This window comes from Ambystoma mexicanum, chromosome 3p, assembly GCF_040938575.1.
Source record: "Ambystoma mexicanum isolate Mex_15411 chromosome 3p, UKY_AmexF1_1, whole genome shotgun sequence".
Taxonomy (NCBI): Eukaryota; Metazoa; Chordata; class Amphibia; order Caudata; family Ambystomatidae; genus Ambystoma; species Ambystoma mexicanum.
The window spans coordinates 1,082,394,635-1,082,538,813 of NC_090925.1; the positions used below are offsets into that span (position 1 = coordinate 1,082,394,635).

The 144,179-nt window shown below is 47.3% G+C and overlaps 1 protein-coding gene across 1 annotated transcript; it reads left to right on the top strand.

Annotated features, from left to right (window-relative positions):
• The first annotated feature begins 90,442 nt into the window (after positions 1–90,442).
• LOC138580028 (arginine and glutamate-rich protein 1-like) lies at positions 90,443–91,360 on the top strand. Its single transcript, XM_069650261.1, has one exon. The coding sequence runs from the start codon at positions 90,443–90,445 to the stop codon at positions 91,358–91,360; it is 918 nt and encodes a 305-aa protein (XP_069506362.1).
• Positions 91,361–144,179: the final 52,819 nt, after the last annotated feature.

Genomic DNA, 144,179 nt, shown 5'->3' on the forward strand with positions numbered 1-144,179 from the left:
CCAAACCAGAATGCCTCCATGGTAAGGCGCATGAAGTTCCAGTCCACCCTGTCGAATGCTTTGGTGGCATCCAGAGTTAAGACCGCTAGACCCCGTTGTTCCTGGGTCGCGACCTCAATGAGGTTGAGCGCTCGACGGATGTTGTCCATGGTGCTTCTCCCTCTGATGAACCCCGCCTGGTCCTGGTCTATGATAGTTGGGAGGATTTGTGCCAACCTCTTCGCCTGTACCTTTGAGTATGCATTAGCATCCACATTGAGCAGAGATATCGGTCTGTACGACGAACACTCCTTTGGGTCCTTGCCGGGTATCAAAAACATGATTGTGGCAGATTCTTGCATAGATGGCACAATAGTGCCCGAGTCCCGGAAGGAGTTAAATAGTTCTGTCATTGGGTGTAGCAACATGGGGTGGAGTAGTTTGTAAAATTTTGGTGGGAAGCCGTCTGGGCCTGGGGCCCTGGGTTTCAGATTTTTGGGTACTTCCTCCACCTCTTCGGGTGTGACCGGGGCTTCCAGGGCAGCTCTATTCGCCTCTGAGATGTGTGGGAGCCGGGCGTCAGCTATGTATTGTTCCTGGAGTGACTGCGGGCGAGGGGCTGAGGTCAGGGTGTCGGTGAGCTGAGCTGTTGCCACCCGCAATTTCGCTCCTTCTCGGTACAGGGTTCTGCCTTTCGGGTCCCTCAGTGCGGTAATGTGGTTCCGTCGGCGGGTTTTGGCTAGTTTGTTCACCAGATATTTATTGGCTTTGTTGCCATTCGCGTAGTAGCTCTGTTTGGTCCGAAGCAGGGTCTGGGCTGTGTCCTCGGCATAGTGGGCTTCCAGCTTTGTACATGCTAGTCTGACCATCGTGGCCGCTTTAGGTGACCATCTCCATTTTAGGGCCGTATCAGCCTCCCTCATGTCCTCCTCCAGTTGGTTTCTGTTTATGGTTCGCCTCCTAGTATATGCGGCCACTTGAGCTATCAGTTCCCCTCTGATTACGTCCTTCATGGCTTCCCATCTTGTCGCTGTGGAGGTGAGATTGGGGAGGTTCTCCCTGAAGTAGTTGCTAATCGCCTTGGCTATGGTATCACGCACCACCATATCATGTAGCATTGGCTCGTATAGGGACCATCTACGCCGCTCCAGGGGATCCGGGTCAAAGACCCTTGCAGTGAGGAGAATTGGGGCATGGTCCGACAGCACCCTTGCGCCGATCTCCACATCGTCCATAAACTGCAGGAGCTGCGGGCTGGCCAAAATGAGGTCAATTTGGGATGAGGAACAGTGGACATGTGAGAAGAAGGAGTAGTCCACGGTGTCCGGGTGCAAGACCCTCCAGGTGTCCACCACGTCCAATGTCCTGAACAGGCAGCAGAGGCCCAAGGCTAGCCTGAAGTCCCTAGAGGACGGGGGGACCCAACCTGTCCAGTGAGGGGTTGGGTACCCCATTGAAGTCTCCGCCCAAGACCACCTGGCCCTTGAGGAAGGGGAGGAGAGAGGATTCCAGGGTAGCATAGAAAGCCGCCTGGCAGTCGTTTGGCGCATAGACCGCAATCAGCGTGTGGAGCTGTCCGTAGAGCTCCCCTTTAACCGCTACAAATCTGCCATCTGGGCTGCGCAGGGTCTCCTTCTCTTTAAAAGGGATGCCTTTTGCTAACAGAATCGCTGTGCCACCTTTCTTGTTGGGGCCAGAGGCCAGGTATTGTGTTGGATATGCACGGGAGCGCAGCCTGGTAAAGTCCTCTGCTAGGAGGTGGGTCTCCTGAAGGAACCCCACCGAGGCCCGAAGGTCCTGTAGACGTCGGCGGCTGGACTTGCATTTTGTGGGTGAGTTCAGGCCTCCGACATTTAGTGAGATGTAGCGGAGTTTGGTATGCTCCGGGGGGGGAGGTCAGTGGGTCGCCACTATGGTCCAAATAGGTGGTGGTTAATCCTGTGCTCAGGTGGGTCCCAGGGGGGACCGGTGACTGAACGATTCTGCTGCAACCGAATTTTAACTTTGTCTAACTCAGGGCCAACCGGGCCCAGGCAACCAAGGGGGCTGGGGAGGGTCCCCGCCCAACTGAAGAAGCAGAAGGAACAAAAATCAACCAAACTGACCCCAACAGGTCTCAGGCCGGAGTGACTGTCCATCCACTCGGCAGGGGCATTGTTTGGGATGCCCGGGTGCCAAGAGTGCAGGTTCTGGCATGGAGTGCTGAAGGTTAATTACTGATCGTGTGTGGTGGGGGTTCTCCCCCCTTTTGGGACCTTCCTCCAGCAGCTGTGCTGGGGTTTCGGTGTTGAGCTGCATGGTTTGTCTGTCGGGGAGGTAGATGAGTCCTCCTCGGGTGTCGAGGGCTCGCATCCCATGATACTGCTTGCCTCCTGCAGGGCATGGATTACCCTCGTCTGGCCCTCAAACGTAAACAGAACCGAGGCCGGGTATAGCCAACGGTATTTGATTCAGGGGGCGAAGCACTCTCTGCCGTTGGACCGTAGGAGCGGCCAGGTCCTGGAACAGCTGTATGGCGGCTCCCTGGTATGTCAAGTCACCTTGTGATCGGCTTGCTGCCATGATCTCCTGTTTCATCGAGAAAAAATGCACTCTTTTGATTACTTCAGGGCTAGCCGCCGATGGGGTGTTCCTGCGGCCTCGCAGTCTATGAGTGCGATCAAGTAAGAGCAGTGACTTTTCACAGTCTGGGAGGAGTGTCTGGAAGAGGTCTCCGATGTAGGCCGGGAGGGCCTGGTCCGGGATCGAGGTGGGAACCCCTTTGATTCGAATGTCATTTCTGCGGCTCCCGTTTTCCAGGTCCTCTTGTTTGCGATGCATAGATTCGGCGCTATCCTCTAGGGTCTGAATTTTCTGTCGCAGCTCCGCAATCTGTGCTGAGTGTTCCAAGACCTGGTCCTCCGTGCCCCCGACCCTATGCTCCACCTCCTCCACACGTTGTCCAGGCCATATATCCTGGTTGTGACCTCAGCCAAGCAGTTGCGGAATTTCATTTTGATGTCAGCTAGAAGGCCTTGGATATCGTCTTTTGTAGCCCACTGTCCTTGGGCCCTTGCAGGTGAGGCAGGTTGGGTCAGGGGGGGATCCTGCTGCTTAGGTTTCTCTTTCAGGTAGAGCAAGTTGGCTATGTCCGCTGATTTTGGACCCTTCTGCTTAGTCATCTTGGTATCCGGAACACCAATTACTGAGGTGCGTGTTATCCAAAGGCTGGTGTAAGGGGGAGGGCGATCCCAAGTGCGATCCCCTCTCCGTCTCCGCTGGCCGCTCATATCTCTGATGGGGGGGACCAGGGGGTGGGGGGAGAGTCGCACCCCGAGAGCCTCGGCTGATGGGTATCTGCTGGTGCGGTGCACCCTGTCTCCAGGGGGTTCTGGAGCTGACCGTGGTATGTGCTAGAGTACCCTCTGTCAGGTTGTTAGGCGTGCGCTGGGGTCCGGCTCTTCTCCACCTTTCAGGGACCGGGAAGACGGGGGCCCAATGCAGGGTAGCCAGAGGGGGGGGTGTCGGTGCCAGGGGTGGGGACCCCGCAGGCTGTAGCTTGTTGCGGTGCCTAGAGGGACTCCGCTGCTTTGTCTGTTGTGTTTGGCTGTTGGGTGCCTGTTGATCTCGTTGTTGCACTGACTTTGGAGTCCAGGCAGGTCCTTATGTGTAGCCTGTGTTGGCACGGGGCCACCCGTGTCAGGTGTGTAGAAGGGACCCATCTGCCTGGTGGCCACGTGCGTTGAGGATGAGCTGCAGCTGTGTCTCTGTGCCCCCCGGTGATGAGCAGAGGTGGGGGAGGAGGCCCCTCAGGAAGTACGAGGTGAGGGGGCCCAAGGGGGCCGCTGTCTTGGGCAGGAGGGGGCCTAGGAGGAGGGGTTGGCTCAGGCCCCTCTCAGGCTGTTGACAAGGTCAGCTGGTTTGACAGCAGGTTAGGGGGTGCGATGCAGCCGGCCTGTTCGTCAGTTGGCCGGTTCTGGCCACTGCTGGGACTGTGTTGATGTCTGCGGGGCCTCCGCAGCTCCCCGGGGTCCCAAGGCAGGTGAGGGTGGACCACGAGGGTGCTGGTGCTGTGGCGGCATTGGCCCCGAGTCCGGTGCGGGTGCTGCTGGTCCTGTCTCGGGAGGTCAGGGGACCCCCCAGATCCCCCGCTACCTCGGAGCTCAGAAGTATGAGGCCGCACGGGAGGCTGCGCCGGGGCGACCCATTGCCGAAGCAGTAAATGATGGCAGAGGGGGGGTGGGATCGAGCAAGGCTGGGCCGTGGCTGAGGTCGGCGGGCCTGGAGGACCCCCGCAGCGCCCCGCGGTCCACAGCACGCTGGAGAGGAAAACATCCGCTTCCCTGGGGGGCCGACTCCCCGCTGTGCCAGGCCCCGGTCTCCTCCTTATTGCTGGGTGCGGGTGCCTGCCGGCCGGGAGCCTAGGGTCTTCGGTCCTGGGATGCTGCGTCAGGCTGGTCGGCTAGGCTGAGGCCGCAGAGCGGGTTCGCAGGGGCCTCCATCTTGGAAGGCAAATCCCGTCTCTGGGAAGGCCCTCCAGGTAACGAACTGAGGCTTCCCCGCTCCGATTTCGCTCCCGGGTCCGGCTGCTGGCTCCCAAGGAATTCCGCCGCAGTTCAGGGTATTTTCGTGCCGGGATTTACAGTTTTAACAGCGTTTAATAGCATTGAGTCCCGGCCGTCCCACGGAGCTCTCAGTGAGGCGTCCGCATTATCGGCGCCTCAAGCCACGCCCTGACATGTCTTTCTTTACGTAGAGCACACGGATAGAAGCACAGGCCCTCACCAGTGACGAAACCACCAAGTCTAGTATCCCAATGGTGAGGCCTACCGACTTGCACAAAGTGATATTTTAGAGTGTTGGATGTGGCCACATTTTTAATACTAATTTACATTGTACTATTTTCGGACAATGTACTGAAAATGAAGGCGCAAGATTCTGCATCAATAACTTTTCCGGATTCGACATCGACCTCACTTGCCTATCAAGTAATTATATTGTATTAGTCCTTTATATGCGAATGGACAATATGTGCATTTTTTATGCTTGTAATTTCAACATATTCAAAGTTATTATGTATAGTATTGGTTATTTACACAAAGTGGCATGTATTGGTGTCTCTCTGTATGTATCATCATCTGCATCTCTTTTTTTAGTTTCATTTAGCTTTTTCATCTGTATTAAAACAAGTACTATGTTATAGGGAGATGCTGGAACTTCGACTACAATTCCTTTGCAACAGGTCCAGAGTATGGGGTATGCGTACTTACAATTTACTGGCTAGAATGAAAGTAAATCCTACAAAGGATATACTTTTAGAGTGAAATGAATTTAACCTTGCACTGTTTCAAACTTTTCTGATTTTAATTCTAATGTTACACTGCCTCCCAAATGCACAATAGATTACAAAAGAAACATTACAAAGCAAACTGCTTTTATAATCACTATGTTTTGCAGAGTGATCTTAGATCAAGTCCATGCGTCATCTCGGAAGGTTATCAGGTGAAATCTGAAATGTATATTATGTTCAAATCACGTACACTGTTTTCGAGGGTAAGTCCATAGGAATTTTCTATTTGTTTTGCAACAACAAACATTATAGTATATGGTTCGTAATCATTTTAACCTACTTTGTTCGGAAGTGTTCGGTGCGATGAAACACTTTACATTTCAGTGCAATTGACATTACATTTTTTAATGATTATTCTCTCCAAAGAATGTACTCAAGATGTGGAATTAGAAGAGGCTCATGGACCAGAGCTATACATAACCTAATATGAAATACAAATGGGTATCACATTGGATTGGGGATACATTTTTATAATTTTGTAATATTTTGAAGTCTGTCAAGTTGGTTCTGTTTGTATATATGTACATATGTTTGTTTGAGTGGAAATGAAATGTGCTTGATTTAAACCATATAAAAACTCATTTTTTTCAGCTTGATTTTGCGGTCGTCAAAGAGAAGGCCACAGTTTTGAAGTGAATTAAGAAAACAAGGGTAAAGAACAAACCAGTTTGTTTTGGAGAAGTTTTTAAGCAGATGTTTTAGTCATATTATGTTTTTAGTTGGAAAATCCTATCTTCTGTATGTGTGCTATAGATTGAGCATGTTTTTCTATAAATCTGTTACAGGGCCAGAAGGAAGAGGAGTATAAAGACACATACAACAACTGCCAAAGATGTTGCTTGCCAAATGGATTTCCATAATGGAGCAACTACTATTTGAGGCACAGAGTGGTCCAGTCAATATTCAGACTCATGATGCAAATGTCCTGTGGACTGAAAATGAATGGAATCTCACCTGCGAACTGTACAAAGTTACCATGGACCATTGCTACTTTGTGCATACTCAACCAGATACAACTGAAGACAATGAGATGGATTGCAATTGCTCACAGACCCTTTGACCCAATGTACACCCTCTAAAAAGGTTCCACCCAACAAACATTCGATGTTACCTGTTTCTCCAATTCATGCGGAAATATCACCGCCTGAACTACCAGAGGCTGAAGTTCAACACAATTGACTGAGGAATTTTCTCAAGATCTCGACTTCAGTTTTTGCTTAGTTTGGGGGAATTGTCCACCACCGTTGGTGGCAAAACACAGTACTGCAGGACGATTGGCTATTAAAGGAGACAAAATACATTGTATTCGACAGCTGCCCCACTAGAGATTGTACAAATGCTGAAATGTGATCATAAATTAAGAGGGAACATATGCAGGGAGCCATTGGTGAATGTGTCTCATTTGTTACAAGCCACCAACTTGAAAATCCTGGGCAGCTGTGTCCACCTCCATAATACATTTTCATGGTCTGCTCAACCGATGCTCGGGAAAATGCCTGCTGGGAATGTACTTTTTTTCAGTAGCTTTACTGTTCAGCAGATCAACTTTCAGTAAGATTTCCAGTTTCTGTCAATTTGTGGGACTTCAGTTCCTTGCTAAAACCCAGTACTACAAATATCAGAGGGAATTCTTACTCCCCGCTATTAGTCATGCCTGGAAACTGGAACAGATGTCAATAGACAGTACATTCTCTGACAAACGTGTCAGGCTCGCTGGCAACGGACAGTCCAGGATTTTCCACTAAGTACTGCACATACCACTTTCAAGACATGGAAAGTAAAAAGAAATTGTGTGTTCGGTCATTGTGCAGGCGTCTGAATGTATATCGTCTGTGGCCATGGAGAAACATGGTTTCATTAAATCCATCAAACATCTGGAATCGAGGGGAATGCAAATAGACCTGAAAGTCACTCACAGGCATGTCTCAATAGCCAAGGCCATGCAAGAGAAGTTTCCACGCATTCTGCATCAATTTGTTGTATGGCACGTTGCCAAATCAATCAATAAGAAAATGACAGCTGCTGGTAAGAAAAGGGTTCGGAAAACCTTTTAAAGTGGTCTCAGTTTATCAGCAACCATCTTCGATGGAGCTCCAAAACTTGTGATGGATCTTTAGAAATTCTACTTGAAAAATGGCGTTCATTGATGCACCATTGTTCCAATGTACACTCATGGACATAAAACCAACATTTCCACGAATGTACACATGGACCTTTAAGGAAGGAGCAGAGACGCAAGAAGAAGTAGTTGGTGCTATGTTCCCCTCTGCACAAAGCACTTGAGAAGATTGTGTATGATAAAACGCTTTCAAGAGACTTTCAATAGACCTGAAGAGAATTCTGTCATAATGAGATTTGGAGGTGTTCCATAATATGTGCCGAAAGTACAGACCCAAAAGGTTGCATTTCGGCATAGACGGTATGGAGGCCAGAACAAGGCTAGCTGTACTTGCGCACAATGAGAACTTTGGGAGGGAACAAGCGAAAACTGCAGCAATGTTCGGGATGCTTGGTTACATCATGGCCTTTACAAAACAAGGCAAACAATGGGTGGCCGAGCTAATATACCAGGAAATGGATTTTGAATTTGTGAAAGATCTGACATTGACTGTGTTGGCCATGCATACTCATGGAATGGATCCTGATTTTATTCCCAGGACACATACAATGCCACAAAACATTGCAAATAAGCCTTGTCCTCCAAAATCGGAACTTGTTGAAAGGTTGACTTCCAGATTTAAATGATTTGTAGCGGTCTTCAAAATCTGCTCACAATAAAATTTTAGATATGTTACCAATGTTTGGACATTGTACAGAAACAATCTAATGCAATTTCACCTGCAATTTCAATGCTAGCTAATGTATTACAAAGTATTTATTTATGCTGAAATAATCGTGTTTATGATGCATTAGAGGATTCAAACTGTCTTAACATTATAAGAAATGATATTCTAACCTTTCTGCAAAGTTTACCTTAGAAATGTTCTGCCATTCTGGAAAGTAGATATAAGGTTACTTTACTCACCTGTGAATTGGTTGTGCCTCATACACACAGGTAACGCTGTTGGTTTCACCTTATTATTCCTGCTAGGATATTTGTATAAGTGTCCCCCAACTGGGTTTTGCTGTTACCCTGTCCAGAATAAGTCTGCCTTAGGTTTTACCTACCTAGAATAACTTTGGGTGATTCATAAAGTGTAACAATGGGTTTTGTGTTCCCTGGTCTGTTTTAGACAAACACAAAAAGAGTCGTAGGTACCACCTAACTTTAAGTTGCTTATAACACCTGTAAAAAGTGTACAGGTTTTACTTACCTTGAGTGTAACTGTGTTATCCTAAAATAAGTTAGAGTTATTGCTTCCCTTAGTCTGTCAAATGAAAAGCAACTGTAATTGAATATTACACCGCAACCTCCAACTCCCCTAGAATAGCTGTGTTATCCTGATTCAGAGTTACAGGTTTACACTGTGCCTAGTATCTGTGTTTCACTAGATCAGAAAAGTATATTGTCCAGTTGAAATGACTAAGTGATTTCTTGCTGAGCGTCACAGTACAACTGAAAGGGTCTACTAGCCTAGTATTACTGAAATTAATCTAAAGGTAACTATTGTTTTTGACTTCCCAAGAACTCCTGTTAGGTGTCCCAAATAAGGTTATATTGTTTGGTCTTTGTAACTTTAAGCATAGTGTTGTGTTTTTATAAATGTGATCATATGTAATGTGATAGTACTTATTTCCCCCAAGATGTATCTGGGCCTACTGGCATTTACACAAACCATTTATTTGTACAATACATAGTGTTTCAGTGTTTCTTTGGACCATTTCTATTAACATTTCATTTGTATTGATTCTACAGCACTCTATCCCTTCTAAAATAAGCCTGGCTGCTCCGTCTACGCTAACCTGAACTCATTTGGTACAGCCTTATACTAAGAGTGGAGTCTTGGACTGCCTCATTGAATGGTTTTACTAAGCCCTTAGTTGGACTCCAGAAAAACTGTCCTAACAGCCACCCCTTAGCAGACGAAATAAGTTGTTCCAATAAGGTATATGTTTTTTATATGGCCGAAGTCGAGATGCGTCCCATTGACAATATGTTTGATGAAAGAGCAATGGGAAGGGATAAAAAGGATGTAATTGCAGACAGAAAATCAATCCCATGGCTCCAGTTGGCTACATGGATCAAGCCCTTGCATCATTTGACGGTTTCCCACTGGCAAAACCAATACCTTTTACACACAAATATCCCATAAAGGTATTCGCTGTTAGCTGGGTTAGCCTGCGCTCCCCAGATATTCGCACCTTTTGAAAACTGTTCTGCTGCGAAGGGCACATTCTACTCGAGTAGTGGGAACCAATTCTTCATCGCCTCAGGCCCCTTCCTGACTTTCTACAGCCTTCCTAAGAAGACCCTCTTTTTGCTTCACTGGTGCAATTGTGCGCTTAGACGCACTTCTGCACTTTTGAGCCCAAGGCTACCCACTTCTTAGGCCCCGACTAGAAAGTTAGGGAACGACTCCGAAAAATTGTCTAAAGCCCCTAGTGTGTTAACCAACATTTCTCTTTACAGGTTGTGCCTGTGTTTTCCTCAATTGTCGCATTAGGAAACTTATTGTATACATGCTGTATAGTAGAGTATTGCGAGTGGTAACTGTTTTCGCATAACTAAAGTTTACTTGTATCTATTGGTCCAGTCGACAATAAATGTATAGATATCTTTCATATGCACTTGTCTAAGAGTCATTTGCGGTTTGATGCTGTGTGTGCTCATTGTGGGCTTCCGATCACTATCACCCCTCCTGAGACTTAGTCTTGACTGCCTGCCAAGCTACCTAGATCGGACTGGCTAGTCCAAAAAATCCCTTGTTTCACTAAACCAAGGGTGGCCTCCTAAACTTCGGGCCATCAGGTAAGAGTTTAGAAATCCATCTTAACATCCTCCTGCAGCACTTGTACACCCATAGGCTCCTCCTTCCATCCCCTATACACTAGCACAGCCGATTGGCACAAGGCTTAGTCGGAGCACGAATGTAACTTATCTAGTTTGGGCACGCAATGTCACCAGTCTCGCATGATGGTAGAGAGGGCTGCCTCAGGTGCGCAAGGGAGTATGAACGGACATGCATGAATTATAGTAAGCGGTGTGCAATTGAAGGCAGTCCCCTGTTACGCTCCAGTCAGAATGAATACAACTCTCTGGGGAAAGAAGCCAAGAGATAGCTTGCAATAATAACACAGTTTAATTTAGCAGAATACAAAAAATATCAGCAAAGGACTCTGCCTTCTCGAGAACATTCTGACTCCATAATGAATGTTGTTGCCTTTTGAGAGGCCATAGCCACTGCGTCAGTATTGACATCACATATAGGGTCTAAACACACACAGTTGATTGGTAAGAAAGTATACATGATCCTGCTCGATAGTGGATGCCAGGCTACAATTGGTTTGTTTCTCAGCTGTCTGTCGATTCACACGTGGGTCAGGTGGGCCCATCTCTCCATCGAGTGAAGGTCTGGTCTCTCATAAGTTACATTGTGAAAACTATGGTAATATGCTAAGCATACTACCACATCATTATGGAATGCACCTGGGAGGCTCAGGGGCTGGTGCCAGGGGGAAGAGAGGAAGAAATACAGTCACACTGACCCAAACATTCTGCGCTTTGTGCCATGAAACAGTGCTGGACGAGGGAGAGGTGGGGTGTTGATTGAATTTTCTTACAGAGATGATATATCCCCGAAGCTAGCAGCAACACATGTCTTTCTGGAGTGTTATTACGTTCCTGTGGCGAAACATAGGTGTTTGTAACTGTCCTTGTTTTTTTGGAACTATTTGCCCGAAGCAGCATTATGTCCAGTTTTTTGTTTTTGTGGCATTCTTTCACAAAATTGACACCTACCCGTCTCTGGCTTCAATCACTGAAAACAGGCTGCTATTGTTATTTGGCCTTGAGCGAAAGTCAGCAACTGTTCGAAGGATACAATGTGTCGAATACCCACAAATAATGATAACATTTACTGTATTGAAAGTGGACATATGGAAATTGAGTTTCCATTTTTGCGATCTGTTTTTCGGAGTGTTTACTCAGCATCACAAAGAGAGAATGGAACTTCCTGAAATTATGTAAGCTCAACTATACATAATATTTATTCAATTAAAAAAAGCATGTGTGCTGTATGCATAATGACTTATTCAGCGATGTGCGAATGTGCGATTTGACCAAAAGAATTGACACAGTAAGTTATGTTATGTTGAATGATATTTATACCGCAAACTATAAAAAAACGTGTGCTTAACTCGCGGTTTGTTTATCTGTCTAGTAATGATTATTATTTGTTTATGGTTTAAAGAGGAGTGAATAGAGGTTTGATTTTTTGGGACATATTGCTTATTGGATTTGTTATGGGTTGTTAGCTGGAGCATTTTGTGAGGCTAATTATATCTAAACCGCTTTGTCCCATGGAATATCCTGGTGTGCTGTCACCGTTGCATCCTTGTGCACCATAAAGTGGGGTTTGGTGGGAGGGGCGCAGCTGAACCTTTTCCGTGGGCATTTGGTTCTCTTTTCGATCACTAATCTGACGAGCTCCATTACAATGCCACCTGTCTGTGGTCCAACATAAAACGTTACTATCGATGTCCTTATTTTCTGGTATGGCCCGCTATGTGAAGTGGGTGCATCTGGTTCTCCATCCCATTGTGAGCCATACATACTTCACAGCGCTAAACTTTCATGCATGTCATGGTCTCAAATAGTCCCCCATGTTGTCATCATGTGTGGGTTCATTCTGTGTGGTTTGTGTTTATGATTAGGTTTCATCTGGTTCTGAATTATACAGTAACTTGTTATATTCAATTACAGAACGGCTACTAAAATATATAATTTTATTCTGTTTTCTACACAGCTATATTATACCGTTCTGTGTATGCAGTAGTTTTCAGCTACCATCGGATGGATTCTTCAACCAATATTGGTGGATAATCATCAACAGTGCTTATTTGATCACTGTTATGTTGGAAGACCGACAGGGACCAATCTGCCCTTTGGCAGTACCAGCGATAAGGAGCAACCTGTCATTGTTTCTGTTGTGAAAACGTGATGGTGCGAAAGCATTGCACTTGAAAGTGCAAACAATCAATATCTTCTCACGAACGGAACACCATGTGCGTCATTAGAAGGTTTTGCTGGTGTAACATATGGACACACAAGAATTAGAGTGGAGGGATTGATCGATCGCTGATCGCAATCACTGTATCTTGAGGACGTTATAAACCACATTCGAAGCTTGCAATGTTCGCTTGCTGTGACTGTTATGACAAAAACATATTGTTCTTTTCGTGGACTTAATATGCTCTTGTGAGCGTTCTTTGAAAAATAAAAGCACTTGTTACATTGCAGACTATTGATCTTTTCTTAAAAATAAATGTTTTGCTCTCCTATTTGGGACAAAAAAGGCAAGTTACGCACTGTGAGAGGATGTGTGTGTTTATCTTCCAGGTTCTGCATTAAGTAACATTATGGCGTGGGAGATGACGAGGCACGTTTGGCTACGCTGGTCACAAATGTCATGAAAATAGGTGGAGCATATTGTTTGGGCTAGTGATGTCAGTTAGAGGGGCGGGCGATCTGTATTCATGCCGCAAGGGCACTTGAACGTATGGCGATGCATCAATGGATAAGATTAGCACAAGATGGTGGCACCCAACCCGTTGTTTTCATATGTGCAAAAGTGAGGTAAACTAAGGTAAGATGCATAGGAAAACATTTTAAGATCGATTACAGTATGCTTAAAAATACATGCCGGAACGATCGGGGCAATCCAATTTTTCAGCGAATTATTCCTTTAAGTGCGGGACCAGGATTCAAACCTGTGTTGCTCTGCATTATCTTGCGTCCAAGACAAACTCGTTGTCCCTGTGATATCCTCCTCCTGGCCCCGATTGCTCTGGAAAAAAGTGTTCTACAAGAGCCGAAGCAAAATGGTAGCTTCATCCATATGCATTAACAGACCCAACGTCTGGAGGTTTCTTACTAGATGAGGAGAAAAGAATCTGCTTTGAGGCCAATGTCGGACCCACTACCAATTTTCTATCAGTTTGGGAAAGCATTGATATATACATTAGAGGAACACACATCTCAACAGAGATTAAGATTAGCAGATAATTGAAGAAAACGAGGGATCAAATTGATATCCAAAAGAAAGATTTTGATTTGGTACAGCCTCAGCGAACAAAGACAAAACTACTGAGTTACAAGGGGCATATCTGGCCATTCAGACTCCCTGAACAGGTACAACTATTTACTGGATAAGCACAAATAATTTCCTTAGTTTTTTTGTCTTTGTATTTGTTGAGCAGAATGGCATAAATTTAACGTTTTATGAAAGTGAAGAGTGTGGGCACCTGCTTTATGGTTCAATGCCATTTACTCAATATAACAACAGTTTATGGTGCAAGTGGTTCACATAGGCACAGAAATGGATCTAGAATCTTAGTAGTAAACACTGCATACCATTGTTCATAAAGATTCACAATTCTAAATTGATCAGATTATGTCATCATAGTTAATGTGATTAATGTGATTGTATCCTCCTCAACAATAAGTAGTCAGACAGTGCTGACCAATGCATTTTGGACCTTTGGGGTCCCTCATCAGGGTAATGTCTTGCCAGAAGATGCGCCAGATGAACCGCATAAAATGACTAGAGAGTGTGCCAGAACATATAATTTGACTGGAAGTTGCGCAAGATGAACCACATAAAATGACTAGAGTGTGCCAGAACATATAATTTCACTAGAAGATGCGCCAGATGAACCACATAAAATGACTAGAGAGTGTTCCAGAACATATAATTTGACTAAAAGATGCGCCAGACGAACCATATAAAATGACTAGAGAGTGTGCCAGAACATACAATTTGACTAAAAGATGCGCCGGATGAACCACATAAAATGACTAGAGAGTGTGCCAGAACATATCATTTGACTAAAAGATGCGCCAGATGAACCACATAAAATGACTAGAGAGTGTGCCAGAACATATAATTTGACTAAAAGATGTGCCAGATGAACCACATAAAATGACTAGAGAGTGTGCCAGAACATATCATTTGACTAGAGGATGCACCAGATAAACCACCAAACCAATGCCACAGAAGGTGCCAAAATATGAAATCTGAGTACTTTAGCTGACTGTGGGTGTTCACTGGTGAAAAGGATACAGAGAGCAGAGTGGCTCAATGTGCCAGTCAAACCTTGTCCCGCATTACAATTTTGGGAGCTAGAGTCAGGTTCACTGGCACTGTGTTTGTCGGTCTGCGTGAATCGTCGAAATCTGAGACAAACAAAGCAAGTAAACAACCTGTTCTATGGGAGTGTGGCCACACATGAGGGTGAACAGTCAGGTTTTAGCCAACTGGGCCTTAGCAATGGGGAAATACCCATGTCCAGATCAGTCTGGACCCGCCCACAAGAAGAGTCCATCATAGCAATTCCAGACAATTTGCTTCCGAGTACCACCAGTAACCACAGGCACATAATTTGTCATTTATGCCGCACCTGTACACAAGTGTTTCTAGGCAGGACAAGACAAGGGCGGAAGACAAAGGTAGGACAAGACAAACAAGCTTACTAGGCCTTGTGTCATTCAGATCATGCAGCGCAAAAGTGCAGGAGGAAGGGCAATCAGGGCAGCGATGTTTGTGCCTCGCTGGGCAACATGAGTGCAGTGTGTCAGAGGGGGAGAATCCCTCTAGGTGCAGAGAGCAAAGGTCTATGTATAGACTCCTCTTACTCCCAAGCATTACAACATTGGCATTGATGACTAGAAATATATATCGTTTTATATATACAAACAGGCGGGTACGTAAGCACTGAAATAACACTTGACATTATCATCTCACTGTGTGGTACTCAATTTATCGACCTCAGAAGGACGAAATGTGGAGTTGGTGCTGCCGGAATTCGAACCTGCATCAGCAGGCTTCGCCCAGATGACAGAACGAGCGCTGAACTCGCTGTGCTATCTGACCGGCATATATTGGTTACTGCTCAGAAAAGCCGTGTCCACCTGCTACACTAGCATCATAACCCATTTGTCCCAAGAACAGCATTGTCAATTGTCTGGGATCCCACACTCGGAAAATCAAACCACCTTTGTTTGACACAGTTATCAAAGAAGCGAGGCAAATCATTCAAGGAACCACAGAAAACAGCAGGACTAGAACGAACCATGGGTGTCTCGTGACAGAATTGCTTGTGAGGCTTAAACTGCGCCCGGCCTGATCCAGACCATGCAGGAGGTGGCGGCTCCTCCACTATTCCTGGCTTGACAAGGCCCGAGAGGCAACAAGGACAGTTATTTGATGTGTTGTGGTCCACGGGGAACCGCATGGCTGTGCAGTGTGCTGAGTTGATGCCAAATAATTTCCACGCGAATTCCTTGAGTGCCAGATATGAATAATTCAGCAGCATTTAAATAAATCACGGGCAGGGAGCAATGTGCCCAGGTCGTTGCCGCGAGATGCTCAGACTAGTAACCAATGAGAAGAGAAGTAAGTAAAGCCTCCAAGTTGCACAATTACCTGTAGCGAGTCACGTGCAATCCGCTTTCTCTTTCTATAGCGAGTCACGTGCAATCCGCTTTCTCTTTCGAAGGCGCATACCTAAGGATCGGGTAAAGGGGAGGGTAGAAAGAGGGGGCCGGGGGGAAAGGGGAAAGGAGAGGGAGAGATATGACGGTGCCCGTAAAGTGTGCCATGCAGACTGAACCCTACCATCTCTTGCCATTCTACCCAATGTATTGTCGCAAAAGGCTTGAGGGTTGTGTCGACCTTTACAGTGAAGTGTCGTAGTTCCGACTTTCTGGGTCGTGTGTCTACATTTGTGACCCTTAACCCGGACAGCAAACAATTCCAATGGACGCCGCCCTCTCGGTGTTACTTGACCTTGACATGAATGATTGGTAAGAAAGGGAATGATGGGTAGCAATGGAGTTTGAGATAGTTTGCAGGCCTGCAGATTCAGTGTGGAATGATCAAAGCAGAGCAATGATTAGAAAATGACAAATGCTCCTGTGAACAAGTATATACCTGGGTGGCCAGTTTCTGATATATACTAGGAAGTACTCAGATTAGACAGTGAGTTGTTGCATGTTGGGTTTGAGATGTGCTCCGGTGTACCCTTAAAGCCTGTAGGCTTGTTTGTCCATTAGGTGTTACCGTAATCTGAGAGTCCCGAGAGACGGAAACCTGGGATTACCCAAGCAGCAGTCCACTCTGGGCTCTCCCAAATCAACTCTGGGGTGGAGTTCTGGAGGCCAACCTATTATGGTGAGCAGTAAAGACACTGAAGTCTAGCCAAACCCAATCAATGTAGGTAGTAGAGCGTTAAGGCTTAGACTCTGGAAGGGGTGAGAGTGGTCTAGGGCTACAAGAAGGCCTGCGAGAGCAATACAATAATTCTATTTAAACAGGTGAGTACAAAAATATACAAATAATTATTAGGCCCTTAAAATACATACTAAGCAATGAAACCTCTAGACAAATATTGTCACACACTTACTATAAAAAACATATATACATTCACTCTTGTGAGAAGATAGAAAAGCATATGATTCCAAACCAGTGCAACACAGGTGAGTAGTCGGATGCATAAAACACAGTAGAAACAGTTCCCTATTACGTAATATGTCCAGCCCTAGATGGATTGGGGCCTAGTGCCCTAAACTCATCAGTTCCGAAAGGTATACTTTTCAGGTAGGTTTATTATGTGATTGCATGATGTCAGTGGTTGTGATTCAGAGTTCCAAAAAGTTAAGGAAAGTTCAGGTAAGTAGCTCTCTCAATCCCACTACAATAGGGTAGGCTGATCAGGGGATCCTTGACTAGACGACCACCAATCAGAGTCAGGAAAGAGATGGACAGGGACAGGACCTTACAGCTATGTAACCCTGTGGAGGATGGGAGAAAGAAACATGTGTGTTAACTTATCCCCCTTATTTTTCCAGAGACCACTGCTGAGGTTCCAGATTTCATTGGGGACACGTTCTTCTGTGCTTGGTTAAGCTGAGGAGGCCCAAGGGACATGGTTGCAGTGGTCACTATCCAACGCAGGATTTAGTTGTGGTCGGTTGTGGTAACTGTATTATGGTTCCAGGCACTGTCCAGCTGAACACCCTTGTGAGTAAATGAACAAGACTTCTGCAGAGCTGATGACCTCAGAACACCTCCAGGGAGCAAAGAAGATGGGTTGCATTGGGAATCACCACAATCAGGTGGCGAAAGTTGATCTTGAACAAAGAAGCAGGCTCTACACGGTTTCTGTTGGGACTAGAAGGGTAAAACTGCAGGTGTGTTGTAGTATAAGTTGAAGATCCTCGAAGTTCAATGGATGCACTCAGAATGGGAAGGTCTATAGCGAGGTAGCCCAGGAGAGGGCTGGTCAGTACACTGGCTGGTCCAGACGACCTTCCATAGACTCAGAAGGCATGTATCCTCGAGCTCGGGTCAATACTAGACTGGTGCAGAGGTCAAAGCACCAATGAGGGTCTTATTGAGATCAGGCAGAAGAGCAGGGCTTCACAGGGACTTCACTGGACCTGATGTTAGTCAGCTGCAAACGTTGTCCTCAGGTTATCAGCGGCTACACTTCTTTGTTGGGATCTCGACTCCAGTGATGATCTGTTGAATGGCTGCCATAGTTCTCTTTCTATCCTGAATTTTGACTGAAAGGTCTCCCACCATTGGTAAGGACCTGCACCACTCAAACTGTCAATCATGAATAGCTAGTGACCACACAATCTGCCCATCAACAGACACTCTGGGGTCTGATGTGGACTGAGATAAGACAGTTGCAGCACCCACGTCTGGCCACACACAGAGCCCACACTTTGCTCTGGAAAGCAGGAACTTTCCCTGCAAAAGGATATTCCCTATATGGCAATTCCAGACCCAAGAGGGTGAAAAGAAGGTGAAAGAACACTATTGCCAAAAGACAGGTGAAAATCTCATGGAACAGCCATCTTAGAGTGCTAACCACTCTTAGTCACCATTTGTGGCGATTTCAAAAGTGCACGAGTAAAAAGTTCAAAACACAGTTGAAAAATATCCACTGCCACCAGCCTGTCCTGGACATATTGCCAATGTAATTTAAAAGCCACAAAAGAAAGGTTATAAGGTTGCAAAGTATCCTCACCACACTTCAATTTAGAGTGAAGTGTAGAGCTTTAAAAATGCAATAAAATCACTAAGGAACACACAGTCTCCATGTAATGATAGTCTTAAGATCTATCAGTTTCCCCATAAGAATTAGCAAAAAGACAAGGGAAGTAAAGCAGAAGGTTTTACTTACCTACAAAACGTCAGGTCAGCAGTCAAAACAAAGCAAAAATAAAGGGTGTCCCATAGAGGTCTATGAGTAGAATGCAGCAAAAAAGAAACTCTTTCCAGTCTGCAAGGTTTATAGGGATAGTGGGGGCACACAGGGGAAGATAAATCTGGTGCGTAGGCCGCCTGTCAGAGTACCATACTTGCATTGCCACATACTGAAGGAGGGGACTTTTGGTAATATGCTGATAATAGTTTGTAATATGTTCTCTGAGAGTGCAATTGATGCACATCTCAGGGTTCCCGTACAGGGAGTTATGTGTGCTATGTGACTGCTGCCAGGTACCAATGTGATGGACTTATTGCTTTTCTAACAACACTGAGGGTGAGGATCAGGAAGGCTTTGAGGCAAAGTAAGCTCCTGTCCACCCAAAGGTCTGCTCTTATAGTAAGGCCAAGTGGGTGCAACCCTTAGGACACTTCCAGGTTAGGGTACCATTCAATTAGCAAGTTCCCTGCCGAAAACACAGCCCTGACACTGCTTCCCGAGCAGTCATTGAGTCTCTGCCAGCAAATATATCAGCAAATATATCAGGATTCCTCAGGTGTTGTGGAGACTGAGACCCACTTGGGCAGTTTCTGGTCTACTTTGGAAACAATTTGCATATAAATCACCCATTTCCCAAAACGTCCCTGAGATGTGGATGCCCGGTAAGATTACCAGGTGGCAGTAGGATGAACCCACATAGCTCTCGGGATGTAGCTGAGTCTACTGGACAACCTAATCTTTGTCCAGCAATAACTTGTCAAATACAATTGCAGGAGCATGAGAGCGGGGAGATGGAAGGAAACAAACCTGGAGGTGGAGGAGGTCCAAAATACGCATGCCCAACATTCTTGGTCATCATCAGGAAATAGGCTAATCCCTGACAATTGTTTTGTAAATCCCACTGAATCACTGGGAAGGTAATGCTCGCCGTGTGGCGGAACAGAAATGGTGGTCTTTGCCGCTGATAAATTTGCAAATCCTTTAAAAAAAAAGCAGGTGGGATTCCATTAAAACCTTTCAAAACAAAAATGAATTTTCTCCAAAATGGTCTTTCAGACTGGGTACTTTGCAAGCAGCATGAGAAACTGGGATTTAGGCCATAGGTAGGCTTGGAAATCCATATATCACACAGCAGACAGACAATATTAGAGTTGTTTGGTTATAACTCTACCTACACAATAGCCCTACTCCTTACTGTATATCCCTGCAAATAGACTAACTGCCCCTCACGTGGGTGCAATCTCCCTAGTCGGCGCTAGTGATCTGCCTATCTAGTTTAGGGGATAGACAGAGAGACTGGCCCTTCCCTCTCTCACTACTTTTACTAACATCTAAAAAAGATATAGTGCACACTTGTGGAAGTCAAAATCACTTTTTAATTACTTCCTCATAGTGTGTCTTATCAGCTAAAATTGCCAATTAACAACAGCAACAATCTTGCTAGGAGATTGAAGGAGTTATTCAGCCTAAGGGTGGATCTCTTGTCTCCACCGTGGTTCTCACAGATTTAATCAGTAACCTAAAATGATTATGTTTATCCAAACAAGACAATAGTGGTCTGTCTCGCAGATCAGATCATCACCCTTAGCCTTAGTAGTCGATCGGTTTCAGCAGAATAGATCTACTTGTCTGCTTTCTTCAGTACTTGTCCCTGATTTTACTAATCAAGGTATGGCATTCTTATAAAAACATAATAATTTGTATTGTCTCAATCTCCGTCTTCTGATTTGGTGGAATGCGTCTCTTCTTTCTTTAAACATCCATCTCATTCTCGGATACCCAAGAAGGGAATGTAAATGGGAACCATCACTGTTTCTAATACTTTTATCCATCTTTCTCGAACAACAATACTGCTAAACTTGTGGCAAAACTTACCACTTCATGGTAGATGTCTTGTGCGGACATCATTTCTTCTTATTTTCACTTTATCTGTTGAACCTGTTGTGTTTTCTGGCCTACCCGATATATCTGTAGGTAAGACATATAACAGACAGACTTGTCTCTACTATGAACATCAGGTATAACTTATACGTCACTACTAAGTCCCTGGCCACAGCGTGTGTCTCGCTGCTTACCAGGTCGTAATTTACTACTTCTTAAATTACGCTTCAGTGTCTCATCTGAGTAGGGGATTACTGGATGGATGACTTTGTCGCTCTGACTTTGCTGCTGCAGATCTAAACGCAAGACAGAGAGCATCGATGTAAGTTACCTAATATCTCCAACTATAGTTTCCTCCTTTGTTAGTGGGCAGGTATCTAAACATATAGGCACATTTGCATCCATACGTCTGTGCAGTTTTTTTTACCATATCTTTCTCCATCGTTACCGCCGTTTAAGATAGCTTTTATAGGTCATACTCCTCCCTTTGTTATGATTGTGATGTTAGTTTTTCCCTGGGTTGCTCTAAGTATATTAATATCTGGAGATAGTACTGTGTGCTCAGCTCCTTGCCTGAGCGTTCTTACGGCACGGATGTTGTATTAGTTATGGCTCACCTTAATCTTTTGTGAGAAAGTTGTGTTGCTCCTGCCTGCGTCGCATCAGCGCTTCCCCACACCGTTATTACTTGAACAGCGTCTGTTCCGGCACCAGCGGAAATGTGAGCGGTCACATGGTTGCGGGGGTTAGCTCAGGGTCAACGAGTTAGTCTTGGCACGGCAACACAGGTCTGAATCCCAATCTTGCGCTTAGAAACCAATCTCTGGTATTAAGCACGTTATAAAAGAACAATTACAATAATAACATTAATTACCTTATAGTTCTTTTCAAAGGATTTCACACTGGAATAAGAGCACGCCGTTCTACTCAAGCTCCATTCCTAATGTAGTAGCTCCTTTGTATTTATTTTTAATTTTAAAACATCCAAAATTAAAATGATGGCTTATGGAAGATTTTGTCCCTCCTGATTTTTAGGTAATATGTTGCAGCAATGCACCTCCAGACAGCCCACGATTCCTTTTGTACAATGGCATTTTAGACATATTCAAGTGCCACTTAGCTTAACATACATAAAATAAATACATGTCAGCCTGCAATCCATGTAAAAACCTGGAAAACAATGTCTAACAGTTTAGTTGTGACTTCGCAACTGACGTGTAATAAAAAATGACATCACAACCGCTCTGTAATCCGTTATTACGCATCCGTTTTGATGCCACAATGCCTGCTGGTGAGCCAGCATACAGCAGAATTCAAATTGTCACTGCAGCACTTAATTACAGCTTTTCAAATGTCTTGCTCGTAAAATAGTTTTCTGTGACACTTTACAGCCATTAATTGACAAGGAACTATTTATGGTAGAATGTTTAGTTTGTGCACTGCTAGAGTTTAACATCTATGAGCAAGAATCTGTATGCAATTACTTTGAAGCACAAGATAAACATATTTTTTCTATGCATTATATTAAACGGCGTAAACTGTTTTTCAGCAGCACATTAGGAGCTGCATATTAGCTTTTTTTTTTTTATAGATCCAAACAGATTCTACATTGATCATATGGATCAGCAAAGGCAAGATCTCTTACATTAAATTAAGCAAGAGGTCAGGTATTAAAGAGAATAGCAGTGTATGGCCATGTATTGTAAGGAATCAAATACACACCACTGTGCGTAAAAAGAATATTGCAAGTCACCTAGGAGTTCTGTGACCTTATAAAGGAACTCAGCCTTTGACTCTGATCCTCTATATGGTCACAGAACTCAGTGACTTGCAATATCCTTATAAAGTACGGAAGGGGGTACTTTATCCCATATATTCCAGTTGTACTTTTGTAACACCCAGTCCTTCCATACTATTCCAAGTGCGTAAACCTCTACCCGTATGCAACAGAAGCAGTTCTCCTGAGATAAATCTCCACCCTGAAGGTACGCACAAGGGTGGCATCGAGGGCATTCCCCCACTGCCTTATATGACCATCGAGGGTGATGTTAAGAAGTAATGAAAAAGACACATGATTTTGAAATTAATTATTTCACTAACCAGCGAAAGGCCTCAATGACCACGCCCTACGATGGACTTTTATAATAAAAGGTCACAAAGGAGTGGTTCCATCATGAAACCTGAGTCCAAAATAGTCCCACGATATTTTACCTGGATAAAGGAATTAGGTTATGGCAAGGAACACATTGTCAAAGGGCTTCTGGAATATGCTACTGATGTAATATATAGCTCAAATTGTCCCAAAAGCCATGGGAAATGCTATGGAGGGAATGACAGGGAAAGGCCCATCTGTGAACAGGAAGGCAAACGACACACATTAACATTATGCACTTGTGACACATGTGCAATCCAGGTAAATAATGGTAAAACACACTATCACACATTAAAACAGCATGTAGAAATGACAGTACAGCACACCGTCACACACATTAAACAGCATGTAGAAATAACAGTACAGCACACCGTCACACACATTAAAACAGCATGTAGAAATAACAGTACAGCACACCGTCACACACATTAAACAGCATGTAGAAATAACAGTACAGCACACCATCACACACATTAAAACAGCATGTAGAAATGACAGTACAGCACAATGTCACACACATTAAAACAGCATGTAGAAATAACAGTACATCACACTGTCACACACATGAAAACAGCATGTAGAAATAACAGTACAGTACACCATCACACACATTAAAACAGCATGTAGAAATAACAGTACAGCACACCGTCACACACATTAAACAGCATGTAGAAATAACAGTACAGTACACTGTCACACACATTAAAACAGCATGTAGAAATGACAGTACAGCACACCGTCACACACATTAAACATCATGTAGAAATGACAGTAAAGTATTAAAATAAGATTTAGAAATAACAGTACAGAACACTGTTACACACATTTTATACTAGAATCATATGATTCTTTGTAACATCATGATGTAATAGTGCAATGCACAGAAGCACACACTGTGCATGTCACATGTGAATAATTGTAAAGTAATTTAGGCTAGCTGTAGTATAATGCTCAGGAATAATAAGTTGCGAACATACCTCTTCGACGCTTACTTTGTTGAATGCACATTTCTGCATTACAGGGTCGGTGAAAAGCAGTTTTTGTCTGGCTTATAACTTTGGAGCCACTCAATGAAACTGCATGAAATTCTGCAATATCATTCGGCAATGGTTAGTGCTGTTTTGCCAAGAGGAGGCAAATTAGAGGGTGTCCCAAAACATTTGAAAGGCTTATACATTTGTTGTCGTTTGACGAATCTACACAAAAGTTTTCCAAAAGATTTCAGACCCGGATTTGAATGTTTTTGTAAAGTTTGGTGAGGATTTGTCAAGAGGGGGCAAAATTGGAGGGCGGGGTCTTAGAATTTTTGGATGGCTCATAACTTCTTTGCTGTTTGAAGAATCTGCACAAACATTTACAGACAGATTACCAACCTTGAATGTTTGTGCAACGTTTTAATGGATTGTCAAAAGGCCAAAGACATGACCCAGACAATCTGGCCACTGGCCATGACCACGAGGGACCAGCAATGGGGTTAAAGTGAACATGGTAACCATGGACCAGCTATGTGGTAACGTTTTTCAAAATTGGATAGGCTTGAATGGGAAACAAAAATCTGTTTGTGGCTACAGCCCGAAGTGCTGAACGGGATTGCAGCAACATGCACAAGGAGCATCAGTAAGGGCCTCAGAGTATAGTTTTGCAAATCTATCCTTTGTTTTTTTTTTCCAAAGTGTCAAAATGTAAGTACATAAAATAGTGATATAACTTTGGTGCCTGGGCAGTGGGTCTGGCCCTGAGCAAGGACAAATGTGTACTATGATTTTCTACTTGGGGCCTGCGGCATGGGCGAAGCCCTAGGTTTGAACGGGAAAAAATATTCTGCTTGCGGCTATAGCCTGAAGTACTAGACTGGATTGCAACAAACCTGTGCGTGGAGCATCAGCAAGGACCTGAAAGATTGCTTTTGCAAATATGTCTTGTCTTATATTTTTTCCAAAGTGTGAAAATGTAAGTACAAAAAATAGTGATATTTCTTTGGTTCCTGGACAGTTCTTATTGGTGCATGCAGGTTTAAATGGGAAAAATATTCTGCTTGCGGCTGCGGCCCGAAGTGCTGGACGGAATTGCAGCAAACCTGTGCAAGGAACATCAGGAAGGACCTGAAAGCAAACTTTTGCAAATATGTCCTACTTTACATTTTGGAAAGTATCAAAATATAAGTACATATATATCTGGGCAGTGGGCCTGGCCCTTGGCAATAACAAATGTCTATTCTGATTTTCTTATTGGGGAATGCCAAAGCCCATACCCCATGGATTGTGGAGATGCAGGGTAGGTGCAGTGGATGACGAAAGTGGTTTGGTGGAGCTAGGGTCTTGGTAGAGCCCCATGCCCTAGGCAATTCAACCATAACTTGCATACCCAGCATGCGCTGTGATTAACAATACACTTCAGTATGCGTTGCAAAACATGTTTGTTAAAGGAGGTTTATAGTTCTTTCATATATGTTACAAGAGGTATTATTAATAACTTATATACAGTGATGTAACATCATGAACCATTTTCACTCCAAAAAACCTACAAAATTCACTGAAAAAACTTTGTTAAAGGGACATTATGGTTAACATGCACTAATAAAAAACCTACAGAATTCAGTGAAAAAAACTTTGTTAAAGGGACATTATGGTTAAGATGCACTAATAAAAACCCATGAAATTCAGTGAAACATGGTTAACATGCACTTTGAAAAAACCTACGGAATTATGTGAAAAAATCTTTTTTAAAGGGACATTATGGTTAAGATGCGCTAATAAAAACTTTGTTAAAGGGGCATTATGGTTAAGATGCACTAATAAAAACCTATGAAATTCTGTGAAAAAAACATTATTAAAGGGACGTTATGGTTAAGTTGCACAAAATAAACCTATCAAATTCAGTGAACAAACTTTGTTAAAGTGACGTAATGGTTACAAATAAAATAAAAAAAACAAGAAATTCGCCAGTCATGGTAAGCTATGCAAGCATAACTTGCGCCCCCGCCATGCACTGCTAACACTCACACCCAATCCCAAACCCCAACTGTACAGAATGAAATAATGATCTTGTCTTCAAAATTGGATGAATTTAGCAATGACTTTAAAGAACTTTAAAATTATGTTAAAAATCATGTTATTAGAAATGTTGATTATCACTGTCCTACTTATATCTGCCCCCTTTCCTCCAGCAATCACTGCAATCAAATTCACAAAACAAATCAAAGATAGTTTGATGAAACTTCTCTCCCTCTCCCCCCAGATGATGACTTTATTGAAATTCCAGACTCTCCCATTTATGTTTCCCATTCTGATGCCCCATCCCTTTCATAACATTTTTTATTTTTTCTGCTGTTCCGAGGGACCGTTTACGCAATAGGGCATCCGCAGGCATCATGCCTTGTCCCGGCATGTCCGGTCTCGCATGATGTGCTTTTAATTAATCCGCGGGCAACTCACCCATTTGTGGACATCCCTGTGCAAGCGCCCAGCATCTGTCTTCTGCCGACGTCTGCGGACACCTGCCGTGAACACTCTTCACTGCCGTGAAGACGTCATCATGTGACCGCGCCCGTGCAGCATGCAAACATATCCGCGGACACTGACCGTGACTGCAGACAGTTTGAAACTGCATTTCCGGCCTATCTGCGATGTTTCAAGGAGAAACTGTACCCTTTCAGAGCTCCTAGACCTACTCTTAGTTGATCTATCAACTTATTACAACTTTTCAAAGCCTATTTTTGACTCGATAGTCCACTGACAGGCATAGGGTCCGCAGACAGTTCCTCTGAAGGAACCCACCCATTACTTTTAGTCATTCTCAATCTGGCAGACCAGGAGAGAACATCTTTTGAAATCTACATCCTAGAGACTTCCAGGAGTTTAAGAATGACATCTGTCATGGCCATCCCAGCTTCCCGAGAGCCACAACCACATGGAGGGCCTGGACTGGGGAACAAGCTCGATGAAGCAGAGGAGGATGACGAGGAACTGGAAAATGAGGTAGAGGAAGTTCCTACCTCCAGTACCCAGAGGGAGTCATGTGTGTGGCGATTCTTTAAGACTGTTGGCGGTGTACCAAAAGCTTAGGCTGCCATTGTTGGATGCATTGAGTGCAGCGTCGTACTCAGTCATGGACAACCTGGGCAGAACTCTTTGAGAACTCCCTCCATGTGACGCCGCAATCGCTCCAAACAGCCGGATGCTCTGAGAAAGGCTATCCTTTCTCCGGGAGAAGTAGGTTATCTCCTCTACAACCAACTGCAACCAAACTGGCTCCTCCTGCGGGGCAGAGGGTCCCACAGGCTGCCTCCCGCACCATAAAGAATTATGTTGACCCTTACCTTTCGATGGTCACATAATCTGTACTGCGATAAACTGCTCTGCAGGTTGGAGTAGTTTTGGAGTGCTTTCGAGGCTGCGGTCAAGGAGCACGAGAAAAACTGCCACCTACCTTAGATTCAAGGCACGACCAACATCTTCCCCTGTCCGCCTGCCCCTCCATATTTGTGGTTGGTGCCCCTTCCCTCCCTGCCCTCCATCCCCTCCCAAACATTACCTTCTTGCCTCGCCTACAAAAACAAATAAAAAAAACCATAAAAACCAGAAAGACAAAAAACAAGGTTCCTTTTGGAGCCAACTTCACAGTTAAAAAATAGAAGAAAAAGAAAATCAGAGGGCCTTTTTCAGCCTGTAAAGTCAGCGGACACTGTTATAGTCTGCAGACACCTGGAAAATTCCAGGTGCGGAGCAGGGGAATTTAAATCAATTAACTTGTTTTTCATTAAAAAATGAGGCTCTTAAAATAACCTTTTTTTGCCTTTCTGGCTCTTATATTTCTTTGGTATTGTATACTGAAGTAACAAAGGTTCTACTGAACTTCATTCTTTTTTCTAACTTTCACAAAAAGTGCTTCTAATTTTGTTTTCTGCTTTTATTGTTTGTTTACTACCAGTACTAACAAATACTTCAATCCATATTGTATGTGTTCACAGAAATTGATTCAATGCATTTCGAACATTTTCAAGAAAAATCTGATTGCAAACATCAGTCAAATGCACTCAATCTGTTCGAAAAATGTTGACATTTTCATGGTGAAAGGATGTCATTCCAACATTCTGCAAAAAAGCACTTTCAGCTTTACTTACATTGTGCCTTGCTTTCTCAATTTGTGGACACAATAAATCAGAATGCTTCCACATTTGGCTTTGAGGTGTCCGAGAGAAAACAATCTTCAACTGTGGGAACAGTTGCATTAACTTTGCAAATGTACCCTTCATTTCAAACCGCAATGAAATTCTGGTGGCATAGCCCAAACAATTGCCTTCACTGTGTACTACAATGATGTCTGGAACCTGCAAAGTCTGCCCACTTCATTTCTCGAACTCCATATCAGCAGACTTGAAATCCAAGATTCCCAGGTAATCCACAGTGCTCAAAGTACACCTTAAACCAATAGACCCACGAATCACCCACCAACCAATCACTCTGCTTCCTCAAAGCCATAGCCATATTCACTGCACACAATAAAGATAACTCTTGTTGCCCAGTCACACCCAAGAAACCTGGTTGGCTGATCCCCCAATGTCCGCGACTGTCAGCGGTCACCGCAGTCCCCTCTCCATGCCTGGCATCCTTAAACGACCCGGATGGCATGTGCAGTGTCTGCGGATTACCATCTTGTCCATTGACGGCATGCCCAACTAAAAGGGGTCGGGAGGTTTAAACTCAATTTAAATCATTTATTCTACAATGGCAGCTCTAAAAGAGGCTTTTATTTTTTTGGGGGTTTTCAATTTATTTTAGTTTTTCTCATTTTTATGTCTTACCTACTAACAAATGCTTTAGTATACACTCCACGTCTTCCCTTTTAACTTGTTCAAATGAACTTTTTCAATGCATTTTGAACATTCAAAAGAAAAATCTGACTGCCAACATCAGTCAAATGCACTCAGTTGCTCTGATAAGTATTTGCACCATCCAACTTGATATGTCAAAAGATGCCATACCTAAACCATATACAAAAAGTACATACACCTTTATTGATGTGGGGCCTCATTACAACCCAGGCGTTAAGGGTTTAACGGCGCGTCAGCGCCGTTAACCCTTAACGCTTGATTACCATTTTAACGCCTGCTTTCAGCAGGCATTAAAATGCAAGGTGCTAACCCGCCTTGGTGCTAATTACGGCACCGTAATTTACAGTGCCGTAATTAGCGCCTTCCCCACTCCCATTATGCCCTATGGGGCAAAAATGGGAATGGGGAAGGGTAAATGGGGAATGGGGATTTACCGCCCCACTCACCTTGGAATGGGGCGGTAAATCCGCCATCCACCATGGTGTAAACAGAGTTTACACCATGGTGGTAAAGTAGGGAACTTACCGCCTGGGTTGTAATGAGGCCCATGGAGTCTACGTTCTTACATCATTTGCGGACCAAACACATTTGGACATCTCCATATTTGCCTTGGATTGATTTCAGAAAAAATCATCTTTGTACCTGGAAACAGTTCCATTAGGCTTTTCAGCATAGGCTTTTCAGCATATTCTTCATGGCAAGCTACAAAGATACTGGCATTATAGCCCAAACTGTTGCCTTCACAATACACAATAATGATATCTGGATGTTTAAAGTGAGCAATAGTCTCACAGAACAGTAATAAGGTTGCTCAGTTTAACCCACAAACTGCATACCACAAAACATTCCCTGCTTCCAATCCAATCCAATAGTAGCAGAGATGCCACAAGATTCAGTATAAACTTTCAATGAATGGATCCAAGAATCTCCCACCCTCAACAAACTCTGCTTTTCCATAACCATAGCCACAACAAAGAAAACACCTGCTACCCTCTCTTCCTGTATACCACAACCACAGAACCATATTGGCTGATCCCCCAATGTCTGCGGACACCACGACTCTCCACGGTCACTGCAGTCCCCTTTCCATGCCTGGCATCTTTAAAAGGACCCGGATGGCACATGTGGGTGTCTGTGGATACCGTAGCAGAGGTCAGCCCTTATACGCTTTTTACTTTTATGTTTGTAACACTCCCTTATTGGCTGCTTTCAAACAGTCACACATCCATCCACCAATCACATCCATAAACTCTACATTTAACCCTGTCATCTCAGTTCAACACTTCAGATGTACTCTTGACTGCTCAGAGTACATATCTCCTGTTACTCACAGCCACTGGCATCAATAAATACTTTGAAACTCTCCAAGATTTCTGTTTGCACATTCAACAACATCTGCATCACTCAAGACAACACTTTTCCAAATATACATTTACAGGGCTGCTGCCACTTACCCTGTAATAAGCTTCTCAATAAGCATGTTCTCTTTTTAAACCACTCTATTAAATGCCATGTATTGCAGCATTTTGCACCTGGTCACATCAAGTGCAGCTACTTTCATTCCTTCAAGTCTCCTCTCCAAAAGTTATTTGCCCTAGCCTTGGCTAGTACACCCTACGTTTACCATCCACCTAGTGCCCACTTCCAAACACATCACGACTCTGTTACCTCACCCATGTTACCATAACACTACAACCATGCCTATTTCTACCCATAACACCAATCCATACCTTAACAACCCTGCCCTATGGCTCCAACACTTTGCGTCTAAATCCATTCCTATCCAACCATGAGAAACGCCAGACTTGGCACAAGACTCACTCACGCCTCCTACCACCATCTGACTTCCTTCCACCAAAATAAACACCCACAACCTATCACTAGAACTGCTTCCTCTCCACACACACCGACATCCCAAACCATTAACCCCGTTGTGAACACTATCAAAGGGGTATTAATTAATGCCAGATCTCTCACAGCCCACGCCACAGAGGTGGCGGAGCTCATCCTAACCCATGACCTGGAATTTATGGCCGTCACAGAAAGCTGGCTTCACGCAGCCTCTGGACCTCTACTCCCCTTAGCCATTCCAACAAGCTATAATATCATCAGACATGACCGCAATACTAGCCAATCTAAAGGTGGTGGCATTGCTATCATCCACAAAAACTCCCTCAACTTCCGCCTCTCCACTGTTCATCAAATCTCATCTATGGGAGCCCTAACAGCCAAATTCGCCCTCACCCACAACCACACCATCTCACTCCACCTACTCTACAGGCCCCCAGGGCCATTATCCACTTTCGCTGAAGACCTCTCCAACATCTTGACAGACAACACTAAAACCAACTCCCAAATTATTGTACTAGGTGGCTTTAACCTGGGACTCACTGATCCCAATGACACGGCTGCCCTGACGATTGACAACCTGCTCACTAACGCAGGCTTTACCCAGCATATCAACACCTCCACACACTCCAAAGGTAGAATCCTTGACTGGATAGCTGACCTCAAATACGGAATCAATGTGGTAGCTAACCAACCTTGTGCCTGGACCGACCACCACTTAATCACCTTCAACATCCCCGCCAAAACCATCAGCTCCACTCCAGACGTGGCACCTTCTATGCTCACACGTAATAAGCATGACATAACCTGTGACAAACTCCTCCCTCTCATCCTTCCAGTCCTGAATGAACAAGCACTATTATGCACTGACCCTGCTGTCCTGATTGACACCTTCAACCATACTATGCTCAAAGCCCTTGACCTCATTGCCCCTTCAAAACTGAGAAAACCTAAACCACAAGTTCATCTCAACTCCTGGTTTACACCCCAACTAAGAATTCTCCGTAAAGAAAAACGAATCGCTGAATCACATTGGAAGAGTAACCCTACAGAGGTTAATAAATCTAGTATCACTCTAGCTAAATTAAACTATAAGGATGATATACTCCAGGCGAAAAAAGACATCTACAACAAACGCATTGAGCAGGCTAAATCTAATACTAAAGAACTCTTCAGAATCTTGAAAGAATTGGAAACCCCTGTCACTGCACCTGACACCTCCATCAAAGATAGCACCTGGTGCACTAATATCCGAAACGCTCTCCTTGGTAAGATAGCCACTCTCCAAGTCAAAAGTAACGATAAACAGACTAGTCTACAATCCAACTTGCAACCCAACTCTCTCCCAACTATAAACAATTCTATCCCAGATTCATTGACTCTGTTCAGCTTCTCACCCCTATCTATCACTGAAGTGGAAAATATTATCAATAGCCTTAAACCTTCTAACTGCCAAGGGGACTTCTGCCCAGCGCCCATCATCAAGGAAGCGGCCCACGAGCTAGCTCCATTCATCACTACTATCATCAATTCCCCCTTCAGCACGGGGACTGTACCGGACAATTTGAAGGATGCCTGGGTTATCCCGCTCCTAAAATAAAACAAACTTGGATGCCAATATACCTACAAATTACAGGCCCGTCACCACGGTGCCGTTCCTACTATAAATCCTTGACCGAGCTGCTTACCTACAGATCCAAGACTATCTTGAATCCAATAAACTCCTGGGTCTAAGGCAATCTGGGTTTCGCCCCCGCCATGGAACGAAACTGCCCTTATCAACCTCAAAACACAGATCGAAGATTTAAGAGACAAGGGTAAACTTGCTCTACTACTTCTTCTCGATCTCTCTGCGGCTTTTGATCTCGTCAATCATCAAATTCTGTGTCGGCCCCTTAAACCTGCAGCCCATTTTTCTGATAAAGCCACAGCCTGGATCAGTTCATTCCTGGACAACAGATCGATGCGTGTCTTCTCTCCTCTAGCAGCAGCATCGCCGGCACCCGTCACCTGCGGGGTACCACAAGGTTCTTGTGTCTCTCCCACGTTGTACAACGTGTTCACAAAACCTCTATTTGATATCTTGGACTATCTGCGTGTCACATATACTAATTATGCTGACGACACCCAGATACTCATTCCAATCTCAGGAGACTACGTCGCGGACTCTCTCTCTGTGAATGCTATCTACCTAGTCATCCAAGTCTGGATTGCAACACAGACTCTGTCTGAATGATGAGAAGACAGAGCTCCTCATTCTTGGCTCTCCTCAAAAACTATCCAAACTGGTCCCGGAGTTCAATTCCTTCATCATTAATGGTAACACTATCAAGGCCTCTAAGGACACTAAAACGTTAGTGACTTACCTCAACTCTACTTTATCCTTGGCCAGACAAACAAATGCAGTTTCCTCTGCAGCGGCATACACCTGCAAGCTTATTACAGCTAGCCGCCCTTTCCTATCACCAGCCAACTGTGTCACACTTGCCAAGACTCTCGTGCTGTCAAAAATTGACTTTTGTAATGCCCTCTATTTGGGCACCAACAGATGTAACTTAAACAAGGTACAAATCATTCAAAACAATGCTATTAGAGCCGCTCTTAACATCCCTAGGCACCAACATATCTCAGACACCAGACATAACTTACGCTGGCTCTCCATCCCCCAACGAATTACACTGAAAACACTTGCTCTCACTCATAAATGCTTATCTAACCAAGCACTCTTCCACTTAGCCAACAGATTCGCCCTCCACAACACTAACAGACGTTGCAGAACTGCTCAGACTAACTGCCTCTCTATACCACGCTTCAACCTTCAAAGATCTGGCAGAGCAAGCTTCCCAGTAATGGCGGCGAAACTCTGGAATTCGCTTCCCAACTCGCTAAGATCTGAACCGTCCTTCCACAGTTTCAAAAACATGGCTAAAGCCTGGCTAACCGCCCAAGACCCATCTCCTATTTGCCAACTACCTCCCATGCGCAAGCCACCTGCCTTCACCTCTTGTACATAGGCTATGTCCTCCTGCTCACCCGTAACTGCATTATGTATATATGTTTATAAATGTTACTGTAATTTTAAATTGTAATTTAAATTGTAATTGTATTGCGATGTCTGCCTTATCATGTTGTAACTAAAATACGCGCCCAGATGCCCGCGGGCCTGGTGCGCTCTATAAATAAAATAAATACAAATACAAATGTGTATTGCATAACATACTAAACTTCCACACAAAAGTGACACTTAGAAATGTTCTACACATCTTCTACTTTTCCTTTCTTTTAGATAAAAGTTACACACTTGCTGCTGTAAATGCACACATGCATTTTTTTTAACTTCCAACAAAATGCTCCTAAAAAGAAACATTTTTAAAAGCACAGCATTTTCCATTTTTCATTGCATATAAATCTTATACTTTCCAACCTTTCTCATTGCATGCCTTATATTGCCATCATTCTCCACCTGCTCTCACATATGTGCATACTGCCAACGTATCTATATACAACTCTTCACCTTACATTTAAACTTCTGTTCTTTTCCAACCACTACTGTGAGACACCAAACACTGCTCCAACTACAATCTGCCATTGCAATACTACTAGGCCCTATTCTTTAAAAACACCAGCACAAAAATAACCTAGATATGCATCTTTTTTACACACCCATTTTTACCCTGTTCCTTATAATGTCCCAAACAGCACTACTCATAGGGCCTCATTACAGGGTTGCTGGTAAAACCCACCGGTATTACTGTTACCACCACCTAACATCCCAGTGCTACCAGGATAGCACAGGTGGCAGTACAGGAAGTTCCCATTCCCAAGGAGCCTCATAGGACTCCATGGGAATGGGAACCCTGAAGCACCAGCACCGTTAGTAACAGTGCCGGTGCTTCAGTGTAAAGCCTGCCGGTACCAGCCTGGAGAGCAGTGCCCCTAGCAGCAAACATGGAGTGAGCTGGTCCTTTCTTTCCAGACCAGCTCACTCATAATGAGGGCCATAGTCCAATTGTTCTAACAACAAAAGTTACCCTACTTTACTACACCACCCATAACACAACATTAACTCTTTTTCCCAACAACTCCTACTACCTCAATAAATATCCTCTCTTACTAAAAGTACTTCACCATTACCACAGATACCCAATGACTTCTTTTACAATTACAGGGGAAAAGATTGAAGAAGACAGCTAACATAGAAAGCACACTCTTCATATCCTACAAAGTAAGTACATTAATATAGTATGTATATCTCACTAATTATAACAATGTACTTTCACTATAAGTTAGCCTAGAGTATTCTGTTCTACTCAAAAACATTGTATTTCACTCTTACTCATTATATTGCAACACTCACACTCTTTCTATTCCCATCTAAACGCTGCTCTTTATTCAATACACCACCAATTACTTACTGCCTAACAACATATCCATCTCTAGACAATTTATATACCACAATTTCACTTCCTTAATATTCCATACCCCTTTGCACAATGTCTCTAGCACGAGACCTGGTCTACACAGAAGGTTAGCCACTTAGACATTTTGCACGACCTATAGGCATCATGTGAAGCTGACAAAGGGATAGATGAATTTCTGAGAGCATTCAATGAAGAAATACAGATTAGAAACTCTAAGCATTTAACATATTGAGAGTGCACAGCGTGTAGAGTAATGTAGATGGTGACCTGTATGCAGCAGTACATTCGCAATAGTATAAACCCCTAATTAAAGGAAGGACACATATGTCACTTGCTAAAGTTGAAAGGATGCTCATAGAAGTATAATAGACAATGTTCATAGAAAATAGTAAGGCACATATAGAAATCCATATTGACAAGCCAGCACACACACACACACACACACACACACACACACACACACACACACACACACACACACACACACACACACACACACACACACACACACACACACACACACACACACACACACACACACACACACACACACACACACACACACACACACACACACACACACACACACACACACACACACACACACACACACACACACACACACACACACACACACACACACACACACACACACACACACACACACACACACACACACACACACACACACACACACACACACACACACACACGGTCTTAGAGAAAAGGTACAAGAAATTGTGAAGTCATGCAGCACCATAATGGGAATGGAAGGAAACGTATTAAAAATTAAAAGTTGAAACATGTTTCCATAGAGAATTCACAATATTAACTGTTATTTGTACAGTCACAAGGCTGAGAACAGTCAGATGGTGCCAATTAGGCCTCATGAGAAAGTGATGAAGAGATTACTTTTGTTGCCACACTATCTGCATCTTACAACATGATTGGTTAGTTAAGAGGGAAGAACCCCACCATAGAACACTCGAGGTGCGACAGGCAATGGGAAACTGATTTGTATGTTGCAAAATGTTAGAATTCACACCATCCAATTAGGAATGGAGAAGCTAGATAACCTCATGTTTAGGTTATTGTCAAGAGATCATTAGATTGGTCATGAGGAATAGGATAGGCCAATAGGGCTAGGCATTGTGTACATTTCTGTAGGGAATAGCAATTACTGTCCAATCAAGTGAACAATAATGTACATGTATATTGCAACATTGTTAGAGCTGTGATGTCACTCCTATAGAAACCGCCATTTAATGATGACAAGTTAAATGATTTTTGATTTGTTCCCAGCTGAGGCTGGATGTAATAAACTTCAGTTTTTCTTGCTACTTGTGCACTTTCATTGGCTCACTGAATTGATTTTTGACTAATCATGTTTTTGTGCCTTCCTTACAAGAGAGAGACAGACACATTTACATCCCATGAACTCAAATATGGCTTCTTCAAGCAAATCCCTTGCAACAACTACCTTAATCCCAAACAAACAACATGTTGTTTTTCCTGCTTCTGCTTCCCTTTCTCCTCCTCTTCTCTATATCCTGCGCCCCTTCTGCTTGCCGTTAGTCAACAAGCACATAATCTTGTGTTCATTTTCAATTCTATTCTTTCTCTACAGTCTCAAATTGCTTGTGTTGCTCAGTCCTGTCACTTTCATTTTCTAATAGTAGAAAAATTCAACCCCTACTGGCTTTTGCCTTCATGAAAATTATTTGCAAACTATTGTTCTTTCCCACCTTAACTACTGTTGTTCCCTGTATGTTGGCCTCACAACCCATGCTATTCTTCTGCTGCGTTCTAGCTTACAGTCTGCTGCTCCACTTCTCTTCTGTTTTTCACCTACGTCTAACATCTCGTTTTATCTATCTTATTATCATTGGCTCTAAACCCAGGGGTCCTTAAATCAGTAACATGTCATGCATGAATGGGATGCAGAATAACTCTTACACCAAATAATAAGACAGACTCAGGAAGTTGGCAAAAAGTCTCATCCGACTGTTTTATTATCAATTGTCTAAAACAGGGAGTTACAACGGACATCAAGGGTGTTCGATCGAGTTCTCAAACATTTTGCATAAAAAACACACTTATATACAAAAGATTTGTCATACAGGACGTTATACTACATGGCAAATAAGAGAAACTTAGGACTGTGTGATACTCTCAAGGGGAACATCTAAGTATCCTTTCTTTATAGGGACGGGTTGTGATTGGGTCTCTACAGTCAGGTGGACAATATATGCCCACCCCTAGAGCAAGTCATCATCATCAGTTATTAGATATACGGTATATCATTGGCTCTCAAAATATAAGGCCCTTCGTTATATGGTCCTCTCTAATTGGTTGGCACGCTTGTAGCCTTCTGGAACATTCAGCTCACTAGCAGCACATAAGATAGTACCCCAGGTTTTAGTGGGTGGACTTTAACCATGTCTACCCACCAAATTAGCCCAACATCTCTCATCGCTCATGCCTTCTGCCATTCAGATTGTCTTTGAACTTGACCTTGCAAAGTATCCTTGCTCCTGGGAATAAAAGGGAGTGCGAGCACACGCTATCTCAAGTCTAGAGCAGCATGCCCACCTTCTATTTCTATCCATAGCCCACGTGACAGGAGACTGTATTTCAGCCTGTTTTGCAGCATTTAATTGTCTTTAATAAACTTGCCATCCATTGTGTTCTTTCTTTGTACCTTAACACGAGATTATTCAGCGTCTCACAGTTACTGTTCTTCAAGGATAAATAACCAGTTCTTGGCCTCTCCATCCTTTGACACCAGGCCAGACAGCTCTTCCAGGCCTTTCCATGCTCTTACCTTCATGTTGCAACACAGCATTCCGATCCCTGTTTCTCTGTGGGTCTGAGCTAACTAAATATGTGACACCAATGTCGAGCTTCTATATAATGGTGGCACTGCCTGCAGTCTATTCACTATGTATATCTAGCCTTTAAGATTACTTAGTCTACTTGCGTTGCAGTGTCTGTACAGTTATTAAACGGCTTGCATTTTTTGCAATGCTCTTCACACGTGCAATCTTCATTCCGCATATGAAAGTTAACTCGATTCTTTATTTCGTCATAACATTCCATAAAGTCTATACATCCTCTTCTTTAGCCACTCTTCTCAGTGAGTTACGCTTGCTTCTTGTGACGTCGCCAACTTCTCTTTCTCTCATTCTTCATATTCCTTCGCGGATTTCCTCCATGAGATTGTCATCTCTACGGGGACACATCATATAGGGTTTTCTCAATGGATACCTATACTCAAAGGCTCTTCCTGGAATTGACACAATCACTGGTGTCATGCATGGAACAATTTCTGGTTTCCAGCATTTAGGAAGTATGGGGGCGGGACTTCCTGAAGAGGCATTCCGCTGCTCCTCTACAGCTCCCAGTCAAACAGCGGTTTGAATTTCAGTTTTTCTGCCTGGCATTTCATGCACTTGCTCCCCCTTAACTTTGTTCCTTGATCTCCTTGCATCAGGCTTCCAGTGATCGCTGCTCTGATTTTCAGTTTCTTCTATCTGTCCCCTTTCCTCCAGGTGCACTCCCCTGCTTTCGCACATTTCAAATTCTAGCTCCAAGTTTCTGGAATGCTCTTCGTCTCGAAATTCATGCCTATACTACCATTTCAAGAGACGTCTAAAATTGCATTTGCTTCATTTTGTATCCTCTTAAACTCTTTCCTTCCCTCATTTTGTGAGTTCATTTCCATGGCCTATGTTGTCTGTTCCCCGGTCTCTACCGTTCAATAATTGTGTATTGCTTTGGATAAAAGCGCTACATAAGCTTTGTAAAATAAATAAATGCATACATTTGTATTTCCCAACTGAAGCGCCATCCACCATAACATTCCTGAGGACAATGTATTGGCTATGTCAACCATGTTGTGTTTTAATATTTAGTTTGACAATTTATTCAAGTGGGCAAGTACATTTTTAGAAAACTCTATGGGGATATTATAAGACATGCCATCGAGGTGGAGATAACATTGGTTGAAAAAAACATATTTTAGCGTAGCCACATATATAATCGTGATTAGACCAAAAATCACAATACCAAATATATGTGGGTAGCTTCAAAAGTATATTTCTTATGTAACATTGTCCATAATAAATTGCCTGTATAGTTGCAGGCAAAATTATCAAACAAAATGATGAATGCGCATTTACTACACATTCTGCAGGTTACAGCGAATCCTATAATGCCGAACAAGTGCAGGGGGTTGCGGGGGTCTTTCCCTGCTCCCCTTGTTCAGCATTAGAGGTTTGGGGCTTGCAGGGGTGTCCCCCCACATCCATTACATGGAATGCAGGGGACATAAAAAAAAGAAAGAAAAAAAGGGGACCCTGTGGCGGACGTTCCACCCCATGAATGGGACACAGGGAGAGAGCTGTTGCAGGGATAGGGCCGCAGGAGTCAGGAAAGTGCACTGCAGGAGTCAGGTCAGTGCGCCGCAGGAGTATGAAAGGGGGAAATGAGTGGGGGGTGGAGGGAAAGCAGGAATTTTGTATTTTGGTATGCAAAGCTTTGGGCTTTGCAGTAGTTAGCCTTGCAGTTGTTTTAACGTAGATCAGTCTGTAGAGTCACTCTTATCTCCAACTACCTGGTACTTCTTAACTTCTCAAAATATCTCTCAATCTCTCTCTCACGTTTAAGCAGCACGGAAATGGTGAAAAAAATGACGGGCTGCAAGAATAACATATGCCCAGGTACTTTCTGCACCCATAGCGAAAATCAAAAGCTGGCACCCATGAATATACGCACAGTAGGTGAACATATGTCTTAAAGTGAAATGTACAAATATAGTTAATTTGAGCTTCCCCTTAGAAGAAAAAGCAGGTGACAAAATAGCATTGGACTTTAAAAAAAGTAATGAACACCACTAAAATAACCAGAGAGGAAGTTTTCCAATAAATATGTTGGCAAAGTATAAAAGGCACACACCTTTTAAATCCAGCAATCTGTTGTGAAATATTGCCTGCTAAACAAAATCCCAATACGAACAAGTGCTTGTGGTCTTGTGGGTAAGTGTCTGCACTGGGAACATGACAACCTGAGTAAAATCGTGGTAGCCAAATACTTGAGCAAGCTTGCCAACCTAAAAAAAACCTGTGTTGCATCCACCCTCTAAAAAAAAGTTACGCTCTTCACCCAGGTGTGTCCTTTACTTGTGCCCTGAAAAGCAGCCACAATCAGGGGAGAATAACTGCACCAGTGTTCAAGATTGCAAATTTGCTTGCCACATCGTGGGCAAATACTCATAACTTACTTGCCATCTCATAATTTCCGCCCCCCTACCCCCATTTCTGGCTTTCAACAATACTCTGCTTTATAAAGATAACTTGAAAAGTACACATTTCATAGTGTCACTCAAATATATAAATCCTTGTAGAACTATGATAGGCAAAAAGTGTACAATTGTAGCATTATTCCCCCCATCTTGAAAGTGAGACTAAAAATACCAGAATGCAAATCAGTCAAATGCAAAAGAATTGTCTCTGACTGCAAAACTTTCAAGTACTGACAGTAGCAGGGTTTAAAAAATAATAATGCCGGTGCTGTGTGTTATGAGATATTTAAAATTAAGAAAACACACAGCATTCGGGACTGTGGACTGTGTCCCATCCATGCAATAACCAGGACCAACCATGCTTAGTTTCGAAGCAAAGAAGAATCCAACCCCATTAAGCCATGTTTCTCTAAGTGGTCTTGTAAGGTGGGGTCAATTATTAGGCAACATGGACTTAGAGGGCTGACCACTTCCTCGCTTTGAAGCTAAGCAGGGTTTGTCATAGTTACTGCAGTTATGGGAAACCCACTGTTGCTGTAAACCAATCTTTTCTTATTATTATTGACTGGGAGACTACAAATACCACAATGCAATTCAGCAAAAGGCAAAAATGGTCTCAGTGAAAACCTTTCAAGGACTGACAGTAGCATGGTTTAAAAAATATTTTTACATGTTCAGTCGGTCACCCATCCATGCAGTAACCGGGACTGACGCTGCTTAGCTTCAAAGCAAGGAAAAGGCCAGCCCGTTTCTCTAAGTGGTTTTGTAACTTTGGCCCATTTATCAGGCAACATGGCTTGAGGAGGATGTCCCCTTCCTCAATTTGAAGTTAAGCAGGGTCTGTGCTGGTTACTGCATGGATGGGAGGCCTGGATGGCAATCTAGTCACTGGGCATGGTTGACACCCCAACATCACTGTAGCTGTAAACATATATTTTTTTTAAATAACTAGAACCGAGGGTATCGAACTACACATACCCTTGGCTATCCGTAATCCTTTATAGCCTTGAATATCAGAAAACCAGACAGAAAATAAATGCGTTCCTGCCTCCCCAGGCCCTCATCAAGTGCCCCCTCATACGTGCCAGATGGCCTCCTCATGCCCTGCCCTCTCCCTTCCCCCTACAACACACGCTGTTTCTGTGACGCAGTTTGCCTTGAGATGTCGGCTATAGCCAAGGCTACAGAAAGCTTTGCGTTGCAAACCCAGTCCCTAGACCCCCTCCAAATTTCACTTGGTGCTCTTTGGCCACCCCCTTAAACCCTCCCCCACCTCTAGCCTTATGGCATTTGCATCTTCTTTGACCTGCAAATGGCTTTTTTGCAACGTTCATTTGCCCATAATATTGGTTATAACCCCGAATATCTCTCAGATCGAGAGAAAAACAAGATGGTGGTGGTTTCATTCCTAAGAACACCCAGTTTTGGGTAAATCCCCAAGATATAGCTATCTATTTTTGAGAAGGGGGCACCCCCTTCTCCGTCAAATATTTAAATAACTACTGCTGGGAATAACCCCAAACCAAGCATGGATCGCAAATTAACGCTTCATGCCTGTTATTTTGGACATGGTCCAAATCCATCCAGCGGTTTGGGCTGTGAGGTTTGGCAAAAATGTACCTTCTTTGTCTATGGGAAAATGAATGGGAAATTGTCCGCAACTTTGGAAAAAAAATATTTTTGTCTTGTTAATAACTTTCTTATTTTTTAACATATCTTTACGGAACTTTGCAGTCTGTGGGGTGCGGGGTGCGAGTCCCTAATCACTTCTGAAATTTTTGTCAAATCTGTTACTCAAGTCAAAAGATATCAACAATAGAATTTTAATGGGTTCCTATGGGAGTCTGACTTATCTGAACTATAGGGCGGCTGTTGCCGTCTATAATATATATATATATCAAAACACCTGTTTCTGAAAGAACCACCAGCGCTCAGCCTCTACAAGTGGGTGCCTCCTGGGTGGCTTCAGAAACTATGCACTATTAAACCAAAACATTTGTAACATCACCTCCTGATATTCTTCTCAAAAATAGTCAGAAATGGTAGGTGTTGAAAACTTGAAACCAGGGAACTTGATCGGCTCTTTAAAAAAAATATGCAAAATGTATTAAGAAATTTCAGTAAAAAAGTGGCATAGTCATGGAGTAAATATTCTTGCAATCACCACGCATTTTGCCCTCTCATCAGGACTTCCTTAGCATTTGGCATTTGTGGCTGTTTGTACTCCAGTGGGTGGGAAAGATGCAAAAAAATACTTCTGTCTTTGAGAACAGTCTATATTGGGTCAGTATCTTCTCTAGGGTGTCTTCTGCTTCTTTACTGAAGTAGTTTGACCGTCTCCTATGGGGTAACGTCAGTGGGATTTTCTTGTCTTGTGTAACTGGTGGCACTAGAGAGGACTAGGGGTGTCCATTTGGGATTGAAAGATGTTTCTCTGGGATAAGGAGTACTGGTGCATGAAGTGTCACGAGGGAGCAGACTCTATACCATGATGATGCTAAATGAAAATAAGCCTTACTCCCACATTGCCAAAACAGGTCCATTAATGTGGCTGTTCCATCACGTAACGGTCGCATGGTGAAAGTTCTGTTGCAGTTTACATTCTGACCCACAGGTATGCTTCCTTTGCCCCTGCAACAGAATGAAGATCAAGTGAGTTTCTGTGCCTTAATGGGTTGATCATGTTGCTGGAAGCTTGTCAATCTACTGACATGTGAAGCCCATATACTTCTGCACCTTTCATCTGGATTTTTTATGACATCTTCTTTGTACCCCACCAGTCCCTCTGCTTTGAACACTGCTTGCCCCTTTGCCCACTTTTTATTCCACTAGGTTGCTCCTTCAGTGTGCATTTTTGGTCTGATAGTACAGCGTATGTAATCATGTCCTTCTTTTCCTGCACATTCATCTTAATTTACTTTTTCCAATTGTGCCTGTAATGTGTGTCCCTGAAACAGCCCTTGTATCTTGCTGAGTACTAAGTGTGCTAAGCACTGAGCATTTAATATCAGCACATTCGTAGGTATGAACAGTCAGGGGTACCAACTGCATGCAGTATTAGCCCACACACATAGCATGATTAATTACACTGAGTCCTGCCTATCTCATTCATTGTGTCATACCAAATATTTGTCCCTTCCAAATGATGTTCATCTATGACATTAGCATTTATATTTTCTTCTATTCACATTTTTCTTCCATGTCTGGTTACAAGGTTACCTCAAATTTATGTGACATTCACAACTTTAGTTCCATTGTTTTCTCTACTTCTAACCCCTAATTTAATTATTTTAATCATAGCATATGCAAAGAGAAGAGAAAACAAACAACATATCCCAATGTACAATTTCTTCATTCTTTTGTTATTTTCTGTTTGTGCCACAGACATTTGGTCTGACCACCCTCTTCCTGTTTGCCCAAACAGGCACACTGACTACATACAGGTTTTCATAATCTCTATTCTACTCAACTTTGGTTAAAGGTGCTTTCTCCTGTGTCTGCTTCTTGCTGATGTTGTGCAAGTGTCCCTTCAAATGTCTGTCAGGTGAGCTCAGGCGCATCTGTCTTTCAGCTTCACTGCAGTGGGAGTGGAGTATATCTTTTTTTTTATTTAATTTTTTTATTTATTTAAAGTGCATATTGGTTAATTAAAACCTTATACACTAACAAAAATAATTACATCAATAACAAAGAGCATACATTAATTTCATATTATCCATACATAAGAAGAGATGTTGCATTTTATATGAGTATATCTCCTCATGATCACCCATGAACTTTGGTTGTTTGGATGTTCTTTTATGTTTTCTCACATAGTCTCTTTCCCCGGGGTGGAGCTGTGCAGGTTGTAATCTCTCTGTGCTGGCTGTGTTCGATGTGGCACTTTGGAGATTACCTGGTGAGATATAAGCTTGGCACGTGTTGACAGGTCCCTATGGTATACATTGAATTCCTCCCCAGGATCTCTGTGCTCCTGTGAGCGTCTGTGGCTGTTCACGTTGGAGCAACCAGCATGTGCATCCTCTGACCCATCACCACCTCATGTGGTGACAGGTGGTGGTCTTTGCTTGGCTGATTGTGCAAACTGAAAAATGCTCAGGGCATGCAATATAACCACCCCTTTCTTAACATACTGCACATTTTAGCAAGCTTGTTTTTCAGCAAACAATTTAATCTTTCAACCTTCCCGCTGGCTTGTAGGTGGTATGCTGTGCAAATCTTATGTTTTAATCTCAATAATTTGATGATGTCGCTGAAGACTCCTTTGCAAAATGAGGGCCGATGTCGGACCTCAGGACATCCCATATTCTCCACCTTGGAAATACTTCTCTGATCAAAAATGTGGCTGCAGATTTTGCATCAGCGTGTAGACATGGACAAGCCTCTATTCATTGGGAAATGGGCATACCACTACAATCATGCAACAAAAATTACTGCACCTGTAGCCATGTCAATAAAATCAACATGGAGTTTCTTGAAGGGCCATGAGGGGCGGGGCAATGTCGCTCTGAGAGTTTTTAACGTGTGGCTTGGATTGAACATGTGGCATGCGGTGCAGTTGTCCACAAACTTGTCCACATGTACAGATAGGTTCAGATCGAACCAATCCTGGCTGATATCCACTGCAATGAACTGCTTGGGGGCATGCGTGGGATAGTGAAGTTTTTCCAGGGTAATGGTCAACAATGTTACTGGACATCCCATTGTGATTGTGGCAGATTTCTGAATTGCAAATTTAGCGGCTACCAGAGCCTGCTCACACGGGCAAAGGCTTTGCATTTCTTGTTCTAAGAGCCCGCTATAGTATGCTAAGGGCTTATGTTTCAGAGATGATCCTTGTGTGAGAACTGCTGTCATTACCATTACCTGTCCATTTGAATGTGAAAACAAATAAAATGGCTTGTTGTTGGTGCTACACAGCGCTTGGACTACTGCTGTTACTCTGATATAATGTATGCCTGGTGTTGAGCACATTATCCCTTTATCTGTAAATGAGATGGTCATATTCAATTTGTTGAAGAGGTCTCTCCCAAATAATAAGTTTACAGGTGTCTCTGTGCTGTACAGTAATGGCTTTAACACTTCCTGCGTCCCTACAGGAATAGGTACCTCTTCTGTGAATCAAACCATAATAATAGCCCCATATAATCCCTGCATGTCCTGCCTACCCTTATACAAGACATGGTGGCCCCGGTATCCACCATGAAGTTGAACATCCTATCGCCTATCTTCACTAATACCCTGGGTTCCTTTTCTGGGTCTGGGGTGACTGATAGGACTATATACTTCAGGGCTTACTGTGGGCTGTCTTATTATGGGTAAATCTTCGTCCATACCAGGAGGAAAGGATTGCCTCCCAGGACACTTGCTCCAGTGTAATGTGTCACCATCCCTCGTGGCAATACATTCTGTTTCCATGGCAGTGTGGTAGCTTGGGCAGGCACTTGCTGTGTGACACTCTGCATAAAATTTGAAGTTGGATACTGTATAGGCTGTACCTGTTTGGAGGCTGTTACCTGCACAGGCCTAACCTTTGTGATTGTGCGGACCCTGGGGCATATGAGGCATATGTTAGCACCTTGTACGGTGGGTCATAAGCAGAATACTGGTCTGGGGGTGCACCTGGATCAGACTGCATGGGGGTGCTTCGACAATCTCATGCCATGTGTCCCACTTTCCCACATGGCCAACACGACCCTCCAAATCGTGGTCTTAGTCCTCCAAACCCCCTTCCTGGTCCTCTTGGGTAGTAACTTCTTACCCCTGACCACTCCTATGTCCCTTCAGCCACTGCTTATCCTCCTGCCCGCCCTGCGGTGGTTCTTGTTCATGTTGCCCATCTTCGGCATTGGTAACGACTGCACCTTGCATGCTTACTTTTACAAGCTTCTTCTGGACTAGATTTGCTTCTGCTCCCTGCACTTGTCCTTATTTCTCCCTTTCTTTCTTGCGCTTCCAATTACAATAATGCACTACGGGCCTCATTACACGTTGTGCGGTAAAAAAAGGCATTTACCGGCATGGCGTTATTTGCGTCTCCGCCCTCAAAAGAGCCCGCAAATTGCGGACTATTACGAGTACGCGGACACGAGCATAGCGCCATGCCGGTAATCCTCCTACCGCCATGTCGTAAAAGCCCCCAAAAAGTCCATTAACGGACTCGACCAAAGTGCTAATAGCACCTCTGCCTTCTTACTGCATGCAAATTGCGGTCACCGCTAATAGCGGTCACCGTAAAAACGCGGAAGCGGAAATAGCGTCATCGCACAGGAACGGGAAAGAGCACGGCGGCCATCTTTAAAAACACAATCCATTGCCATCCTCCGTATCCAAGACACCTTTCCAGGAAACACGGACAAAAATCCTTCCAGGACAGCCTAAAGATGCCCAAGGCCGTAAATAAATCTACAGAGCGGCAACGTAAGGAAAAATTCTGCAATGAGGAGCTCATAATGCTGACCGAGACACTAGCGGCAAATGCACATGTTGTCTTCAGCAACGACATGTGGCTGGAGACCATCCTCAAGAAGAAGGCCATCTGGGCAGAGGTTGCCAACAAGGTCAGCGCGGTGGGCACCACCACCCGCACAGTTAAAGACTGTCGTAAGAGGTGGGACGACCTCCGGCTCCGTGTCAGGAACATACTGGCAGCGAACCGCAACCTGGCTATGGGTACAGGAGGAAGGCAGCAAATCGCCTATTAAACTCTGTGAGTGAGAGGAGACCTGTGCATCCACAATTGGAGTGGAATTCATAGAGGGAGTTGGAGAAATGGAGCATGGCGTGGCCACTTCGTCCGATGGAGGTGAATGTATGCATCAAAAAATGCACAGTGAAGTGTGAGGGCCCCCCCAATTATGTGTCCATATTAATGCCGTGGATCCAGCCACTAACATACATGCATGCATCACCACATACACGTGCAAAACAGACCCATTCATGCATGTCCCACCCAACATCCCCATTACCTGAATCCACAATAAAGAGGCCCAAATGCATAGAGCGGCATGACGTAATCATTCAGCATAAGGCAGGTCAAACCATAAATGATGAATATCCCCATTTCTCACCCCTACAGGATCACACACAGAAACTGAGGAGCCACGCACTGCGACACCTGCTCCCCCATCCACCAAAAAACCCAGGAGAGATGCCACAGGGGACACCGCCACAGCCTCAAGGGGAACCGGGAGGAGTGACCATGACCAGAGGGACAAAGGCAGCAGGAGCACCAGTTCCACGCAGCCTGAGGCCATGCCTTCTGCCATTGTAGCACCCACGGTAGTGTGTCTCCCTGCAAGTGAAACCAGCATGGAAGGCACGCACTCTGCTGCCACCAGTTCAACTGGTGAGGCAGCAGCCACTGCCCCACTTTCGGACGAGGAGGAAGCACATGGCATTGTGGATCGAAGCCAGACCCCCAGACCAACACGCTCCATTCTGGCAAGCCCAAGGTTGTCATCAGGTCCGGGTAGCCATGGAGGATCACCCACCCCCACCCTGGAAGGGGAATGGAGCCCCCAGGTATTCTCACCTGATGCCAGTGCCATGGATCAAGGCGCAGCAGTCATCCCACCAGCACCTAGCATGCAACATGACCTCTCATCCATCATCCAGAGGCAGGCAGAGATCACTGGGCTAGTAGGGCAGCATGTGGCTGAGGTAGGCCGTCTGAGGGAGGGCCTCAGTATGTATGCACGGCAGACAAGGGAGGGCATGGAGGCATGCACCAACAGGATCTGCAATGAAATGGCCCAACTCAGGCAGGCCATGATCCGTATAGCAGACGCGATTGAGCGCCGATGCCCACTCACAACACAGGATGAACCGGGCACCACCTCCTCTGGGAGTTCCCGGCAAACTAGCCCCCTACGCCGGTCTCTGCGCAACCTGAGGCGAAACCACATCCCAACCACCAAATGGCGGAGGAGGCACTGACAATCGGGCCAGCAAGGACTAGGTGGCACATGTGGAGAAGGACACTTTCACACCATGAGGCTCACATGGGGGTGTTGTTGGGGGAGGGGGGTAAGGGTGTTCTTGGGAGTGTTGTGGGGGAGGGGGGTAAGGGTGTTCTTGGGAGTGTTGTGGGGGGAGGGGGGTAAGGGTGTTCTTGGGAGTGTTGTGGGGGGAGGGGGGTAAAGTCGTTTGCACAGTTGGGGCCATGCACTTAATTATTGTCTTTTGTTCACAATACACTGTTGAAAAGTTGAAACACAGGCTTGGCATTCATCATTGTGTGTGTGTACTGTATTGGGGAGATGGTTCTTTGTGGGACTGACCACATGCATCAGGGCAGTAATACCCATCTGCATCCATAATAGTCATACCTTGGATGTCATGGAATCTGATACATCAGATGCTGACGCACATCGTGTCCCTCCTGGACATTGACACTTGCATGTCCTTGCGGGCCTTTTGACCCATCCTCATCATCCTCATCTGGCGCTTGCATGTCAGGTGGCATAGGCACATTCCGTCTGATGAAAATTTAGTCCGGCATCACACATGCCATGGTTATCTTCGCCACTTTGTCATGGCCGTACAGGAGAGCCTCACCCGGCACACTTAGGCACCGGAGCTGTGTGTTGGAGAGGCCGAATGCCTGCTCCATCACGACGCAGGTACGGGTATGTGCAATATTGTTGTCCTCTTCCTGCTGGTTCTGTGGGTTCCATACAGGGGTTAGGTGCTACCTCTTCAGGGGATAGCCGGCTTTGCCTGTATGGGGTGAAGAATGGGTACCTGTTACCCGCCACCCTGCTGTGGACTGTACATGTCACACATGTCTTCTTTGCATTGTGATTGGAAGTCACAACTGACAGCATGCATGCAGACAATCTGCGTGACTGCAATGTACAAAGCTGGGCTCAACCATGCAAGTCGACATGCTCGAAACATGCCTCCGCAAGTAATGGAAATGTCCTGGCTGAGGCCAGGCCTCAGGTGTCCTTGGGCCCAGGCAAATTTTGTACCGCTATGCCAGTGTGCAGCCATCCCTACATCCATGTTGCTGTGCTGCGGGGCATCACTTCAGTGGTGCTATGGGTTTGTGGTCATGTGCCATGGCTAGTGGTCATTCATTTGCATGCATTCTAGGGCACATTGCGGTAATGATGTTGTGCTGCCCAAATTCTGTATGACTGTCCTGAGGGCAAGATGATGATTTGTGTATTATGTGGTGTGGCATGATGTGAAATGTGGTTGTGGATGGATGTGTCATCTTTGAAATGTTGGAATGTATGCAATGTTGTGCAGCTTTGCATTTCATGTGGGGTCTTATCAAGTACATTGTGAAGTCCCCCAATGGACATTTAAGTACATCTGTATGACCATTTGTCCCACACACGCCAGACAATTCACAGTTGGTGTATCATTCTCTCCCCCCAATCACACCGCCCTGTGCCTGGCCTGCTACTCACCAAGTTGCCATGATCGTTGGCCAGCTTGTCGCTCCATGTTGCTTGGTGTGGTTGAGTTCTGCAGGACCATTGAATCATGCGTTGATCCGGGATGTCTGGCGCAACAATGTGTGATTGTCTTGTTTGCATCACATGCCATTTGGAAAATGATTGGGTGAAAATATTTTCTGTTTCTGTGGACTACTTCATTGTGATGTGGGACCACCAATTCCACATGGGTACAGTTGCTGGCCCCGATGCTACTTGGGATGTTTGCAAGTGAATAGATGCATAATTTGGTGTTTGCAATCTCCTGTGCAGTCCGTGGGAGGAATATGTGTTCGGCGTGCATGGGAATACTGGTTGTGAGATGCCATGCATCTGCCACACATTATGCTGCTGCGAGCCTGTGGCCAGGGAGTGGAGCGCAGTCAACACCTGCACTAGAGGGGGGATTGCAGTTCTGATGTCTATGAGTCTCACGCTGTCGTCATGTATCTTATCTACGATGATGGTGATGGTATCCCAGTGCAGACGGTACAGGGTTTGTATGTGCTCAGGTGTCTGGTTCAATGGACTGGCTTGGATCCTGGAGATTGGTGGCTGGCTCTGTGGTATTTCTGGGTGCCCTGGTGGTGCTTGCTGCACCTGTCTTGCCCTACTCGTCCTCCTCCTCCTCCTCCTCCTGCGTCTCCTCTGTGCTGCCTGTTGTTGGTGCTGCCGCACTGCAATCATGTCCTCCAGCCCATGTAATGCTGGCAGTATTGGAAGCATTTTTGTGTGGGAAGGGGTGTGGGAAGGGGTGTGGTGTACTCTTTTGTGCTGCCACAGTCTCCATCGCCTCCACCTATGCTGGATGTGGCCACCTGTGGCAGGTGGAAACACTGCTCAGGTCTCTTAACGGGTGGTTCGCTATGCCGGTATTTACGCCATGCCGGTAAGGGGTTTTTGGGTCTTTCCCATGCCGCTATTGCCATGTCCTCCTAGCTTGTGATGGGATGCTATTAGCGCCATGCCGCTATTTCCGACCTGGGGGTCGCGTGCCCATGGACTTGCCGCTATTAGTGGCACCGTACTTACCGGTTGCGCTAATAGCGGCAAGTCCGGGTCGTAATTAGATAGGGAATTTAGCGGCACCGGTAATCGCTTACCGGTACCGTTATTCCTTTACCGCCGTCCGTGTAATGAGGCCCTATATCTGATTGTATCTCACCCCATCTTTTTGCTTCGATGTCCACTGTTTTGTCCACGATGTCTGTACTTCCATGAGAAGACCTCTGCATAACATATGATAAAATATTGGTATATTTTTATCCAAAGCTTCCCCTGTCTCTTCTCACCACATCTCCTGAATTGAATGAATAAACAATGCAGGATCTTCATCTTGCCTCATTGTGTGGGCCATGATTGATCCTATCTTTATCTGGGTATGCTCTTCTTAAGGCATCCCAGACATAGGCTTGGCAATTATTAAATGGTGCCCCAGCATGTGAATCACTCTCTAATTGAACCCCAGGGTGCCCGGTTTCCTCCGAAATTGTATTTGTTTGTTCTTCTAATATAGCGGTGAGTAAGCTCTTCATGTCTCCTACTGCTAAAGTGACTCCTGCTGTCTGTTTTTCTAAGGTATACATTAACTTACCTGTTCCTGCTGTGAGTGTATGCAAGGTCTTCATTAGATTGATTTATCCATGTGCGGCCAAGGCACTTAGGGGCCGATTCATGGAACAAACGTGCGCCGAAAATCCCAGCGCAAGCAGGCGCAAGGTGGTGCAAGCGTGAGAAAGCAAGCGCATGCGCACGCGTGTGATTCAAGGAAGGTGCTGCGCTTGTTTCCCACTGGTTGTGGGCCAAATCCATACATGGCGCATGCGGGCACACACGTCATCAAACGGCATGCGCTACGCGCACAGCAAAAGCGCACATAGCGCGGCGCACACAACAAAAGTGGGCGGAACAGTGGGTGTAACACGTGGAATGGGGAATAACATGTGAAAAAGAAGGCGTAACTGGGGAAGTACTGCAGGGAACTACACGGAACGCCCACAAGCACGCGAACAACTCGTATTCATGGATTTGAATACGGGAAACCCGCGCATGGCCAAAGACGCGCACAGGCGCCAACGCATCCGCCACACGAAGGCAGGCAGAAGCATCCCTGCGCACAGTAGAAAAGTGCGCGCAAACAACAAACACGTATATACAGCTACGATGAATGACCCATTTGTCGCAGCACTGATCGTGGGACACTGCAGGAGGAGGAGAATAGCCAGGGCACGCTTTTTTACACCACGGACAAGCCTTTTTGGGATGCCCGACGACCAGGTCTATGGCAGGTATAGGTTTCCACCCCGTATCATCCTAGACCTGGTCAGGGAGTGGGAAGATGACCTTACATCCCCCACCCTCTGCTCCCAAGCATTGAGCCCCTTGGAGAAGGTGCTCAATGTCCTGCATTTTTTGGCCACTGGGTCTTTTCAGCGGACTACTGCCATAGTGGGGGGGGGTCTCACAGGCCACGCAGTCACGCTGCCTACACAAGGTCTTGGCAATCATGACAGCGCGCCCCTCAGTCCGCAGGCACATATACATGCCCAGAACACCCGCAGAAAGGCAGACCGTTGTCCAGGACTTTTACAGGGTGGCACACTTCCCCAAAGTGCTCGGTGCCATAGATTGCACCCATGTGGCCCTATGTCCACCTAGGGCCACTGAGCACATCTACCGAACTGCAAGCACTGGCATTCCATCAACGTACAGGTGGTATGCGATGCAAAGGGAATCATCACCTCTGTCTATGCAAACTACCCTGACTCCACCCATGACAGTTTCATATACAGAATGTCCGCCCTGAGTCGGGCCCTGGAAGCTGGGCAGCATGGCGACACATGGCTCCTAGGTGAGTACAAATGCCCATGCACATGGATGCATGTCACACGCACACACAAATACACAAACCCCAATAATCACAACCATTGTCACCTCTCCAGGGGACAGTGCCTACCCTCTGAGCAACCACATGATGACGCCAATCCGGAACCCCATCACACCACCCCAGGTAAGATACAACGCCGCCCATATTGCAACCAGGGCCATAGTGGAGTGCACATTCGGAGTGCTCAAGTCACGCTTCCGCTCCCTTGACCGCTCTGGCGGGCAGCTACTCTATGCACCCCCAGTAGTGTGGAGGATCATTGTGGCAGCATGTGTCCTGCACAATGTTGCAACATGGCAGGGCGTACCGGTGGACATGGTGGTGCCCCCACATCCCCAACCACAGGCACAGGCGCTGCCCATGGGAGGGGATAGGGCACGTGGCGAGGCAGTCCGGATCTAGCTTGTGGCCACATTTTTCACCTAAACTCCCAACCCTGCAGAGTACACACAGGCCTGGCACATACCAGGTGACAATCGATGATGACAAAGAGACAGTAAACTGTCCCAACCTTACCACCCTGAGATTGTTGCCATGGAATTGCCACATTGTGTGCATCCCTAGCTACTTAAACACAAGCAATCCTGTGTGACCAAAAGGCACACATGCAAGGTGTGAATCACACAGACCTGCAAAACAGGCCATGACTATCACTGGTATGTCACGCAAACCCTCCCAAACCACAACATGACATGGCAAGCAATAGCCATACACCAACACAGTACCAATAAGGTACACATTGCCATGTGAAAAATGTAATTTGGCATCAGACAATGATGCCTGACATGGAATCAGATGAAATGACTGACCAACAACCTCCCACCCAAAATAAGTCATACCCAAATGCATTCCAAAAGTTGTAGTTGTAACATAACAATGAATGCCTGTCTACATGCACAATGTGCATTGCAAAATCAACACTGCAGCTTCTGTGTGCCGTGTCCACCTCCTGCAACACACTGCTCAGTGCACAGCACAGTGAACAGCCATTGTGTGTGATGCACACCCTGAGCATCACATCTAAGCGACAAACAACATCAAAAAGCAAATTAGGCATGTACAGGATCCACAATTGTTCATAGAACATGTGCTGCAGGGACACAGTGGGCACCAGAAGGCAAACAGAGCGTACACGTGGACATGGAAGGGTGGTTGTACATGTAGTGGATTATAGTACGAGTGTGTGGGTCAATAGGGACATGCACTCAACATATGCATGTGCAATCAAGTGTCCATCAGTGTCCTCTACACATCACATGTGAACATTCACCATATGTATACCCCAGCATGTCAAACCACAACTATCCCCTCACACCTGAAAGGTAAACACAACACATGAACAGGCATTGATCAGCAGAATACATCATGTAAATAGGATACCACAATTACAATGTCAGGGTGCCCATCACACTGCAGGGCAAGGCAACTATCAACAACAAAACACCCCCCCCCCTCACAAATCACCACGACCCACTGAACAACTGCACCTGGGTTATTCAGCCTCATCCTTTAATTTCACATGGCCACAGGATCACCCTTCCCCTTTGTCACCATCTCCCACCTTGTGTGTAAAAAGTTGCCAGCACCCTCAGAGTCCACCTTGATTTGCAAAAGCACCAAATCCAAGAGAACTCAAAGCAGGCCAACACAGAAGCCAAGCAAATAGCCTGCAGGCAGTAAAACAAACCAGAACAGCCTCCAGCAGATGACTTGAAGTAGCAGTACGCCACAAAGGCAAAGTACTACCACAATGATGTTAACAACCAAGGTAGCACAGTTAAACAATGTCACAACAGGATGTGTACCATGTGTGGTACATAACATAGAATGATGCACCACAAACGGATTTGTACTGTCACAGCTCCCGTGTACAGGCGCAGGAGTGGCACAAACCAACCACCCCCACCGTGGTCTGGGTGCCTGCAAGGTCAAACTCACACAGGCATCTGAGACCCTGGTGGGGAAGGAGGGTCAGGGATATGCAGTCGGGACAGGCATTGGCATACTAGATAACAAGAATGAGGGGCATGAGAGGGCAGTAGGATTGACACGGGAAAGTAGGGAATGCACAAAAATGTAGTACTCACATTAACACATAAACAATTAGACCAAACTTGTTCATCATGCACATAGCAGCAAATAACTCAAATGGAAGTCAAAGAGAAACTTATCTTTGGGGTGAGTGCTAGCCTCCTACCTGCACGCTCTCAGGTCCGGTAACAGGAGCAGTTCAATGCTGCAAAGAGAGCCAGAGTTAATAATCTGTGCGTGCCCAAAACACACAAACACACCACTAAATATGCACCAAAGTAACAAACTACTCTACAAACAGACAATCTTGTGTGGATGCTTCGTACCCATACGTAACATTACCCCTGTGATGGTTCATACACAGTCAATGCAGTAAGTCAGGCGCCAGTGGGTGCGTGGCAAATGGAACACCAATGTGTCACGATTCACACAACATGCAATGTTCCCTGGGTAAGCAGACAGACGCATTTAGCATGGTATGACTTCAGAACAAGTCGTGTACCACCATGACCAAAATAAAGTAGGCAGTGCATGTTTCAAATTCTACTTGGAAATGAAATGCACTGCACCCGAGTCTGTCCCTTGCTGTCTGTCCCTGTGAGCTGCTTCTTTCCATGTCTCGGAACGCTACATGGCTAATACAAGTGCCTCAATGGCCCATGGTGGCCCGGAGGGTATGTGCCACTGCCCCTGCAGGTGCCCCAGACAACCTTCCCTATCAACTAGCCATCAGTCCACTAACACATCTGAGCTGAATTGTGCGCTTCAACACCAATATTTGTCCAAGCTCACCGTCAGTGCTGCTACTAAGCATGCATGTGCAACTGGCCTGGTGGAAGGTTTGCTGTGTTGTGACCCCCCTGTGCTGCTCACCTTGCCTGGAGTCCTTTGAAAGACGTCAGCAGTTTTCGGATGTATGATCGCAATCCCTGTGCCTCTGCTTGTGCACACATGCGCATGTCGGCACCACCAAACGTGTCCAGATTCCAGACGTCCAATGGCCCATGTCTGCTGGCAAAGGTGGTGTGGAGGCTCATCCCCCTGCAGAAAGGCCATGAAACACGTGATTAATGCTTTAGATTCATCTGTGTGTGTTTCTTCAGGCATTTCATGACTGGACCATGTCAGAGACGTACATAAGAAATCACACCATCAGTCCGTCTTTCACAGCCAAAGTGTGGAACACACTATCTACGGCATGAATTGCAACAAGCACATGTACAGTAAAGATAAGAAACATACTACACAATGCATAGCAATGAATGTACACATGAATCATGAAACACCCCATCTAGCAAAAGAAGAACAGTGGTCAATTACACCCCAATCACCCCCACTAGGGGTGCCAACACAAGTTTCACAGCAGCAGACATGCCACATATATGACAGTCTAAAGCCCTTGTGTAATAGGCTGTTACACCGAACCATCCTTGCGAGCCCATGGATAAGGGAAGCAGGAGTGGCATATGTGAGTCAAGGACCCCAAGCAGCAAACACATACACAAGACAAGCTTGAAGGGCCCAGCTGGAACAGACAGTGGATGCTTTCAAAAGCCACAAAGCACCATACCGTCACATGAAAGCACAATAGACAAGCAATTTTAAACTATATTAACTAATTACACTAACTATGAAAAACAAAACCTACATTACCTATTTAAACTAAATATCAAACAGAAACTTAACTAACTAAACTAAAAGAAAAATCAAAAATGGCCACATACGACCCGGGGGGGGGGCACCCAGGAAGGGGAGGTACAGGGTGCTGCTCAACACCCACATGCGACGATGCTGAGGAAAAAAAAAACCTGCATGGGCTCAACGCCTGCACAGCCCGACCGATGTGGGAGATAGATTGTTGTCCAAGTCTGGCTCTTCCTGGAAAGGAGGACGTGGCACAGGAGCATGACCACGCCTAGCCGCAGCTTGCCCCTCGTCGGCAGCAAGTCTGCCGGACAAGTGAGCCTGGTTCTGTGTGGCGATGACACGTAGATGCAGAACCTCCTGTGATACACGTGCTTCCTCTTGCAAGGTAGCACGTGTAACACGGAGTTCCTCCTGGAAGGCCTGGCTGGACAACCACTGCACCTCCCGGCAAGCATGTAGCTCAGCCGAGATGGTACGCTCAAGCTGTGCAAACCTCTCCTCTGCCCGCTCCCTCTGGGACATCAGAAGGACACCCAGAGTGGATCTGTGGGAAGCATACTCCTCCCTCAGGGCCTCCATGTGTGCCTCTGCATGAGCAGCAATTGCTTGATGCAGAGACGACATTTCAGCCTGGCGTGCCCTGTCTGAGGCCGCCATGCCCAGCCTGAGCGAGCAGGCCATGGACCGTGCCGCCTGCTGCTGGAGAAGCACCTGCCTAGTAGGGGGAAGCACAGATCGGGCCACACTCTCCATGCTCTCAGCTATGCTCTCCATTGCTGCCCCCTGGCGTTCAGGATTGGCAGTCATGTCTTGCTCCCACTCAGTATACAGCGGTTGCGCTCAGCGACCGCGTTGCTGGGCTTGACCCCTGCGGGACCCAAGGACCGGGTGTCCTCGTTGTGTTGGCACCGCCCGCAGCTGCACGACTACATGCCCCCGTCGACGTGATGTCCCAGGCACATCAGTGACTGGTGTGGACGGTGACCCTGCGTCCCGATCCACCACGGGCAGAGGTTCCAAGACTGTCTGACCCCTCAGTGCAGGTGTCGCGGACAGAGGAGTGTCCACATCAGAATCACTCACCCCTGACATATGGACCTGATGCTCATCCAACTCGACATGGTCGTCAGAGTGTTCATCAGGGCTGGACTTATAGGCAGCCAGAGACAAGATGCACTGTAGCACTTGGGGGTTTTCGTGGCCTACCACCCCACGACCCCCACTTGTGCTGGGTTGATGTAGTGATAACAACCCTGTGCCTGGCATGACAACACCATCCTCCGGCTCCATTGCGTCATCACCTGAAAAATAGAGAGAAAAAAGGTCACTACACATGTTAGAAGCACACAACACACACACACACCGACACCAAACACATCAGGCAGACATGTGACACACAAAATAGAACCTGCCATGCATGCTGGGTCAACTTCTGTGATTAGACCTGTGCAAAGGTGGCAGTTTGCACTGAAGTGGGTCTATGCAGTGCAGCAAATATGTATGTTCCTCACTATCTACATGTACAAGGACTTCATGGTGTGTGTCAGAAAATGTGAAGGCAGTGCAAGGACAACTTCAGGCATCACGTGCAATGTGCATTCAATGGGTAGCATGTCTACAAGCAAACCACCCCTCCCCCCAAGTGCAAAAGCAGGGATGCCTAGCATGGTATCAAAAGGCTGACCATAGACCTGTGTATTGACAGACAATGTTGACTAGCATCAACAGCATCATGTGAGTCAAGTGACAACACTGCAAATGATGATGGGACAGTAAGCAGGACACATGATGAAACCTCTGGAGTACACCCACGTGTGAAGAAGACACTACACCAGTTGGACAGAGTCATTGGCCATTAAACAGGCTGATGCCTGTGACCCACACAGATTGTCAGACCCTAAACATGTGTGCAACGCAGTACTGAGCCACAGCTGACATGGGAAGGCAGATGAAATGCCATGCAATGTAGGTCATCCAGGACTTGTATTACAGTGATCATCCAGTCATGGACACATGGGGCATGCGTGGAATGCACATGGAGCGTTGAATGGGCACTCATGTCCCTGCGGGGCATCTGACCTCTGCACAGTCCAAGTGAGACACCCTGCATCAAGTACTAAGGACGTACCACACAGCATATGTCTGGCAGATTGGCACCTGGATGTTAGCATGTACACAGGAGGCATGAACAGGGAAGTACCCAACAACAATATTGTAGCAGACCAGTGCTAAGGTGGAATTGGGGTGCAGAGCGGGGGGTTGAGGGGCAAGGGAGCATGCCTACATTGAGTACCCGCTTGCAGGCAGAGGACACATGCACGTCAGTCATGCTATGCATAGTCCCTGGGCTGAAATGAAGGTCACCCCACGCTACATGCAGAAGTGCCAGTGAGCTGGAACATGGACCGGAGAGGCATACTGGTAACCAGCATGTGAGTAGGGTGCAATAGTGATGATGCGGACAGTCCCCGTCTGCTCCACATGTCCACCATCCAGCAGAGTAGACATGCATCAGGGAAACATTGCATTACTTGCACATCAGAACCATGTACACGTGACATGTAGTGGCAGTCATGCACAACACATCACACAAGTAAAACACACACATCCTCGACAAACATGCATCAACACTCACTGGACTGGGCATCAAAGTCCGGCATCTCTCCCACTCCTTCGACCGATTCCGATGGTATGAACTCCGCAACGAGTGACTCATGCGGAGTGAGGTCTTCCTCCTCTGGTGCAGGCCCACTGCCAGTCGCCAGAGTCAAGTTGTAATTTGAGGCACGCTTAGCCTTAGCGCTGCGTTTGAGGTCATTCCAACGCTTTTTGCACTCTTGCGCCGTGCGCACCTCATGGCCGAATGCACTCACATGTTCCGCAACTTGCTTCCAGTGGGTATCACGGTGGGCAGCCGTAGTCTGACAATTAGCCCCCACTAGCATGTCACGGCTGCTGCAGGTGCAACCTTCCTCCTCTTGGATTGTGGCACAGACCCTGGCTGGCTAATGCCGCCCTGATCAGTATGGCCAGTGGGTTCGGTGGATTGAGCCAAGGGAGTGGCAGGTGGAGGGACGACCAAAGGCCTGACTTGTGTCAGTGGCAGCTGGGTGCCCTCTAATGGACCCTGCGCAGCAACATCCGCTGTGGCAGGGTCATTGACCGCAACTGTCCTGGTTAGCAGACTCACAACCAGGGTGTTGTTGGATGCATCTGCCCCTGCACTTGCCAACACCCGGCTGGTCGGGGCAGCAGATGACATAACTGCCCCAGGGACACGTGTCTTGGTCAGGGCAGCCCTACGTGCCCCTACGGTTTCCCTCCTGGCCTGCTGGAAATCTTCCAAGGGCTCTTCAAGTGCCAATGCAGCCTGCGCTGGCAGACCCTGAGCCTGGGTGGTGGTGTCCACAGCTGCACCTGCAGCTACCACTACCCTTGGGCACGTGGCAGTCGATGAAACGGACTGCCGGGTCACACAGGCACCAGTGCCAGATACAGAAGCTGCATCTCCCGGAACCACAGGGGGTGGTGGCATGACTGCAGCGACACATGGCACAACATCGTGCTCAAGTGGCGCACCCCTACCTCTTCCCCCTCTGCGGCCACCCTAGACACCCTGGAGTCCCCCTACTCCCTGGTCACCCCGGCCACATCCCTGACCACACCTGCCATGAGGAGGACGCCCAGCTGAGGCGCCCATCACCCTTGGTGGCCTCCCAACCATGGCACAGATGTAGTAGTGGCGGCACAGATGGAGTAGTGCCAATGGGAGGTGTACACCACAATTGACCTGTGCAACTGGGGTGAACGGGGTGGGATGCAAGATGTTAACAGCCCCCCTGCACCTGCAAGGCTGTATGTGACCCCGGTGATGTAGTGACGGGCAACGCAACGCTCAGGCACCCCATAACTGCAGTAAAACCGTGCACGCAACCCTGCAGCCTACGTGCGTGGAATCAACCTCCCGCAGTACGCGGTGGCACCCAGTAACACGAAAAACGTGTACGCATGGGACACGCAGGCTACTAGGACCTCGTAAACGGGTGCAATACACAGGGGCACCCGCAGTGGGAAAAATAGCGTGCGGGACTCACCGTCTGACTAGCGCAATGCAGAAAAACATACGTAGCCAATACCCCCGCCAAAAGAAAAGATACGTCCTTGATAGCTGTGAAGTTGTGATGGCACGCGAAACAACACGAAGCAGCAACACACGTCGGTCTCCACGAAAGGCACGTACAGCGAACTGCTGGCCCAGCTCACCTTTAACCCGTGCTGAGGGAAACGCCCGCGTGCGTCACGTCACTTACGCGCGTAGGCCCTTTTCTCGGATTACACACAGACGTGCAGTTTTTTCATGCACGCTGAACCACTATGGCCACGTCACGAGAGAAACGCCTGCGCGTGTAACGTCACAGACGCGCTTATGCGCTAAGGGCCTTTCCTCGAATTACACGCTGACGTGCAATTTTTTCACGTGCCAAATCACTCCGTATCAAGCTGGCCACGCGAAAACACACGGAAGACCATGCTCCTGCCCAGAAGGCCGAATTACTGCCCCCCCAGAGCCCCGAGCACGCTCCCACCTGCCATCTGCTGCTGCCTGACTGCCTGCTGCCCACGTGCCCTGCTATTTGCTGCCTGCACGTCAGCCAGGGGTGCAGTTGCTGTGACCACCCCTGCTGGAACCGAAGACTCCCGACTGGGATACCATCGCTCCACAGCCCAGCCCCAGGACCCAGTTGCCCACCCACTCCTGCCTCTGGGGTTGCCATTTCGGGCACAACACCATCTGACACCACTGGCAACCCCCAGCCAGAGCGGCAGAGGGCCACCAGCTTCAGTGCCAGGGAAGTTGGTGTCCTGGTGGAGCAAGTCCTGGGACAGTATGATGCCCTCTTTGGAACTTCGCGCGCCGACTATGAAGGACGGACCAGGATCTGGATGGACATCGTGACTGCCATCAACGCGGAGGGGGTGGCAGTCCGCGACTTACAACATGTCAAGAAGCGCTGGGTGGACTTCAGGTCCAGGACCCTCAACAAGGCCCGGCGCTCTCGAAGGCAGTGGATGCCAAGGGGCGCCGGGGCCACCTGTCCGACCACCAAATGAGGGTCCTGGAACGCATATGCCCAGCGCTCCACGTCCAGGTCCTTGAGAGGCAGACCCGTCTGGAGTCGAGCGGTAAGTGTACATGCATACTGATTGGACGCTGTGCGTGTCGTGGTGTGCCAGTAGTGTGCAGGTTGCACATGTGTTTTTGTAGGGCCATGTAGGGATGTGTATGAACATGGGCGTGAGGCTGCCACATGTGAGTCCTCTCAGGTGTGAGACACATCGATGGTGTATGTGTTGGTAAGCATGCTGGGCAAATGCAGGTGTGGGAGCACACATGTTTGAATTTCTGTGTATGTACGTTGGCATGGTTGTGGTGTCACACATGGATGGTGGTTCCTGCTGCATGTATCTGAACTGTATACATGTGCATGTGTGTGTATTTGACAAGTGTGCAACTGTGATGCAACTTGGATGCATGTGACACTGACATGTAGAAGGCTGAATGCCAGATGTGACATGGATGGCGATATCATCACTGTGACAGTTGGTGGACATGTACACATGCATGTAAGTGTGGTGGCGTGTGTGCATGTGTTGTGCACTCCCCGTGTTTCATGTGACGTAAGGCTCACCTTCGGATGCTCATGCTGTTGTATGTGTATGGATGGTGCTGGCTGGTGCAATATTGCTGTGGAATTGCTCATGTGTGTGAGAACAAATGACATGTGTGTTGGGGAGTGTGATGCCATGTCTGAAGTATGACACGGCCACTCATGTACAACTGTCAAGTGTGTATCAGTCCATTGTACAGTGCTCTGATGCCTGTGTTTTATCTCTCCGTGTCTGCAGTGTCAACTGATGAAGAGGGCGGAGAGGGTGCTGTGGAGCAGAGCGGCAGGGATCGCACCACCAGCCGGAGACACAAGGCCCGGGGAGTGAGGAGTCTGGTGCCGCATCCCAGGCCGCAGCTGACGAGGGTAGGTCCAAGAGGCGGAGTTCAGAGGTGGACTCCTCGACAGCAGACGGGGCAGCTGAGACCCCACAGGGTCCAACGGAGGAAGATGGCACGGAGTCATCCAGGTTGGTGGGGGTTTGCTGGAGGAGGAGGCCGCGGAAGGGACACACATGAGGTCTGGAGGTGGAGATTCCACTGGTGCTAGTGGTGCAGTGCAGGGGCAGGGACAGGAGGCAGCACAGGCAGCCGCGGAGGTGCCTGTGTGTAATCCTGTCCCTGATCCTGTCACTGCATCATCTGGCACCAGCAGGGATGCCTACGTCCAGACCCGTTTTCAGGGAGGGGATGAGCGCACAACAACTGGCCTTCCTCTCCCTGCGGACGTGGCTATCCAGGACCGTGTTCAGCCTGTCCTGGCTGGGATAGTGTTGCATCAACGGGGCATGCGAGGTGACCTGCAGTCTTTTCGTGGATAGACTGCACGTCGTCTCACATGCCTCTTTGACCACGTTGACCTACTGGGACGGGTCACCGGTGCTGGATTCCTCTGTGTGCTGGACCTTCTTGCGACCCCCTCCTCACCTGAACCCCCTACGCACCAGTCGTCCTCCATGCCATCTTCCCACCCATGTATCACCTGGGTACCCTGTGGAGCTGCCTCTGACCCAGCGGCCAGGCTGGTGGAGGGCACATCCCTGCCACAGTCGGGAGTCGGACGTCCAGCAGGGGTGGCCACCACGACAACTGCCCCCCTTCCGGAGGAGGACGTGCAGGCAGCAAGAGCCAGGGCACAGGCACAGGCACAGCAGGAGCAACATGGTGGGAGCAATGATGGCTCGGGGCCTTCATCATCGGAGGGGCAGGCATCGGCCATAGGGCAGGAGGACCCAGGATTTCAAGTGTCTTCCGTGTGGCAGCGGTTGGGCCACGCCATAGATGCGGAGCGGGCGGAAGAGGCACGGCTCACAATGGTCAGGGCGGAGAACTCCATGCGGAGGGCCCTGGGGCGGGCCGAATGCCTCAAGGCAATTCGCAGGGAGTTGGAGGTGAACATGTTGTCATCCCTGTGAACCCTCGGGCCATGGAAGAGGACCGCCTCCAGAACTTTGAGCGGGAGTTCGATGATGCCCTGGCCAGGGACATCCAAAAGTGAGCCGTTGGACTAGCCCGCTGCCATCGTAAATAGTTTTTAGAGTTAGGTTTCCTTTTCCTTTGATTTGTGGTGAATGGACTATGCCACACACATTTGTATATAGTTTTTTTATTAGGTAGTTTCGTAGGTAGGTTTCATTTCTTTCGTTGGGCTCATGGACCCTTGACAATGGATTGTACATAGTTGGACAATGGATTTATTTGAACTTTTTATTTGATTTTGGACATGGATTAGGATTTTTCTTTTGGACAATGGATTGTACATAGTTGGACAATGGATTATTTTGAACTTTTTCTTTTTATTTCACCATGGATCAATGGATTTGCGTTGGTGGAGAGAGTTTTGACTATTTTTCTTTAGGATTACTTTGGATTGGTTATACTTTTCATTTACTCATCTTTTCCACATGGTTTTCATTTCATGTTTGCTATTTTGTTATGCTTTCATTTCATTGCTTTATTTTTGTACATAATACATTTTCATATTTTAGTTCCATCTGTGGGATTCGCTCATTGGGTTGATGCATGTGAAAATGTGGGTTTACACAATCAATGACAACCAGTGTGTGTGTGTGACGGACATGTATTGATGTACATAGTTGACTTTTGGTTTGTGTCTTGAGATAGGCATGTCAGTGTGGGGTGGATTGGGAAACCATTGCGTCTCAAGAATGGGGTGGCGTGCTGCGGTATTTTGGTGTAGAAGTGGGCCATGACTGTGCATCTTTACTTCATCTAAGGGGGGGACACGAGTGGGGGCCTGCTGGCAGGTGCCCCTCACTGCTGGGGTGTGGGGGTGCTGGGGACATGAGTGGGGGCCTGCTGGCAGGTGCCCCTCACTGCTGGGGGGTGGGGGTGCTGGGGGACATGAGTGGGGGCCTGCTGGCAGGTGCCCCTTACTGCTGGGGGGTGGGGGTGCTGGGGGGCATGAGTGGGGGTCTGCTGGCAGGTGCCCCTGACTGCTCGGGGGTGGAGGTGCTGGGGGACATGAGTGGGACATGTGTGGGGGCCTGCTGGCAGGTGCCCCTCACTGCTGGGGTGTGAGGGTGCTGGGGGACATGAGTGGGGGCCTGCTGGCAGGTGCCCCTCACTGCTGGGGGGTGGAGGTGCTGTGGGACATGAGTGGGGGCCTGCTGGCAGGTGCCCCTCACTGCTGAGGGGTGGGGGTGCTGGGGTACATGAGTGGGGGCCTGCTGGCAGGTGCCCCTCACTGCTGGGTGGTGGGGGTGCTGAGGGACATGAGTGGGACATGAGTGGGGGCCTGCTGGCAGGTGGCGCTCACTGCTGGGGGGTGGGGGTGCTGGGGGACATGAGTGGGACATGAGTGGGGGCCTGCTGGCAGGTGCCCCTCACTGCTGGGGGGTGGGGGTTCTGGGGGAAATGAGTGGGGGCCTGCTGGCAGGTGCCCCTCACTGCTGAGGGGTGGGGGTGCTGGGGGACATGAGTGGGACATGAGTGGGGGCCTGCTGGCAGGTGCCCCTCACTGCTGGGGGGTGGGGGTGCTGGGGGACATGAGTGGGACATGAGTGGGGGCCTGCTGGCAGGTGCCCCTCACTGCTGGGGGGTGGGGGTGCTGGGGGACATGAGTGGGGGCCTGCTGGCAGGTGCCCCTCACTGCTGGGGTTTGGGGGTGCTGGGGGACATGAGTGGGGGCCTGCTGGCAGGTGCCCCTCACTGCTGGGGGGTGGGGGTGCTGGGGGACATGAGTGGGAGCCTGCTGGCAGGTGCCCCTCACTGCTGGGGGACATGAGTGGGACATGAGTGGGGGCCTGCTGGCAGGTGCCCCTCACTGCTGGGGGTGGGGGTGCTGTGGGACATGAGAGGGACATGAGTGGGGGCCTGCTTGCAGGTGCTCCTCACTGCTGGGGGGTGGGGGTGCTGGGGGACATGAGTGGGACATAGTGGTGGCCAGCTGGCAGGTGCCCCTCACTGCTGGGGGGTGGGGTGCTGGGGGACATGAGAAGGGGGCTTGCTGGCAGGTGCCCCTCACTGCTGGGGGGTGGGAGTGCTGGGGGACATGAGTGGGGGCCTGCTGGCAGGTGCCCCTCACTGCTGGGGGGTGGGGGTGCTGGGAGACATGAGTGGGACATGAGTGGGGGCCTGCTGGCAGGTGCCCCTCACTGCTGGGGGGTGGGGTTGCTGGGGGACATGAGTGGGGGCCTGCTGGCAGGTGCCCCTCACTGCTGGGGGGTGGGGGTGCTGACATGAGTGGGGGCCTGCTGGTAGGTGCCCCTCACTGCTGGGGGGTGGGGGTGCTGGGGGACATGAGTGGGACATGTGTGGGGGCCTGCTGGTAGGTGCCCCTCACTGCTGGGGGGTGGGGGTGCTGGGGGACATGAGTGGGACATGTGTGGGGGCCTGCTGGTAGGTGCCCCTCACTGCTGGGGGGTGGGGGTGCTGGGGGACATGAGTGGGGGCCTGCTGGCAGGTGCCCCTCACTGCTGGGGGGTGGGGGTGCTGGGGGACATGAGTGGGACATGAGTGGGGGCCTGCTGGCAGGTGCCCCTCACTGCTGGGGGGTGGGGATGCTGGGGGACATGAGTGGGGGCCTGCTGGCAGGTGCCCCTCACTGCTGGGGGCTGGGGGTGCTGGGGGACATGAGTGGGACATGAGTGGGGGCCTGCTGGCAGGTGCCCCTCACTGCTGGGGGGTGGGGGTGCTGGGGGACATGAGTGGGACATGAGTGGGGGCCTGCTGGCAGGTGCCCCTCACTGCTGGGGGGTGGGGGTGCTGACATGAGTGGGGGCCTGCTGGCAGGTGCCCCTCACTGCTGGGGGGTGGGGGTGCTGGGGGACATGAGTGGGGGCCTGCTGGCAGGTGCCCCTCACTTCTGGGTGTGGGGGTGCTGGGGGACATGAGTGGAGGCCTGCTGGCAGGTGCCCCTCACTGCTGGAGGGTGGGGGTGCTGGGGTACATGAGTGGGACATGAGTGGGGGCCTGCTGGCAGGTGCCCCTCACAGCTGGGGGGTGGGGGTGCTGGGGGACATGAGTGGGGGTCTGCTGGCAGGTGCCCCTCACTTCTGGGGGGTGGGGGTGCTGGGGGACATGAGTGGGGGCCTGCTGGCAGGTGCCTCTCACTGCTGGGGGGTGGGGGTGCTGGGGGACATGAGTGGGGGCCTGCTGGCAGGTGCCCCTCACTGCTGAGGGGTGGGGGTGCTGGGGGACATGAGTGGGACATGAGTGGGGGCCTGCTGGCAGGTGCCCCTCACTGCTGGGGGGTGGGGGTGCTGGGGGACATGAGTGGGACATGAGTGGGGGCCTGCTGGCAGGTGCCCCTCACTGCTGGGGGGTGGGGGTGCTGGGGGACATGAGTGGGACATGAGTGGGGGCCTGCTGGCAGGTGCCCCTCACTGCTGGGGGGTGGGGATGCTGGGGGACATGAGTGGGGGCCTGCTGGCAGGTGCCCCTCACTGCTGCGGGCTGGGGGTGCTGGGGGACATGAGTGGGACATGAGTGGGGGCCTGCTGGCAGGTGCCCCTCACTGCTGGGGGGTGGGGGTGCTGGGGGACATGAGTGGGGGCCTGCTGGCAGGTGCCCCTCACTTCTGGGTGTGGGGGTGCTGGGGGACATGAGTGGAGGCCTGCTGGCAGGTGCCCCTCACTGCTGGGGGGTGGGGGTGCTGGGGTACATGAGTGGGACATGAGTGGGGGCCTGCTGGCAGGTGCCCCTCACTGCTGGGGGGTGGGGGTGCTGGGGGACATGAGTGGGGGCCTGCTGGCAGGTGCCCCTCACTGCTGGGGGGTGGGGGTGCTGGGGGACATGAGTGGGGGCCTGCTGGCAGGTGCCTCTCACTGCTGGGGGGTGGGGGTGCTGGGGGACATGAGTGGGGGCCTGCTGGCAGGTGGCCCTCACTGCTGAGGGGTGGGGGTGCTGGGGGACATGAGTGGGACATGAGTGGGGGCCTGCTGGCAGGTGCCTCTCACTGCTGGGGGGTGGGGGTGCTGGGGGACATGAGTGGGACATGAGTGGGGGCCTGATGGCAGGTGCCCCTCACTGCTGGGGGGTGGGGGTGCTGGGGGACATGAGTGGGGACTTGCTGGCAGGTGCCCCTCACTGCTGGGGGGTGGGGGTGCTGGGGGACATGAGTGGGGGCCTGCTGGCAGGTGCCCCTCACTGCTGGGGGTGGGGGTGCTGTGGGACATGAGAGGGACATGAGTGGGGGCCTGCTTGCAGGTGCTCCTCACTGCTGGGGGGTGGGGGTGCTGGGGGACATGAGTGGGACATGAGTGGTGGCCAGCTGGCAGGTGCCCCTCACTGCTGGGGGGTGGGGTGCTGGGGGACATGAGTGGGGGCCTGCTGGCAGGTGCCCCTCACTGCTGGGGGGTGGGAGTGCTGGGGGACATGAGTGGGGGCCTGCTGGCAGGTGCCCCTCACTGCTGGGGGGTGGGGGTGCTGGGGGACATGAGTGGGACATGAGTGGGGGCCTGCTGGCAGGTGCCCCTCACTGCTGGGGTGTGGGGGGGTGAGGTTGCTGGGGGACATGAGTGGGGGCCTGCTGGCAGGTGCCCCTCACTGCTGGGGGGTGGGGGTGCTGACATGAGTGGGGGCCTGCTGGCAGGTGCCCCTCACTGCTGGGGGGTGGGGTGCTGGGGGACATGAGTGGGACTTGTGTGGGGGCCTGCTGGTAGGTGCCCCTCACTGCTGGGGGGTGGGGGTGCTGGGGGACATGAGTGGGGGCCTGCTGGCAGGTGCCCCTCACTGCTGGGGGGTGGGGGTGCTGGGGGACATGAGTGGGACATGAGTGGGGGCCTGCTGGCAGGTGCCCCTCACTGCTGGGGGGTGGGGATGCTGGGGGACATGAGTGGGGGCCTGCTGGCAGGTGCCCCTCACTGCTGTGGGTGCTGGGGGACATGAGTTGGACATGAGTGGGGGCCTGCTGGCAGGTGCCCCTCACTGCTGGGGGGTGGGGGTGCTGGGGGACATGAGTGGGGGCCTGCTGGCAGGTGCCCCTCACTGCTGGGGGGTGGGGGTGCTGGGGGACATGAGAGGGACATGAGTGGGGGCCTGCTTGCAGGTGCTCCTCACTGCTGGGGGGTGGGGGTGCTGGGGGACATGAGTGGGGCATGAGTGGTGGCCAGCTGGCAGGTGCCCCTCACTGCTGGGGGGTGGGGTGCTGGGGGACATGAGTGGGGGCCTGCTGGCAGGTGCCCCTCTCTGCTGGGGGTGGGGGTGCTGTGGGACATGAGAGGGACATGAGTGGGGGCCTGCTTGCAGGTGCTCCTCACTGCTGGGCAGTGGGGGTGCTGGGGGACATGAGTGGGACATGAGTGGTGGCCAGCTGGCAGGTGCCCCTCACTGCTGGGGGGTGGGGTGCTGGGGGACATGAGTGGGGGCCTGCTGGCAGGTGCCCCTCACTGCTGGGGGGTGGGAGTGCTGGGGGACATGAGTGGGGGCCTGCTGGCAGGTGCCCCTCACTGCTGGGGGGTGGGGGTGCTGGGGGACATGAGTGGGGGCCTGCTGGCAGGTGCCCCTCACTGCTGGGGGGGTGGGGTGCTGGGGGACATGAGTGGGACATGTGTGGGGGCCTGCTGGTAGGTGCCCCTCACTGCTGGGGGGTGGGGGTGCTGGGGGACATGAGTGGGGGCCTGCTGGCAGGTGCCCCTCACTGCTGGGGGGTGGGGGTGCTGGGGGACATGAGTGGGACATGAGTGGGGGCCTGCTGGCAGGTGCCCCTCACTGCTGGGGGGTGGGGATGCTGGGGGACATGAGTGGGGGCCTGCTGGCAGGTGCCCCTCACTGCTGTGGGTGCTGGGGGACATGAGTGGGACATGAGTGGGGGCCTGCTGGCAGGTGCCCCTCACTGCTGGGGGGTGGGGGTGCTGGGGGACATGAGTGGGGGCCTGCTGGCAGGTGCCCCTCACTGCTGGGGGGTGGGGGTGCTGGGGGACATGAGTGGGACATGAGTGGGGGCCTGCTGGCAGGTGCCCCTCACTGCTGGGGGGTGGGGGTGCTGACATGAGTGGGGGTCTGCTGGCAGGTGCCCCTCACTGCTGGGGGACATGAGTGGGGGCCTGCTGGCAGGTGCCCCTCACTTCTGGGTGTGGGGGTGCTGGGGGACATGAGTGGAGGCCTGCTGGCAGGTGCCCCTCACTGCTGGGGGGTGGGGGTGCTGGGGTACATGAGTGGGACATGAGTGGGGGCCTGCTGGTAGGTGCCCCTCACTGCTGGGGGGGGTGGGGGTGCTGGGGGACATGAGTGGGGGCCTGCTGGCAGGTGCCCCTCACTGCTGGGGCGTGGGGGTGCTGGGGGACATGAGTGGGACATGAGTGGGGGCCTGCTGGCAGGTGCCCCTCACTGCTGGGGGGTGGGGATGCTGGGGGACATGAGTGGGGGCCTGCTGGCAGGTGCCCCTCACTGCTGGGGGGTGGGGGTGCTGGGGGACATGAGTGGGACATGAGTGGGGGCCTGCTGGCAGGTGCCCCTCACTGCTGGGGGTGGGGGTGCTGGGGGACATGAGTGGGGGCCTGTTGGCAGGTGCCCCTCACTGCTGGGGGTGGGGGTGCTGGGGGACATGAGTGGGGGCCTGCTGGCAGGTGCCCCTCACTGCTGGGGGATGGGGGTGCTGGGGGACATGAGTGGGGGCCTGCTGGCAGGTGCCCCTCACTGCTGGGGGGTGGGGGTGCTGGGGATATGAGTGCGACAAGAGTGGGGGCCTGCTGGCAGGTGCCCCTCACTGCTGGGGGGTGGGGGTGCTGCGGGACATGAGTGGGGGCCTGCTGGCAGGTGCCCCTCACTTCTGGGGGGAGGGGGTGCTGGGGACATGAGTGGGGGCCTGCTGGCAAGTGCCCCTCACTGCTGGGGTGTGGGGGTGCTGGGGGACATGAGTGGGGGCCTGCTGGCAGGTGCCCCTCACTGCTGGGGGGTGGGGGTGCTGGGGGACATTAGTGGGACATGAGTGGGGGCCTGCTGGCAGGTGTCCCTCACTGATGGGGGGTGGGGGTGCTGGGGGACATGAGTGGGACATGAGTCGGGGCTTGCTGGCAGGTGCCCCTCACTGCTGGGGGGTGGGGTTGTTGGGGAACATGAGTGGGACATGAGTGGGGGCCTGCTGGCAGGTGCCCCTCACTGCTGGGGGGTGAGGGTACTGGGGGACATGAGTTGGTGATCACTAGTGCAAGGTGACATGTGGCTTGGCTGGGGGGCATGCCCATGGTGGATGGGCTGCCTGCGGGACATGACCAGGGGTGCAGGGTAGTCCCCTGTGGTGTGGGCTGCCTGCAGGGGCCGTGGAGGGGGTAGAGGGCACACCTGGGAGGACCCACACTGCCAATTCACGTGTAGGACTCCCAGCGCACCCCCGAAATACACGTACCCCGCTCTGACAGCAAAATCGCGTGTGAAAATTCCTGCAAAGCCCCGAAATACACGTACCCCGCTCCAATCGCGTGTGAAACTTCCCGCAAACCCCAGTTATACACGTACCCGACTCGCACAGGCCCAATCGCGTGTAAAAATTCCTGCGAACCCCAGTTATGCACGTACCCCACTCGCACAGGGCCTATCGCGTGTGAAACTCCCTGCGAACCCCAGTAATACACGTACCCCACTCGCACAGGGCCTACCACGTGTGAAACTTCCTGCGAAACCCAGTAATACACATACCCCACTCCCACAGGGCCTACCGCGTGTGAAACGTACCGCGAACCCCAGTAATACACGTACCCCACTCGCACAGGGCCTACCGCGTGTGAAACTCCCCGCGAACCCCAGAATTACACGTGCCCCGCTCGCACAAGGCCTACTGCGTGTGAAAGTCCCCGCGAACCCCAGAATTACACGTGCCCCGCTCGCACAGGGCCTATCGCGTGTGAAACATCCCACGAACCCCAGTAATACACATACCCCACTCGCACAGGGCCTACCGCGTGTGAAAGTCCCCGCGAACCCCAGAATTACACGTGCCCCGCTCGCACAGGGCCTACCGCATGTGAAAATTCCTGCAAACCCCAGTTATGCACGTACCCCACTCGCACAGGGCCGATCGCGTATGAAACTTCCCGCGAACCCAAGTAATACGCGAACCCCACTCGCACAGGGCCTATCGCGTGTGAAAATTCCCACAAATGAGCAGGGTACATGTATTTTGAGGGGTGCGCAGGGAGTTTTACATGCGATTGGCCTAGCGCGAGCGGGGTACATGTATTCCGAGGGGTGCGCGGGGAATTTTACACGCGTTTTCGTGGTTGGGGGGCTGTATGCTGGTCCACTGGCCTGTGCGCCATGTACTGGATTTGTGCGCTGTTCATGGCGCACGGGGCGGGGTTGGGGGGCGTAACTGGCGCTGCTGCAGGGTCACTGCGCCACGGCTGCCTAGGGATGTTAAAATCCATGAACACGCTGTGCGCCAAAATGGGTTTTGGCGCACGCGGCTGGCGCAGACGCCGCACGCGCACACTGTGCGCCAGCCGCGAGCGCCACTTGTGTGCTGAATTCTATGAATTACCCCGTTGATGTTATCTCCCTATTCCTTTCTGAATCAAAGTGAATTGTGTCCTGCTCCTTCCTGTTTTTAATGCTTTTGCTTCATTCTTCTCCCTCTCTATTGCCATTCGTCTTGGGTGAGGTCTAAGCCTTTCCCCCCATGGCGTTCTTTACATTTGCTCTTCCTCTATCTCCCAGTCTTCCTCGTCCCCCTCCTGTTCCCTTCGCCCTCTGAAGCTTCTGAATCATAGTCAGAGCTTTGCTGGTGTTGCTCTCTGCATTATATACCTTCTTAATTCCACCTTTCCATTCCCTTCTTCTGTCTCCACCTTAACATCCTTAATCATTGCGCTATCTATTTATAATAGAATCTCCCTTGCTGTCCATGTATCTGCATTTATCATTGGACACAGTCTTCCCCTCTCACTTCTCGTAACCCTCTGAAGCTCCTCCTCTGTCTTCTGCAGAGCTACCTCTTACTCCCTACGTGCTTTATTTTCTATCTTTGTTATAATCGGGTCTCAGACTTTGTTATTTTCTACAGTGCACCATGATGCCTTCTGTTCTGAATCTTCTTGGGGATTATAGCGGGATTAGCATATCCTGCGGCAGGCTGTACGGGATATGTCCCAAGTGTGGGCATGACTGTTGGCTGTACAGACATTGGAGCCTGTGCCGAACTGGGGAACTCTCCTGGAAGGGACGGGACTGCAAACTACACAGGCGTTGGAGCCTCTGCTGCACTGGTGCTCTCCCCTGAAAAGGGCAGGAATGTGGCCAAAACAGGTGTCGTATCCCCTTTTTCATTTCTACTCTTCGATTTCCCCTCTATTTCGTCATACAATTTCCATAACTCTAGTACACTCTGTCTCTTTTTTAACTTTTTGCCTTTATATGTTGACAACAAATCAGTACACATATGCTCAATGATTCCCTTATCATTTCGTTCCTGCCATGGGCCACGCAGTAAAACATCTTTCATTTTGCCCATGTCACCCCTTTATTGTGATATTTAAGGATTTTCTCCCTATAAGTTGGGGGCTCTATACACATATGCGCAACCAGCGTACACTTGTTAGACAACAAAAGTCACGATGATGTAATGGCAAACAACAAATCATTCCAATAAGACAAAAAACATTTCCAACAAAGACCTTCAGGGACCGCCGCCTACGCGTACCTGCTTTTCACCAAAAAAACACAAAGTAAAACAAAAAACCACTGTGCGTCTCTGCACAACAAACCCCAATACATCCCCCTCCCACAACGCATTCTCCACTCCAAATTCTCCTCCCACTCTTCGCATACACCAAACTACTCTCATCTCAAGCCAGACAACACACTTCTATCTATAATTCATACAACAAAGCCAAAACGTCCCCACTCATGTACACAATGGTTTATTCTTCCTCCTCTTGTCCCTTACCTCGGGACGGAGGGATGCAGTGCTCTCCACTACAGGACTGCTCTCTTTTTCTCTTACGCAGCGCTGCCCTTGCTCCTCTCTCTCTAGAGACGTTTCACTTCAAAGCCTTTTTTATTACTATTGTGACATCGTGCCCCCCTCTGCGGGAGAACCTCTTCTCTTTTTCTACTGAAATTAAAAGAAAAAAGAATATACACACACTCTTCACTCACTCTAAATACTCACATTCCCGTTTGTTGTTCCTGCGACAGGTGCACTCCCCATCAAAGGACCTGCATACCTCGGGGCAAGGCCAAATCTCCAGTAATAGGGCAAGCCTTTGGATAGCCCCGGCACTTGAAGGCCTTTCGTGGTGTGTGCAGTTTCTGCTCTCTGCAGGCAGGTGCCAATTACAGAGGAAAATGCATTGGAGGAGCTCCTAACCCCTCGAATGGGACGGAAATCACATTGGGGGTCACCAAATGTAAGTAGGCCCAAATGCCCGATTAGTCAAAAATCAATCCAACAAGCCAATAAAAGAGCACGACTAGCAGAAAACCAAAAATGTATTACATGCAGCCTCTGCCGGGAACAATTCAAAAATCCTTCTAAGTGTCATCATTAAATGGCAGCTTTTTATAGAAATGAGTGATATCACAGCTCTAACAATGTTGCAAGATTCATGTAAATTATTATTCACCTGATTGGACAGTAATTGCTAGCCCTTTCAGAAATCTATGCCTAGCCCTATTGGCCTATACTATTCCTTGTGACCAATCTAGTGACCTCCTCTTGACAATGACCTAACCATCAGGTTATCCAGCTTCTCCATTCCTAATTGGATGGTGTGATTTCTAACATTTTGCAAAATACAAATCAGTTTCCCATTGGCTTTCCCACCTCAAGTGTTCCATGGTGTTGCATGGTGGGTTGTTTCCATCTTAATTGACCAATTGTTTTGTGAGGTGCAGACAGTGTGGCAACAAAAGTCATCTCTTCAGCACTTTCTCATGAGGCCCAAATGTTGGCACCATCTGACTGTTCTCAGCCTTGTGGCTGCACAAAGGACAGTTAATATTCTGACTTTTCTTTGGAAACATTTTTCACCTTTTAATACATTTCCTTCCTTTCCCATTATGGCACTGCATGACTTCATGAGGCTTATTTCTTTGCCCTTTTCTCCTCCAAGACCATGTGTAAATCTGGATTGTACATCTGCATGTGGATATGTGTGCGGCCTTTGTAGATTTCATTTCATGTATACAGTTGGTTGTGGGGCAGGGGTGTCACTCATTTCCACGACCCTTGATGACAGTATACTTTATTCCATGCATTTGAACAGGTATCCTTCTGTCCCTATTAACAAAATACCCTCGTTTGTTTGGTACTCGCAGCTTCAGTCTAAGTGGCTGCTATTTTCCAACAGGGGGCCGTGTGTTTCTTCTGCCTGATCAACTTCGACTGGTGCACCTCTCAGCACACTACCTCATTCTCACCAAACTCTAGCCTTCATCCTGCTAGTTTTAAGTGATGTGTAAGAACATTGTTTGTTCTATTTTTCACTCATTTTGGGCTTGGGAACCTGCTGCACCCTCTGCTTCTAGCCAATCCCTGTGCAGCATTTCGCGCCTTGCCTCCAGAATTCTGACCTTGTCTCTTGCTGTGTCTGAGACAAACAGGAATAAAGTGTATTTCTCCACTATAAATGTGAATTGTTCTCTGCTGCCTAGTGTTACTACTATAAAAGACTGCTTTTTGAAGTGCATTTTATTTTAGAATGGCACAAACTCCAGCTGCTTCATGTTGGCTTGACAATGTGGATTTCTATATGTTCCTTACTATTTTTTATGAGCGCTATACTTCTAAGAGCAACCTTTCAACTATAGGAAGTGGTATGTATCTCCTTCCTTTAATTAAAGGTTTATCCTATTTCAACTGCTGCATACAAGTCACCTCCTACATTACTCTACACGCTGTCACTCTCAATATGTTAAATGATTTAAGTTTCTAATATGTATTTCTTCTTTGACTGCTGTCAGAAATTCATCTATCCCCTTGTCAGCTTCACACGAGGCCTATATGTCGTGAGAAATGGCTAAGTGACTAACCTTCTGTGTAGAACAGGTTTCGTGCTAGAGAGATTTCCTTAGCTTGTACTTTCTCTCATGTTTGGGGCGTTGGACATTCTTCCCTGCACTCTCCCCCCCTCCCCCCAAACCCTCCGTTGGCAAGCCCGATCTAAAGATCTAATGATGCCATCCTCCCACTTGTTTTTCTCTTGGAGAAAAACCATTATTTACATCCAGTGTATTCTCCCTGCCTACAAGTAGCTTGGTCGGTGAGGTGGGTTATGTCACAGGTGGGGGGCACTACCCTTTTTGAAGCTAATTCAGCTATAGGGGACATGGGCGCTGCTGTTTATTGGTCTGGTACCCATTGGGAAGACAACCTTAATTGTCGGACCAGTCCAATGTTCACACATTTGACACATTTTAGTGCAAGCCCATTGTGCAAGTTTCATCTATGGGTCTCATACAGCTTTGAACTTTCATAGTAAGAACCTTTGTGCTGTGACATTACTATTGTGGTGCGTTCTATTAATGTTGTATTGTATTGTATTGTTTTGTTTTGAGTTACGGACGAGCAGGCACTCCCTCCAAAAGAAACGGCGTGTAAATGCTCGACTGATGAGATCATCAAGAAGAGAAAAATAAAATACTGATTTCTCCTAGTGAGGTGGATGGATAGTTGAGATTTTATTAATGTAATGTAAGTAGTCTTGTATAGCGCCTCTCTGCCAGTATTGGTGGCCTTGCTACGCTTATCAGTAATGGAGGCGAATGTTTAGCCTCACTGTGTATTTAGGAAACGATAGCACAGAAGGAGAGTTTAGGGACGTTTTGGACTTTTGGACATTTTCTGAAGAGGACGTTTTGAGGGGGTGACATTTATGCATAAAGATGGATGTCGCGTTATGGGAGCAGCCGTTCTGTTGTTTTTTCTTGTTGCTTTAAGAAAATAAAGAAAGGGAAACACTTAATGGGAGCCTCCATAACATAATAAAATCTCAATTGTGTTTCGGTATTGGTAAAAAATTATGGAGACCTGGAGAAATGTTTTGATATTTTGAATGTATGGAATTATTATGGGATGTATGGAATTATTTTTTAGAAAACATATAAATGCAGTATGTATTTGTATAGAATCATTTTTAAACATATTTTTTCCAAAATTGTTGAAAGATAATGTTACGATATTGCTATGAATGTTCATCTATTGACAGCGATTATTAAGGTGTAAGATGATTTTAGAAAAGCTTGTGGTTTAACTACTTTGTTCATGGCCTATTTAAACCCATTATGCAAATATACGTTTACAAGTACGTATGCAGAAGGGGTTTTCTATGCTCCTATGCATGGGGTTGGGGTGCATTATTAAGGATGAGAGATGGGTTAAAGGAAGAGGGAGGCACTGGGTGTGATCAGTGTCCAACAATCAGCAGTGGATTAAGGGCCTAATTTACAAAACAAAAGCACTAAGTCTGCACTGGGTAATTAGCCCAAGCAAGAACATTGCACGGACGAAATGTATAGCACTGGGAGCTGATTAATGGAATTAAATACGCACAGAAACATGCAGGGCAAAGAAAAACAAGTAGGGCCCGGAATGCCCACAACACATGCCCATGACAAACAGAGCATAGCGCTGTCAAACAACTTTTGCGTGGGACCTGTGGAAAAAAGTAATCAAGGATAACTTAACAGCAATCACCATTGCTTCCACTCTTCCCCAGCGACCGACAAGTCCTCGTCCTACCACTAATCTGCGCCTCAATCCCCTAATTTAAGGCAGCAGCCATAGATCTGCACTTGTCCCAGTACCCCTACTAATCTGCACCCCAAACCGCTAATTTAAGGTAGCACTCACAAGTACAGCCTTGTCCCAGTACCCCTACTAATCTACACCCCAAACCCCTAATTTAAGGTAGCACTCACAAGTCCAGCCTTGTCCCAGTACCCCTACTAATCTGCAACCCCAACCCCATAATTAAGGTAGCACCCGCAAGTCCACCCCCATACCATTACCCCTACTAATCTGTGCCACAACCCCCGATCTAAGGCAGCATACCAAAGACACACATGGCCCAGTTCAATGTGGAACACTTACCTACCATACCTCCTCTGGCCTGTGTCTACCACGAAGTACACTTGTCAGACATGCTCCTCCAACATGATCACTTGGAAGCAGTGCCATTGGATCCATGACAGTCCCCTCTTCCATGGCTCCCCGTTGGATCACACTCAACTGCACAAAACAGCCAACCCTACTGTTCTGAAGCTACACTTTGCTCCCATGATGTACAGTTGACATAGTCCACATGTGATGTGTGCAGCACAGTGATCCAGAGTGAGGCCACATCCCTTCTCGCCATCCCCAATTCCAATAAGAAACAGAGTGACATGGCGGGCTGATTTACTAAGGAAGATACAAGTCGCAAATCCAATTTAAGCCCATTTTGAGTTGCAACGTACGTGGAAACAACTTACACCTATATACAAAAAGGACTTAAGCCTAAATAGCAGAAAGGCGGAAGTCAAGAAAAAGGGCCTATGCCAAAGCAGAACTTCCATCAAAGGCTGAAGTTACGCAAAGACGGAAAAGCGTAAATTAACCACAAAAACACAGAACAATTCATATCAATGCAAAACAACTACCAGTAAATACACACCACCACCCACAATCACCACCAAGCCACAAGAGAGGAGACAGGGCACACAAAACACAACAGATGCCCCGCAACACACCACAAAACACATCAAACACAGATAATTCCACATTATATGTGAAACTAACACAATCATCCAGAAAATAAACAACATTTCTATGAAGAACAGACACGCAGCACTAGCAAACAAATCACATCTGAAACCCACACACACTGCTGCAGAACCACCCATGCAAGCAAGAACAAACCAACCACTAGGGAAACAATGCACACCAGCATGCACAGCATGACGCGCTCGTCCCAATATAAAGGCTCACAGTGCCACTCCACGCCCCATTGCAGGAAATGTATCACTTGGATTTTGCGATCGCAGCAATGTCATGATGCTGCAGTCTCAAAGGCTGCCGCAGCACAGCCGAGAAAGAGGAGATGGAGAGAGCGAGTCTTCTGAACCAGAGTCACCCTCTTCGGCATGTCCGACGCAGAGGTGTACGGAAGGTATCACTTCCCTCTGCATGTCATCATGGACATGTTTCAGGAGTGCGAGGGTGCTTTGCATACCCGCCACCATGCAGTCACATGACATCGGGACACATATGAAGCTCCTGGCTGCACTGCACATATCCATCAATGGCTCCTTCCAGAGGACCAGTGGCATCACTGCAAGCATCTCTCAGGCAACGCAGTCACGTGCACTGCAACAGGTCGTGGCATGCATCATATCGTGCAGCTGAAACCATGTCCACTGTCCTCAACCCAGGATGAGCAGAGATAGGTGTTTGTCGCATATTACAAAGCTACCCTAAAAAAGGTTGAGACCGGACTAGTGTCTGCCTCTACCGGGATGAAAATCTGGAAAAAAGGACACCTATAGTTGGCATGTATGATCTCAGTGAACTGTTCGTGAGAAAGTGTTAGTGTTGGGAAAAGTGGGGCGGAGGGTTGAGTTCCTAGCTATCCGACCTGGTAGGATGAGGAAAAGGTGTTACAGGGAAGGGTATACCGCGTCTCACCATCAGGTGCCCCACTTCCACTTCCCGAAGACTTTTTATCCAGGAGATCCTCCCCCACTGGTCCACCCCCTGTATTTAGCCTTTTTGAGTCACTTTTACTAAACCCATCACACATTTTGTGTGAAAAATAATCCACCCAGAGTGGATATGAGACTGTTATTTGGTGTATTCAGACATTTTAACTATCTATATAATAAAAGCATGTATTTTTGTGCATTAAAGCACAGAGTGCAGAAACGTTCCTGCAGGAAGAGTATGTTTTGAATGGAGTGTGACTGCAAAAATGATGATAATAGGTGAATGGTCAGAGTCATGATAATCATACGTGTCTCCTATAGGTTTTCTTTTTTCTAGCATATTACGAAGCACACTGATTCCCCTGGGTCATCTGTGCCATCTAGTACACCCATGTCGCACTATGCCCCTCCATAGGACAAAGCGCACATGCACCGCAACTGGCACTGCTGACGCTCCATCAACGCTCAACTGGTCTCTAATGCCCGGGCTCTGGCATGACAGCCACATATTCCCGGTCGCCACCATCTGTGTGCAGTTGGAAGCCGGACAGTACGTGGACATGTGGCTGTTAGGTAATTACACTAACTCCCAACACACACACGGACACTGAGACACATGACCATCGCAAAACGGACACCTCTTCAATGGGTCCACACAAAAGCAACAATCACGTGTCCAATACCACACACAAAGAAATCCTCAAGGAATTCTAAAACCATCCATGGACTTCTACGCATAGGTGATGCCAGTTACCCATTGAGGCCCTACCTCATGACACCCTTCAGGTGGCCTACCACCCTGCAACAGGAAAAGTACAATATTGCACACAGTGTGAGCAAGGGCATCATTGAGCGGTCCATAAGCCCCCTGAAGTCACGGGTTCATATGCCTAGTTCTCCTGTACAGCCCACATGTTTTGTGTGAAGTCATACATGCCTGTTGCATCCTGCATAACATTGCAGTGCACAAAGGCGTACATGCAGACCTAGTAACTGACCTCAGGCCAGAGCCACAAGCCAGGTCACAGATGAGGGGGGAGCCCAGTGTGACAGCAGCGCGAGTGAGGGAGCGTCTGGTCAACAGCTTCTTTGCATGAGCATGCACGCGGCCTGAAATGAATAATGACCACACACAAACGGTGTCCATGACAAAGGGATGACAAGGGCCTGGCATGCCCTTCACACACTCACCGCCCTAAGACACCCATAGAAACAACAGACATGTGGCCATGGTAACACATAGTAAACATGCACGCCCCCACACACAGAGCCTTGCACTGCACAGGAAAGCAATGGAAACATATCTACAACCAGTCTACCACGCCATTAAAGCACATGCCCAACATCACATAAGGGAAGGCCATTCCGCATGGGGGGGATCAACAGCAACTCAATTGAACACAGCATCACACAAACCAACAGGTACCCCCCAGCACCACATGATCCAGCATCATTGTCCACACATACAGCCACATTACCAGACATGCACCCTACATGACACACATGGGCAACCACATGCATGCCATACCCGCAACAATGACCAATTGTGCACGACACATCGTGACACAGAAATAGCACAGTCCCACAGAGTTTAACCATTCCCCAGAGCAGTAACCAACTCGACATGCCATACGCAAAGCAGAGACTACACCATCCCACTGAGGAATATCCACCACACACCCGTCATCCAGAACCATGCAAAGGCAAGAAAGCACCACTCAACTACCACTCACGCAGAAGGGGCAGAGTGACAATGGGATACATCAGAATGTTGAAAATATGCATCACCATACAGCATGGAGGAGGTGTAATTATGCAAGCTGGATCCTCACCCACTGTGTCATCACACGCAAGCACAGACAACTCCTGTGTCATGCCACAGTTGTACGGAACGGACAGGACAAAGTGTCCAATCTGAGCAGGAGTCACAAAGTGCCCCAATGGAGTGAGCAAAACTAACATACCACCACCAAGAATTGTACAATGGACGATTGAAACACTGTGTGCCTGAACATTGGGATGCACACACGATGGTGCATTGCCTGGTGAAATGACACCAAGCACACAATGTGATGCAGTAGACACACCAAGTACAAATTTGGGTGGCAGATACATCTTCCACACAAGGGCATGGCGCCACACGGGTGAGACGGTTGTGGATTCCAGAAACGTTTCACCAAGGAACAGGCAGGAGATGCACAGATGACATGTGGCCCTGTAACTGCAAGCCACAATAAGCTGAACATCAGTAATAATCAACGTATGCAACCAAAGAATGCACACAACTCATGATTACACTACAATGCTGCCATCAAGGGCACTGATAGTGAGGGCTAGTGGTGAGCTGCCAATGCAGCTGCACACTGCATACCTGCACTGCCTGGAATGAGACATCAGGGGTGGAGGGTTCCACTTGGAATAGCGTTGACACAGCAGTAAGGACCACCCGCCCCATGGCAATGTCTCTACCTAATCCACATGAGAATGTACAGCACCACTCCCACCCACACACAGCGGACAACACCTCTCTGCAAAAGTGCACCTCCCACATCCCACCAGCCAACATGACAGCCCATGAACAAGACAGCACAAGTGTGAACATATGTGCACCTTGCTTTCCAGATGTAGGGACACCGCCCCAGACAACCTGTCATAAAGCACCACGAAACATCAACTAGTAGATTGCTACAGGATCCCTGCATGGACCCCATGGAATGGGACATTTTCCCCATACACCTGCACGCACCCACCACCCCTGCATAGCCATGCAGCACACATGTGAGAGAAGCAGCAAGTAGCCACGTTTGCACAAGAGTACCAGTATGAGCAACAACAACCCTGTATAACAGGCAGGCCATGCCTTACACTTTATTGAAATTCCTGCACATTGCATCACAGGAGTAGCACGAGTGTGCTGGTCACCAAGCCTAGCAGTGCATGCGGGCAACCCAGTGTGGTAATGTCACTCTACATGATCAACAAGGAGCTGAAAAATGGCAGGTGAATGGCTGTCACTTCTCTGAAAAATCCCTCTTCTGCGACAAATATTCTGCCAAATATTCTGCCTGCAGAAGCATGTGCCAGGTGGAACTGGGTGTACTTCAGTTTCACCTTCTGCTTCTCGCCCAACAACTTCTTTTTGATTTCCTCAATCTCCTCACAGATGCGTTGCTCAATGCCCAGGGCTTTTGACCTGCCCCATGAGCCTCAGCCAGTGCGTGTGTCGCTGGCTCTGCATGGGGCGGTTTCCAGGCATCTGGAGTATGCAGGTCTGGTGGCTATGGATGAACTCAACCATCAGGTCCACCTCACCTTCTCTTAAGTTCATCTTGTGCCCGACCTCCTTTGAAGCTTCCATCTTGCTGGAGACCACGACCTATGCAGGGATTGGGGGCACATTTTTATGGTATTTATAGTTTGTCAAGAGTGATGGTGTGGGCGTTCTACTCTGATTGGGGTGTGTATGTCATTAAGTTTTGTGGTTTTCACTATGTGTGCTGCGTCGCTTGTGTTGCAGGTGTTGTGCCTTTCATGCGACCAGAGGTGGGTCTTATTCCTACGGTACACCTTGTTTGCGGATTGTGGAAGCCATGTGTTCTTGGTGTTGTCACATATGTGGTGAGGTCGATGCGTGTGTTCTGTATGTTTCTGTTTTAGTATGTGCTTCAATGTGTCTGTGTCACCTTGTGATGTGTTTGTCCTATGGGTGCTGTGTGTGTGTGTGTGTGTGTGTGTCTTGCATTGTGTTGGCTATGTTGGCATTGTCGGTGCATTTCTAGTATACATGTGCCATCTGGCATACGTTCTGCCATAATGTTCGAGTCGGGATGTCCGGCATTTATTGTACACATGTCGTTGACGTGCTTTTCACCTCTTACTCACTTTTTTGTCCATGTGGTATACGCGTTTCTGCAGATGTGGCCAGTGAATTGTGGACGTGTCGGTGCGTATGTCTGTTTTTGGTGGGTGTGTCGGTAGAAGTGTCCATCCACTGGGGCGTGTAAATGGGTGTGTCCATTCATTTGGGGGCTTGTCTGTGTTTTTTTGGTCGTGCCAGGGCGTAGTGAGTCTCAGCGAATGTGAAGCACAAAGGGTGTAAGTATGGCGGTATTTACTGAGTGAATTCGGATCTTGGGAGATGTATGTGGAGTGTCGTAAGTTAAACCATGATATTGGTGGTGTAAGTGTTCTGTGTGATGCAGGTACGTTTGTTGATTCGCGGATGCGGCAGGGGTGTTTGGTGTAAATGTGTGAAAGCACAGGAAAAACATTCACGAGTGATATGTGAACATGTTCCTCATGTTTGACTTCAGTTTTCCTTGATGCTTTCACTTACGCTGGTGTGTGCTCCGCCGACGGAAGTTATATGGGGTATATTTTTACCTGCATGGTTTCTCTTAGTGAAATAGGCTTCCCTTATGTCCGATTTTGTGCACGTTGTGAGATGCACTTAATTTCCATATCTGTGACAATATAATATAATGTGCTAAACTAGGTCAGTATTTACCTGACAATGCTTTTCGGCGGTCGGGGGAGGGGTGGTAATGTGAAAATAGCACAGGAATGGTGGCAGAGCTCAATAACACAATGACATAGAGGTTCTGGGGTCAATGCGAAATAAGCATGGGACAATTTTAATTAGGTGATGTGACACATGCTTTGTACTTTTTTCAAGGGGGAAGTGTGGAACTGGCATGGTAATTGTTGGAAATGTGAAACTGACATACCTAAGTGATTAAATGGGGCAAAACTGACATTACACTGTTGAAACTGGTGTGACCTTTTATTGATGGAATGTGTTTAGCTAGGCAATGTAAAACTGACTTGGCAATAAGGAAAGTGACAGGCTGATACATTAAGAGGCATTGTTGGGATCTATGTCTGAACATCGCAAACATAAGGTCAACACTACAGAAAGCAGCCGCTAAGGCCGCCCCCGCAGGGTTGGTCTTATGTCTGCCTCTCCCTTCCCCATGTCTTCTTGCAGGGTCAACACCACTGCCCCCGTCTCCTTCTGCAGCCCTATCGCCTCATCCCTCCCCCACCCCCTGCCTCCGTCACTTACCTTAGCAGGCCTCCAGGCCTGACAAATCACGGTCTCCAGACCCCATCCCTCAAAGCCGGGTGCACTGCACGTTGCGCTTCCTCGCACAGCCTTTTGTGTTTTGAGGAACACTTTCTGGATACAACGAACTGAATGTTTGCATACCTGAGAGTACCATGCCATAGCTGAGCCCCACCTGGCCAATTGGTGCATTAATCCTCAAATTAATAGCAGGACTGTGGAATATCTGAGCAACACTCTGTTATACACTCTGTTATACCCTGCACCCCAGGTTATTTGGGTGACAGTCAACCATTCTGATTGCATTTGAATTTCTACAAATGTTATCGTATTTAATAAATATATAGACATATACAAAACTGTGTGCATTTCTACTGGCCTCTCTATCCCTTTGGGGAAAATGCCACTGGTGCAGGCACTGTCAATTACACATCTTGTGTTTTTATCAGGCACTGATGGACACATAGATGACTTGTTGCTGTCTTGAAAGAAATACTCATGTGCACTGTTGCGGACGCAGAGTATGGACGCTTAAGCGGTAGACTATCACGTGTTCCGCTTCAAAACTGCATATTTGCTTTATGTCTTTTTATTCAATTACTTGGAAAACCTTCTGGTCCCATTATTGTCCACTTTTCTTTTGGGGGGAGCCCCCTATGCCCTACAAACCTTCCTTGGAGGTTTTTTTTTGTGTGTGCTTGACCGCTTCGCTTTTCGGCGTGGTTAGTCCATGCCCACTTTTATTACGTTTCTCTTACTACCAATAGTCCCTGGGGGCTTATCTGAAGGCCTCCGCCTAGAACTGATTAATTTTGCAGTTTGCACTTTCTAGCAACTAACTGCACTCCTATTCACACCTTTCCTCTCTTGAACCCACTCCACCACCAACCCGTGACCATTTATTTAATTGCAGTTCTTCAAAGCGCTATTCGATATGAAAACAACCAACAAGGTATGGCCAAGTGCTGAAGTGGGTGGGGTGAAAGCGCCCGGGTAGTAAGAGGAATAAAGTACTCTCCGCAATGTGTGACTTGAGCATTGCCTCACACCCTGAGTACTGTGTCCTTAAAAAGGGACTTGCCATGAGGCCTCGTTCTGCTCTATGAAGAATTATCTCCTCTGTGAGTCTAAATATTCGTAAAACATATGGGAGGCAAAGCTCCCAGGTTTTCCCATGTACACCGAAAACATTTTCTTGAAACGCTTGGACTTGTAGTTCTAAATTTAAAATGGAAAAGACAAAACTACTATTCCCAGACTTCCATCTGTGAAAGAAAGCCAGGCCTGAATGAGTTTCTCACACATGGCATGGACAAACTTGAGAGCACTGACAACACTTAATTATTCCAAATGGATTGCGAGACATGCTGACGAGGCTCCTGCGTGCATGATGGTAGAAAAAAGCCCTGAGCTGGCCGGGTGGGATGTATATTAATTGACCTTTTCACAATTGACCTCGGGAGAATTGACCTTGGGAGAATCGACCTAATTTAAAAGGTCAATTAGGACATATATGGGGGGGAAACCCCCTGCGACCCATTTCCCAATCCAAAACCCCCCACCCAATCCCCTTATATTACTTATAATCCAGAACCAACCCAATACATATATAAAATAACTAAAATAATATAAAGGTCAATTGCGCAGAAGGTCAATTAGGACCACTATAATTAGAACAAAAGGTCAATTGTAAAAGATCAACTTGGGTTATACCGTTTCTTTCAAGCTTTAGCCCTGTGGGTTGGCATGCACTAAGTGCAGGACCTGGTGGAGGCCCTGCCTGGATTCTGAGTTCAAGCAAGAGCCTCTTCTAGATTGGGAGGCTTGTGCGTGTTCCTCTTGCTCTGTACATAAAGGCCCGCAGACAGGAGAGGGTGTTTACAGGGCTGCTTGTATGTGAACCTTAGACTGGTCTCCAGACCATCCTGCACTTCAAACAGCAGTTTCCTTGAGGCCTCTGTGTGAATATGCAAAGCAAAGAGGCGTATGCTCTGTGCCTGAATAGTTGGTATTGTGTAGACATTGCACCCAGTAAGGACACAGGGAATGCATTTCGTAGAAGTCTCGTTCGCCCTGTGTGCAAACGCACTTAAAATCAGTGGTCGAAGTGAGTGGGAGCGGTGCTCCTCTACTTTGTTTAATGAAGTTTTACTGTTCCTATACTTTTATTTGAAAAAGAAGCTGTTCCGGAATGGTTTCGTTTTGAAATAAAAGTGTTGGAAGAAGCTGCAAATTGCCCTTTCAGTGCAATACACGGTGCCTTCCCTTTACCAGCAGGTGCATGTGTTTGGGGGTTTGTATTGTGTGGGAGGGAGCGAGGTGATGGGGTTTGTGGGGAGTGGGTGCAGGCCAGTGGGGAACATAGTTTCACTACTTCTTTTCATACACTTCTACCACTGCTTGAAATAGGAGTTTGGCAATGTTCCCTTTATGAACCAAGATGTCCATCTGTTCTGACATATGCTCAAGTATTGAGGTGATCTCATCCCTTTTTCTCCGGAATCATTTGCATGGTCTCCATTGCGGGCATATGCCTCATATGAGAAAGCCTGTTGACGCATGCAAAGTTGAAACCACTTATGGGGCCGATCATGTCTAAGTCATGTTGTGCGAGGTGTTCCCTCTCTGAAAATGTGGGGTTCTGCTTTTGTTTGCGCTTTAGCTTGCCGAGCTAACTCGTCGGACTCTGCAGCCAAAGGCAGAACGGGAGAGAATAATTGCAGCCCCAGTAAGACAGTTATGAACATGCGCGGTAAAGCATGCAGAGGCTGGGAATCGTCTTAATCGACTCTGTTTGGGAACATTAAAGACGAGGCATAATTTACCATAATCTAACACACGGGTCACGGCGCTGGAAGACCCAGTCAAACTCTGATCATATTTGCTGGTGGGATTATTGCAGGGTCAGGGGGGATATTGCTTTACAATATGTTTATCTGCGCATTAGCATATATAAATGTGGTTAACGGCGGTTTTCAATATACTGCTTTGGCGAGAACCACTCCTGCATTCCCCGAGGGAGCGCCGTTCGCAGTGGGCGCACACAGGGGGGTGGTGGGGGGACCTGCGACGCGAGAGTTTGACGGACACAAATCAAATGGCGCCTTGACAGCGACATTCTGTACTGGCGCGCGCGCGAAGGAACCAAGCAATAACCCACGAGGCGGAAAGCGGAAAGGGGACAGGAGGAGGGCAAGGACCAGAGGAAACGGCATGCGTCGCAAGGCTTGACGGGCAGGCCGGTGGGGAAGAGGGCGTGGCCAGACCAGAGGCAGGCAGCCAGGGCTCGAAGTGGGCGGGAACAAAAACATACGATGTTCCTCTACTTTTCGGGAAAATCGCTCCATCACGTTTTGTAACTTGGAGCACCATCCCTGCATGGCAAAGAAGGGCACCTTTGTTTTTTGTTTGGGATTCGAATCTAAGTCCTGCTCTGAATACTCTAGTAAAAAAAAAGTTGGGGCTTTGAGGTGTAATTCTTATTTATTCATCTATTTTTAGCTGTAACACGTGTGAAACGCTGCCTTGCAATGGCATTGCTGAAATCATGTTTTTAATAGAAGTACAACCCCAGGTATCATGATGCAAAGAGAAAAACGGACTTTATGCCAGGCAACACTTCATCATTAACTCAGGTGATTTGAGAGGCCATAAATCATGTCCTGAAGGGCAGTCTAATGCACACCACTGCTCCAGTCTCACATATTGCTGCGCTATCTGGGCAGGGTGGGACTGGGCCATAACATTGTCTCGGCTTTCAATGAAAAAGTTTCCCACAGTTGCAAATGGAAATTCATTCCTTTTGTGACACTGTTTGAATAGTACCCAAGGGGGAGTTTTTTTATAAACTGGTCAAAACAACTAGCCGCATGGTTAAGTAATTCATCAAACTGGCCCACACTGGTGCAAAAAGTAGCCCACTTTGATTTTAAAAAAACCGCCCCCACACCAGCATTTAGCGTTTTTGGTTTGGCCATGGGCCTGTTGCCCTATAGGCCAGTACGAGCCTGTATCTCGGGCACTAGTTGGCTTATCTTTATTTGACTAGTGTTCTTGGAGCATGAGGTCCGTTCCCAAGCAGCCACATAGCGCCGCGCAAATCAGCATTCATCTTCTGCAATGAATGCGAAATTGCTATCGACACAGCTGTGTGTGCAGGTGATTTATTTATTTATGTTAACATTTGTAAAGTGCCTAAGCCTGGGGGCATCCACTGGTGTAACATGGGCCCCCGCAGCTCCCACAGCGCGGGGGACCCGCGTCCTGGGAGGGGGCCCCACTTGGAGTAAAAAAAAAATGTAAAAAAAATATTTTGAATTTTTATTTTTTTAAAACATTTCTTTTTGAATTCACTCTGCATTTATAAAGAATGTATTCATGTAACAGAAATAATTTCTTTATGAAGGCAGAGTGAATAAAAAATAAACTTTCTTTTTGAAGTCAGGGGGCTACCCCCACCCCATGACATGAAGACCCTATGCTGGAGGCCTCCATGTCATGGGGTGGGGGAAGCCCTATGACTTCAAAAATAAATAGTTTATTTTTGAAGTCCCTCTGCCTGCATAAAGAAATTATTTCCGTTATACTTCAGTCCTTAACAGAAATAATTTCTTTATGATGTCAGAGTGACTTCAAAAAGAAACAATTTATTTTTGAAGTATTATGACTCCCTACAACCCCATGACGTGTGCGTGTGTGAGTGTATGCTGAAAGAGTGCACACTGAAATGTATGGGTGGCTGCCTGGGTGTGCCTGTATGGTGAATGGCTGCATACTTAAATGTATAGGTGACTGTCTATGTGAGTGTATGGTGATAGGGTACACATTTAAATGTATAGGTGGCTGCCTGTGTGAGTGTATGGTGAAAGGGTGGACACAAATGTATGGGCGGCTGGGTGTGCCTGTATGGTGAAAGGGTGCACACTTAAATGTATGGGTGGGTGCCTGGGTGTGTGTGCCTGTATGGTGAAAGGGTGCACACTTAAATGTATGGGTGGGTGCCTGGGTGTGTGTGCCTGTATGGTGAAAGGGTGCACACTTAAATGTATGGGTGGCTGCCTGGGTGTGCCTGCATGGTGAAAGAGTGCACACCTAAATATATGGATGGATGGGTGTGCGTGTGTATATATGGTGCATGGTGTGTGTGCTTGTGTTCAGGGGTGCAACAAAACCGACATTTCAGGGGGGCTAACCCTTCAAATGTTGGGAGAGGTGCTAACTTCAAGTGTGGTGGGGAGGAGTAAACTTATTTGTGCGGGGGCATCTAATTTCTTTACGCATTTTAATGAGACTATTCTAGTGCAGCTTCAATGTTACAAGCAGTTAACTCTGTCCTTTACGTCTGAAAGCACCCACTTATGGACTGCTGTGAGAATTACTGGTCTCCTGTTCCCTCTCTACCCTTCCAATCACGCCCCTGGCATGCAGGTACTAAACCCACATCACAATTTCAATTGCTTAAAAAATGTGGCATTTGAATGCAGATACAGTGCAATGCTGTACATTAGTAATTGCTGGGCCGGGCCCTTGTTAACAGAGAAACCTAGGTGCCGTTTAACATCTGTGTTCTTTTCTGTCCGGTAACTGCTCTGTAGGTCAGCCAGGTCAAGTCAACATAGCCCAAAATTTCGGGGGGGGTGGAGGAATGTGCTGAAGCCCAGTCAGTTCAATGGTGTTGCACCACTACTTGTGTTGAAGGCCTTGATTACTTATTGGTACTCTTCATTACTCCTAGTCCTATTCTTCCTCATCCCAGTACTGCCGTATGAGACAGTACTTGTTTATGAGGCACTATGCCTCATACACAAGTGCTGGGATGAGGTAGAGGTACATGAAGGTAATGCCTGATTTAGCTACCTGTAATCTTTATTACTCCTAGCCTCACTCGTCCTCATCCCAGTACTTACCTATGAGGCATGGAGCCTCATACATAAGCACTGGGACCGTAAAAAAGATACTAACTCGAAACCTCTAACAGACAAATCTCAGAACTGCTCAAAACTACAAAAAGAAGTTGCAACTAAACCAATTCTCAAAAAAATTACCCTAAACGCTACACCAATACTTAAACTGACCAAGGGGTCCACTCAGCGAACAACAAAAGAGGACCAGAAAACACAAGTGAAGAAACAAGAAACCTTAAAATGGACTACCACACAAGAAGACAATGTGGAAAACACACAGTCAACAGAAACTAGATCGCTCACGCTTCCAAAACATAAAGCGGAAGCCCCTGAACCAAGAGAGGTAACACACAAGACTTCGGAGTTAGAAGACAGCGTGGGAGAGGAAAAGGATCCGTCAATCTCAGACTTACTAAACATCAGCCAATACCTTACAGAAGATGCAGAAAAGGGGCAGGACGCCAATACAGAAAAAGGAACCCAGCCGGCGACATTAGAACCAATCTCCAACAACCAACCGAAGAAAAAAACTCCCTAACAGCGCCTCCGGAATCTCCAATCCTTGAAACCCTGGACCAGAAAAGAAAGAAAATAATGAACCTAGAGAGTCGAGACAATCGATCGCAGCCGACACACCAAGATAAAACCAGAATTAGTACAGCAAGAAAAGTACATAAAAGGGAACCCAAACCCTGTGCCAAAAACACAGACACCAACCAGTGGGAGGCCAATAACAACAACCTCAAAAGGACAAGAACACTGGAAAAACGTATAAGGGGCCGGGAAACATCAAAGCCCCGCCGCCACAACAACAGGAGCAGGTCAGGGTACCAGAGAAGATCGGTCTCAAATAAAGACCGGCGCAAAGAAAGCGCATACGACAAACAAAGGCCCGACAGTAGAAGAACATCATACCTGGAGTCGATTACAAAGAAAACAAAACTAGACATAAGGAAAGAAGAGCCCTTACACAGCTCGAGAGAAACAAAAAGATCGCAAACGACAAGAAACAAGAGATCAACAAACACAAGAACCTTCAAACTAGAAAAACTCCTAGCGGAGGGAGGAAAGGTGATCCTGAACAGGAAAAACACGCTAAAACTATTAACACACATAGAAGATCTGAAAAACATCAAAACAGATGACATAGACATCATAGAATTTATGGATAACAACCACACAGACAGAGTATACCTTCATATATCATCTAAGTGGGTGAAAAGAAGGATCTCAGAAGCCAGAGACCAACTACGTGCTATGGGCTATGATCTGAGCCCGACATTCTCCACAAGAATCACGGAAGAAGGTTCAAAAGACAGAGACGAAAGACGAACTTACAAAGACTCAGCCCGACAACAAGAGCAAGAGAGGATCCACATAGAAGCCCCTAAAGCGCGCAATCACGACAGAAGAAACAAGGACTCTAATACATATAGAATGTGGAAATGTGACGACACTTGGGACCACAATAACAAAAACAGATCAACATATAGATCCCGAAGAGAAAACTAGAGAGAAGAACAAAACAAAAGACCCAGGAACCAAACTACCTCGTTATGAAAAATAGAGTATAAGAAAAAATTCACCTCAAGAACGGAATACCAGCGAATAAAAGAAGATCACAAAAATCGCTACATCAGAGAGTACAAAAACACGTATAATGAAGAAGAGCACCTACCAAAAGGACCACTACAAAACTGGAACATCACAATCGACAGGGAACAACCATCTTGAACCCCAGCCGATCAATCACACCAGAATGAGGATAACGAAAGGAAAATAGAGAAAAGCAGCTGGGAATGGCTACCCAAAGTGCTAGCGGAGCCTAGAAGATACTAGCAACGAAAACAGCTCACTGAATCCAGACGGATCCAGAATGAGCATAGAACACCAGAACAAAGACCAAACTTAACAACTCTGGGATCATGGAACACACGTGGATTCTCACACCTCATGGACCCATGTGAAGTCATTTTAGGAACCTATGACCTGATATGTCTTCAAGAGACTTGGCTACTGAACCCTCCAACCGTTGATGGCTACGAAATAATAACTTCCCCAGCAACAAAAGGCAACAAGGGACGACCAGCAGCAGGACTGCTAATTGGAATAAGATCAGGCAGTGGATACAAGCTGGAATCCATTGAAAGGAAAGACACCTTCTTCTTAGCCGTGACGATCTCTGGAAACCAACCCTACATAGAAGCAACAGAAAGGGAAAAAAAACACTCCTACTGCTAATTATGACATACTGGAGCCCAAAAGCCCAACCAGATAAAACCTTCTTAAGCGAACTGGAACGTACGATTGACGAAGCATCAGTTAAAAAGCTCATTGGCCAAACGGTGCTATGTGGAGATATGAATGCAATCAGCTGTGGTCCTATAAAAGAAACGCCCAGGCACAACATCAAGAGCAAGGCTGCCGCCCAGAGAGGAATTAAGTTAGATCGCCTTTTACTATCACGAGACCTGCACAACCTTCAAAACTTAAGAACAAAAGAAAATATGGAGATCTCGACCTGGGAAAAAGATGTTTTGAGAGCCAACATAGACCACATTTATGTTTCAAGATCAATACTAGCACTAACTACAACCTTAAAGGTCAGAAGAACCTCTAAAAGTGATCATAACATTCTACAAACTGGTTGGGAGATACCACCAACTCCCGCACCTTACTTCATGAACCAACAAATTGAACTGACCCAAGAGGGCAAGAGCTTAAAACTGTCGGACGCAGCAATAGCAAATGTCACAGCCAAATATCGCGAAGTCAAAGGAGAGCTGACATCCAACCCCAGCCGATCAATCACACCAGAATGAGGATAACAAAAGGAAAATAGAGAAAAGCAGCTGGGAATGGCTACCCAAAGTGCTAGCGGAGCCTAGAAGATACTAGCAACGAAAACAGCTCACTGAATCCAGACGGATCCAAAATGAGCATAGAAACCAGAACAAAGACCAAACTTAACAACTCTGGGATCATGGAACACACATGGATTCTCACACCTCATGGACCCAGGTGAAGTCAACTTAAGAACCTATGACCTGATATGTCTTCAAGAGACTTGGCTACTGAACCCTCCAACCTTTGATGGCTACGAAATAATAACTTCGCCAGCAACAAAAGGCAACAAGGGACGACCATCAGCAGGACTGCTAATGGGAATAAGATCAGGCAGTGGATACAAGCTGGAATCCATTGAAAGGAAAGACACCTTCTTCTTAGCCGTGACGATCTCTGGAAACCAACCCTACATAGCAGCAACAGAAAGGGAAAAAAAACACTCCTACTGCTAATTACGAAATACTGGAGCCCAAAAGCCCAACCAGATAAAACCTTCTTAAGCAAACTGGAACGTATGATTGACGAAGCATCAGTTAAAAAGCTCATTGGCCAAACGATGCTATGTGGAGATATGAACGCAATCAGCTGTGGTCCTATAAAAAACGCCCAGGCACGACATCAAGAGCAAGGCGGCCGCCCAGAGATGAATTAAGTTAGATCGCCTTTTACTATCACAAGACCTGCACAACCTTCAAAACTTAAGAACAAAAGATAATATGGAGATCACCACCTGCGAAAAAGATTGTTTGAGAGCCAACATAGACCACATTTACGTTTCAAGATCAATACTAGCACTAACTACAACCTTAGAGGTCAGAAGAACCTTGAAAAGTGATCATAACATTCTACAAACTGGTTGGGAGATACCACCAACTCCCGCACCTTACTTCATGAACCAACAAATTGAACTGACCCAAGAGTGCAAGAGCTTAAAACTGTCGGATGCAGCAATAGCAAATGTCAGGGCCAAATATCGCGAAGCCAAAGGAGAGCTGACATCCAACCTCAGCCGATCAATCACACCAGAATGAGGATAACGAAAGGAAAATAGAGAAAAGCAGCTGGGAATGGATACCCAAAGTGCTAGCGGAGCCTAGAAGATACTAGCAACGAAAACAGCTCACTGAATCCAGACGGATCCAAAATGAGCATAGAACACCAGGACAAAGACCAAACTTAACAACTCTGGGATCATGGAACACACGTGGATTCTCACACCTCATGGACCCAGGTGAAGTCAATTTAGGAACCTATGACCTGATATGTCTTCAAGAGACTTGGCTACTGAATCCGCCAACCCTTGATGGCTACGAAATAATAACTTCGCCAGCAACAAAAGGTAACAAGGGACGACCAGCAGCAGGACTGCTAATTGGAATAAGATCAGGCAATGGATACAAGCTGGAATCCATTGAAAGTAAAGCCACCTTCTTCTTAGCCGTCACGATCTCTGGAAACCAACCCTACATAGCAGCAACAGAAAGGGAAAAAAAACACTCCTACTGCTAATTACGACGTACTGGAGCCCAAAAGCCCAACCAGATAAAACCTTCTTAAGCGAACTGGAACGTACGATTGACGAAGCATCAGTTAAAAAGCTCATTGGCCAAACGGAGCTACGTGGAGATATGAACGCAATCAGATGTGTTCCTATAAAAGAAACGCCCAGGCACAACATCAAGAGCAAGGCGGCCGCCCAGAGAGGAATTAAGTTAGATCGCCTCTTACTATCACAAGACCTGCACAACCTTTAAAACTTAAGAACAAAAGAAAATATGGAGATCTCAACCTGGGAAAAAGATGGTTTGAGAGCCAACATAGACCACATTTACATTTCAAGATCAATACTAGCACTAACTACAACCTTAAAAGTCAGAAGAACCTCGAAAAGTGATCATAACATTCTACAAACTGGTTGGGAGATACCACCAACTCCCGCACCTTACTTCATGAACCAACAAATCGAACTCACCCAACAGGGCAAGAGCTTAAAACTGTTGGACGCAGCAATAGCAAATGTCACGGCCAAATATTGCAAAGCCAAAGGACAGCTGACATCCAATCGGGCCCTGGGAAAACTGGACTACAGACCATTACTACGGCCTTATCTGCGACCAAGAAAGTAGAACTCCACGCAAACTACAACATTCCTACATTCCAGGAACGAGAAATTGATGGAGAAAAGAAAGGCCATGAGTCACGCTATTAGAATAGCCAAGAAAAGACCAACCAAAAAAAACACAATTGAAGCTAACATGGCAAAAAAAATCTACAAATCTTGGCTTAAACATCACAAACACGTGCTGTACCAAGAAGACTCTGAGGCAATGCTAAGATGTCTCAGTGGCAAAAAAACAAAAGATTTCTGGTCTCTGATCAACTCGACAAATCAACTCACACAAGACAAGCTGATGAATAACGTAGGGGAAAAAACATGGTTTGAACACTTTTCAAAACTTTTCCGTAAACCAGAAACAGATATCCAGTATAAAGGGCCACAAACAACTACCCCATGGCAATTGGCCTACGACAGAGACTCGATTGAAGACAAAATCAAAAAACTAAAATCCTCACGGGGCCCGGGCCCGGACGGGATCACCAATCAGGACCTGAAAGGGAACAGAGAGACCTGGGTCCCCTTAATCACAGACATCTTCGATACCTGTATCAGATCAAAAAGTTTACCACCGTCCTGGACATCTGCCAACATAGTCCCCATCTACAAAAAAAAAGAAAAAACGGACCCCGTGAACTACCGCCCGATAGCACTCCTGGATGCGCTGGCCAAGCTGTTTGGATCCTTCCTCTTGGATGGCTTTAGTCTATGGGCAACATCTTCGAAAAGTAGAGATCCTTTTCAGGCATGTTTTGTCAAAAACTCGGGAACACTGGCAAACATCTTTGCTCTAAGTGCCATGAAGATGAAAATCCTGGACGGGGGATCAAAAATATTCCTGGCGTTCGTGGCTTTAAGCCAAGCATTCGACAGAGTTAACAGGGACAGACTCTGGCACAAACTGACAACATGGAACTGTCCAAATACAACTCTAGCCCCAATCAAAAGTATCTACTCAAACACCACCATGCGAGTGAGGCTCAGTGGCACTGGACAGCTATCAAAAGAAATCGAAACTGCAAGAGGAGTAAAACAAGGCTGCCCACTAGCACCTCCATTGTACGATGCTTACACAAGCGACATTTGGCACCACGAGATGAACCTAAGGATTTTTCCCCACAACTAGGAACCGCCAAAATCATCGCCTATTGTATGCAGATAACATAATATTGCTTGATCACACGGCAATAGGTCTTCAACGGTGACTAGACGGGGTGCAGGCATACACTATGGAAAATGACCTGGAAATCAACATCCAAAAAACGAAAATATTAATCTTGGAAAAACATCATAACCCAAAAGAAAGCATAAAATGGTCAATCGCGGGACAAAAGTTGGAAAAAGTCACCTCTTTTACATACTTAGGAGTGACTATCAACAGCAGCAGAAAAGAATCTCAAATGCAGGAAACACTGTGGGCAAAAACAAAACTGGTGACGGCACAAACAAAGGAAATGGACAGAAAATACGGCAGGTTCTCGATACAAGCAACAATAAACTTCTATAGGTCGAAAGCTATGCCGACCATACTATACGGCACAGAAGCGATGATCGAGATTCCAGACACCATCTGGTCCAGACTAGAAGGTTTTCTATGGAAAAGAAGATTACATTTACTGCAATCAACTCCAATCGTGTCAATAAGAAGAGAACTCACGCTGGTCTCCATGAAAGCAACGGTCTTGCTAAATGGCTTGTTGCTGTATCGAAAAATCAAAATCTCTAACTTCAAAACTTTTGAATTAATCAGGGAGGAAATGGAAAATAAAAGAAACAAGATGCTGACAGCATGGGCAAAAAAAACAACAACCTGCTCGTAGAAAAAGGAAGTTCGGAAAGTGAATTAGAAGAAAATCCAAACAAAACCAAATCAAGATTAAAAATCTGGGATTGGATCCAAACCCTGGAGGAGGCAGCAAAAAACAAACTCACTCAACATCTGCCACCGAACTCACAAAAAGTAAACGAGAAAACTGACTACCTTTAAAAATTTCTGTACAAAAGAACACAATCAACTTTCTTAAGAATCCGCCTAAAAACAAATGAGACACTTGCTATTCGAGGAAGATCACCAACCAACAAATGTCGCTTCTGCCAGACCGAGGAAAACGTGGAAACCATAATGCACTTACTGTTAACATGCAAGGGAACAACACAAAACAGAGAAACCCACATGGGCCACCTGTTTAAAAACGCATTGATCTTAGAAGAACAATACTGGTGGGACCAGTTGATGTCTGGTAAATCAACAAAAGGGGTCATTGCAGCGGTAAAATTCTTCGACAGCCTACATCTTGACACACTAACTGAGAACTTACATAAATAAGAATAAAACAGGACCATAAATTACGAGGCTCCTCATCAAAGAAAAGAAACAAAGACAGTTAACCAAAGATGACATGAAACTTGTAAAAACTGCAAAGAACAGTTAAACCAAGTATAAATAAAAAAAAAAAAAATAAGCACTGGGACAAGGAAGAGGGACGTGGAGGTAATTCTGGCCCAATGAACTGATTTTGGAGGTTGGGGTAGGGTATGGGAGGGAGAGGGGATGTGTGGGGGAGGGTGGGATTGTGCAATAAATCATAATGGTCGTCCATGCCCATGCTAAGCAGGCATGATTTGCGGTATTAGTGGCATTTTGGTGCAGTCAGTCAAGTCATTCCTCAGTTTGTTATGAATTTTTTTAACTGGGCATTTCTGATAAAGCAGTCCTGCTAAGTGTAATTACCTGGCTAGGCTGGCATTTGGGTTATGCCAGTCTAGCCGTTTCTTACTGCGGCACTGTATATTTTTCTGGGCATCTGGGATGAAAATTATATGATATGATAACTCATATATAACACGCCTTTACACAAGTGTTTTTAGGCACGACATAACAAGGGAAAGAAAATAGAGGTAGGACAAGACAAATGATCTTACTAAGCCTTGTGTCATTCAGATCGTGCAAGTGCGAGAACAAGAAGTGCAAGGGGAAAGGGAGGGGGGAAGTTCAAGGGAAAGGGGAGGGTAAAACAGGGCAGCAATGCTCTGAGTAAGTGCAGCCAGGGCAGTGCGGCTCTGGGTAGTGCATGGAGAACAAGGGACTGTAGGGTCACAATTAAAGCCCCTAAATGCGTGGTAGGCCCGGAGGCACTGCAAGGGTGACTGATCAAGAAAAGCCTGGACTCGGTGAGACTGAGGGTAACCAAGCAACCAGTTGGTACAGCAGACAGGTAGGTCAGGTAGGTCAGCAGGGGAGGGAGAGAGTGAAAGCAGAAGAGAAGAGGAACGTTTTGAGCTGCTTCCGGAACTTCAGGTGGTCCGGCTCAAGTTTGGGAGGGGCAAGGAGGCCATTCCAGAGGGAGTCACCTGCAGGGGAGAGGGATCTACTCCCCCACACTCTCTGCCTGGAGAAGTATCTAACCCTTAGGGCTCAAGAAGGAAGGTATTTTGGAAGAGACCGTCGGATGTAGTGCAGAGCTCAGCCCAAGAAAGCCTTGTGGACAATGAAAAGGGTCTTGAAATTGATCCTTGCAGCCACTGGGAGCCAGTGGAGAGATTTCATGGCTGGATACGGTCTTTGGGCTTGAGGCCACGGATAAGTCTCGCAGTCCTGTTCTGGATTAGTTGCAGAGGGCGGGGAGTAGAGGAAGGCAGATTGAGAAAGTGGCTGTTGAAGTAGTCCAGCCTAGAGAGAACCAGAGGTCTGGAGACAGTGAGCTTCTGGGGGAGTCCCATTGAGGAGGTGCAGTTGGTAGTGGGACTTCTTGGCGATATCCGAGATGTGAAGAGAGAAAGAGATAGTGGATTTGAAGATGACACCAGGAATGAGCGAGAGAGGAGAGTAAGCTGAGGGGAGCCTGAATGAAAGCTGAGTGTCATCCGCATAACACTGAAAGTTAGAGGAGAAGGTAGAGAGCAGGTGGGCCAAAGGGGCCAAGTAGAGGTTGAAAAACAAGGGTGAGAGGATAGAGCCCTAGGGAATGCCACAGGTAGAGAGAGGGTGGAAGAGTGAAAGGGACCAAGTTGGATCGGGGAGGGGCGGTCCAAGAGGAAGGAGGTCAGCCACTCCAGGGCCTGATCCATGATGCCCAGGTTCTCCCGGAGTCGATTGATCAGGATGGTGTGGTTGACCGTGTAGAAAGCAGAGGAGATTTCAAGAAGGATGAGGACAGACGGAATGCTGGAATCAAGGTTAGAGATCAGATCTTCACTGGTGTTCAGTAGAGCAGTTTCCGTGCCTCTGGCAGCTCTTAAGCCAGACTGATGGTCATGCAGACAAAGAACAGATTCAGTGTGGAGCGTAAACTGGCCAACCAGCTTTTCCAAGAGTTTGGGAGAGGGGAAAGTTCCAGTGGCAAAAGAATGATTACAGAAATCGGCCACGGCTGGATCAAGGGTGTCAATGTGGTCCTTGATGGTTCTGGAGGAGCAGGCGATCACTTGTTTCGACAAGTTCATAGAAGGGACTTGTCTGGAAACCTCGTCAGATGTTAGAGAGAAAGAGGAGAAAGGAGGAGGAGAGGGAGAGGTGGCCAAAGGGGGCCGAGAGTGGAAGAGGGAGAGGAAGAGGAGATTGTGGACAGGATGTCCTGAGTTTTAGTGCAGAAGCGAGAGGCCAAAGCCGCACAGAGGGCCTATTGAAGGAACAGGAGAGGTAGAGACTGCAACAGGATTGGCCAGTTCCTTGCCGATTTTAAAGAGTTTGGCTAGAGACGCAGGCTTGAATGTGTGCTCTCTTCTTGATGAGTCTTATTGCTCCGACTGGCCTTTGGTGCAACCAGTCTAGGTATGTCTTAATGTGGCCTGGCATGCTTTACTGTAATGTTATTATGTGTCTACACTGCTCTACATTGTGCAGCCAGTTGGATATGTTTTCATTGTGGCATGGCATTTCTAATGGCAAAACATTAATGTTCATGTGCACTGTTGATGACTTGCATGTATTGGATTGGTGTTACCCTACAAAACAATAGCAAACACTGTGGCTTTTTAGTCAATTTTTCTCAGAAAATGTGCTGTATAGTGCATTAAAACACATATTTATATCTTTCTCCCATTGCAGTGTGTGGCATACCCCTTCAGCAGCACGTTAGTGCGTATTGCGCAAGCATGGTAATCTAGGCCGGACCAGAGTGTGGCGTGACCCATGATTTGTTGCCGGTTTGGGGGGCCCCCCTCAGCATGGCTCGCAGGGGGGCCCCCAGATATTGTGTTTTGCCACTGGGGGCATCATGATTAATGGGTGTGGAAGAGGCGTGGTTGTAGTCCTGGACATGTCCCTACAGAAGAGCGAATGGTGGGTGATTGGAAAGGAGAAGATGCATAATGCTACATCCTGTGTGGGACAATGACTGAAAGTAATGGTGGTTATACAGTTGTAAAACACGGTGTTGAGGGGTGGAATGGAGGAATGTCAGGACCTAGGTTTCGTTTTTGTATGGGGGAGGGGTGAGGGTGGGTCCACTTTGAATAACTTACCTCTCAGGGCCCAAGCCAAAATGAAGCCAAGTGCCAAAGGTGAGGAAAAGGCTACGCCCCTGATCTTATAAATGCTACGCCGAGTAGCCGGGACACTCACGCAGGCTATTTTCCCTGTATCTGCCAAAGGCTCCAGCTGTCATACATATCTCAACATATGCGTTACCGGTCCATCAACTCTTGCAATTTGGAGCACCTTCATGAGGCCATGCAGAACCACTGAGTATATCCCACGCCTCAGCGCCCAAAGCCCATATCCTTGTATAAACCGCTCCAACCGGGAGAGCAGGAACAAGGGCGGACTGGGCTGCACAGTAAAAACATGACAAAAAAATACTGGTGCGTGGTGTGGGCAGGCAATCAGGAGCTGGCAAGGCAGGCAGAATAAAAAACTAGTAGACAATAGCCAGAACCGGGGCAAAAGCAATTCTGGGGTGTAGCATGGTGACGGTAGGCAATCAGAAGCAGCATGCAGGCACAGAGGGGTGGAGACTGAGCCCACTCTTCATTCACTGGCCCTTGGTGGGTCCCACGATCAGCAGTAGCCCCCTTCAGTACTCGCTGACCGTCACTGGCACTAACTGATAGACGGTAGTCCTCTCGCTGCAGCGCCGCACTCCAGCGTCCTTCGAAAAGTTATAGTTAAGGACTCAGTAACATCCAAAAACGCTAAGCCGCACTGCAAAAGCAACAGCTTCCGACACAAAATGAAGCATATAGTTAAAGCGGAACCGCCACCATTGTACGAGAGGATATCTCACACATCTGACCCGCTCTTGAGGCATACTCTGGTCCCCATGTTCCCCTATGTGATACAGTGAGGCCAAGTGAGGTCCCAACACTTATGTTTTCATGTTCATTCCCCATCAATGATTCTCTATTGCAGGTACATCCAGAGCCAATGGACTGGTATGAACCATACCTCCCTGAGGAGGTCACATCTCGTCTGACTCGCAATCCTTTTTGTGGTTGGGGGATATTTGTCCAGCAGTCTCTTTGTAGTGTCCAAAAGTATAACAAAATCAATTAGTGATATATGCAATTGCCTGGGAAAGTCGGCAGATGCTTATGGGCCAATTCACTGCCAGAGTGGCTACTTTGGGTTCAGGTCCTCAATATGTTACTAGAGAACCTGAAACCAAGCTTGTGGGCCTAGAAGCGGGAAACAGATTGGTTAGTTGAAAAACAGCCAAGCCAATCTAATTTGTTGAGGGCCTGGAATGGCTGTCATTGTGGTTCATGTGCAGGTGATGGGCCATCGGCCACTCTGGGAAGTTTCGGGTCTGGCCAGGAGGATCCTACTCCACTCAAAGTAGCTACATATCGAGCTTGCGTTCTTCTTCTTGCTGACAAATTGTATCCATCAGCAGGGATTATTGGATACCGAGGCTTGAGCCTCATTACTCCATCCTCTCTTGTTGAGTGTGCAGGAGTGGGTGGATTTCTTCATGGTCTGTGTGGACTTGTCACAGTAGGTTGTTTTCACAGGGTCTCTGCTGTCAGGGGCCGCGGGTAGCGGTCATGAGGGTTTGCAGTGCTGGCAGTGAGTGTCCTGATCAGAGGGTTTGCGTTCTGATCCAGTCCTTGGCAGAAGTTCTTGCTCAGCTTTGCTAGATGTTCGTGCAACAGCTCAATGTCCAGTTCTCTTTGAAGGTCAGCTGTTCTTGTGAAGAGTGGAGCTCCAGCTGCTATCGGCCGCAAGGCTTTGTTCTGCACTTTTTGAAGACTCATCCGCTGTCACTCCTGGTAGGTCATCCATGCTGGGGAGGCATACATCAGGGTAGGTCTGATGATCGCCATGTAGACGTTGATGTTTGTCCAGAGGGGGCTTTGTCTTTAGGAGAGCGTGGAGGGCTACCAGCTTTCCTGATGCCGTCTGCTGAGTCTTCTCAATATGGCTTTGCCAGTTGAATTTGCTGACCAGGGCCACACCCAGGTAGCGGCTGCTGCCTACATTGGTCCATTGGGTGGTTCAGGTATTGCCCCTTCCCAAGGACAAGTAGGGTCTATTTACAGACCTTTCTCTGTTAAGGTAAGTAGTTTGACAAATTAAATGCGAGAGGTGAGTGTGCATTACTTAATCACAGGGGTTTAATGCTTTAATCAATTTCACAGGCATGTTATAAATATGAAATGATGCAGCCATTCTTAACTTCCCAAAATGTACTTTGCTTTTATGCAAATGGCCAGGACCTATTACCAGTGTAGGTACCTGTAGTATCTGGTATTCCTTCCCTTCCCAGGGTGAGTTAACCTTGTTGCTGTGCTGTCATGAGTGAGTGATGGAATTAATGCGTATCATGGAAGGTTCCTTGCAGTAGGTTTGAGGAGCTACAGTTGGAGAGAGCTGTCTGTGTGATGGGGACCTGTGGGTTTTCTCCTTCCCCTGTACTTATAACTTGTGTACCTAAGATCTCATAAAGGAACCTACTTCTACCTACATGAGACTGCAGACTTTGAACTACTACAGTGCCCTTTCCCCTACCTCCCCTCCCACCTGCACTCGATTCATTCCTTCAGGAGATCTGCACAAGCTGGGGTGGGGCTCAGTCCCTCAGCCCCACTCACATAACTGAACAGCCCCCCCCCACGACCCCACATGAAGGGGGAGTTCCCACAGTACATTTTGATAATATCCAGTACTGATGAAAATGCTTTTTTATATGGTTCAAATAAATGTGAAAATGATGACCTAAGCATCCAACTCACCCAAGGGCACAGGGAGCATCTTTCACCCACTTTGGGTGATTTTGAGTGCCACCGGATTAAATATTAGACCCATTCTATAGCTTGTCTGTCACGTCCTTGGCACTAACTTCCCAGTGATAAGAGCGTGGCATACTCGTTCTGGATGTATTTGCTGCCAATTGTGCTTATCACTGCAGAAAAAGGCATGCAGCAGTAATGGCGTGCCTCATTGCATTTACTCCTCATCGTGCACACAGGTAAGCACACCTTTCCCTGCAATCAGCCTATCAGTATCTGGTAAGCATCGCCAAGGTCAAAAGCCTGAGATTGGGAGGCTAGAGGCCAGCGGCTGCAGAAATACAACTCTGGAAGAAGCTTCCGGAAGATGGGAGAACCTTTGAAAAAAACAGAAAACCTCTCCTTTGAGAATGGTTTTCCCTAAACAGGAAGCACCACTTTTCCCTCGTCTCTGAAAAGTGGGATTTTTCAAGGGGAGCCCAAGTTCCAATTAAATGGTACCCAGAATCCGCATTATGGTCACATGCGGATGACTCTCTGCAACCTGTATTAACAAAAACGTGTATTATGTCACACCATCTATATGAATTGTTCACAAGGATCGCAATGTTCATGGATCACTGTTGCCTGACTGTTGGTTTGTTTTTGTTGTTCTGCTATCTGACTTTAGGCTGGGAGCCCATCTGTTTACATGTTGCTCTATTGCCAGAGATAATAACCTGCCCTGATGAAGGACCTCGGTCTCAGAAACGCATTGGGCCATTGGCAATGTCTTCGAATGTTGGTTGATTAAATAACCTAGTATGGTTTCTAAACCATTGATGAATTACATATGACGTGGTTATCTTTTTGTTCAACATATACGAATGACTACAGAAAGAATCTATGAATTTTTTTCTAGATTTTCAGGCTAGACAAAGGGAGTGCAACCCTCGCCGTTGGCTTTTGAGCCTTGGTCCAGTTGTAACCAGAATGCGTGTTACCATGGTAGGGGGCAAGGACCATGACTGGCACACTTTCTCTTTGGCACATGGACTGCAGTGGGCAGCCGCTATGCAGCCTGGTAGTCCTAGGTTCTGTTTCCGAAGGGCTCACGCTCATCTCCCCAGGGCGCTTTCCACGTCTTCACAGGTCAATACCGAAGTGGTAAACCACTGATTAATTATGGTCAAAAAAATATCTCTTTTCACTTTTATCCGCATGAGATCTTTTAATGCTCTAAAGCCGAAATCTCATCTGTTGGCCATCTCTAGCAAGAGAAAAAGAAGTTCCTAAATTGACATTTCAATTAAATATTAATTCCGCTAATCATATTTTAATGTGTGTTTTAGAAGGCGGAAGGTTGTGGTATAACCCGAGGCTTACCGCTGCATATAGCTCAGTGTGGCAGGAGACAACTTTCACATGAAACGAGAGAGGGCTCCAGGAGGAAGAATTACAAGCGAACCGCTCACATGTCCCGGACACTGACCATTTACACAGCGGGCACCATTCACCGGCCTATCACTTGTCCCTTCACTAGTATCAGACTCAAGGGTACTCATTTTATCAACCTCATAAAAGATCAAAGGCTTCCAATCTACAAGCTTAGGGGGTTACACCCAAATATCTCCACTAGGTACCCAGCCCAAAGAGCTAGCTGGCCTAACAACAGCTATAGTGTATTTTAAAGCACAAAACATAGACTACATAACACCTAAGAAGACAGCCAGAAATAGGCACTCGAGGACAGCCTCAATTATTTAATAGCTGTTCTTTTTTTAAATATGTGATCACGTGATCCAAACAAGGACATTCACAAATTCTCCACCGTTCGACCATAGCAAAATGCCAAGTTATAGGCACTCTAAGAGGAGTAAAGATATCATCTTTTGTTGCTGATACTGTTATGGGTGAAACGTTATAGGTATTTAATTGGGAGGTCAGCCTTAATTTGCAACATTGGACCCAACCATTGATACGGGAAATAATCACACAGGAATGGGGGGGGCACCTGTTCCAAACAAAGCAGGGTTGGTGGTAGGTGGCTGAGTAAGGGTTCCGCATACTGTGAACAAATAGAGGGGTGGGAGGACCACTTTTAGATTCACAGCCTACTCCAACCAATCAGGGGTGGGGGGCGATTTAGGAAGTGACCGGCGCTCCATGTCCCTATTGAAGGAGGACATCAATGCCCATTGGTGGCCCAGGCTTTAGAGCTCATTTGGTGTCATCCGTCCCTTAAAGAGACTGCTTTGTCCGACCCATGGACAGACCGGCGCATCAGGCTGCTCCGCCATGGATGCCAGGAAAGCAATGCTGCAGCAGAGTGGGTTGGAGATGGGGTAATCTGGCCCAGGGTAAATGCTGCTCGCCGGTGCTCCTTCTTCTGGGCTGTCCAATCCTACTGCCCCTGTATATTTTGGCTGCAGTGTACACGAAGATGAACTTTCCCACTGCTAACCTTTTAATGTGAGGTCATATAGACATTGGCACAGAAAGTCTCCCTCAGTATGCATGCATGCATGCATTGGTGGAGCATTCATTGGAAGCAGGGCTGTATGGAGGGTGCTGTTGAGTGGCAACAATAATGGCGGCATTATCATCAGCTCCTGCCTCGACAAAATTATGAACAGAAAATATCTGTCATGTTGCCTGTGGATGCGGCTTGAAAATTGTACACCGATCCGCCATGCCCTGAAGATTATTTTGCCCAGTTATTCGGTTTAGGGAAAGTCCATGTTCGAAGCCCCACGAGTCGAGTGGAGAAGACGAAGACTGCGGCTGCTATGTGCTCCCACAGCTGAGCCAACTCTGCAAATCGAGCCTGGTGCCACCCAGACTCCTGATTTTGCCGGTGCCTCGCTGACGGAGGGTGAAGTACCGCTGTGTGGTGTGACCTGCCCCGCTGGGATCTACAAAGCCGCGGCACGCTCGTATGCGGGCGAGGAAGAGCAGATCGACCAACAGAAACTTTGCGGTGAGTGGAGGGGACCGAGCAGAGGCCGCGTCACAGCAGGGGCCCAGCCTGTGCAGGACACATCATACGGTGCCTGCTTGCCCAGAGACTGCGGCCAGCTCCCCCTGCCTTGTGGGAGGGGAGGCCCTTGTGCATGAAAGAACAGCCCGACCCACCGGTGTCCACTCCGGAGGAGGGCGGCCACCAGGAGCTGTGACCACCCCCTGGCACAACACCATACCCCAGGGGCCGGCTGCTGAACTACCATAGTACAAAAACTGATCCTGTGCACTGACACTAACACAGGTAGTGGGAGTCGTAGACCTCGCGCCCGGCATGCCACAACAAATACATAAAGCTGGACAGCACAGGGATGGACTCCCCCCTATAGCACTTAACCAATGCTTAGCCTGGGAGGGGACGCTCCGGAAGGCACCCCACATACGCTGACACAGGAGGATACAGTGAAGGTGGACACCCTCTCTGGGCAGTGGGGAAGAACGCTTGGGTGGGCAGGTGGAATTGGACTAAGCCGCTTCCTGATCCCTGCGCTCTCCAGTAATCCTCTGAGGGCAGGGGCGACCCAGGTGAAACTCCAGGCTGCTGCGACGCTCCAGATACTCTTACATATCCTTTTAGCCCAAATTTAGATCTTGCGACGCCGACTGCCGGGACCCACGCAGGTGATACAGAAGGACCACACAAGGTAGAAAGGAACCACATGATGACCATTGAGGCTCGAGACAATCAGTTGATGACGGCCATGCAAAGTGGGTTCCTAGCAGTCAATGCCAAGCTTGACAACATTGTAGCCGCCATTGGCTCTTTAGAATCCAAGCTTGAGAAAGAGTCAGGGTGTATAAATGAAGCAGAACATAGGATAAGCACTGTTGAGAACACAGTAAGTCAACACGGCCGGAATATCACAATGCTCAAAGCAGAACTAAATAAAACCTGTGGAAAATGTGACGACCTTGAATCTCGATCAAGACAAAATAATATCCCGATTGTCGGAGTACCTGAGACTACAAGCAGGGGACCCATTGAACCCTTCATAGAAAAGCTACTCAAGACACTATTTGGGGACGATCAATTTTCCAGCTATTTCCTTGGTGAGTGGGCGCAACGCACGTTAGCTCTAACCCCCAGACCTGGAGCCCCACTGCGTACAATAATAGCAAAGATCCTCAATTACAGAGACAGAGACTGCATCCTAAAATTATCGAGAGCTGGGGACGCTACACACTACGAAGCTAAGAATATTCATATTTACCCCGACTTTGCTGCTCAAGTGCAGGCACAAAGAAGGTCATATGATGCCGTCAAGAGACTGCTGAGAGCCAGACAGGTTCCACATGCCCTCATGTTCCCTGCGAAAATGCAGATTCAGCACAGAGGAAGGGCACATTTCTTCGAAAATCTGGCAGACGGCATGGTGTACATTGAGTCATCAATGCCACTCTCTCCACTTGAACAGGGGAGAGTCCCTGACAGGCATCCGGATGAGAGGAATGGTCAGAACAAGGATCAGAACTGAAGGTGAAAGTGGCAGTGGCATGGTACTGAACTGAATCGTACACAGGCACGTGAACATGTTTGTTTATTAATCGGGGTCTGGGTAGCTGGGTGTCAGGCTACTGAGCTGCTCTGAGCACGACCTCTGGAAGTTTCCAAAGTTTAAAGGGTTGACATCATCAAGTTGGGGCAGATGGTGAGGGTGGGGGTGCAAATCAAGGGCAATGTCTGAATGCTTAAGCTGGGATAACGGGGTGGGGGGAGGCGGGAGATGTTTGGAGGGAAGTTATCTGTTATTTGAAAAGTGACACCAGCGGGTCGGTGGGCGGACCGATCAATGGCAACCCTTGGAGCACATTGTATGCATTAATGGTTCATAATTGGATGTCATTAGATTGGCATGCCGGGCGACACAATCTAATGTCTTTGAATGTCCGGGGCCTGAACAATCCTATTAAGGCCAGAAAGATTGCACCATATCTGGCTAGACACGCCCCAAAGATAGCAATGTTGCAAGAAACACATGCTCTGGGCACGGTTAACACTGGTTTTGTGCATAGCTAGGTGAAACAGAGGTACTGCACAACCTATTCATCCCAATCCAGAGGTGTACTAATCATGATACACCACACAATACCCTTTCAGGAGGTGGCGGTGAGGCTGGACCCTGCGGGTAGATATGTGGCAGTAAAAGGAATACTGACCGGGGAAGTGGTCACCCTAGTAAATATTTATGGCCCAAATGTGGACGATCCCGAGTTCTTCTCCCAGGTATCACAAATACTGCTGGAAATGGGCAACGCCCCTATAATTTGGGGTGGAGACTTTAATACGATATTAGATATAAGCCTAGATAGAACAACCACTACCAGACATGAGCTGTCTGCTGCAGCCAGAATGCTTAAGCAGATAAGGAATCATGTGGGAACTTATAGATGTATGGAGGGACCTGCACCCGGACCTTACAGAATACGCATATTACTCTACGGTCCATGATGCAATGTCAAGGATCGATCTCTGGCTGCTCTCTTCTGCCTGGGCGCCCCTTGTGTGTGGCAACAGAATCCTTTCAGATCACTCCCCGGTGGTGGTGTCCATCGGGTTGGGCAATTTACCAAGGCCCCAATTATTGTGGAGAATGCCTAGAGAGGTGCTGATTGACAATGCGGTAGTGGAAGATCTCCAAGACAAAATCGAAAGTTTTTTTGAGGTAAATGAGTGCTCAGTCCCCAAGTACACCACAATACGGGAGACCTTCAAGGTCTGGCTGAGAGGCACTGTGATCTAAATCACAACGGGGACACTAAAGAATATAAGGCGAGAGCTGGCGGAAGTGGAAGCAGACTTATGTAGGCTAGAGAATTAATATGCCACAAAATCAGATATGGCACTGCTTGGGGTGATAAAGGGCAATCTTCTTAAGTTCCGAGACCGAGCTGACCAGGAGGTACACTACATAGCAAAACCAATACGGGTGAGGCGCTACGGTGAAGAAGATAGACCTGGGAGCCTACTAGCGAGAATAGTTAAAGCTGAGAAAGGCATAGCGCCCATCACAGGAATATTGGGAACTAACGGCAGGCTTCTAACAACCACAGAGGCTACTAAAGGAGAGGTTTTAGGGTATTACTCCAAGCTATACGCTAACTCTGATAAGAGAACGATAGGCAAAATTGATGTATTTTTAGACGGGGTACACCTCCCGAGCCTTCCCCCAGAGAGCAGGATGGTTCTGAACTCCCCCATTACTACTGAAGAAAAAGGAAACGCAATAAATATGCTTGCGTCAGGCAAGACTCCTGGCCCGGACGGCCTGGGAATAGAATTATACAAGACCCACTCTGAAATTCTGGCCCGAAAGCTATTTAAAGTATGATATGATATGATATGGCATTTATAACGCGCCTATACACAGGTGTTTCAAGGGATGGGAAGAGGCGTTGGTAATAGAGCAGTTTCCCCCCACATTGGCTGAGGCTATCATCACGGTACTACCAAAACCGGGCAAGATGGCGAATGAGGTCGCCTCCTGTAGACCACTGTCCTTAATTAATTGTCATTCCAAAATATATGCTTAAGTGCTGGCAAATAGAACACTACCACATATGACACACCTCATACACTCAGACCAGTCTGGTTTAATCCCAACCAGATCTATGGCACTTAATTTGCACACCTTTGTGCTGTATTATCCCACATTGACCAACAGGCTCAGGCAGTGGCAGCATCGCTTGATGCAGAGAAACCATTTGACTCTGTGTCTTGGAACTGCCTGTTTGCAGTACTAAGACAATTTAAGTTTGGTGAATATTACATTAAGTCTCTTAGGCTCTTGTACACTAACTCAACTGCCAGAATATGAACCAACAGGACTCTTTCTAAATCATTCACACTTGAACGTGGAACGAGAGAGGGTTTTCCCCTCTCACCATTACTATTTGCACTTAAAATATAGCCATTGGCACAATGCATCAGGGAACATCACACCCACAGGGGCAGACACATAGCAGGACCACCCCAGGTTATATCCTTATATGCGGATGATACCCTACTGTTTATAAGGAACCCAGAGACACATTTGGGACCAATCATGTCAGAAGTGGTCAAATTCTCCATCAATTCCGTTTACAAAATAAATTCTACCAAATCTGAAATGTTCACATTGACAGACAACACTGTAATGCCGACTGTCCTCATGGGACTTAAATGGACCTCAACAAACCTTAAATGCCTGGGGGTGAAGGTAGCACGTACCCGACAGTTACTATACGGACTGAAACATGAGGAATATATTAACACTTTGGCTGTAAAATTCTAACTTTTTGGGGGAAACCCTGATGTCAATGTATGGCAGAATATCCCTCTTAAAAATGGTAGTGGTACCCAAGCTCCTGTACTATTTTACAAATATACCGATATGGCCGGGGAAAAAGTTCTTCGTAAAACTCTGATCCATGGCAGTGCAGTTTGTGTGGGGTGGAGAGGTCCCATGTATGAGTTGGGAGAGACTTACAGAACCCTACGAAAGGGGTGGCTTGGCCACCCCGGATTTTGAATTGTATTAACCGGTGGCCCAAGCACAATATGCGAGTTACTGGCATGCAGCGAGCCCCAAACCAATGCATATAGATACGGAGCGCTACGGAGTTGCCCCAATGGACCTCAAGGCGGTCATCTTAGATGACCAATAGAAAGACTTGTGTGTGTTTGACCCAGTGCGTACAACAGTAGGAGCATGGACCCGGCTGTTCAAGTGCTTAGAAGTAACGGTCCCATATAATAGAACAATTGGGCTCTGGAATTGCCCCTTTCTCCCCCCCCCCCACATATGACACAGATATGCAAAAGTCTTGGGACCCAGGTAGAGAGATGGTGCTGGGTATCCTGTTCCCAGGGGACAGGTTTGTGACACTAGATGAATTCAAAGAAAAACTGGGGACAAGCCCGGTTAGGTTGTTACAATACTTCAGAATCAGAGCAGCAGCACGCCGTAAATGGCCATCATTCCCACAAGAGCCAGAAACATGTGAATGTATCGGGGAGGTGACCTCAAAGGAAAGTCACGGGGTCAGGCCGCATGTTTATACAAACTGGTGCAGATTGCCCAATCCCGTAGAATTACAGTTAAATCCAACTGGGAGAGAGACCTGGGTGGGAGTATTGACGATCTGAAGTGGCGCAGATACCGCCTGCTGACGAAGGAGGTGGCGCTGAGCTCAAGATTAAGACTTATACAATTTAAAGTTTTTGATCAGTTACATTACACCCCGGCTAGGGTGGCAAGTTTCTCCCCAACAGTGGAGGACGAATGCTTGAAATGTGGACGAGGGGGCATAGATTTGTACCATATGTTTTGGACCTGCCCTGCTGTGGCACATTTCTGGCATGAGGTGGCAACAGCGCTGCATGCCATGGTGGGTGTTCCTCCCACGTTAATCCCACTAAAATACCTGCTGCAAGACATAGGGAAAGTCTCTCCGCTAAAACATAAATTGTTTAACATATCATGTATTGTGGCAAAGAAGTGTACATAACTTAAGTGGAAATGGAAAAATGCGCCCACACCCACTGAGTGGTTAAGAGAACTGACATTTATAAATGAAAAAGATGTGGAGTCCGCAATCTCTGTAACACCCGTGAGCAGACCAATGGACATATGGGACCCGTTCCAGTCATATCTTGATACAGTCACAGCAAGAACTTGAGCCAGAGACTATGTATGCTCCTGAACCGAAATTGCATGTACATTTATTGTTTGTAATGTCGGGGTCATGTGACCTGGTCCAACCTGTCTGCCTATCTGCTTAAATAAAGGTTTTTTTAAATAAAAAAAAAATGGTTAGCTGTAGATCCACATCAGCTGTGTCGCAAGCCTTGCCTCTCACTACAGACCGTGAGCGCTCCATCTTCAGTGTTATGTTATGGTATGTTGAAACATTTACAATGGGCCACCTAACATTGTACAGAACAAAATTAATTAGATAAAAAAGGAAACTTTCAATAGAATTGGATTAGGCAGAAAACAAGAAAGTCTTTAAATTCTTGTAAAATTGAAACAATGCTGGAGATAACCGTAAGGTGATAAGAAAAGATTTCCATAAATGTGTTGGGGCAAAGGAGAAAGCTTGCTGAGAAGTGTTGGATTCAGATACCGTAGGTATCTGAAGAGCAAGCTTGTCTTTACTATGGCATCCAGAGAAAAATAACTTGTCAGCCAAATAAGGAGGTTGAGCTAGAACAAAAAAGCAACATAAGCAATACAGGCCGCAATCACGGTGTCCACTAGAAGCCAGTGGACTACAGCGAAGACAGGGGGAATGGGATCCAAGGTTCACTTCCCAGACAGCACTCTGGCTGCAGAATGAAGAACTGACTTTAAGGGTTCAGACCACCGACTGCGCTAACCAATCAAAAGGGTGTTTCCTCCATCAACACGTGAAATTACCAGAGCTTGCACCACCGATCAAAATGGTTCAGGAGGGAGGAATGATTTAATTTTCCACAGACGAAGCAGTTGGTCATTTGTAATTTGAGGTCTTTTTTTCAGCGTAAGGTTTCTTAGAAAGTTTGTTATTGATCCAGAACCTAAGCGATTTTGCAGCTGGAGCCAGTGTGGGGAGAAATTCCATTCTGAGTAAGAAGAGCAAGCCTGGGTTGGATTAAAGCTTCCCGTCCCGGACAGGCAACAAGACAAACTCTGTTCAAGAAGGAACAAGTTACTTACCTGTAACTCTTGTTCTCCAGCCTGGGTCATGCATGGATTCACATGCTCATGAATATTCCCCGTCGTCAGGCTGGGAATCCTCAGTAAAATTAAAGCAGTTTAGCTTTAAGCTTTTTTTTAGCTTTAAGCAGAGGAAGGATAGCTTAGGGGCAACACGTTTGTTTTGGAAGCAAGACAACGCAGCACAACACAGGTTTGGATCCCAATCCCGTGATTAGAAACCCCTCCTGGTATGAAGCACATTATAAATGAACAATTATAATTATAATCATAACAAAACTGCTTGTCGCTTCTATAGCCTATCACTGTCACTTTGGGTCATATTGCCCCAACCAATGCCACTGGTCCTCCTAAGATCCACCACTGGTGGCCATCTTCAGATTTGGTTGTGCACGTAAAGTGGCAGTATGAACCAAGAAGAGTCAGAGAGGGGAAGGATGGAGGGTTTGCATGTGAATCCATGAAAGACCCATGCTGGAGAACAAGAGTTACAGGTAAGTAACTTGTTCCTTCTCCAGCATGGGGTCTTGCATGGATTCACATTCTAATGAATACAATTACACAGGAGTACATATGCACAACCACGGGAGGTGGCAGGGCTCACAGAAGCAATACACTTACCACCCCTGGAACAGACTCACCTCAAACGGACAGGTTGCACAGCACTGCTTGGCTGATCGCGGACTCCTCCATAAAATCCCTGTCAACGCAGAGGAATCTTGTGAAGGTGTGGGTAGACCTCCACATAGCAGCCTTGAGATGTCGAGCAGGGAAAAACCAGAGAGAAAGACTGCAGTTGCTGGGATGGCTCCGGTGGAATGGGCTCACGGCCGTCTTGGAAGCGGTCTGTTGGCCAGACAATGGCAATGCATGATACAGCCAAAAAGCCACCTGGAGATGGAAGCGTTAGACAGGGCCTTCCCATGTCTCACTGGTCCAAAATTGATTACAAGTTGAGAGGTCTTTCAAAAGTCCTTTGTGCGTGCAACATAGAACTTCAGGGCACACGCAAATGCAATCACATTTCAGCCGGAGAAGGATTCGCAAAAAAACTGGTAGAAAAAAGGCTTGTTTAGACGAAAGTCCAACAGATCTTTTGGCATGAAGGAAGGATGAGTTCACATAACCCCCTTGGTTGAGTGGAAGGATAAATACGGAGGCTTACAGGAGAGAGCTTGCATCTCCCACACCCGCCTGGCCGAGGTGATTGCCACCAAGAAGGCGGTCTTCCATGACAGAAACCTCAAGGAGGCCTGATGCATAAGTTCAAATGGAGGCCCCATATGTTTTGACAGTACCGCCTTTAACGCCCATGCAGGGGCAGGAGACTTCACTGGAGGAAATGTTCTGAAGAGGCCCTTGAGGAACTCCTTAACGAGCCTGTGCGACCACAGGGAGATCTTGAATGGAACCCGGGTATACAGGATACGGCAGCCAGGTGGACCTTGATAGATGAATGAACAAGGTCATCCTTGGATAGCGAGAGCAGGTACGGGAGAAGCTGCAGCGCTGTGACCTGTAGCAGAGAAATCTTCTATGGCTGGCACCACCCTACAAACGCTTCCGCTTGTGGGATTCCAAAGGCAGCAAGTAGTGTCCAAAATCTAAGGCCGCAGGAGCTCAGCCGTGAGGCTCAGAGATGCTGGGTTGTGATGCAGGATTAACCCTTCTTCTCTGGAGAAGGGGTCTGGAATTGGAGGTAGTTTGATGGCTGGAACCACCGACAGGTGGACATGGTGTGAGTACCAGATCTGCCTAGGCCACGCCGGTGAAATGAGGATCATTATGCGGTGGCAAAATCTGAGTTTGCTGATCACTTATAGCAACAGCAGAATCGGCGAGAAAGCCTACAGGAAGAGACCCTCCCAAGGGAACCAGAAGGCATCCCCGAGACTCCTTAGCTGAGGATACCTGCTGGCAAACATTTGACACTTGGCGTTGGTAGCTGTCGCAGAAAGGTCGATCCCATTCGTAGAAGGGACGAAACACGTGTACTTGCTGAAGCTCATATTCATGCCAGGACCGGAGCTGCCTGCTGAGAGAATCTGCGTTCTTTGTTCAGGATGCCTGCCAGGTGAAATGGGATGAGAAACACATGTAGAGCAATGGCCCAGTGCCACAGATTATGTGCCACCAGGGAGAGAGCCGGGGAGCGTATCTTGCCCTGCTTCTTGATGTAAAACATGGTGGTGGTGTTGTCTGTGAAGACCTGCACCACCTTCCTCTGGAGCAGAGGCTGAAAAGACTTGAGGTCCCAGAAGACTGCCTGGAGCCAGAGTCCTCTGGTGTGAGAATGTCCTGTGTGGGCCTCCCAACTCTCTAGAGGCGTCGTTCGTGACTGTCGCCAGATACACAGGGATCTGAAAGGGCGTGCCCTGCGAGAGATGCGGGCGAATTGACCACCAATGAAGGTCCTGACAGAATGCCCGATTGAGGTCGATCTTGTCGTTCTATGCGCCAGTGACTTGCTGCCATCTAGCATCCAGAAACTATTCGAGGGGTGTCATGTACAGACTGCAAAAAGGGGACAAGATGGATGCAGGAGAACATCATTCTCAATAGGGACTTGATGGACTGGACTGTTGCAACAGAAGCTGTCGATAGCCGTTGGACCTTTCCCAGGATGGCCTTTACCCTCTCTTCTGAGGGAGTCGCAAGACACAAGAGTGTGTTGAGACGGGCACACAGGAATAGCGTGTTCTGGGATGGCGTTACTCATTACTTCTGATAGTTTATCAATAATCCCAAAGAAGTCAGGGTCTGGATGATTTTCACAGTGTGCCGGATTGCCAGCGAGTGAGAGCGGGATCGGATAGGCCAATCGTCCCGGAAAGGATAGACGTGGATTCCTTTGCGGTGTAGATGCGCTGCCACCGGGGCAAAGCATTTGGTGAACACCCTTGGGGCCGATTCAGGCCGAAGGCTAGGGCTTTAAACTAGTAATGGTGCCCCTGAACAACAAAGCGCAGGAACCTCTATTGTTTGTGATGAATAGGGATGTGGAAGTAAGCATCCTCCAAGTCTAGGGTATCCAGTAAATCTCCTTTGTCCAGTTGGTCGGGCATATGCTGCAAGGTGACCATCCTGAACTTTTGGTATTTGAGGAACTTGTTGAGGCGTCACCAGCACTTCTTTTCCAAGCTGTCCCTTTTCACAAGAGTGGTATTAGGGGCCTTCCATGCCCAACATGCCATCCTCCCAAAAGTCATGCAACAGGGGAACTGAAACTATGGTCCTCCTGGAGGACTTCCGTCGTTCAAAAAAGAAACCTTCCTTTTTCCTTTCCTCCTGTACTAGGTTGAACAGCTTTGCAGTGCTGGAGATCATGGAGTGGAAGGACCCGATCTCGTCTGGTAGAGAGGCCCTGGAAGGTACATCGACGTCAGGGAGTTCCCCATCTGCAGGAACGTAATCATCAAACTCATCCGTGCCTTGAGTACCAGTTGTGACAGTGTCAGGGTCTGTCTGTGCTGCTTCCTCCACCACAGGGGGTGGGGCAACCGGCAATGGCTGATGGGTAACAGGGTCCGGATGAGCTCGAGAAGGTCTTAGAGGGCTCCTTGTTGGAACAGGAATGGGAGCAGTGGGTAGTCACTGCTGGAATTCAGCCATCAGTGTGTACAAGGTGGTTCAAATGTCCAAGGACATATCTCTTGCTTGAAGTGCAGGTGCTGGAACTGTGCCCAGAAGGGAAGTGAGATGGCGCCCCTTGTCGAGGTATTAGTACAATGCGGTCAGGCTCCCCTTGACCACCCTTCTGGTTGGAGTAGAAATCCTCTGGCAGGTCCTCCTCTGAATTGGTGTAGTGTGCTGGCAACCTCCTGGGGATCCCAGAGGGGCCAAGGTGAAAAGTGTTGTGGCCTTGGTGGGTCTATGCAGGAAATTCTTAGCTGGAGACATATCCCTCACCAAATCTGAGCCTTTAGGGAAAGAGGCGATGACAGGAGCCTGCAGAGCAGGAAAAGGTGCTGTCGTTGATGGGGCTGTCATCGGAACCGCTGATGGAGGTCTGGGCGGTAAGAATACTCTGGGCGTGTTAACCATCGTAGTGGCAACGGTGACGGTCGTCGGCAAGCCCTTTGGTGTGATCGGAGCTGTCAATGGAAGACCAGTCTTCGTAGACGGGGTAGACGACATGGTACTCGACGATGGGGCGGTCATCGATGGGGCAACGGTCCTGATGGATGTGGTCGTCGACGAGGCTCATGTCCACAACAGAGCTGATGATGGTGCTGCCGCTGACGGGTCCGTGGACGACATGCCTTTTGATGAGACCATGTGTCTGGCCAATGGTGTCAGCGATTTTGTCATAGATAGAACCAGCCTGCCTGCTGGTAGGCTAACTGTCGACGGAGCCAGTGATGGCAACCGGTCTCTCTCTGATCTCGGTCCCTCAGGCGCAGCGACCATTGACAGAGAAGGCGTGGAGCGTGTGATGATTTTACCTTCTTGTGGATCTTCACCAAGGAAGCATCGTCAAAGGACCTCAATCTTTTTGTCAGAGGGAGCATGATTGTTGAACCTGCTGGCCCTGGAAGCAGCATGACTACACCTGGCTGCTGTGTCATAGGCCTTCCATTCCTCGATCCATGCCACTAGCCCCCTATGGTGGTCTTTCTGTGTCTTGGAGGAGAAGGCCTGGCAAATCGAACATCCATCCGCATCGCAGTCGGGATCTAGGCAGTAGATGCACCTGTGGTGCCGATCTTCGATGAGGATGATTTTCAGGCTGCAGTTCTCACACACCCTGAGGAGACTTTTCATTGTGGTGTCCGCAATGATGTTGAAGGAAAGGGCCAAGCCTGGACCTGTGGCGACCACGAGTCAGAGATCTGGTGATGGACAAAGGATCTCCCCTGACAACGGGTCTGTGTCACAGGTAGTCACAACGTGACTGAAGATGAAGAATCGAGAAAAATTATTGCAGAAATAGGCAAAAAACAGCAAAAAGGTGTCGGATTTTGAGGAGCGAAACACGAAGAATCCCAACACGAGAAACGTGCTGTAAAAATCTGATGATAGTCACCAGGGGTGGAGCTTAGGAAGATGAGTGGCATTGGCTGGGGCAGTATGACCCAAAGTGACACTGATAGGCTATAGAAGCAATGAGCAATTTTAGCTTAAAGCTAAACTGCTTTCATTTTACTGAGGATTCCCAGCCTGACAACAGGGAATATTCATGAGCATGTGAATACATGCAAGACCACATGCTGGAGAACAGTTACACTTAAGATGTATGCATAGCAACCAATTTCTCACTGTATTCATAGCATGCCAACTTATGCTTAGAACATCTCCTCCTCCTCGTGCTTAGACCATCACCACCCCTCCATAAATAACAAAAGCCCTGCAGCCCCAAACTACTTGCCACATGCAAACTCCCTCTCTCTCATCCTTACTAATATTCTTTGCTTTGAAATATTAATGTTGTCCTTCCAGCCACACCCTATCTCTCTAGGACCCTTCCATCTCGACTTCACACAGCTTGTCAGGATTAGTCAGGAGAGTACAAAGGCAGCGAATATGGCAAGGGAAATGTGCACTAAATCACACAGTGAATAGCTTCGAATTAAACTACGTGCGCACAGGAACAACGACTCATGTATGCTAGAACCCAGGAGTGCAAATAGAGTGTGACAACAAAACCAATATATGAAAAGGGATGTGGGGAAAGCACCTGACCGCGAGGAAAGTCGGCAAGCGCCTTACCCCAATTGCTGTTACAGGTACTGACAGTGCTAAACCCACGTGGAGGGCAAGCAATGACAGGATCTGTGAACTAACACTCTTGATGGTATTAAATAAGGGAACTAAAGAACTGTACTCACGAGGACGAGATAAACCTCTTGAATGTCAGCTAGCCCACGAATCCTGTTGATGAAACTGGGACCCAGAAAGGCTAGAACAGCAATGGGAGGAAAACTAAATACCTAAGTTGGAATAGTGATTACAAATTAGTGAGGAAAACATAAGCATTCACACAGGAGCTAGCTACAACCGCACACCACACCTAATAATCAAATGGGAAATAAATGCAGAAGTGCAATGGAAAACATGGAATGGATCCCAATAGAAAGTAAGGATCAGGAGCAGGGAAAAAACGAAATAACCAATGCAAACTTCTCCCTACCCCTCCAAGGAAAAGACAGGAAGCTAATCTAAGAGGAAGGCTAAGGCATACGGGTTTACAGCAGCAAAGGACAGAGTCAAAGAAATATAGAACACAGACAAACTGGGCTGCATCTAAAAGGGGAAAGCACTGAGAAATGCTGCCTGCAAACAGAGGAAGACAAAAAGGGAATCAAGGGAGCAGAAATCAATTAGCGCATGAATCCGAGATTCAGGGCGGAGGAACAAGAAAACAGGAACTAGGAACTAGGTACAAAGGCAAGGAACAAGGAACAAGGGACTAGTCACAACAGGAACACTGCAAACGATGACCAGCGCTGGACTGAAGTAAGACTGAGGCTTTTAAAGCTGCTTAACGAGCACACGCCTCAGGTGTGCTGATTGCTGCACCTGCAGCCACAGCTGTTATCTATCCTCCACCCAACCTTGTCCTGCAAGGGTGGAGGTGGAGCAGTGGGCCAGGCATTCTGGGAAGCATAGTCATTTGGTTAAAGAAGCATGCTGGCTGCCAAAAACCTGGAATGGATCCGGAAGGGAAGTAGCTTGGAAAATAGGGATTTAGCGCTCCCAATTCATCACAGCACTGTAGCATAAGGTTCGGAGGAAAGGTCCAGTAGGGAATAAACCCCAAATCATGCCCCCAAGTGGTGGGAAAGGAAGCGAAGGGAGCGAGTCGTGACACAGCTACAGTAACACCCCCCACCACCATTCCTCACTGTATATCATGTTGCTAAATTATTCTTAAAGAAGCTTCAAACATTCAAGTCACCCCACTGCACCCTCTTAGCGTGCCTTCCACCAAACCTCCTTACCCCAGTCAATTATTTTCTTAAACCCCTGCTCCTTCTCAACACTCGCTCCCACTTCATCAGCTGAACTTACGTAAACTCCACTACCACCCTGTGTAGGCCGGAAGAACGGCATCAATTAACCCTAGGAAGGCTGGCCTAGGACAGGTCATCACCCAGTATCTGAACACAAGAGCCCCTGCGTTCCCCTGAATTTTATGTCAACTCTTTTTCTCAGTGGTCACCATGTATCCAGGGACATCATTTGGGGGTCACCAGGGGTCGCAACGGCGACCCCTGCGGTCTCCCTTGCTACCCCTAGAAAAAGAATATATCAAAAAACTTAAATGGAAGCTCCTGGGCTGTGTCCAGTGCCATGTGACTCTTTGTTACTGGAGTGTCTGGCTTTGAAATAAAAACAGGGAGTTCCACACGTGTAACACTTTGAGCAGTGACACTAAATAAGAAAGATTAGGAATAACAAATAGTCACTCTGGAATTCTATACAATAATTGCTACACTCATCAAAGGTGTATTTTAGGCACACTTCAGGGGTGAGTCACTGATTTAGTCAGATTTAGTCTGTTCTTAAACACCTCAAATTCACAATGCAGACAAAAGCTATATGTATTTTGCTTTTAGCAAGTTGCAGTTATGGCATGGTTTTTTCTGCCATTCTCTCTGTTACAGTCATCACAAGACAATCCATCTCTGTGTCCTCGGTCACTTGACAAAATCCTTGTGCCTAAAAGCTTGTGTACAGTGTAGAAATGTTTGACCAAAGCACATCAAGTGGCCCTTGATTTCATTGTGCCACAATTAATGCTTTGTTGTAATGTGTCTATCTTTCTATCTCCCTGGTATGCTGTTCAGGATGTTTGTTTGGATGTATGTGGCAACGAGTGCCCAGAGTATGGGATGCCGTGTGAATGCGCTGCTTTTATTTTGCCAGCTTCTGAAGCCTGAAAAGTAGATCCACGCAGGCTTGATATGTGGCCTACTTGGAACCAGACCTGCAGATGAACTGGCCTGCTGTTAAATCTCAGTTACCAGTTTATTGGTATCGACTTCAGAGTATAATTTGCTTTCTGACTTTGAGAACATTCAGACATGGAATTGCTCATTTTACTATACCCGGTAAGATAGCTATAGCTGATAAAATAACTCAGTCGGTTGAGTGCTCACTTCTGCCATGTGTATGTGATCTGCAGGTTGCAGGTTCGAAATCTCGGCAAGGCTAATTCAGCCTTTCGTCCTTCTGATGTCTATTAAGGAGTGCCAACACAGGTTGGGTGAAATTGTATGTATATTTATGCTATGTAAAGCGCTTAACCTGTAAGTGCTATATAATAACACATCATTATCATTTGGCCTTGGATGTCTGCTTGCATTCACAGTAATTTTGTAATATGGGCCTATACACACTGCTATTAATGATGCATATGGTGATTCATTCTTGTATGAAATGTATATCACATTACAGTGATATCGTAACCATATTTATTGTTGTGTACTTAGGAACAATGCTATGTGATGCCACTTCCTGTTTTGTAAAGGGGTGAAAAGTTGTGTTCCATCACTTCCCATGATGTCATTTAGGGGTGGGGTCAAATGACATCACTTCCTGGGATGTCATCAGAGGTCAAGGGACGTGTGATGTCACTTCCACTACCGCTGGCATTTTGGTGAAATGAGGTCCCTGCATGTACCTAACTTCATAACCTCTGGCCAACACAACCACTACTTGAAATTGTACCCCATAGTTTGGTGGCGAATTATTGGAGAAATCTGGTACAAAGTGACATAACATGTGGTAATCACTTACCTGGCGTTTTAAACGCATACAGCAATGATGGCCCGAGTTTGTTACTAGTAACTTCTGTTATTTACAGTGCTACAAAACTGCAACACTGTGGACCAATCCCATTCTAACTCCTGTGCTCGTCCCATTCTTCCATCTCCTTTTCCTCTGGACGGACATTTCTCCACCATTATTACCTCACGCCCCATTTCTGTCAGCTGGTCAACACCTGCGAGAATCCGCTGCAGCTTCACTCTCCGCTCTGTAGGCCCCTGATGTAAGCACGGGTTCTCTGCCATCAGGGCACCTCCAATGGACCTCTGAAAATGTTGTAAAATGCTCCTGTGCACTGTTGGTGCCAGCAAATCTCTGATTTGTTTAATGGGTTGCCATAGGGAACCAATTGCAAGCACTCTCTCCACCCCATTTTCCACTGCGCAGCACAAAGCACCATTTCAGCCCATTATTTACAAACATTTATCGGCAGGAAGAACCCCATGAACGCCATCATATTAATTAAGACTACGCTACTTCCGGGGGAGATGGTAGACCCCTTCCCGCCGCCCTAACCCCCCATGGAAATTGTTCACCAGTCACCCCTAATATTGAATCATTTACTATGCCAGTGCCACCTATAGAATCACTTGCACCACCGCTTCCTCCCACAGCACAACCATCTGCTGATGCCATTGGCTGGCACCTTATTATCCTTCATAATATCACGTTTGATGAGACAGTGCCACCTAACAGCTGGGCTGCTATACTTTTGATGAAGCAGCATCAATGCAGCTCCTAAGGGCTTATACTGAAAAAAAGCAACCCTGATGCCAGCCACTTTTCCCTCTGCACTGTTCCATATGCAGTGGACAGCTGCCCCAGATACAACAGCTGGCCACCTCCCACTTCATCAATCCTCCTTGGTGAAGCAGGCCAGAATATGAGTACACTCTGCTTCGCCATCACTTCACATCTTTGCACCCAGCTGCCTCTGCGAAGGACAGGAGGCCTCGGCTCTCTCAATATGTCCTTTCCTCTCACCACTGAAGAAAACATGAAGCTTCTGCGTAATCAATTGGTATAACATGCTTGGATTTCAATACATATGTTGTTCTAGTTCGGGAAACAGCTTTAATACTGGCTTGACTAGTTCAATACTGGGCTCTGGCCTTCTTGGAAGGTTAGTCCACATAGAGAATCTAATACTAGTGGGAGAAACCTGTTGCACATAGTATGTCAGCCTGTCCAAGGCCTGTACGAGCAGGAGTAGGCAGAAGTTACAAAGTTATGGTAAGAGCAAGTGACACAATATTGGTTACTTATTATGTGGTCCTCCAAATGCTGTAGTTCAAATTATCTGGGCGGTCACACATTATATGCCTCCATTGCCACGGTCAATCATTTTCAGAAAACTGCACTCACAATATATGGCAGAATTGCCATTGTAGATCACTTTTATAAAGTTGTGCATTTCAGCACATCTATATTGTAAAGCATAATTAGCTACGAAAACACATATGCATCAACTAAAATACAAAAAAAAGGATGTATACTATCCCAACACATACACTCACAAAATCTAAAGCATACCTTGTGGGATACAATAAAAACACATCACCATGCTTTATAAGATCTGAGTCAAGATCCATCAAACTGGAGGGAACATAATGGAAAATACCACTAGTTCAAATGTGTTGGTCTACAGGCAAAAGTGAAATCATTGAGCCGGTGGCTAAAGATTGGGGCCAAGGAAGAGCCTTGGGTGTCAAAATATTGCATGATTTGTTCTAGTCTAATAATCTGCCTTTATTCACTCACAGCCCTTTTCTTCCAGGCAACAACAACCCCTTCTTCGATACGATGCCGACTATATCCCAAGCCTCTGCAGGAGACTGAAGTTCACCAATGTCCAACGCGCCTGTTAGAAGAAGACCCCAGCAAACAGATTCCCCTAGTTAATGTACTGTCCCAACATGCCCAGAATAGGCTCCTATTACCTCTAAAAGAACTGCCCATGGTCAGCAAGGTCCTTATTTCAGGAATGTGCCTGTACCTCCTATAAAATATATTTGCCCCTCTGAATACAAACATGGCCCTTTAAGTAGATTCTAAGAATTGCACGTGGGTTCCCTTAACTGGCTTTCCAGACAGAAATATGTATCATATCCCTTGCATCTTTAAAGATGGGGCCTAGCTGGATCCTGGGAAATCCTTGATTGTTACAGGGTTTGGAGAGCATAATATCAATCAAGGACGCTTTGCCGATAGAGCCCTTTCTGGGAAGCAAACACGGCCCGAAGAAGCAGCGTGGGAAAGAAAGGCCACTCGGCAGAAATTGCACTTGCCCTTAACCAAAAACTGTTTTGGGCAACTATTGTCTTAGAAAGGCGCCAGCCTGGCAACAACCAAGGAGGGTGCACCCCTGAATATCTCTTGTTTCAGAAAGTCATTCATGGCATCTGTAAGCCTAGGATGGCTTTGCAGTTCGAAGGAAAGGTGGGGCATTTTCATAAGGTCACAACTTATCTGCAAGAGGGTCCCCAGGGACCCTTGACACTTTGGTGTGTCACAGGATTAGGAGTCAGAGTCTTACTAGGAGGAGAAGAAGGGCTCACCCATTGAACCAATTAGATAACTACAGAGCCATCCTTCAAACTGGAGACTAATTGCATACACACTACTTCTCGCTCATATATTAACAAAATATCACAAACAATATATTCATCATGAAGAAAGAAACTAAACAAATGATGACTTGGACTATACCAGCACCCTTTTCATAGCTATAGATTGAGACATTTCAAGCGCAGAGGTGCTGCGTTCCCTGTCTCAGCCCATCATGGCGGAGGGACCACCTGTTATGGTTGGCATCAGCTAATACCATCAGAGTTCTTCTAACGTTTCCTGAGTGGAGGGTGCTCACTTGTGCAGAAAAAGGTACTCGACAGAATACTACAATAATATCCAAATGACAACCAAATCAATCCACTCCTTGGTCTCACTATGAGTGGCCAAATGGCAGACAATTCCAAGCCTGGTGAGATATTGCAAGATGTTAACAACAGACAGTCAGACATGTTCATAATGGGGGAGGGGGGGTAATCCACCTGACCACCTTTATGCAACCCAAACCACACTGCTTGGTTATAGTTAAAATGTTCGCTAATGGCTCATTTTGTTCCGCTGTGGCCATGTTATGAAGAGGAAGCTTGGGCCCCTGCCCCTCTACACTCTCTGCAGATCTACAAGTGCGTGATGGCTGATCTTTTTCACTGCCTCCTCCACTAACAACTCTGAACCAAATCTGTGCCTGCCTCACTCAGCCTTCCTTGCCTCACCTATCTTCTTCTTTCACTGCATTTTGTGTCCCTTTTTGGAATTTCGAATCTAGGTGTGTGTTTTTAACATCCTTGTTCCCCTTTTTGCATTGCATTTTGTGTCCCTTTTCTGAAATTCGAATCTGGGTGTGTGTTTTTAACATCCTTGCACCCCATTTCGCTCTGCATTCTCTGTCCTTTTCGTAACTACTAGGCCGCCTGGTGAGTTTGTGCTAGGATGGTGCTGTGCAGCCACTCCTCTTTCCTCAAATATCCCCTGCTGCCCCTATGGCACTCATCATCTCCCCTATCTTCTCTAACTGCTGCACTATCACCTATCATCCCTCTCTCACGACGTCTGGAAGAAAAAAGCACAAAAATGGCATCCTGACCACTAACCCTGGCCTACCCATCGCAGACACCTGTGTCAGTGCAACCTCTAGGCAGGTCTTCACCGATATTCTCTGCTCTGTCCCCTCCCCAGATCTATGGACTCCTCATCTCATCTCTACTCTCCCCCTTCTCATATCCTCTCCCATTAATGGTGGTACCAATTGGGAAGTCCTCTTGGTGGGCTTCCCATCATACAGGTGTATCATTAATGTCTATCACAATGGCACTATCCTGGTGCAGGGTCCTCAACCCAACCTCTTTCTCTTTGACCAGTGCTTGCATCCCTCATCAACTTCCTTCCCACTTCTGCCACCCCCTCTTCCATTCTCTCTGTCCCCACGACTGGTGTACCACGCCCCTGTACTCCTCCTCAGAAAACCTTTAAAGGTGGAGACTGCCTTCATCTTGCCACACTTAACACTCTCTCAGCTATCAAACACTTTTCCGACATCTGCCTCCTTCGTGACGACATTAGCCTTGACATCCTCACTCTTACTGAGACGTGGTTCAATGCCAGCTCAGTCACTGCTTTTGACTCCCTTCTCCCTGAAGGCTAAAAGATCATCTCCAGGCCTCACCCCAACCAGGCTGGAGGTGGGGTTGCCCTGATTTCCCTGAGTGGGTCCCTTTGTCCCTCATACCCACCCAACCTTACTCTTCCTTTGAGTGCCTGGTTGGCAAACTAGTCATCTCTCCCTCCTCTATGACCATTGCCACTATCTACAGGCCACCTGGCTCTACCACCCTGTTCCTCTCTCTGAATTGGCCAACTTCTACTCCTCTCTCCTCACAACCACCTCTAAACTGCTTCTCATGGGCGATTTCAACATCCATCTAGACTCCTCTATCACAGCATCCACTCTCATCCGTGACCTCCATTCTCCCTTCTGGTCCAACCCACTCAGCTGGACACACTCTTTATGCCCTCATCCACTCTGATCTTTCACTCTCCTCCCCACTGATCACCTCTCTCTCTCCTGGTCGCACCACTCTCTCCTCTCCTCTTCTCTCCTCTCCTCCCACCTGGGACCTCTCGGCCCTCTGACCACAGTGCCTCCAGCCCTGCCAACCTCATTCATGAACATCCGTCCGATGAAACAAGTGTCAGCTGCTGCCTTCGCATACACCTTCACCACCCCTCCCCCTCGCTCCCACCACAGACTGTACCTCTGATTCTACTCTCAGCAACCTCCAACTGGCCATTACTAATGTTCTGGACATTTTGGCCCCAGTCATGAGGATCCGCCTGAAACCTGTCTCTAAGCATAATACATGGTACGACTCTGAACTTGCAGCCCTGAAACACAAGTGTAGGGCTGCGGCCCGGAAGTGGCAGACCTCTGGCTCACCCTCTGACAAACTGGCCTGTCGCCTGCTCCAAAGACAATACAGACTTTCCATTCGTGCCAAGAAAAGGGCCCACATCCAGCCACGCGTCTCTGGTGAATCCAACAACATGGCTTAAAATCTGCAGGGAACTAGCCAACCCTTCCACAGTCTCCTCCTCACCCATCCCAAGCCCTCTGCAACGCATTGGCCACACACTTTACTAAAAAACTGAAAACATCCTGAGCACCCTTGCGTCCCTCTCCAGTCTCCCCCTTGCCTCCTATGGCCTCCCACCCTCCTTCCTCCTTTTTCTCCTCCTTCTCCCCTATCACACCTGATGAGGTCACCAGAGTTGTTCACTCCAAGTAGGTCTCCTCCAAACAGGTTTCCCCCTGCTCCTCCAGAACTACTAAGGACAATGTTGGCTCTCTTGCCCCTGCACTTGCTGATTTCTGCAACCAATCTATTGCCACTGGATCTTTCCCCTCCTCCCTCAAGCACTCCCTTGTGCGCCCCCCCCTGAAAAAACCTTCAGCAGACCCCACTTATCCAGCCAACTACCACCCTTTATCTCTCACCCCCTTCCTCTGGAAACTCCTGGAGAAGCTGGCCTTCCTCCAATTTACCTCACACACTGAACATGTTGGTTGCCTCCACAACCATCAATCTGGATTCCAAGCATCCAGAGGCACAGAAACTGCTCTTCTGAACACCAGTGAAGAACTTCTCGCATCTCCGGACTCCAACTCTCCAGCTGTCCTCATTCTACTTGACCTCTCCTCTGCTTTAAGCATGGTCAACCACTCGATCCTCATAAAACGGCTCCATTATATCCTGGGTATCTCAACGTGGGCACTGGACTGGCTGACCTCCTTACTCAGTGACCGTCTGTCCCAGGTTATTCTGGGCACTTTCTCCTCCCCTACCTCTTTCTCCACTTGTGATGTCCCCCGGGGCTCCATCCCCTCTCCCTGGCTCTTCAACACTTACCTTGCTCCACTAGCATACCTCATTTCCACCTTCTCCCCTAATTTCCAGTGTTAAGCAGATGACACACAACTCTTCTTCAAACCTCCCTCGGACCCTCTCCTTACTTCTTCCATCATTCCGGACTGCCTATCTGCCATCCAGTCCTGGTGCACTTCCAATGATCTCTGCCTCAATACCGGCAAGAGTGAGATCTTTCCTATTGGGACTCCTTCTCCGTCTTTCTTCCCCTCACTCTGGCCATCCTCCATGTGCCCACCGCCATCCCCTTCAACTGAAGCCAGAAACCTTGGAGGCATCTTCGACTCCTCTCTCTCCTTCCTCCCTCACATTCAGGACTTTGCCAAGAAGTCCCACTTTCAACTCTTTGTTCTCAAAGGAATTCTCCCCTTTCTAACTTTCCCCCAGAAGCTCAATGTCTCCAGAGCTCTGTTTCTCTCTAGGCTAGACTGCTGCAATAGCCTTTTCCTGAATCTACCCTCTTCCTCTCTACGACCACTCCAACTAATCCAGAATAGGGCAGCAGGACTTATCCTTGGCCTCAAGCCCAGGGACCACATCTCTCCAGCCCTAAAAACTCTCCGCTGGCTCCCTGTTGCTTCAAGGATAAAATTCAAATCCCTCTGCATAATCCATAAGGCTGTCCGGGGCCTGGGACCACGCTATCTACAACTTGCTCTTACTAAATACTCTCCCTCTAGATCTTTATGCTCCTCCAGTACCAACTCTCTGTGTGTCAACCCCTCGCTAAACAGTGGGCTGGTGGCCGATCTCTTTCCTCAGCTGGCTCCCTCTTATGGAACAGCCTCCCCCTTCCTCTTCGTCTTTAGCCTTATCTCCTCAAATTCCAGAAGCTCCTCAAGACTTTCCTTTTCACCTCCTCCTTCCCTTCCTCCCTCCTCTGCTAATTCCACAGTTGCTGTGATAGGTGACCAGGCCTCTTATGTGTCCCTCTAGGCCCTGGCCTCCCACACCCAATCACCTTCAGCCTCAGCCTGCTCCCAGCACTTGCCTTGGCATCCACTGACCTATGCCACTATGGGCCTGCACTTACCTATTTATTGGCAGCTGACGTCTCCCTAGCACTATCTCCACTGGGCACTTACATCTGCTGCTCACTCACGAGCACAGGCAACTCCTAGCACGTACCCACCACTCCCTCTTCTGCTCACAAGGACTAGTAGGTCTGTCTTTTTCCTTCAGTGTTTTAATTGTTTTTCAATCCCTTGTTCCCTCCCTGCTGTCCTGTGGGCGCTTTGAAACACAATTTACTTGTTGCATAAGCACCTTACAAATCACAATAAGTGTTCCACAGATGGCACTGCATAAGTAGATTGCTATCCTGGTTTACCAAAAGCTACCTTACTCCATTGTGTCAACTGCACAATCTAATCTTTCCGAAGCCCCACCAAGTCACTTTCCCTGCTACTGAACAAACCCCTTGTGTGAGTTTCCCCAGGCAGCACCAGGCCATTCCACATAGGCCAGCAACATGTTCACTCAAAGGCTAGTTAGGGACATGGCACTGGAGACATGCCTTGATGGAATGTGCCATATCTGCCATGCACGCCCTCAGAGCAGTGCATTGTCTCTCTCGAGTTTATGATGTTGGTAGTCACATTGTGATTGGTAGGGATTATACACCTGAACAGATAAGGGACCAAGACAAAATGGTATTATTCCTGCAGAAGCATGACATCCTGGAGAGGTTGGATCAGTCTCTCATTCAAGTACGGACATGTGGGCACCATGTGCCTACCCCTCGACATCCACTACACTGAGAGACGAATCCGGCAGGGTAGTCAGCCCCGCTGCTTGGCTCTACTGTCCCACCGCACACAGCCCCCCTAGCTGTGGAAAAAAGGCTATACTGGCAATGATACCAACATGCAGCTGCAATGATGGTGTGGAGGATTGGACGGGTGTGTTCCATGTTAGCATAGGAGGAGATATGCTCAATGGTTCTTACCTACCACTTTCCAGTAATTAACATGGTTGCAAATGTTTCAATCGTCTTCACATTTGGTCCCACTTCTCCAAACCTGATCAAAAACATTCACAATTCCATGTCACAATTAACATTACCCCTCTCATTCCTGGTTTGTATATAGTTGAATAAATCCAATTCTTAACTAATTGATGTGATATTCACTTCCCCGTCAATGTTGATTTTCCAACTTTTACATTCAAATGTATATTGACACATACTACAGTTTCCACATTTTAAGAAACCAAATTATGATGTAACCATGTGCTTGTTTGTTGTAAAGGTTGCAAGAATTATGGAATTAATACATGTTTCAAGGTTGGTGCTTTGGTATATACTATAGTTGGTCTGTCTTCTATATAGTTGACTAGATCAGGGTCTAGTGTAAATATTTTCCAATGCGTATGCAATATCCTTCATAGTTCATTCCCATCTGCCGAAAATTAGGTTACCATGCTCAGTTTTTGCAAAGTATCCATCTTAATTCTTTCCTTTGGTTTAAGTAAATCAACTTACACTTTTTTCTGTAGCTTTTTTTGCAATATCCACTGCATAACCCCTCTATTTGAATCTGGTGTCGAGAATCATGCATTCTTTTTCAAATTCTGCACTCTCTTTACAAGTCCTCCTTGCACTAATGTATTTCTCAGTTGGAATATTCTTAATAACAGTTGTTAACAAAACAGAGTTCACTTCAGTAGATTTCCTGTACGTTTTTGACATACTCCCATTTCCTTTAACATACAAGCTTGTGTCTAGAAAATCAATCTCTGTTACATGACTGTTACTTGTGAATTGAATGACAAAATAATTTACGTTAAGATAATTCACAAAATCATTCAAACACAAAGCGTGTCCTTGCCAGATTAAAACGACATCATCAATTAATCTTGTCCACAATTTGGTTCTTGGTTTGTAAATATTTTCAGAGTACACATATTCATTTTCAGAAATACCCATGAAGAGATTGGCAAGTGACACAGCATAATGAGCCCCCCATCGCCACCCACAGGCACTGAGCAATTAGGTAAGAATTGGAGTTATTCAACGATATACAAACTAGGAATGAGAGAGGTAATGTTAATTGTAACAGAGTTGTGCATGTTTTTGATCAGGTTTTGAGACGTGGGACCAAATGTGAAGAATATTTAAACATTCACAACCGTGTTTAATATTGGAAAGTGGTAGGTAACAACCATTGTGTATATCTCATTTAATCAGGTTAGTGACAACAAAAAAGTGTAGGAATTTTCTTAATCTATGACAGAATTAGAAGTTGTAACTACAAGGCATTTTCAGAAGAAAAATAAATAAACATCTTAAGAAACAATTGGAATCTTCCTAGGAAATATGTTCTAATAGTAATTATTGTTTAATATTAAATCCAAATTGCTTCAAACAGACTATTGTTGGGTCACGTTAACTACTTGGAATGGAATAGGCCAGACCATTATTCAATACAAGATACACTGAGTGTTCATGATGGACACTGGAATGGTTTAAGGTTAAAGGAATCAAATGGTGTCAGCATACACACGTATGGGCATGCTTAAATTACTTTAATTTATATGTGGAATATAATAGATTGAATATTTGGAGATTAATAGTGGGAATGTGTTTTCTTTTCTCTTTCCATGTATCATATATTTATTATTTCCTCTTCACTTCCCTCCATTGTGACACATCGCTGGCCTGCTACTGATCTGTATATAAATATTTCCATTTATCTTATTTTCATTTTTATAATCATAACTGCATTGTGTGATGTTTAAATCCCTGATGAAGACCATAGTTTAAAAGGTCGAAACACGTGTTGGCGATGTCTTCAGGATGAATAGATATTAAAAAATATCTAATGTACGATTTAGAATTGGTGTTTCCTTGTTTTCAAACTTAAACTGAGTATGATTTCTGATTATATAAGTTAATTAACAGGGGCATGGCACAAAGGTTAGACATTGTTAATTATACTATGCAGTTGACACTATAACGCCCTTGTCAGCATGTGGGAGGACATGTCACAGCCAACATGTTCCTTTGTGCTCACACAGGCATTACATGCCTTCTCTTGTCATGCCACAGCCCCCATTGCTCTCTTCTCCGCTATGGAAACTACTGATGCGATCAAGGGAGGTTGCAATGATATAGTCCTATTATCTTGCATCATTGCAGTCTTGGCCAGCACAATTGTCCCATTCTTGCATTTCAGGTCCGGGGACACCATCACAAGCATGCCAATTAGATATGTGCACTCTTGTACAGATGTCATATGATGCCTCCTGTATCACATGACAAATGAGCAATTCCAGACTCTACTAATTCCTGGTGTGTGATTCACCCATCACACGCATTCTGTTCTGGACATCCGATATGCACCATATCTTCTTCATCACTGAGTGACAGGAGGTTGTCAGCTTTGGACCATGTCTCCTGATGCAGAGTGTGCAACATACAGCACACAATGACAATGTTATCCACCTTTTCAGGTTTGCAATTTAGTGCTCAGCCATTGCGATGGAGGCAGCAGAATCTTGCCTTCAGGTGACAGAAAGCCCTCTCAATTGTGCATGTTGTACAGATGTGTGCATCTTTGTAGCATCCCTTGTGGGGGTTCTAATATGGTGCCAGAAGCAATGGCAGGATGGGCAGCTTGCATCACCTGTGATGATGGATGAGAAGGGGAATTTCCTTATACAATGTTAGTTATGCTACCTATGTGTGTGATTTTATAAAGCGCCAAAGCCCTCGGGCATCCATCCTTTCATGGCATACAGCTTTTAAGGCGCCTGTGGACATAGCCGCTGGGGTGCTGAGAAATATAGGGCCTCATTACGACACTGGCGGTACGGGGTTAACGGCGCCGTAAAAGGTGCCGGCGCCGTTTACCCCATACCGCCTCATTACGAGGTCCCCTTGCGGGACCCAGGAAGTAATGCCTGGTCAAACCAGGCGTGCTTACCGGGTCCCGCGAGGGGAAGAGGGAGCAAACAACGGGCCAACTCGTAATGGCCTGTTGTTTGCTCCCTCTCCCATTCCCATTCAGCCCTATGGGGGCTGAAATGGGAATGGGGAAGGACCGGGTCCGGGTCCTTGGAGGGAGGGATTCCCGGGCCTTTCGAACTCAGAATGGCCCGGTAATTCCTCATTCTGAGGACCCGGACCCGTTCGCGATTTCAGCGGCAGCATGGCTACCGCCGAGGTCGTAATGAGGGCCAAAGTATGCATTTTCCACCCGCATCCTACCATGCCTCCTTTACCAGGTATTCCATTCCACGCAATTCTCCACCCCTTTAGTTCCCAGATATTTCCTTCTGCAGGCTCCCCCTCCATTCCCCAGGTTCTCACACTTTATAATCACCCTTAATTGTCTGAGTGTACATTTGCAGGTAGGATATCAAACTCAAGGGCTATGCCTGTTGTCCTCCATGGGTAACCATGCAAGCTGGCAGGATGCTGTTGCAGATTACCATAGAATCTTGTGTTGCCCTTGGGAACCAGGCTCAGCAGTGGATGATGGTTAGATCTGCATGACATATTATCTGCATCTTGCGGGGAGGTGGAGGGGTGTTGCATCGCGTGGTTTCTGTAGACTTGCTCCTGAGCATGTGCGCTGGCCAATGATATGTTATGAGTGGCATTTCTAACACACCTATACACAAGTGTTTCAAGGCATGTGCACAGTCCCAGGCCCCTCTGCAGACTTGTACAAATCAAAGAATCTTGTTTGGATGGCATTGGTAGCTTCCATGGTGGTGGGTAGATCAATGTGGGCGGCAACATGATGACGGAGTGCACATATTACTGCTGTGAGTACACCTAAACACCTTTGCTGTGACATGCAATTCAACATGCCCACTGAATGCTGCAAGGAGCCATAGGCTAGGAAATATAGGGCAGACACAATCATCAGGTGCTGCAAAGGACCCAATTGTGAGAATACCCTCAGTTTTCTTTGCTGTTTCTATTCATGATGTAAATCTATGCAATGTGTCTACGTAAGTCTCTAATTCCGTCTGGTAAGAGTGCCCCAATGCCACCCTGTAGTCTGTATACCGGAGCAGCTACCCCTGCAAGGCTCCATATGTGACTCACTGGCTGGTGGCAGCTCCCTTGTACAGGGAGACCCCACCACAACAAGGCTGTGTTTATCCAGCAAGTGTGTACCACATATAGGCATGGTCTTCGTGGGACTCCATTACACTATCTGGTTGGATGTATGAATTTTTTATTTTATATGTTATTTTTTTGGGTTTCGTTAGCAAAAAAAAAATGTAAATAAAAAAAAACAGGGGCTGGGGGGGAACCTCCCCATTTTAAAAATAAAATAAAACAAAAAACCATTCGAAAACAAACATTTCGGCAAATTTGGTGTCGAGAAAATGGCATGTAAAAATATGGGTTTCGAAAATATCACTATCACCGAGTGTCTGGGATTCAGTGTTGAATCCACATCCAAGTGTATCCTTGTGGATTATTTGTCTATGTTGCTGGGTGAGTGGGAACCATTTTCCCCACCCGCTCATTCTTTTACTCTGGCTATGGGAGTCATTCTTGTGTCTCTCCATACTTAATTGTTGGACTCCTGCTTCCCTCCAACTTCATAGGTATCTGTAATTTCCTTTTGCAGCACACATCACTTTCTGTGCAGTGTTGCTGGAGAGACCCTAGGGCTTCTGTTTAATTTTATGTTATTCTCCTTGTAAGAACACTTGTTCCCAAGGTTACATGGATACCTTTTACCCATTCTATATTGTGAGATCAACACAAACCACTTTATGTGGAGGGGTTAGGTTACACTGTATCCCCTTTCTCACTGCTCCTGTAACATTTTTCTTACAGTGACACACAAACCTGAATGGCTGGTGGCAGTAGACGTGTTCTACCGACTTTTGTGTCATTTATACTTGCAGGCTGTGCTCACAGCCACAGTAATGCACAGAAGAGAAGGGTCACAGTTGACTCAAAATTGTGACTATTTCCTTTTTACACCATTTCTTGGTTGCTTATACATTCTCGTTCCTTCTTCTGCCGTGCTGGGTGGGGGAGTTTGACTTTGTCTTTGGTGGGATTCCTTTGAGAATCCCACCAAGGCACCAGTGTGTCTGTGAGGACAGGAAGCAGGGGGGATCCTGAAACTCCACTGCTCTTTGTCTTCTAGCATGCCTGCCTGCAACAAGTTCCGGCTGGAAAGTTTGAATGTTGCATGAGTGCTGATTGGCTGGGCTCCTGAATAAGAGGCTGACTCCTGGTGCACAGAGTCGATCACTGGAAATAAATCCAAAGAAGAGAAGGTGTTTGCAGCTACATCCAGCAACCAGAGATACCTGCTGAGTTACCACTGAGGTGCTGACCTTTTTTCTATGCAACAGAGGAGTTCCGAAGAGGAAGACTCCATCCTATGGGCTGGTGGGAACAATCAGTCTTGAGACAACCTGCATTTTGAGCCATACCACGATGACCTACAACCTTCCAAGGCTGCAAACCGCCAATACCCTGGGACCTGCGACCATCGTGCAGTGCATCATCTTCAGAAGAACGACTCCTCCCGAAACTTTGGTGGACTCCTTCCGGATGTCCAGAGGCAAAATTCTACTCATTGAAGTCCCCTTACCAGAGTGCAGGACTGAGAAAGCAAAGGCAAATCAGCCAGGCAGTTACCGTTCTTCATCTGGTGTCTTGAAAAGGGAACAAAAATCACAGATCCATAAGAAGCCCCAAAGAATCCTTTGCTGTGAGCCTTTGCACTCAACTGCTGCTGCTGCAAAATCCCTTCCAGTGCCCCTTCTTTCACCAGAAGCCCAAGAATTCAGTGACTGGGTGCTAGGGTAGTAAGTCGTGCATTTGGGTGTTCACCCATACACGTTCGCCCAGGCCTTATGCTGCTGCACATTCAGGGAGCCTTATACAAAGTGCCTGAACCCTTTTCAACTGCTGAAAGCTTGTTACCTACTTGTAACAGAAGAATCCTTGGGAACTCTGACTTTTCTACAGCTTGAGGCTTATCCTGTTCTACCTACAACAGGCCACTCCTGCCCAGTGTCCCCATCCGACTCTGAGACAATCTCATGCCTAGATAGGGAAGGGCTTCTAAAGCCCAAGGCCTCTCTAAAGAAAGTATTACAAGTGTTGCAAAGTGCTTACCTGCTTATGTCAGTCTTGTAACTTCATTTTATACCTAAAATAGAATATTCTACACAGTGGTTTGTACTTACCTTGGCCTACATACTGCCCTTCTATAAGTCTTTTTACACTGCGGCTTACTTACCAGAAGTATTGCATTTTGTTTTATATTGTGTGTTGCTAATTGTGATAGTACTTACTTTTCTGAAGGTTTCTCTTTGCCTGTGTATATATAATAAACCATTATTTTCATATAACTCAGAGTGTAGACATGTTTCTTTAGACCATATGTATGCTACAAGTTCTTTGTACCTTCCCACAGCCCTCTCCCCCTCCTAAGATCAGCTGGGCGGCTCTGCCATAGCCACCCCTACCTCGAGTGGTACAGGCCCACACTAGAAGTTGGGGTTCTGCATTGCCAAGTAGAGAGAAGTCCTAAATAGATGGACTTTAGAGAAACTCGCTAACAATCAGGCATTGCACCAAGAAGCCCTGCACCCGATATGTGGATCCATCGTCATGAACCCTACATCTGGGACCCTCCTAAAAAAAATATCTCTCTCTCTCTCTCTCTCTCTGTCCCTCTCCCTCTTCCTCTCCCTCTCCCTCTCTCTCTCTCTCCTATCTTTCTGTTATGATCAGACGATACATTCATATGAATGCATGCAATATTTACCGTTTTGATGGAACCCCTTTACAAAGTCTCTGGCATAAATGCAGTGTGTGGGCTGGTTCAGTGTCGTGAAAATCTCACACTCCTGTAGTTGTGCATATTAATCTTTGGTTTGTGGGGCCACCTTGTGGCCATGGTAATGAACAACAGTTAACCGTACCCCCAACAGTAGCTGCTGGAGGTTTAGGATGTCACTGTCCTTGTCATGGAGAATGCCATACAGTCATGGAAAATGCCAAGAAAGTGTTTTAGGTTCATAGGCAGGAACTGACTAGTAGATGTTTAACAACAATGTGCTTTATTGTTCGTATTGGTTTTTAAAAACAAATAGATTGCAATGTGTACTTCTTTACAATTCACCTCACTCCTCTAGTTAAAATTATTCGCCACGGGTTCAGCATTTAATACCATACGGCAGTGTGAGGCGCGCGCGCAGCATTACTTCTCAGACCAAGCCATTGACTTCCAAGACACATCCAGGATGGTTGCAATTCGAAAAAAATCAAAAACAGAAACCATCTTGCTGGTTAACTGTTCGTTTTCAAACTGTCAAATGTCCTCTTCGCCTGTGGGCTGTGAGAATGCCCAAGTGATGCAGAACGCATGGGTGTCTGAGTGACGTCATGTAGAATGATGTGCCAGCGGCAGACCTGGAGCGATGTTTCCCCTGCACCGGAAGACACGTACTGGATTTACCTCAAAGGGGCTTCAAAAAAGAAGCACCCTCCCAACTTGCGACCCTGCCCCCCTGAAACTGTGTCTTCTTTCCACGGGAAACAGTCTGGGCCTTGGCCGTGTCATCAAACAGTTGGGGGTCTATATCGGTGGACACAAGTTACTTCGCTCGCCATTGAATTCAACAATTGAATCATCCCGCAGAAAGCATTTCACCTTGTTGCAATTTTCAATAAAAGCCCTCGTGGGAAATGTAATGGGCACAACAACATTGCCCTTCTGTGTACAGGGCAGGCGGGGCTCAACAGCACACAGAGTGCCTTGCCAGAGTGCCCACTGCAGATACCTCAGAACCCATGGGCCTCATTATAAACATGGCGGTCTGGGAACTACGGTAGCGGTAAGCATGCCGGTACCGTAGTTCCCGGAGCGCCATTCTACGAGCTGTGCTTGCGGGCGCCTGTCAGCATGCCACCCGCGAGCGCAGCATGTCGGATGCACCGGCACCGCCGTTGACGGGTGCTGGAAAAAATGCAACTCCGGCACGCGAACCCCCAGAGTTGTAATGACGGCCAATGTCTTTTAATTGGAAGTTCCCATAAGAGCACCCCTCTTCCAAACCATTCCCTGTCTCAGGGCCCCAGTTAATACTTTGAAAGTTTGCGTTGCCGCCAAACTCGCAACACTGTTTCCGCCGCCTGAAATCCCGGTGCCCTCGGGACATTCAAGTCCCGGCTGCCAGGGATATCAGGCGGCAGAAAATGTAACTCCTCATGGCCATGGTCTCCCTGGGAGTAGGGAGCCATTGTACCCGGCAGGTCAGACCATCTCTGCTGGCTTTGTCCCCTATTTTAAAATGTCTTCTCACCCGCAGCAGAACGCATGACTTATTCTTTCAAATGTTTGAGAAAATAAGAGGCAACTGCAGTCTTGGCAACAGTGGCAGTGAGCAGACACGCACAGCAGGGACACACGCTCCATCCACCTGTGTCCATTTACTTTGAGGGGTTCTGCTGCGCTGTTTTTCTTTCTTTGCACTTTGTGTGCTCAGCAGATCCAGGCTTGCCGTGAGGTTATTGCAATGTTTGTTTTAAAGACACCCAGCCACAGTGAGACCTTCACATATCATGATACAATAAAAGAAAAACGGGCAACTGTCATCATTCAAGCAGTGCCACTGCCTTCTGGGTTTATTCAGACTCTTCGAGGCATGTGTAAATGACCTTTTTTTGGTTGAGACCCTCAAATCACATGCCAGCTGGCAACACTGGTCCCCTTACCGCTCCAGGGTACGCAATCAAGGACTCGGTCCAGACGATTGAAAGAAGAGCCATACCGCCCTGCCCTTTCAATGTCCCTAAACACCCTCTTTGCCCCATCACCACTGCCATAATGTAAGTGGCATTGAGCTTCAGCAAACAAAGAGTCCTGGCAGCACCACACTTCAGTCTACATAGCCAGGGCACTCAAAGGAAGCATGGTAGATAGCATATTGCGACTCACTGCCAAGAGTCATTTCCGAAACCAATTTTGGAAGGAACTGTGGGCGTGGTCTGAGCGAGACCCCGGTCCTTGCCATTACAGTGAACGGAGGGTCTGAACATAAGGCTTGAAGTCTCCATGAAGTGATTGCTATCAAGAACTCCTCCCAGGAACCTGAAGTCTGTATCCAGACTATCCACTGGTGATCCAACTCTTCCTGGATGAGACACAGCCTTACCCTGTGATTACGAACCAGCATCATACATGAGGATATCATACCCAGCAGGGAATTGTATGGATGCACCGGGGCAGTCTTTACTGTCATGAACCAGATCGCAAAGTGTACCCATGCTGTAACTCTTTTGCTGGATGATTTGACAAGGGCAATGGATGTATCCAGATCTGCCCCTAGAAACCTGGCCCTTTGCGAAGGCATGTCTGCAGATTCTTCTGTGTTGATCGAGACTCCTAGAGCAGCAATGATGCCTTTTGTGAGATTGACACTCTGGATTGCTTGCTCCTCTAACTCTGCTTTTATAAGGAAATCGTCCAGATATGGTAACACTTGCTCTCTGGAGCTCCATAAACGTGCTAGCTACCGGAGCCAGGAATGTCGTAAAAACCTTCGAAGCCACATTTAGGCCGAAGGAAAGTACACAGAGCTGGTAGTGCCTGTACAGTGAATGTTAGGTATCACCTGTGAGCAGGATGGATTGGTATGTGGAAGCAGTCATCTTCTAGATCGATGGTTGGCAGAAAATTGCCCTCTTGTAACATGGTATGACCCGTTGTAGTGTGGTCGTCTTGAACATCATGCGCTTCACATATTTGTTGAGGCAGAATTGTTTCTTTTCTTTACTAGGAAAAAATGGGAATAGGAGCCTTTTCCTTTCTGTGAGAGTGGTACTCTTTCTGTTGTCGTTTTCTGTAATAGCTTGCATAACTCCACCTTGAGCTGTGACAGTTGAGGTTGATTGGCTGCTCGAGAGTGGACTTTGGTGGTGGGTTCAAGAATGTTATTGTGTGTCCTTTGTCCACTATTTGTAGCACCCACTTGTCTGAGGTGATTGTCCGCCACTGGTATAAATGGTGGCTTGTCCTTCCACTAGGGTACGGTGTGGGATGAAAACCCATGTAAGTGCTTCACCTGCCTTTTTGAACACTTTATCTTGTCGAAGACTCTCAATGAGTGCGGGTTTACCGATGCAGAACTGTACGAGGAATATGCCCGGGTGGATGAGGTTTGGAATTTTCCTGCGCCTCCTCAAAAGGAATGAAAAGGTCTATGATCTTTGTCCTTCAAAAAGCTGATAGTCCTGGCCATGTCTGCATCCTTTTGATCCCTTTTAGGTGGTTATTGATTTTTTGCAAACAATTCTTGACCATCAAATGAGATGTCCAAAATGTGCGCCTGCACCTCCAGGCAGAAGTTAGTCACCTTCATACAAACCATGTATCCTAGGACCAACCCATGTACCATTTGTCTAAATCCTGATTCCACTGCATCGACTGCGGAATCGATCATGTGGTCCAACGTGATCCCTCCATCTTTAACAATTACCCAAGTCTCATCTTGAAAGTGCGCTTGCAGATGGTCCATGAATTTGGTCATTTTTTGCTACAATTCCCTATTGTATTGGGCTGTCATGGCCAGTGCATTGGCTGTCCTGATGGAAATTGACGCTGAAGTTGACACCTTTCTTCCCACTGCTTCCACTTTCTTGCCTTCGTTGTCTGGGGAGCCCTGAGTGGAGAGGCATGGTTAGTACGTTTCTTCCTAGCCGCCACCGTTACGACAGAATTTGGTTCCGGGTGGCCCGCAGGCACAGCAGTGTATCCTTTAGCACTTTATATTTCTTCTCAGGCCTAGCTGTTGTAGCCGGGGTTATAAGTAGCTTTGCAAGTATTCACTCCCCTGCATCCCATATCATATCCAGTATGGGTCTAGAGGTGATTGTTCTTCTCCTCTTGCACAGAATCTATGAAAGATCATGCACACCTTATTAGTGAGTCTTCACTTCAAGAAAGATAGGTCAATTAAGTCATGTTTTTACAGGTGCAGGGGAGAAAAACATGGCTCTGGTACTGAAACCCATTAGCATGCAATCTTAGAAAATAGTGTCCTAATTTAGTGGACACTCCCGCCCCCTGCACATCTCATATACTGAAACAAAGTCAGTCAAAACCTGATATATTTTTGGGAATTTGCTACTGTGTATAGAGCGTCAGTTAAACTTTCAGTCTTATATTTGTGTAGTCAAATCAATCTACATATATAACAGTTGCATAAGTTAGTCATTTATTTACACACAACAATGTATTTCAATCAAATTATCGAAGGTACAAATAATAATAGGGTGAGCTCAACGCATTTCAGGAGAACATCTCCCTTCATGAAGAGCAACGTTGTAAAAGATTCAACAATATTCAATAGAAGTTCTTGTCTCAGCTTCAATCTTCTAGCTTCAATCACTCATTTCTATCTATGGAGTAAATGGAATTGCCCATATCAGTATTCCCAATGTGAAACTAATTTATTTGCTTGTCAGTAGGTCAACCCAATTTCTATAACCATAATCACCTTTTGTGTTGACAGTTCCAATCCACTGCGGATATGAGTTTACACGTTGTCTGTTGTCCTTGTTGCTAATATGTTCTGTAATAAGAGATCTGTAAAGGTGTGGGGCATCAGCAAAGGTATAGCATTATTTGAACATATGTGTTGGTCTTAATCCGAATGCCTACCTGTTCAAAGCAGCAGTGAGATACGTCAGCTGTACCGTGAATATCTCTTGACTGGATTATGTGAGCCTAGAGGGAGGACCCCAACGCTAATCAATGTCTGTATTCATGAAGTGTTAAAGGCCAGTGAGTATCTTCGTTTATCTAGTTAATGGCTTACCTCTGATTTGTCATAATTCTGAGAAGACCAGTAAAAATAGTCCAATTCCTAGTGGAAAACAAACCCGTATGTAATACTGAAAGTGTGTCCCTGTACTCAACATGCCACTCTACAAGTATGTATACAATTATCTTACCAGAGACCCTGAATACTTAATTGACTGGTTCTGTGCTTCTGGAATTCAAACATCGTTTCTTTGAGATCTCTGTTAAAAATAGATACAGTGTAACTAAACAACGATTTACAATGTGGCAGTGTCAAGAGTGTTGATTCATGATGCGTCAACATCCTATGCTTTTTACCAGTATCTCAGATTCATTGGCACCATGCAGCGCGTTCGTCCTTTTTGAGTTTATGACCCTTTAGGAACGTGCATATGTAATGGATGGGATCACACCAGAGCAATTCTAACGGAACCAACTCAGGAAGATGGCAAAGTACTGTTTTATTAACAATGATCTAAAACAGGGAGGTAACTACGAACATTAACGGACGTACGCTCAGTCTGTCAATGAACTCCACACAAAATATAAATTTTATACTAATAATACATCAGAATGATGTCATACTAAGTGGCAAATAGTAAAAAAACCTATCAAGGGTCGGGATTGATTAAAGGAGACATCTAAGTATACAATTCTATAGGAGCTAGGATTGTCATTGGCTATCCATTATCAGGTGGACAACTTATGCCTACCTCTAAAAATATGTCACTTCAGAAACATTAGATACACAGTTTCTCATTGGTTTTCAAACTATAAGTTTCTTCGTTATATGGACTTATGTAGTTGATTGGCACGCTTGTGCCATGTCTGCAACATTTGGTTAATTTAGCAGCATGTAACCCCAGACCTAGGTGCAAGGAGATAGGGCATGAAACAACCACACCACCCAATTAGCCCAGCATCTCTCATCACCCATGCTTTCTGCCATGAAATTGTCTTTGTACTTGGCCTTGCAGAACATCCTTGTTTTTGAGAATGTAAGGGAGTGCGGGCACTCCAGGGATGTCATTTCACCAAAATTCCAGGGGTAGCGGAAGTGACATCACATGGCCCTTGACCCCCTGATGACATCAAAGGAAGTGATGTCATTTGACTCCACCCCAAAGTGGCTGGAATAAGACTTTTCACCCATTGACAAGACAGAAAGTGGCATCACATCACGTACACTACGAAAAATATGGTTACGAGATCCCTATAATGTGATGTACATTTCATACAAGAATGGATCGCCATATGTATCATTAATAGCAGTGTGTATAGGCCCATATTACCAAATTACTGTGAATGCAAGCAGACGTCCATGACCAAATGATAATGATGTGTTATTATATAGCACTTACGCTTAAGCGCTTTATATAGAAAAAATGTACACCCAATATCACCCAACCTGTGTTGGTACTCATTTATCGACCTCAGAAGGATGAAAGTCTGAGTTGAGGCTTTTAAGAACAGACAAAATCAGTGACTCATCCCATGAAGTGTGCCTGAAATAAACCTTTAATGAGTCTAGCAATTATTGTATAGAATACCAGAAAGACACATTATTTGGTATTCCTATTCTTTCTTATTTAGGGTCATTGCTGAAAGTGTTAGACTTGTGACACTCCGGTTCTTATTTTTCTTCTTTTTTAAGGGGCCTGAACAAGAAAGCCAGCCACCCCAGAAGTAAAGAGCCACATGGTGCTGGCCACAGCCCAGGAGCTTGCATTACAAAAAAAAAAATGATTCTTTTTTTTCGAGGTCGCAAGGGAGACCACAGAGGTCGCAAGGGAGACCTCAGAGGTCGCAGTTGCGACCTCTGGTGACCACTAAATGACATCCCTGGGGCACTCGCTATTGTGTCTGGAACTCCAAGTTCAATCTCTATTTCCATCCTTGGCTCACGTGACAAGAGACCACGATTTGGTCCATTTTGTAGCCTTAAATGAATTAAAGCTTGGCATCCCTTGTGCTCTTTCTTGCACCTTGACGTTAAAAGGTTCATCCGCCACATACACGTTCTCCTTCAGAATAGATAGCTGACCTCACTTGTTGAATCTTGACTCCAGGCCAGACAGCCTTGCCATGCAGCGCCATGAGCCTATTATTCTTGCTGTGACACAGTTTTCCATTCCTGCTTCATGGGTACTGGCTTACTAAATTCATGATACCAATGTCAAGTTCTCTTTGCAATGGCGGCTTTGCCTACATTGTATTCACTACTAATAGCTAGCTTCTATGGCGAATCTCATCTATCTTGCGTTTCAGTATCTGCACATTTATTGAACACTTATTTTCTGTTGCACTTCGTGAGCATGTAATCTTCTTTTTCATACTTGAAAATTCACTTTAGTTCACCCTTGGCTTTTCATGATCCATACATTGTTCCTGAGCCAGTGTCTCGAGACATTTTGCACATTGTTTTATGACGTCACTAGCTCTTCTTTTCTCTTTTTCATATTCCTTTGGGGAGTTCTTCCCTCAGGTTATCGTCCCTTCGAGGGTACGTTCGATAAGGTTCTCTAAATGGGTACCTTTTGCCAAACACTCAGTGCGGTATTGGCACAACGGCTGGTGTTAAACGCAGCATGGTCTCATGTCTCCAATATAGCAGAGGCAGGGGGGCTGGGTCTCCTGCAGAAGTGTACTGCTGCTCCTCTAAATTTTTGCAGAGAAACAGCTCTGCTTCAAAGTGGTTGTTTAAATATCACGTGCAGCACGTCATGTTGTGCGAGCTGTTGTCATCTCAGGCAGGCTACTGTTTACATCAACTGTGGGTACCTCCCACAGTGCCTGTCATTATATAAATTATAGTTTGTATATAAATGCTTGCTTCTGATGCCACGCAATGTTAGATGTTATGTCTGTTAATACGCCATGTTGTTATAACATGCAGTGGTTAATCACCTGTCGAGCCGGCTTAAAATCACGTGATGCAATTGTCGAAGTGCCTTTAGT

Coding starts and splice junctions, on each gene's coding strand:
- LOC138580028 (XM_069650261.1), top strand. CDS start 90,443: ATGAACCTAGAGAGTCGAGACAATCGATCGCAGCCGACACACCAAGAT.